This window comes from Triticum aestivum, chromosome 4A (genome assembly GCF_018294505.1).
Source record: "Triticum aestivum cultivar Chinese Spring chromosome 4A, IWGSC CS RefSeq v2.1, whole genome shotgun sequence".
NCBI lineage: Eukaryota > Viridiplantae > Streptophyta > Magnoliopsida > Poales > Poaceae > Triticum > Triticum aestivum.
The window spans coordinates 743,480,014-743,624,192 of NC_057803.1; the positions used below are offsets into that span (position 1 = coordinate 743,480,014).

Consider the following 144,179-nt stretch of genomic DNA (forward strand, 5'->3'; position numbering starts at 1 on the left):
CTTTTATGAGTGAGTGCTCTGTTTTGCTGGTGCTGTCATTGAAATGTGTACACGAACAATGCGGACATGGCGCGTTAATGCTATCAAGACTGCAAGGTAATCTCGAATTACCTGGACAATGAATGTTCTGTTCCTTTTGGAAGAAGAGGTGTACAGGAGCATGAGTTGTTAGCCTAATTAGGCGCTTCGTTACGGTCCGGAAGGCACTGACTGTGCTGGGATTACTCGCTAATACGGACAATTTTGATGGTATCTCAGTTTGAAGAAGTTGCAGCCTAGCCCATTTTTGGCGTGCTGAGCTTGAATATTTTTCAATTTCATAAATATTTTTTAAATTTGTATACATTATTCCAAATCTGTTAACATCTTATCTCAAAAACATTTTATTGATATAACTTATTTTTCAAATTTGTGAATATTTTACTATTTTATTGAAATGAATGCATTTTTTAAAATTCAAGAACATTTTTAAAATTCGTTTTTAAAAAATCATAAAAATAGAATTTGTGAACTTTTTTCAAATTAATGAATATTTTGAAAAAATACACAAACATTTTCCAATTCTATAACATTCTAAAAATTCATTACATCTTTAAATTAACGATTCTAATATATGAACTTTCTAAATCTGTTAATAACCATTAGTTCGCAAATCTGTTATGGTTATGGTTGCTGCTATGACGTGGGTTTACAAATTTCTCAAGAGTACTACTAGTGCTTCCACTGCCTTGATAAGCCCAGTTGATGAGTTGGCGATGGTTGACATAGATGAAGAGCAAAAAACTAATGGGAATTTGGAATCTAGTCCAAAAGAAGAAAATGTCGACATCAACATAGGCGATAACAGTGTAAGGTGCTCAGAGAATGTAGATAATCCATTGGATGCAAAGGCACAGTTTGCTAGTTTTGATGAACAACCGGTTTATATTCATGGTATTTATGGTCCAAGAAATTGGGATAATCTTGATAATAAACCAGGAGATGATGCAAGAAGACAATTAACAATGGAAAGGAACATGATACAAAATGGGTAGTTTATTTAGAAGACGTTGAGAAAGTTTGCTTATGTTATAAGAACTTCAAGTTGAGCACTAGCAGGAGTCTGAGGTCCTTAGCACATGATGGATTAGGACATTGGATGCATATTGGAGAGAATCTTAGAGAACATGAACATATGAGGTTTAGACTATGAAAAGAGGAAACTACTGCTAAGGAATTGCAGCATCAAATAACAAAGAAGAAAGAACGTGACAGTCAAGTTTTGTTAAGAATAATAGCCATTGTGAAATATCACACAACTGGCTTTCCGAGGAAACAATGAGCATCCTCACAAGGATGATAATGGTATTTTCTTAGCTTGTGTTGAGATGGTTGCATAATTTGACTTTGGTAATGCAAGAACACCTTAGACGTATTCATAAAAAAATAAATTCATTATCATTATATCAGTCATAAAATTCCGAATGAGTTGATATCCCTTTTGGCTTCTCACATCACAAGTTCTACTATAAAGGTTGTTAAAGACACCAAGTATTTTTCTCAGGTATCCCGGATTGTGCCCCTGATGTCAGTCATTAATAACAAATGACTTTATTAGTTTGATGTGTTAATTTGCCTGATGGCAGAGGAGTATTTTCTGGGTTCTTGAAGGTGGATGACACTTTTGCCTTAGGGATTTTTAAAGTACTTCTTGAATCTATGGAGTCCTTTGGCCTAAATATTAAAGATATAAGGGGTCAAAGCTATGAAAATGGTTCTAATATGAAAGGTAACGGGGAGTATAATGTAGGTAACTTGATATGAATCGATATCGAACAACATCATGTATGCCATGTGCTTGCCATAGTCTCAAGCTCACTCCTTGTAATATGGCAATATCATGTGAGTAAGTTGCTTTCTTTTGGAATTGTTGGTCAGGATGAGGCCACGTCCTTAATGGGTATCGGATCCATACCCTGCACCTGTTAGCTCAACGATGACCCATTATGGCGGCTTCCACGTGTCGGTGGTGTCGTTGTTGAGCTGTTCACCCACGGTGAAAATCACTTCCACGGCGCGTCATTTTCTGTCATGGAAGAGCACACTTCCATGATAGAAAATAGTGTTTTATCGTGGAGTTATCTATCATATCACATATATGACTATCTTGATTCTGTCATAAAAATGTCATGCATGTATATCACTGCGAACCTACTATGACAAACACGTATTATCAGAAAGAAGTCCACATAGCCCCCCCAAGGTTCCAGAAAACGATCACACAACCCCCTGAGCTTTAAAACCGGGTTTTTGACCCCCCTGGAGTTTATATATGTGTCTTTTTTTAGTGAAGGCTTCACCAATAATAAGCTCGGAGGATTATCGAATTGGGCAGATTTGAGGCCTGCTTCATTCCTTCACATTTGTGGTTGTGGCTGGGGAGTGAGTGGCGGATCCAAGCTCTACCATCGCCGTCCTAGCATTTTTTTAGGGTACGTAAGCTTCCTTAAAGCATCATGGTCACTACTAGAAAATGCCTGCTAGTGGCGCATCAGTTTTGCCTACTAATGACGCACTATTGCGTCACTAGCACCACGCCATTAGAATTAAATACCAAGGGTGCGCTATTAGTATCTGGTATACTAATGGCGCACCATACAGTGCGCCATTAGTATGCCTCCCAGGGGGCATATTTACCCATGTGCCTTGGCATACTAATGGCGCACTAGGGGGTGATGCGCAGTGTCCTTTCTGCAGTGCGCCATTAGTGTGCTGAGTGGTGCGCCATTAGTATGAATATTAGGGATTTTTTTTCTTTTTTGATATTTGCACAGGTTACAAAACATATTACTGCACATAATATAGAGAGCACAACATATAAACAACAGATTTATCGAATACAATAGAAGATTAATCTCTCAATACAATTCATCATATTAGTCTCCGAATTTCAAATACCGAACAAAGTTATAACATTACAAGTCTCGAAACCGCGAGTAGCGAGTTTGTCTTCACATTACAAGTCGATATCGATCATCTAAACTACCATCACATAGAAGAGAGTTGCGGTCATCACCATAAGCATAATCGCGATGAAACTGGTCTTCATTCGGTTCCTCCAACGCTCCCTCCTCTCTCTCCCGCTAGATAGCGCGCGTATCTAACTTCCGCCTCCGCCCTAGTGGTGTACCCTTTGTAACTGTTACCGCTGAAACGGTTAACCTGTCTCCGACACTCCTCCCAGTCGTCGTAGACTGCAGGAACCTTACCCTTGTACACGACATATACGACGGCATCTCTATGCACTAGCCAAACAAAACGTTAGTAACAATTCACAGACAATACATAAGCAATATATAAGTATGCAACAAAAGGATCGGAAGAGAAAAGTAGCACATTAATAGCATCAATTACATATAAGTTAAACGACTGTCCAAACCAAAGAGACATACAAGTTCATTAAAGTTTAATATTGCAACATGAGCCAATTGGCAATTCAGAACCATATAGCATCACTACTTTCGACTCGACTCATGGGACCGGAGCATGGATGAAGCCGCCGTCTTTCGTGATGGTTATGAAATTGCGGGCGTTGTCAGCCCGCATTTGTAGCGTTGTTTCTATCTCACTGTTGGACGGTTGATATCTGAGGTAGAACTGCCCCGAGGTATGAAGGACATCTTGATGGATGATTTCCGCAAACTCCGCCTGGATGCGAAAGAATTCTTGTCTGATGTCTGCGTCCTGGATTGCCGACAAGCGTGTGGCCCAATCTTTGAGATTATTTGGTAGCAGAAGGTGATTATGGTCCCGTACGATCGCCCGCATGTGATGGAGGGCGTAGTAGGCATCCTTCTGACCGCCAGGCGGCTGCTTGATGCAGGGGAACATCATATTGTGGGTGAACACGTGCTTGTCGTACCTACGAACTGGCCTCTTGAAGGTGCCTCCAGATGTGGCGTAGCCGGGGAGAGCATCATCAAGAACTTTCTTGATATTTGTGTAGTCTATCTTCGACTCACGGCCTGGGTCGAAATACGTGGCCATGGAATATTTCGGGCTTAAGAGGATGAGTCTGCAATGTGTGTCACTGCACAAAACACGGAATGTTAGAAAAAAAAGAACGACCGAAATCTAAGAAATCATATGTTACGGGGCGGTGAGGGGATGACTTAATCGGTAAAGTAAGGCACGAGGAAGTTATCCTTATCCGGGTTAGCCAGAATGACGCCTTTGAGGTATGAACTCGCGAGTTGCCGGTCCCCAGCTCTGCCCAAGATCTTGGCACGCATGTAGAAGGGGTCGACTATCACGATGTCCGGGGTCTTGTCTCTAATGATCCGCATCTCCATACTCAGCGAAAACAGCCGAACGAAGGTGTAGTGCAGCGGATGAAGGTTAAACATAGCGAAGATGTCATAAAACCGCATGACGATTGTACCCCCAATGGCGCTATCCACAAAGCCCTTGCCCTCTAGCACCTTGGCCACAAAAACCGGGTATGCCACATCATTCTGTGAGAGACGCCGCTTCTCCAAAGAAAGAACACTGTCATGCAGACTCCGCATAGCACCGGTTGCAGCATTGAGAAGATTTGTCGGTAGCATCGCCCTACCCGCCACATGCACCCTCCTCGAGATATCCTTAGGTGAAGGTGGCCCGTCCTGAGCATGGATCGTACTCGGTGCCGGCTGGCTCGCACCGGCGCCCTTGTTATTTTTTTGTTTCCGTCCCTTCTTGTTCATCTGTTGTAATGGGATCGAGTTCTGCTCACAGACCGCCTTCTTGAGTGTGTTGGGGCTGATAATATTTCGCACCTCGGCTATAGAGGCTCGATGAAGGCGGCAGCTGGAGGCGTCTCCTGAGACTGAATGCCAGACGATGCCTGTTGCAATTGGGTTTCTCCGCGGTACTAGCTAGATCGCGGTCGTCTTTTTGAGGGTTGGGTTCTTGAGAAGGAGGCCCGCAGAATTCGTCACCGTACCCATGTTCGGCAAAGTACTTATCGACGTTGGTAAATGTACCATCGTCGTTGTCGTCGTCGTCCGGATCCTGTGCCATATGCATGTCCGGATCCTGTGCCATAGGGATGTTCGGCATGTCCGGTAGCGTTGCGGCGGTCTTGCCATGGCTTGGCGCCGGCACGACTGGCGGTCTTGTCTATGGGGTGGTGTCCCCCGCCCCCAAACGAATCTGGCTCTTCGGCCAAAGCAGGGGCCAGCTTACGCAGGCGCTGAGGGTCATCACATCATCTTCGTCGGCCCCAGCGGGTCGAATCGGAGGTAACAACTCGTCGCAGCCTGGCAGCACCCGAATCAATTCAACCCTATACACGGTGGGTGGCATCGTATTACCATGGAACACGGGGTTGCCCGGTTGAACGATTCTTCCCTTGGCGACATCGACAACTCGCCGCCCACGAAGTGCAGGAGAGTGCATGGAATGTAGGCGGCGCCCTGCGAAAACATGTAGGGCGCCAGGGATGCCCAATCAAAGGCAAGGAGATGAAGTCATCGGCCGAGAGGCTTAGTTACCGTGATGTCGTCGAGCTCGGCTAATGTCAAGGCACCGCCAATGGCGGACATGCAACTGACGGAGGGGCCGCTTGCGGGCAAGGTGCCGGCCGGCGTACACCCGGGTGCATTAAGCTCCAATGCCCGTGCCAGCGCCGGAGACACGAATACTGCCTCCGCCGGAGACACCAATGGCGCCGCCTGTGCGTTGTGAGAGTTGCTGGCCGTGAAGCTGGGAACCGGGGGCGGCCCCTGTTGGCCGCCCGCAATCCACGTCGTCAGCCCCTGAATCAAGGTAGGCACCATGGAGGTGAGCGTCGTCCCCAGTTGTTGTTGCACTTGCTCTTGGACAATCTCCAGAATCCGCGCCACTTGTGCCTTGAGTTCTTGAACCTCGCGCGACTGGCTTTCCGAGTTGGTCTTTTTCTCCTTTCGCCAACCAACGGTATAGTATGACAACCATTTTGTGGACAAGCCTTTGCCAGCCACACGACCAGCTGACGACGGCTTACTGAGCTTATCCTTGTTTTTCATTATGTTCAACGCCCTATTTAGAGTGCTGTCCCAAGGGGAGCTCTGAGACGACCCCGCGCTACTGCTTTCAGTCTCCTGCGGAAGGAATGTGAACCATTTAGAAATTTGGCTTAATTAATTAGAATGCAACCATATGGAGCTAATTACGCGGGGGTGTATTCCTTACCAGAACAAGCTCAAGCACCTTGGTCTTCGGATCCGTGATAAGCTCCTTTATTACCGGGTCCTCCTTGTACCGGGCACTGACAAAGTTCCTGGTTTGCTTGTCAAGGCATTTCTCGAAGCGGGGCGGTAGGCCTTGCTCGGCACGCTCCGCGTCCTCCTTGTCCCATATAGGCTCCGCCACTCTGTAACCGCCGGGACCGAGTTGGTGGACCCCTAAGTTCAACTCCCGCATTTCTTTCCCCGGCCCACTGACTTGATTCCACGGTTGCGCTGCTCTCGCACTTGATCTTGAACTCCTTGTAGTCATCTTCGCTGATCGAAGGATATTTCGCCTTAATCTTCTCATAACTATCACCTTTCTCAATCATTTTCTTCACCACGCTTCTCCAAGTAGACAGGGACGTGCTCATCCTCGTGAGGGCGACACTGTTCACTTTATTCCCTGAGATGCGTGTGTTTGCAAAGTCAGCGGGGAAATTGTATCATCCGTGCAGCTTCGTGAAGAGGAGGCTGCGCAAATTCCCTTGGTCCTTATGCCTTAGATTCTCGGTGTTGATCGAGAGGTGCTCCGGAGAATGCACCCGAGCTGAACCGAGTACCCCTTGACTAAGTCTTTGGGCGCCGTTGGATGGCCGTCGGAGTTCACTTCAGTAAATTCCTCCTTGACGGTGCCGAGCACATTCGGGCGCCGGTCCTTCTATTGCCTCTTCGGTTGGCTGCCATCTGTGCGTGCGCTGCCATCATCAGTGGTGGCATCCTCGGCGGCACCATCAGTGGTGTCATCCCTGACGCCACTAGGGGTTGTGTAGTCAGGATCGGTGTCTTCCGCGGCGTCCTCATAGCGGTGAGGTTCTTCCTCCATCTCCTGGGACAGCTCCCAAAATGACTTGCCCGAACCGCCGGCCTCATCGTTGTGGGCCATGTTTCACTCTAAATAGGAAAAAAGTTTGGTCAAAAAGTTGGTTCTTGTCAAGGAACAAAATCATGGTCTCATCATTTAGGGTTTGTCGACACCGAGGCATCCTAAAAGCTTAGCTTTTATAATTTAGGGTTTGTCGACGCCGAGGCACCCTAAAAGCCTAAGCTTTCATCATTTAGGTTTTTATCGACACCGAGGCACCCTAAAAGCCAAGGTTTTATAATTTAGGGTTTGTCGACTGTAAGTTGGGCCTAATCACTTGGCTCTATTGCCACCTATGGTTTAATGCAGCAAGAATAAAGGGGCAGTTGATCCTACTTAATTAAGTACTAAGATACCCGGCCCATGCGTTAGTCGCAAGTACCCCATATGTCCTATTTTTAGCAAAGTCATGCTAAAATTCACGGAAAATTTCAGCATGACCTTTGCTGAAAATAGGACATATGGAGTACCCGAATTTGCCGGAACGGAAGTTAATCGACATTCCGGCAAACTCAAGGGTCTCTCGGGGTACCTGCAAAATCATTACCCCACCCCCGCCCAGCTGCAACCCCACAACACCCCACAATATCATCACGACACGATGGTCGGAGACAAAACCCCCCAATATCATCAAAATACTCCAGTTATGAAGTAAAACTCCTGAAGTGTTCCAGGAGTAGAACCTGAAGTGTAGTCAGTGGCTTCACCTATGTGCATAAAAATCATAAAAATTCAAAATCATTTGAAACCTGATCACTCGGACCACACCACATGCCAAAGCATACATAGTACATAGAGTTGACATCTCAGCATCGACCACACCACATGCCACAGCATACATAGTACATAGATGATCCAACAGACTACATAGCAGGACAGTTTAAGCGTGAACCGCATCATACAAAATAGAAGAACTTCACTACACAACTGAAACTCAATTAAGCTAGTTAAATGGAGTTCATCTACTCACTAGCAGTACTACTAACTGGCGGTACTTAAACAAGTTAAGCTACTCACTACAGTACTGGCTACTCACTTAAGCTAGAAGCTACAAGTTAAACACATTTGTAGCACTGAGAAATAATGCTGAGATGTAGCAAACAAGTTAAGATAGAAGCTACAGTACTGGCAACTAGCAGCAAGGAGTATAATGGCAATCATGTAGCAATCATGTCCTTCCCTTCATATATTCATGATATAAATGGATTGTTCTACCTAGTAGGTTGTTGGAAATTCAGTTGCTTTTTCATTAGGACGGGCAACAAGACATGGTCAAATTTCAATTAAGATTATCTGTTGGTTCAAGACTGGCAACAAGACTTGTTCTACCAAATCAATTATCTGTTGGTTCAATGGTTGTTTTTCTTTCCCTTTTTATATTTGCAAAAAAGGAACAAGACATGGTCAATTTCAGTTAAGATTCAGTTAAGATACATACAGTAAAATCAAAACAAAAACGGATAGTAAATTGATAATGACAGTAAACTGTAATTTGTTACACAGATTTTCCTACTGAAAATATAACTGAATGGACAGAAAAAAGGGTGAAAAGATAACTGAATGCTAGGCTAAAATGGATAGTAAACTGTAATTTCTTAACAGTTTACTGTGATTATCAGGTGTCATAATCTACTGAGCAGTCATGTCCCAGTCATGCATCCATGCATCCAGTGGCAACATCTTGCATACATGATCAGGAGTACATCAAAATCTATTGAGTAGTTCTTGTGCTCATCTAGTAGCAACATCTTTCATACATGATCAGTAGTCATGTACCAAATTTTTATTTAAACTGAATTTGCAAATCACCAAGAGCTCTACTAGTTTCAGACTAGATTTACACTAAATACACTAGAGTATTTGACTAGTAGTCATGTGAACTCTTTGAATTTGTAAACACTTCCAGACTTGAGCATTGAGAGTTCACAATTGCAAAAAATGTCCCTTGTTCCTGAACTTGTATTGTACTCCCCAATATTTCAATCTGATATTCTACAGTTTTATAAAAAAACACAGTCCATGGGAAGGCTACAATCATTTGATCAAACACAGTATGTTTATGCAGAATATTTATGCAGTACAGAGAAGTGTTGAAAATTCAGTTACCACTGTTGCCTTGTTGATCTGCTGTACTTCTTTGATCTATTGTTGCTATTTCCCCCGCTGTTAATCTGGTTCTTCACTCTCTAGTTGCTGTAGTTCTTGATCTGCTGCGGCTATTTCTTCTGTTGTTGATTTGCGTTTTCACTCTCTGGTTACCACTGTTAAAATTCAGTTATGAAAGACCAACTGTTAAGTGTGTTAAAAAAAAGAAGCTACAATCTTAGCTAATTGTTGATGCTAGCATCAAACATTATAAACTATGACGTGTGTTTGGCAGATTTATGTACATTGCACTGTGTACTACAAATTCATCTAGTCCAGTAATTTCCACCATTATTTTTTCTACTGCAGTTTGATGTACTGCAATTCAGTGCTGAATTTTTAAGTAGACTGTACACTAAAATTTCTACTGAATTTTAGAGTACACCTACTGCTTTTTTTCCAATTTACTTCTTGTCAATTTTGATTTAGTCTAGACATGCAATTTACAACATCTCAAATTTGGTCCAGATAACAAGAATCAATGGACAGCAGAAAATATAGGTTGAACACTAAAGTGACTGGATCTAGACGTGAACAGCGACTGAATTGAGCACATGAACAGGACTTGCTCTGACAGTTCTCCCCATTTGAATCATTTGTGTAGAGAAGCATTAACTTCTTCCTAAGGAGCAACATCACCAAATCTTAGCAGAGGAGCAGGGCACGGACTCGAGCAGTGCAGAGGAGCAGGGCAGTGAGAGGAGCAACACAGGCAGAGGAACAAGGTACTGGATCCAACTAATATTTATTCTGTGTTCATAAACATTCTGGGTTGTCTAATTAACATTCAGTCTCCATGGGAAGGTCGGGGTCGCCACGGTCGAGGGGAGGGAGGGAGGGAATGTGGAGGAAGGGTGGAGAGGGAGGAAGGAGGAGATGTACTTGGGCGGGCGCGGCCGGTCGCCTGAGGGGTCGGGGTCGGGGTCGGCGGCGGCGGGATGGTTGCGGGTCGGCGGCGGTCATCGTCCTGCACCCCGTGCGATCGTCGGCGGTGGGATGGTTGCGGGTCGGCGGCGGGATAGTTGGGGGCCGCGGTGGCTTGCTGTCCGGTGGGCGGCGGAGGAGCTGCAGTGGTGGGGGCGCGGGGGAGCGGGGGCGGCGGCGCACGTTGGGGCGGCGGCGTCGTGGGTCGGGGCAGCGGGGAGGGGGGGAGTGGATCTGGCGAGGGAGGGACGGAGGGATCGGGCGAATTAGCTAGGGGGGAGATTACTAATGGTGCACCCCCTAGCGGTGCGCCATTAGTATGTTTTTTTATAGCGCCATTAGAAATCTTTTTTTAGATAGCAATGGCGCACCATCCAGCGGTGCGCCATAAGTAACCTTTTTTTGGCACAACAATGGCGCACCAGCCAGCGGTGTGCCATAAGTAATTTTTTATTATTTTTTTGTTGCATCTAATAATTTTTAGAAAATGAAAATGAATATGAAACAGTAATAATTTTTTATAAAAACAACAATAATTTTTTAAAAATATCATCAAATTTGTTATTTGAAAATATTTATGAATATGAAAAAAATATCATCAAATTTGTTATTTGAAAATATCATCAAATTTGTTATTTGAAAATATAATCAAATTTGTTTTTTTTTGGATTTTTAGTTGTATTCATTTGTGAATTGGTAAAATATTACTGGGGAGGGTGCGGGGGGTCGTCGGCGTCGGTGGAGCGGGGGAGGGTGCGGGGGGTGCTCGGCGGCGATGGAGCGGGCCGGGAGGGTGTGGGGGGTCGGCGGCGGTGGGGGAGGGTGCGGTGGGTCGTCGGCGGCGGTGGAGCGGGGGGAGGGTGCGGGGGGATCGAGATCGAGATGGAGGGGGATAGCGATTGAGATGGAGGGGGATCGAGATCGAGATGGAGAGGGATCGAGATCGAGTGTCCTCATGAATATTCAATATTTTTTCATATTGAATATGAAAAAATGTCATCAAATTTGAAAAAATATTCATGAATTCAAAAAGTGCCCATGAAATTTAAAAATATTCATCAGTTCAAAATGTGCCCATGAGATACAATCAAGAAATGAAGGCTACAATTAAATACAACCGATCTTAGCTAGCTATCTGTTCACAATCTTCTTGCCCTTATTTTTCGTAAATGGAGTTCTTCTCTTGAACGGACGTCCTTTAGGTAGGGTGGTCCTACTTCTTCTTGTGGTGTATGCTGGTACTTCATCGTCGTTGTCATGTTCCATCTTCGGGTCGCCGTACTTGTCGAAGTCTTGGGAAGCCAGTACCCATGGCTCATTTTTCGCGGTGACGTTTCCGATCGCGGTCTTGGATTTGGCTTCGGGTATAACCATGGTGGTGAAATACCGGTCTTCTTTTATGATGCTCTTGGCCCATCTCACACGGAACATCGGGACCTTCTCTCCAGCGTAGCTCAGCTCCCAGATCTCCTTGATCCTTCCGTAGTATCTGTCTTACCGGTGTAGGATTCCATCGTTACCCCGGAGTTCTGATAACCATCGCTCTTCATGTCCTTTCCCTCGGTGTAGAATGTGTAGTCGTTGATATCGTACGCCTCATACGTCATCAGGTTGTGCTCGACGCCCTCTGACAAGGCGAATATGACTTGTTCTTCCGCGGAAGAATCCTCATGTAAAGGGTACGACAGAAGCTTCTGCTTGAACCAACGCGTGAAACATGAGTTGTGCTCTTTGATTATATTTCGGGCCGTCCTCTGTTGGCCTCGGTCATTATAAGTCTTCTCAATAAAGGTTTTGTGCTCTACCACCCAAGGATCAACCACGTCTATGTGTTGTAGTACGACTAGGTTTGTTCTTTAAAAGTAGGCGAGTCGACCCTCGAAGTCGACATGCATTTCACGGCGACCCTCACGGTGACCCCATCCAGCGAGCCTGCCGAGGTGCCTGTTGATGGGCAGACCAACGGGGTTCTCGATGCCTAGATAATTCGTGCAGTAGGAGATGCACTCTTCAGGCAAAAAGCCCCTGGCTATGCTTTCCTCTGGATGTGACATGTTGCAAATGTATCCTTTGATGACACCATTATCCCTTTCGAACGGCATCATGCTGTGCAGGAACGTCGGCCCGAGTTGGATGATATCCTCCACGATATGGACCAGCAGATGCACCATAATGTCGAAGAATGCGGGCGGGAAGTACATCTCAAGCTCGCATAGTATCACCACGATCTCTTCCTGTAGCCTTCTGAGTTGCCTCACGCGAACAGACTTCTGAGAGATGGCGTCGAAAAAGTTGCATAGGCCAAATAGCGTTTCACAGACGTGCGCGTCCGTGATCCCACGGATTGCAACTGGAAGTATCTGCGTCATCAGCACGTGACAGTCGTGAGAATTCATCCCGCTGAACTTCTGCTTCGCTGAGTCTAGGTATCTGCTTATCTTCCCCGCGTAACCATAAGGAAGTTATAAAAGGAGCCCTCGAGCTCGTTCTCGACCCCGCACCACACCTCCACCTCACCAGAGCCCCACCTAGCCACTAGGAGGACCCCGAGGAGGTCTCCTTCCCCGACTCCGGCCGCCCCGATCCGCCTCGGGATCCGGCTTGATTCACTCAGGTGAGACCATCCCCGCCTCCCTAAACGCGTCAGCAACCCTCTAGTGCACCCAGTGCTCTAACCCGAGCCTCAATTCAACCCCTGCAGCCCTCCCCGGCGAGATCCACCGACGCCCGAACCACCTTCCACCGGAGATGGGGCCGCCGTCGACGTGGTGCTCGCCGATGACCAACTCCACCACCCACAGACGCGGGAGAACAACCTGAGTTTGTAGGTACCCTTCGCTCCTCCTAACTCACCGTGGATCGCCGCCGGCGACCAATGCAGCCTTCGGGCGCCGGCGACTCTGTTTTCAAATTTAAACCTGACAAGTGGGACCCCCTCGTCAGCCTCTCTTTTCTTTTATTCAGACCGTTTTCTGAAAACGCCTTTGGGAAAATACGCTTTCTAACTGAAACGTTTTTCTCTCTTTTTCTGTTCTACCCCCTGGAAACTTTCTGTTTCATTACAGATAAGTCCCTGCACTAAAACATTAATAACTTTTAAATAGAAAATGATTTTTGATTGATTCTTTTTCTGTCACCTTTATTTTTCTGTCTAGTTTTTTATCATATTTATTTGAAAAATATTTGGAACACTTTTTGTGCACACATGGTATTTACGTTAGTATGCGTTTTCTTTCTACCGTAGATACCGGAGGAGGTGACGGAACCACAAAATTCACCGAGCTAGACTCCGACTACTCCGAACCAGGCAAGCATGTTTGAACCTTTGATATGATGAGTGTTTTGCATGTTTGCTTAAGTAGTTACTTCATGGCATGCTTATATGAACATCCGTAAATGTTATATTGCATGCAAAGCTATTGCGAGTGAGCTTCGAAACTCGATGTGTTATTCGATGTGAGTTTACATAATCATGTGGTGACATAAAGGTGGTAAGATGGTATTGTTGAAGCATGCCAGTCTTGTGCCAAACCATTTAACTCCAGTGTCGACGTGGATCAAGTCACGTTATCAACCGTTCCTTCTCTCATGCTACCACATGTTTTCTTCAAAGAATATGGTTTAGTAAGTTGCAAACCTCTTTCCTCATACACGCCAAATAGAGGGGCCGTGATGAGGGTTCCATGGCCCTGGATTAAAGCCAGTCATCCGGTCAGGGGGCATGGGTGTTTCCGGTTGGGACCAAGAGGGGGGCACCCCTTAGAGAGCGCGATATAAATTTGATCCCATGCTATTCGAGGTTGTGACCTCCCCGTCTTAAAGTTTTTCCTAAACGCTGCCTAGGGTGATTCCCGGCAGCAGAATGTGGAATGGGTGTGTACTGGTTAGATGTGTTTCTTCTGAAATACCGTAAACGGAACTAGTCTTTCGTGACTACTGAAATCCGTTGGCTGTGGTTAAATAGTACAAACTTTGCAGAGTCAAAATCATTCGAGTAACCATATCTATGGTCAAGGACTGTGTTCAACTTGTCTTTGTCAGTTTCAGTGTTAGTCTCCGTGACAATCTCCGGTGAACAAACATGAGTGGTAAACCCGGCTGAATGATTACTCATGTGGATGGACTAACCCGTTTGTCATTATGTACTGAGTATTTTCTTGGAGTGATTTAACTTCGTGAATTTATTGAACACGAATGATGAAATATAAGCCTTTTCTGTGATGTCGCTCAGACGTCCGACTGTGGCACTCTTGTTATTTACTTTCGATATAAGCCCTTTATGTGATGTCGCTCAGACGTCCGACTGTGGCATCACGGTTATTTATTTTCATTGTAAGCCCTTTCCGAGATGTCGCGTAGACGTTTGACTGTGGCACGCACTGTCATTTACATTTCAATATAAGCACTTTATGTGGTGTCGCTCAGACACCCGACTGCGGCATGTTAATTTATTTTTACCTTTCGAGGCGTCGCTTCAGACACCCGATCGGTTTTCACTTATTTTGTTGGGATTTCGGCAGGACTACTGCCTGACTTCATTTTTATTTAATATATCGTGCAAATTTATTATTTGAGTGTGCATTGCCAACTGCTCATGGTGCATCATGTTTGCATTTGTTATATCTTATGTTCGAACTGTCTTGCGAGTACATTCAAAGTATTCACCTAGCTTGTTGATTTGGCCAGATGTTGACGAAGGCAATCTTATGGATGAAGAGTTCGATAGCGAGTCCGACGCCTAGAGGAGTCCCATTCAGTCCCCTGTGATCCTAGAATTTGTCACTTGTATCATATACGCTTCTGCTACCCAAATAAAATCATCGAGCCTCACTTCGACGCTCGATGTGATGCAAGAGTAGGAGTCATGTCATCCACTTCACTGTGACATATCCACCACCACTTTCATTACGAGTCAGTAGAATGCCACCACACCCTTGTGTCATATCCGCCCTTATGTATAATATTGTTGTGCTTGTAATAAATTGTTGAGCACCCCAGCCTAACCTTGTATTATATTTAGTACTTCTGGACTTCTGTATCAAGAATTTGTCTACCAGTAAGGAGGATTCTCCTATACTGGAAATAAAAGGGGTCGGTTTCTCAATAAGTATTTTACTGGAAAACCGGTCGTGACAAACTTGGTATCAGAGCCAGGCTAACTGTAGGAAACCACTAGGGTGATCGCTAATCGGTTATTAGCGTCTTAAGTACTATTTTAGCATTTTTTGCAAAAGGTAGCAACTTTCTGTTAGTCATCATAAATTTATGATCTGACTATTCGGACTTTTTGTCTACTTTTGTAGATGGCTAGCAGCGACTGTTAGTCACAGGTGCTCGCCAATGTACCTGAGGGGTTTATCAAGCTCCTCACCTACATCGTCAAGATCGCGATTGGGCCATCGGCTCGTCCAGTGTTCACACTCTACCAGCACAAGATCAGCGACAGTCTGTCCATGCACTAGGCCGCGGTGCAATTCAAGGGAGGGCGTTCAGAGTCACGCCAATTCCAATTTGTGGGTAGGGCCATGCCTACGGAGAGGCATGCCATGCAGATGGCTGCCCGGGAGGCGATAGCTCGTCTCCGGGATGTTCTTCCTCCGCTACCTCCCATGCCACGTGCCATACACTTGTCACTATGCATTCGCTTGCCCTAGGGGAGAGCGAGATGAGGCTATTGAGATGCTTGTTGAATACCTCCAGGCTCTTGAGGCAGCTTTTGATAACCTCATGGACGACCTTGTGGCTGCTCGCATGGACTCAGTTCATGGCTGTTTTGCCAACAGGAGGGAGCTCCTCCACACATCACCATCACTGACCTTCGTCTCATCCTCAGCATCGTATTCACCTGCCATCCTCGCCAACACTTGTCGCCTGCCTACCACTGAGGAGTTTGACCAAGTCATTGCGCCCACTCCAGTCCGTGCTGCATCACCTATCGCGCCCGCGCCAGCTCCTCAGCGCAGCACATCGCTCCTGGAGCCTATTAGTGAGGAGGAGGTTGAGTCCCCAGCATCACTGGGTCTTACTCGGCAGGCCAAGGGAAATCCTTACCATCTCCGACTGAGTGCGCCTAGCAGCCATGCGATGTACCAGCGTGTGTGATATGTTTATATGTATATAGGTTGTGAGAAGTAGTTTGTGTGCGCATCATGTAGGAACTGGGAGAAGTGCACTAGCCTAAATAACATGTTAGGAATGTGTACGCACATCCTGAGTGATGTATTGTATAATTACTGCTTGCGTGTAAGATATGTACTGAGCGGTCCTTCTCCATGCGAAATCAAATATTTTCTTGAAAAATCTTGTAGTGTTTAAAATTTCCGCCTTTCCGAATTTATTTATTTTTGCGACTCAATTTCCTTTTCTTATGAGTTATACAAAAAAATATCCCCAGAGTGGAAAATGTCTCGTCCTTGGACTCGTTCCATGCCAAGTCCACCAGAGGAGAATTATGGTACCCAAACAAGCAACAATTTCACACAGGGGCAGTCAAGTCAGCAGGGCAGTGAAGCAGCATTTTCTCAAGTGTGCCGCCTTTATGAGCAAAGCCAACAACAGCATCAAGAAATGATGAACCATGTCATCAATATGGGAAATCACCATGGACCGTATCAGCAGCAATCCAAGTTGTCTGAGCTACAAAAGACACGTCCCCCAACTTTCTCTCATACTGACAAACCTCTTGAGGCCGATGATTGGCTTCGAGACATTGAAAGGAAATTAACTATTGCACAATGTTCAGACCATGAGAAGGTACTGTATGCACCTCACTACCTCACAGGAGCAGCTGCATCATGGTGGGAAAATTTCCTACACATGCACCCCAATGAAAATAACATCACCTGGGAAGAATTTAAAGAAGGTTTTCGTGGGGCGCATATCCCCAGAAGCATTATGAAGATCAAGCAAAGGGAGTTTGACGACCTCAAGTAGAGAAGCATGACAGTGACCGAGTACAATAGTCAGTTTACTCAATTATCTCGTTATGCCAACGAAGAGCGCATGACTGAAAATAAAAAAGATGGAAAAATTTCTGGATGGTCTAGCACCAGCACTTAACTGCCAACTAGTCGTACACACCTTTCCGGATTTCAAAACACTCGTGGACAAAGCCATTAGATTGGAAAATGAGCGCCGCGGCTTGGAGGATTTTTGCAAGCGTAAAAGGGACCAAACTACTCAAGCTCGCAACAACCGGAACAAGACTGATTTTCAGAAAAATGGAGCAAACAAGTCCACAACCAATGCCCCACGCTCGAGCAAAGAATTTCATGCAAGGGACAAGGATTTTACATACCGCCCGGGTGTTACTTGCTACGCTTGTGGAGAGGAAGGGCACTATGCCAAACAGTGCCCAAAGCCAAGAAACTCAGCTCCCAAGCCGAAGAACGGTGGAAATAACTCAACACCCAAGCGCAACAACTTCAACGCCAATAATAATAACAAGAAGGGTCACTTGAACCATGTGACTAAGGAGGAAGCATAGAATGCCCCGGATATCGTACTCAGTATGTTCCCTGTCAACACAATACCTGCCACGGTTTTGTTTGATTCTGGAGCTTCTCACTCATTCATTTCAAAGAAATTTGCTTTGCAAAATGATTTTTTGATGCTTCCCTTGGAAAAATCCATGATCATCAAGTCCCCCGGGATTAAGAAAATCACTCAGAGTTACTGCCAAGGTGTGGTAATTGAGTTTGAGGGATTAAAGTTTCATGCAAACCTTATTGTATTGGAAAATAAGGGACTGGATGTTATCCTAGGAATGGACTGGTTAACCACCAACAAAGGATTTATTGACTGCTTCAACCGGACGGTAATTCTTACCCATCATCACGGGAAGACAATAAAAATTTCAGCTCAAGAAAGACAAATATCACGGCAACCAAGGTTGAACAAGGTGGACGTTTCAGAGTTAAGCAAAGTTCCAGTAATGTGTGAGTTCCCCGACGTATTTCCCGAAGAACTACCAGGCATGCCTCAAGACCGGGAAATCGAATTCAGCATTGAGCTAGCACCTGGAACCACCCCCATTTACAAGAAACCCAATAGAATGGCACCCTCCGAGTTGGTGGAATTAAAGAAGCAAATAAAAGAATTACTGGACAAAGGGTTTATACGAGCCAGCTCCTCACCTTGGGGTTCACCAGTTTTATTTGCCAAGAAAATGGATGGGACACTAAGATTATGTATAGACTATCGAGCACTCAACATGGTCACCATCAAGAACTAATATCCGATGCCACGGATAAATGATTTATTTGACCAGCTCGCTCAAGCCAAGGTTTTCTCAAAAATTGACTTAAGGTCGGGATACCATCAATTAAAAGTACGGACAGAAGATATTCCCAAGACAGCATTCACCTCCAGATACGGGCTGTATGAGTTTACAGTAATGCCGTTTGGACTGACCAACGCCCCCGCATATTTTGTCCACCTCATGAACAAAGTGTTTATGAAATTTATGGACAAATTTGTTGTGGTGTTCATTGATGATATTCTAGTATACTCCAAGACACCAGAAGAGCATGCTGAACATCTCAGAATTGTACTGGGAGAATTAGGGAAACATCAATTATACGCCAAGTTCAGCAAATGTGAATTTTGGTTAAGACAGGTTGGTTTTCTAGGCCATGTTTTAACCCAAGAAGGTGTTGCCGTAGACCCAGAAAAAGTCAAGGCCGTACTTGGCTGGAAACCACTAGCCAGCGTAACGGACGTACGAAGTTTCTTGGGAATGGCAGGATATTACCGAAGGTTCATTGAAGGGTTCTCCACCATAGCAAAACCAATGACGCAGTTGCTCAAGAAGGATAAGAGGTTTGTATGGACTGAAGCTTGCGAGAAAAGTTTCCAAGAACTCAAAAGGAAATTAACGACAGCACCAGTATTAGTTGTACCAGACATACACAAAAGCTTTGAAGTGTATTGTGACGCATCCCGGAAGGGCCTCAGATGCGTATTAATGCAAGAAGGCAAGGTAGTCGCATATGCTTCCAGGCAACTACGCAAGCACGAAGAAAATTATCCTACTCATGACTTGGAGTTGGCAACAGTCATTCATGCACTCAAAGAGTGGAGGCACTTTTTACTTGGAAATCATTGTGAAATATACACGGACCATAAAAGCCTCAAATATATTTTCACACAACCAGAACTCAATTTACAACAATGACGCTGGTTGGAATTGGTGAAAGATTATGATGTTGGCATTCACTACCATCCAGGAAAGGTGAATGTAGTGGCAGATGCTCTTAGCCGAAACCCCAGTTCACGCAACGACGGTCTGCCAAACTAGAGACCTGAATTTCAGCAGGAGTTCACCGAACTCAACATGGTGATGGTCACTGAGGGCGATGTGTCAAATTTGGAAATACAGCCTACCATAATGGAACAAATTAAGGAGGCTCAGCATGGACACCCCAGCATCGAAGGCATAAAAAGAAAAGTGAGTTTGGGCAAGGCCTCAGAATTTGTCATAGACGATAAGGGAATACTATGGTACGGAGATAGACTTTGCGTACCAAATATAGAAGACCTCAAATAGCAAATTCTAGCCGAAGGCCACACCGCTCCATATTCAATCCACCCGGGAGGAACCAAAATGTATAAAGACATTCAGGAAAAAATTTGGTGGCACGGTATGAAGAGGGATATAGCCACCTTCATTGCATGTTGTGATTCGTGTCAGCGCATTAAGGCCGAGCATCAGAAACCAGCAGGGTTATTACAACCAAACAGGATACCGGAGTGGAAATGGGACGAAATTGAGATGGACTTTATTGTTGGACTACCTCGGTCACAACACGGAAATGATGCCATATGGGTCATTATAGATAGACTAACCAAGGTGGCACATTTCATCCCCGTAAAGACAACCCACACCACTCAGAAGCTTGCCAAGCTTTATCTCCCCCGCATAGTTTGTCTGCATGGAGTCCCAAAGACTATAATATCTGACAGAGGCACTCAATTCGTCTCTAGATTTTGGGATCAATTACAACAAGCTCTGGGAACTCAACTGGCGTTCAGTACAGCATACCACCCCCAGACTGATGGACAAACCGAACGCGTAAACCAAATTCTAGAGGACATGCTGAGAGCATGTGTCCTCACCTATGGAACCAGTTGGGAAGAAATCTTGCCGTATGCCGAGTTTGCATACAACAACAGTTACCAAGCCAGCTTACAAATGGCACCTTTTGAAGCCTTGTATGGGCGGAGATGTCGTACTCCTTTAAATTGGTCAGCGACAGGAGACAGCCATATCTTCGGCCCAGATATGCTCAAGGAAGCTGAGGATAAAGTTAGACTAATCAGGGATCGACTCAAGGCAGCTCAAAGCCGACAAAAGAGTTACTATGATCGAAAACATCGGGGAGTCAGCTTTGAACCCGGTGAGTATGTGTACCTACGAGTATCTCCTATGAGGGGCCTGCAGCGATTCAAAGTTAAAGGAAAGCTAGCACCAAGATTTATCGGACCCTTCTGTATAGTTGCACGAAGAGGCACGGTAGCCTACCAGCTAGACCTACCCGAAGAGCTGTTAGACGTCCACGACGTGTTCCACATCTCACAGTTGAGGAAATGTGTGAGCAACCCCGAAAATCAGGTATCTCATGAGGACATTGACGTACGGCCAGACCTCACCTACAGGGAACACCCAATAAAAATATTGGAGGAGTCTGAAAGGAGGACCCGTCAGAAAACAATTAAGTTTTTCAAAGTCCAGTGGAGCAATCACACCAAAGATGAGGCAACATGGGAAAGAGAGGATTTTCTTTGGGCAGAACACCCACACCTATTTGAGAATCAGCTGAAATCTCGGGGACGAGATTTTTCCTAAGAGGGTAGGTGTTGTGACACTCCAAAAATTTTGATTTGGTTTTTATCAAACTCTTTATTTGATTTGAAGGAGGCTATTTAAAATCTTCTAAAAAGACCCTCCTTCTCAAAAAAATTCTCTTGTGACTAATATTTTATTTTTGTGTCTTCCTCAACCTTGGTGTTTGGTATTGAAGGCTTTTCATTGGTGTTGACTCGTCACAATTAATTTTTGAAAAGTTTTTCAATTAAAAAGAAATCCTTTGGGTTTTTGAATTTATTCTTTTATTCAAACCACTCTCTTTTGCCATGCCTCATATTAAAACTATCCTCCAAAAGCCCTCCCTCCACTTTGGGTCAGGTCAGATACCCAATCCCAGCAAGTTAACCCATTTTTGATCTTTATCCCATTTATTTTATCCCCAAAACTATTTCTGCCATTATTTTGGACCCAGGTGGTTTACAAAGGAAGTACCAAATTTCTTTTGAGTTTTGATCCCAAACCAACTCCTATTACTAGTCCTTAGCACCCCCAACCTAGATCCATAAAGATCCACTCTTCCACAGTTCGAAATTTTCAAGTGTTGCTCACTGCAAGTTTGGACCAGATTTGTCATTTTTGGTGAAATTCAATATTTTTCTTCTCAAAAATTCTGGGTTAAATGAGGCGGCCCCCAGGTGCATTGAGAGGTCACCTCACCAAAGATCAACTCCAGAAAATTTCTCCACATGCCAAAATCATTTCATCAAGCACTTGGCAGGCACTGTTGCTGTTCAAATTCAGAAAGTTCAGACTTTCAGTGTTTCTGTTTCGCCGTCAGTGTCGTTTTCTTCAGAGCACGGCGTCGATCTCACCAGTGGCCGCTCTGGCGCGATGCACACTGCTCCTTCTTCTTATCCAGAGCGCCGCATGGTCTTTTGAATGGGCACCATCATCGGTGGTGACGTGTCTCGCCGACACCGGTAGCTTCTGCGGTGTCAGAGCCACCCGTGGCGGTCAGCAGGGACCAACACCACCTTTCGGCGCCGTCCAGCACCGCCCGAGCCACCCGAAGCCTCCGCGTGGCCACCCCCTCCCCTGTGCACGTTGCGGCACCATCGCCGTGGCCTGAGCAGCGCAGAGCGTGCTCTCTGCCGCTGACGAGTCCCGTGAGCCATTCCGTCGAGAACATGGAGTTCCACCCAAGGCCGGCCAAACTTAGCACTTGAACAGAACCAGTAGACCATCACGTTGATGCCTAGCCCCCTGAACCACCTGACCGACCTCTGCCTCACCGTAATCATCGCCGGCGTTATCCCGTTCACGGCCACCGCCTCAAACCAACTATAAAAGGAGCCCTCGAGCTCGTTCTCGACCCCGCACCACACCTCCACCTCACCAGAGCCCCGCCTAGCCACTAGGAGGACCCCGAGGAGGTCTCCTTCCCCGACTCCGGCCGCCCTGATCCGCCTCGGGCTCCTGCTTGATTCACTCAGGTGAGACCATCCCCGCCTCCCAAAACGCGTCAGCAACCCTCTAGTGCACCCAGTGCTCTAACCCGAGCCTCAATTCAACCCCTGCAGCCCTCCCCGGCGAGATCCGCCGACGCCCGAACCACCTTCCGCCGGAGATGGGGCTGCCGTCGACGTGGTGCTCGCCGACGACCAACTCCACCACCCACAGACGCGGGAGAACACCCTGAGTTCGTAGGTACCCTCCGCTCCTCCTAACTCACCGTGGATCGCCGCCGGCGACCACTGCAGCCTTCGGGCGCCGGCGACTCTGTTTTCAAATTTAAACCTGATGAGTGGGACCCCCTCGTCAGCCTCTCTTTTCTTTTATTCGGACCGTTTTATGAAAATGCCTTTGGGAAAATACGCTTTCTAATTGAAACGTTTTTCTGTCTTTTTCTATTCTACCCCCTGGAAACTTTCTGTTTCATTACAGATAAGTCCCTGGACTAAAACATTAATAACTTTTAAACAGAAAATGATTTTTGATTGATTCTTTTTCTGTCACCTTTATTTTTCTGTCTAGTTTTTTATCATATTTATTTTAAAAATATTTGGAACACTTTTTGTGCACACACGGTATTTACGGAACCGCAAACTTCACCGAGCTAGACTCCGACTACTCCAAACCAGGCAAGCATGTTTGAACCTTTGATATGATGAGTGTTTTGCATGTTTGCTTAAGTAGTTACTTCATGGCATGCTTATATGAACATCCGTAAATGTTATATTGCATGCAAAGCTATTGCGAGTGAGCTTCGAAACTCGATGTGTTATTCGATGTGAGTTTACATAATCATGTGGTGACATGAAAGGTGGTAAGATGGTATTGTTGAAGCATGCCATTCTTGTGCCAAACCATTTAACTCCAGTGTCGACGTGGATCAAGTCACGTTATCATCCATTCCTTCTCTCGTGCTACCACATGTTTTCTTCAAAGAATATGGTTTAGTAAGTTGCAAACCTCTTTCCTCGTACACACCAAATAGAGGGGCCGTGATGAGGGTTCCATGGCCCTGGATTAAAGCCAGTCATCCGGTCAGGGGGCATGGGTGTTTCCGGTTGGGACCGAGAAGGGGGCACCCCTTAGAGCGCGCGATATAAATTTGATCCCATGCTATTCGAGGTTGTGACCTCCCCGTCTTAAAGTTTTTCCTGAACGCTGCCTAGGGTGATTCCCGGCAGCAGAATGTGGAATGGGTGTGTACTGGTTAGATGTGTTTCTTCTGAAATACCATAAACGGAATTAGTCCTTCGTGACTACTAAAATCCGTTGGCTGTGGTTAAATAGTACAAACTTTGCAGAGTCAAAATCATTCGGGTAACCATATCTATGGTCAAGGACTGTGTTCAACTTGTCTTTGTCAGTTTCAGTGTCAGTCTCCGTGACAATCTCCAGTGAACAAACATGAGTGGTAAACCCGGCTGAATGATTACTCCTGTGGATGGACTAACCCGTTTGTCATTATGTACTGAGTATTTCCTTGGAGTGATTTAACTTCATGAATTTATTGAACACGAATGATGAAATATAAGCCCTTTCTGTGATGTCACTCAGACGTCCGACTGTGGCACTCTTGTTATTTACTTTCGATATAAGCCCTTTACGTGATGTCGCTCAGACGTCTGACTATGGCATCACAGTTATTTATTTTCATTGTAAGCCCTTTCCGAGATGTCGCGTAGACGTCCGATTGTGGCACGCACTGTCATTTACATTTCAATATAAGCCCTTTATGTGGTGTCACTCAGACGCCCAACTGCGGCATGTTAATTTATTTTTACCTTTCGAGGCGTCGCTTCAGACACCCGATCGGTTTTCAGTTATTTTGTTGGAATTTCGGGAGGACTACCGCCTGACTTCCTTTTTATTTAACATATCGTGCAAATTTATTATTTGAGTGTGCATTACCAACTGCTCATGGTGCATCATGTTTGCATTTGTTATATCTTATGTCCGAACTGTCTTGCGAGTACATTCAAAGTACTCACCTGGCTTGTTGATTTGGCCAGATGTTGACGAAGGCGATCTTATGGATGAAGAGTTCAATAGCGAGTCCGACGCCTAGAGGAGTCCCAGTCAGTCCCGTGCGATCCTGGAATTTGTCACTTGTATCATATACGCTTCCGCTACCCAAATAAAATCATCGAGCCTCACTTCGACGCTCGATGAGATGCAAGAGTAGGAGTCATGTCATCCACTTCACTGTGACATATCCACCACCACTTTCATTATGAGTCAGTAGAATGCCACCACACCCTTGTGTCATATCCACCCTTATGTATAATATTGGCGTGCTTGTAATAAATTGTTGAGCACCCTCAGCTCAACCCTGTATTATATTTAGTACTTCTGGACTTCTGTATCAAGAATTTATCTACAAATAAGGAGGATTCTCCTATACTGGAAATAAAAGGGGTCGGTTTCTCAATAAGTATTTTATTGGAAAACCGGTCGTGACATATGGCTGAGGCATAGGGGATGACACTCATCTCTTCTTTATCTTCTACCGTGGTCGGGCATTGAGCCGAGCTCAATCTCACACCTTGCAATACAGGCAAGAACCCTTTCTTGGACTGATCCATATTGAACTTCTTCAATATCTTATCAAGGTATGTTCTTTGTGAAAGACCTATGAGGTGTCTCGATCTATCCCTATAGATCTTGATGCCTAATATGTAAGCAGCTTCTCCAAGGTCCTTCATTGAAAAACACTTGTTCAAGTAGGCCTTAATGCTGTCCAAAAGTTCTATATCATTTCCCATCAAAAGTATGTCATCTACATATAATACCAGAAATGCTACAGAGCTTCCACTCACTTTCTTGTAAACGCAGGTTTCTCCATAAGTCTGCATAAACCCAAACGCTTTGATCATCTCATCAAAGCGAATGTTCCAACTCCGAGATGCTTGCACCAGCCCTTAAATGGATCGCTGGAGCTTGCATACCTTGTTAGCATTCTCAAGATCGACAAAACCTTCCGGCTGCATCATATACAGTTCTTCCTTAAGATAGTCGTTAAGGAATGCCGTTTTGACGTCCATTTGCCATATCTCATAATCATAGTATGCGGCAATTGCTAACATGATTCGGAGGGACTTCAGCTTCACTACGGGAGAGAAAGTCTCATCGTAGTCAACCCCTTGAATTTGCCGATAACCCTTAGCGACAAGTCGAGCTTTATAGATGGTAACATTGCCATCCGCATCCGTCTTCTTCTTAAAATTCCATTTATTTTCTATCGCTCACTGATCATCGGGCAAGTATGTCAAAGTCCATACTTCGTTTCCATACATGGATCCTATCTCGGATTGCATGGCTTCAAGCCATTTGTTGGAATCTGGGCCCCCCATCGCTTCTTCATAGTTCAAAGGTTCAACGTTGTCTAACAACATGATTTCCAGGACAGGGTTGCCATACCACTCTGGTGTGGAACGTGTCCTTGTGGACCTACGAAGTTCAGTAGAAACTTGATCCGAAGTACCTTGATCATCATCATTAATTTCCTCTCCAGTCGGTGTAGGCACCACAGGAACATTTTCCTGTGTTGCACTACTTTCCGGTTCAAGAGGTAGTACTTCATCGAGTTCTACTTTCCTCCCACTTACTTCTTTCGAGGGAAACTCTTTCTCCAGAAAGGACCCATTCTTGACAACAAAGATCTTGCCTTCGGATCTAAGGTAGAAGGTATACCCAATGGTTTCCTTAGGGTATCCTATGAAGACGCATTTTTACGACTTGGGTTCGAGCTTTTCAGGTTGAAATTTCTTGACATAAGCATTGCATCCCCAAACTTTTAGAAACGACAGCTTAGGTTTCTTCCGAAACCATAATTCATACGGTGTCGTCTCAACGGATTTAGACGGTGCCCTATTTAAAGTGAATGTAGCTGTCTCCAGAGAGTATCCCCAAAATGATAGCGGTAAATCGGTAAGAGACATCATAGATTGCACCATATCCAATAGAGTGCGACTACGACATTCGGACACACCGTTATGCTGACGTGTTCCAGGCGGCGTGAGTTGTGAAACGATTCCACATTTACTTAAGTGCGTACCAAATTCGTGACTTAAATATTCTCCTCCATGATCTAATCGTAAGAACTTTATTTTTCGGTCATGTTGATTCTCTACCTCATTCTAAAATTCCTTGAACTTTTCAAAGGTCTCAGACTTGTGTTTCATCAAGTAGACATACCCATATCTACTTAAGTCATCAGTGAGAGTGAGAACATAACGATAGCCTCCGCGAGCCTCAACGCTCATTGGACCGCACACATCAGTATGTATGATTTCCAATAAGTTGGTTGCTCGCTCCATTGTTCTGGAGAACGGAGTCTTGGTCATTTTGCCCATGAGGCATGGTTCGCATGTGTCAAATGATTCATAATCGAGAGACTCTAAAAGTCCATCAGCATGGAGCTTCTTCATGCGCTTGACACCAATGTGACCAAGGCGGCAGTGCCACAAGTATGTGGGACTATCGTTATCAACCTTATATCTTTTGGTATTCACACTATGAATATGTGTAACATCACGTTCGAGATTCATCAAGAATAAACCATTGACCAGCGGGGCATGACCATAAAACATGTCTCTCATATAAATAGAACAACAATTGTTCTCAGATTTAAATGAGTAGCCATCTCGTATTAAATGAGATCCAGATACAATGTTCATGCTCAAAGCTGGCACTAAATAACAATTATTGAGGTTTAAAACTAATCCCGTAGGTAAATGTAGAGGTAGCGTGCCGACAGCGATCACATCGACCTTGGAACCATTCCCGACGCGCATCGTCACCTCGTCTTTGCCAGTCTCCGCTTATTCCGCAGCTCCTGCTTTGAGTTACAAATATGAGCAACCGCACCGGTATCAAATATCCAGGAGCTACTACGAGTACTGGTAAGGTACACATCAATTACATGTATATCACATATACCTTTAGTGTTGCCGGCCTTCTTGTCTGCTAAGTATTTGGGGCAGTTCCTCTTCTAGTGACCCTTCCCTTTGCAATAAAAGCACTCAGTCTCAAGCTTGGGTCCATTCTTTGGCTTCTTCCTGGCAACTGGTTTACCGGGCGCGGCAACTTCCTTGCCGTCCTTCTTGAAGTTCTTCTTACCCTTGCCTTTCTTGAACTTAGTGGTTTTATTGACCATCAACACTTGATGTTCCGTTTTGATTTCCACCTCCGCTGATTTCAGCATTGAAAATACTTCAGGAATAGTTTTCACCATCCCCTGCATATTGTAGTTCATCACAAAGCTCTTGTAGCTAGGTGGGAGCGACTAAAGGATTTTGTCAATGACCGCCTCGTCCGAGAGGTTATTGTCCAGCTGGGACAAGCGGTTGTGCAACCCAGACATTTTGAGTATATGCTCACTGACAGAACTATTTTCCTCCATCTTACAACTGTAGAACTTGTTGGAGACTTCATATCTCTCGACCCGGGCATGAGCTTGGAAAACCATTTTCAGCTCTTCGAACATCTCATATGCTCCGTGTTGCTCAAAACGCTTTTGGAGCCCTGGTTCTAAGCTGTAAAGCATGCCGCACTGAATGAGGGAGTAATCATCAGCACGTGACTGCCAAGCGTTCATAACGTCTTGGTTCTCTGGGATGGGTGCTTCACCTAGCGGTCCTTCTAGGACATATGCTTTCTTGGCAGCTATGAGGATGATCCTCGGGTTCCGGACCCAGTCCGAATAGTTGCTGCCATCATCTTTCAGCTTGGTTTTCTCTAGGAACGCATTGAAGTTGAGGTTGACATTAGCGTTGGCCATTTGATCTACAAGACATTTTTGCAAAGGTTTTTAGACTAAGTTCATGATAATTAAGTTCATCTAATCAAATTATTTAATGAACTCCCACTCAGATTAGACATCCCTCTAGTCATCTAAGTGATACATGATCCGAGTCAACTAGGCCCGTGTCCGGTCATCACGTGAGACGGACTAGTCACAATCGATGAACATCTCCATGTTGATCGTATCTTCCATACGACTCATGTTCGACCTTCCGGTCTCTTGTGTTCCGAGGCCATGCTTGTACATGCTAGGCTCGTCAAGTTAACCTAAGTGTTTATGCATGTGTAAATCTGTCTTACAGCCGTTGTATGTGAACGTTAAAATCTATCACACCCAATCATCACGCGGTGCTTCGAAACAACGAACTTTCGCAATGGCGCACAGTTAGGGGAAACACTTTCTTGAAATTATTATGAGGGATCATCTTATTTACTACCGTCGTTCTAAGCAAATAAGATGCAAAAACATGATAAACATCACATGCAATCAAATAGTGACATGATATGGCCAATATCATATAGCTCCTTTGATCTCCATCTTCGGGGCGCCATGATCATCTTCGTCACCGGCATGACACCATGATCTCCATCATCGTGTCTCCATGAAGTTTCTCGCCAACTATTACTTCTACTACTATGGCTAACGGTTTAGAAATAAAGTAAACTAATTACATGGCGTTTAATCATTGACACACAGGTCATACAATAATTAAGACAACTCCTATGGCTCCTGCGGTTGTCATACTCATCGACATGCAAGTCGTGATTCCTATTACAAGAACATGATCTCATACATCACATATATATCATTCATCACAACTTTTGGCCATATCACATCACAAGGCATATGCTGCAAAAACAAGTTAGACGTCCTCTAATTGTTGTTGCATGTTTTACGTGGCTGCAATAGGGTTCTAGCAAGAACGTTTTCTAACCTACGTGAAAGCCACAACGTGATATGCCAATTTCTATTTACCCTTCATAAGGACCCTTTTCATCAAATCTGCTCTGACTAAAGTGGGAGAGACAGACACCCGCTAGCCACCTTATGCAACTAGTGCATGTCAGTCGGTGGAACCTGTCTCACGTAAGCGTACGTGTAAGGTCGGTCCGGGCCGCTTCATCCCACGATGCTGCCGAAGCAAAATAAGACTAGTAGTGGCAAGAAAATTGACAACACCTACACCCACAACAAATTTGTGTTCTACTCGTGCAAAGAGAACTATGCATAGACCTAGCTCATGATGCCACTGTTGGGGAACGTTGCAGAAAATAAAAAATTTCTACGCTTCACCAAGATCAATCTATGGAGTTCATCTAGCAACGAGAGAGAGGAGTGCATCTACATACCCTTGTAGATCGTGAGCGGAAGCGTTCAAGAGAACGGGGTTGAAGGAGTCGTACTCGTCGTGATCCAAATCACCGATGATCCTAGTGCTGAACGGACAGCACCTCCGCGTTCAACACACGTACGGTTGGGGAAGAAGTCTCCTCCTTCTTGATCCAGCAAGGGGGAAGGAGAGGTTTATGGAGAGCCAGTAGCACGACGGCGTGGTGGTGGAAGCAGCAGCGATCTCGGCAGGGCTTTGCCAAGCTCTACGAGAGGGAGAGGTGTTGCAAAGGGAGAGGAAGGCGCCAGGAGCATGGGTGCGCAGCCCTCCCTCCCCCCTCTTTATATAGGGCCCCTAGGGGGGGCGCCGGCCCTAGGAGATCCAATCTCCAATGGGGGCGGCGGCCAAGGGGGCGGCTTGCCCCCCATGCCAAGTGGAGGCGTCCCCACCCCTAGGGTTTCCAACCCTAGGCGTAGGGCGAGGCCCAAGGGGGGCGCACCAGCCCACCAGGGGCTGGTTCCCTCCCCACTTTAGCCCATGGGCCCCTCCAGGATAGGTGGCCCCATCCGGTGGACCCCCGGGACCCTTCCGGTGGTCCCAGTTCAATACCGGTGACCCCCGAAACTTTCCCGATGGCCGAAACTAGACTTCCTATATATAATTCTTCACCTCCGGACCATTTCGGAACTCCTCGTGACGTCCGGGATCTCATACGGGACTCCAAACAACTTTCAGGTTACTGCATACTAATATCTCTACAACCCTAGCGTCACCGAACCTTAAGTGTGTAGACCCTACGGGTTCGGGAGACATGCAGACATGACCAAGACGACTCTCCGGTCAATAACCAACAGCGGGATCTGGATACTCATGTTGGCTCCCACATGCTCCTCGATGATCTCATCGGATGAACCACGATGTCGAGGATTCAAGTAATCCCGTATACAATTCCCTTTGTCAATTGGTACGTTACTTGCCCGAGATTCGATCATCGGTATCCCAATACCTCGTTCAATCTCGTTACCGGCAAGTCACTTTACTCGTACTCTAATGCATGATCCCGTGACCAAACACTTGGTCACAGTGAGCTCATTATGATGATGCATTACCGAGTGGGCCTAGAGATACCTCTCCGTCATACGGAGTGACAAATCCCAGTCTCGATCCGTGTCAACCCAACAGATACTTTCGGGGATACCTGTAGTATACCTTTATAGTCACCCAGTTACGTTGTGACGTTTGGTACACCCAAAGCACTCCTACGGTATCCGGGAGTTACACGACCTCATGGTCTAAGGAAAAGATACTTGACATTGGAAAAGCTCCAGCAAATGAACTACACGATCTTGTGCTATGCTAAGGATTGGGTCTTGTCCATCACATCATTCTCCTAATGATGTGATCCCGTTATCAACGACATCCAATGTCCATAGTCAGGAAACCATGACTATCAGGGATCAACGAGCTAGTCAACTAGAGGCTCATTAGGGACATGTTGTGGTCTATTTATTCACACATGTATTACGATTTCCGGATAACACAATTATAGCATGAATAACAGACTATTATCATGAACAAGGAAATATAATAATAATAATCATTTTATTATTGCATCTAGGGCGTATTTCCAACACTATGTGTGCTTCTCTAGCTGCCAAACGGATTGACTCCACCGGTGCTCGTGCCCAGCATGATGTTCCTTGGATCTTTCCCAAATTCTGGGTGTTCGAAGTTCAACGCTTGCCACTGGCTCCCAACCTTAGGGTGACTCAGCATCTTGTCTTTTTTATTTATCTCCGGATCATTTGCGTCATCTTCTCGCTTCTTCTCCTCCCTATTCGCATGCCAACACAGGAGCTTTGCTACCTTAGGATCCTCGAAATACCGCTGCAGACGAGGAGTGATCGGAAAGTACCACACCACTTTTTGAGGAGCTTTCTTCCTATTCTTGTATCGAGTGACGCCGCACACCGGGCATATGGTAGACTCCGCGTGCTCGTCCCGATAAATGATGCAATTGTTCATGCACACATGGTATTTCACGTGTGGTAAATCCAGAGGACACACAATTTTCATCGCCTCCTCGAAACTGGTCGGGCACTCGTTCCCCTTGGGAAGACGTTCGTGCCAGAATGACATGTTCTCGTCGAAGCATGCATCGGTCATTTTGTGTTTTACCTTCATCTCCAGAGCCATGAGCGTTACTTTCAGGCGGGTATCCTCGGGCCTGCATCTTTCATACAATGGAGTAACTGCGTCTATCTCCAGTTGATCCAGCTTAGATTTCTCTTGGGCGGCAGCTCTTGCGTTATCCGTCTGCTTGAGAAGCAGCTCTTGAATATGAGGGTCCTGCACCCAGCCCATCGATGGTCCGTCGTCGTCTGCTCCGGCATCTTCATCTTCATGATCATGCCCTTCGTCTGCTCCGGCATCTTCCTCATCATCATGTCCGGCATCTTCTACATGATGACTGTGTACTGCATCTACTTCGTGATCATGTCCTGGAGATTCTTCGTCTTCTCGCCCGCCCTCGCCGCGGTTGTCTTGCTTCCCTTCCTCATTTCTTGCCCGACCCCCATGGACGACTTCATAATCATCTTCATCACCTTGCCGTCGATAGCCTTCCATGAAACCACGCAAGAGCAGGTGATCTCGCACCTGTACGGAATCCGGGTCCATAAGGCTCCTCAGCTTTCATCTTTGACACGGACATCTTATCTCCGTCTCGTTCTTTTGAAGCATCTCGGCCTTCGCGGAGCTCAAAAACCTATTCACGATGCCTTCGGTCATCGTGCGGACCATGGTCGCCTGCGGGTAGAGCAAAACGATATTTCAGAACAAAGAAAAAATTTGGCATGACCTTGCCTAAAAATAGGACAAAAAAGAATACATAGTGCCAAAATTCTCGCCGAAACGGGATGAATCAACATTTCGGCAAAATATTGGCAACTATCACATTGCAAATACCGGTACCTGCAAACACAAATATATATGCAACACCACAAACATACATAGATCTAGGTAGGCCATAAAAAGTGCATGTGCACGTTGTTGGAGGGAGAAAAAAGTAGATCTACAACATAAAGATAGCTTTCCCCTTACTTATCTATCAAAAAAAAAGGTAATTTAACCACTTAATTTGGATGAATCTATGGTGCAAATGAGGTGAGGAGGAGGAGACAGCCGAGACAAGCTTGGAGGAGGAGGTGGAGAGAATGAAGTGGGGAAAATGAGTGTGTAGGTGTGGCTGTCCAAAATATCTAGCTGGTCCCAGGTTACTAATGGCGCACCACCTACAAATGCGCCATTAGTAACTCTGATTATAAATGACCCACCAGCTGGTGGTGCGCCATTAGTACTTTTGCCAAAAATAATATAGTAGTGGCGCACTTTGTGGCTGGTGCGTCATTACTAGTTAAACTTGATGCGCCATTAGTATTTCTGAAAAAAAATGTTACTAATGGCGCACCATGTGTTTGATGCGCCATTAATATTTCTGGAAAAAAATTGTTACTAGTGGCGCACCATATGTTTGGTGCGCGACACTAATGGCGCACCAAACACATGGTGCGCCACTGCTATATAGTAGTGACGCACCACATGTCTGGTGTGTCATTAGTGGCCATATCATCTATAGCCCTTTTCCTAGCAGTGGGTCCTCCTTCTGCCACCGCATCGACCTCGGCTACGGAAGCTGAAATTGAGATATGCAAATGCTTCCGCAGCGCCATGGTTTAATCTCCAAGGGGCTGGTTTAGGTGCCGAGTTGGATTAGACATCGCAGGTTTCACATGCATAGAAGATGGTGGCAATCAGTCCTTGTGCTTGATATATAATATAGGAACCATTTGCTTTCTTGGTGTGGTGCGTGGGGTGCTATTTGCAGAAGAGAAGGTCCAGGTTGTAAGTTTCTTTTCTTTCAGAGTCCTTTTTGCAATGTTGTAACAACTTCTGGGACTCTGAAAGTCCAGTCTTTGTTAATGAGAAGATTAGAGACTAACTTTAATTTAATTATTATTAAAAATAATGAGGACAAAAAATCTCATGCACAGCCCCCTTCAACGCCCCCTCCCTCGAGCTGCTAATTGATCTTGAGAGGAGGGCTCCCCAATCACAATAATTCTGCTTCAGCACCCGAATCATCAGCACTAGTAGTGCACAACAGTCTGCTACAGCACCGGAATCCACACATATCTTGGCCGGTCGAAAAGTTGTCCGAGATTCTCTCACTTTCCCCACTCTCATCTCGCCGCCGCCGCCGCCGCCGCCGGGGAGCAGCGCAGGTTGGGGCTACCACTGTGTCGTTTGGCCTAGGTGCCGACGTCGTCCCTTATTCTTCCTGCCTTTGCTTGCCGCTCGCTCAACACGGCCACCTCGCAGCAGTGCGGTGGAGTCAACCAAGCCTTCTGCTTCTGCTTCTGCTTCTGCAATGGGGATGGTGCTCTGGTGTGGTGCCTAGGCCTATGCAAAGGTATCCCCTCCTCTCTGATTTTTTCCCCTTAGTGCAATGGAGATTCGATCTTGGATCTAGAGCGTCTTGCAACAGTAAGTAACAGTAAGATATGTGTTCCTGCTCTGTGCAGGCAGCGATTTGTTTCCTCTCTGCTCCCTATACACATTAATTAGATTATTATATTTCTGAAGAACCATCTTTGCATCTTCTTTAATGTGCCGAAATTGCTTGGTGCAGGTTCTCAAAAAAAATTTGCTTGGTGCAGGCTGTGTTTTGATTTTCGGTTTGAGCTTTTTTTCGCCCTAGGCTGAGATGGCCGAATTTCGGCCATTTTTAAAAATTTCGGCTGAAATTTGACCAAATTTTGACTGTAGTTTGACTTAAATTTGACCAAAATTTGCTAAATTTGAGCAATTTCGGCCTAAATATACTTTTCGCCTCAGGCCGAGATGGCCGAAATTCGGCCGAAATACACATTTTGCGGCCGAAAAACCAAACACAGGGTGCAGGCAGGCAGCGATTTGGTTTCCTCTCTGCTCCCTACACACATACAGGGATAAATCTCCAGCAGGTACACATTTCCTCACTACCAATTTTTGCAAGCACCCTGTCTGCCTGTCTCAAGCAAACTTACTTTTACCATTGTCTAGTTCTGAATGCGGGACGGCAGTGTGCTGGAGCGTATACTTAACAGAGACGAGGAGCCCAAGGATCTGCCATTAGCACTCTTACAGGACATTACCAATGATTTCTCTGAAGAGAACAAAATCGGTCAGGGTGGATTTGGAGAGGTCTACAAGGTACAGTTTATTATTCACAAAATAATTAAAGATCTCGAGTCCACTAAAACACCGCTGGTTCAATAAAAAACCAAAAAATCTTGGTATTGTAATAAGGGTGGGCATCACTGACACACTCACCAAACAGGGCGTACTCCGCAACGGGGCTCTTGTTGCTGTGAAGAGGATCCATATAAATGTAAACACAGTTGATGACAAGCTTTTTCGCCGTGAGTTTAGTAGCCTCTGGAAGGCTAATAATCATCAAAATGTAGTCCGGTTTCTTGGCTTCTGCTCTAATATGTACCAGACGAGAATAGCGGAGGCTGGGTCCGATGAATTTAGATTGGTCAACGTAAGAGAAAGATTGCTCTGTTTCGAGTACATCAGCAATGGAAGCCTTGATAAGCATATTACTGGTACGATCCTATTGCATTTGATGCATCTCTTCTCTTCTTTGCCTTATTGCCTTGACCTAGTGCTGAGTTTTCAAGTCATGACCACCAGTTTGGTATAGGCTTGAATTAAAATTGTACCATCATTGCTCAGTATGTAGTATAACAAAACTCCTCACCTTTTTTATGTATATGTTCTTCTACAGATGAACTAAGGGGACTTGAATGGGAAAAACGCTATGACATAATCACCGGAATTTGCAATGGTCTGCGTCATCTCGAGGAGAAAGAAATTATTCATATGGACCTTAAACCGGCTAACATATTACTAGATGATCATATGGTTCCAACAATTACCGATTTTGGTTTGTCAAGACCAAATGAAAATTCACATACTATGGGTCCACGTTTTGGAACACGGTAAGATATGCATCACAAGAGCCACCACTAGATAATTGACATTTCTCCATCATACAGCTCTACATTTACTTTGTTCATTTATTGCAGAGGATATGTCGCTCCGGAATATGACAACGCTGGCAAAACTTCTGTCAAGTCTGACATATATAGTTTTGGTGCCATAATCATTGAATTAGTAACAGGGTTTATGGGCATCCCTGATAAAAACAGTGTATGTCTGATTTCTCTCACTTATTAGAACGAGGATGATGTTTTACATGCATCTTTTAATTGATCGCACTTCAATATGGATACTATCCTACTGAATTACATATCTAATTGAAACAACATGTTTATGGATATATAATATGCATGGATGGATTTATTTTTTCAGTTCTGGTAAAGTGACACACTTTGTTTGGACGATACACACACCATGAGGCTAATATATGGCTTTGAACTAAAAAAATTGCCAGCTGGATACACACCATGACATGAACATATAGTTTGCACTATAAGATTCTGGAATTTTCACGAAAAGTTAACGTTTTCTATATGTAGGTACTTCGAAGGTGGAGACACAGGTGGAGTAAGCCACCGACGTTGCTACAATACCAGCAACTAACTAGATGCATGGAAATAGCAGTACGCTGCAGGCAACAAGAACCGGAAGCTAGACCTTCCATAATGGATATAATTAACTATCTGAGTAAATCTGAAAGTACGGATGTGCACACTGGCCAGGTGAGCTAGCTAGTTTAAGATACCTTGTAATCAAACTGCAGTTGAGATCAGAGAGCTAATTAAGTGTAAAACAGCCAACTGCTGAACATTGTGTTAATTTGGTTCTAGATTCAAATACATTGGTTAGCTAATCATAAACCTGCTAGGTTAGCATAATCCCAGATGTGTGTTTGAAAACTATTCTTGTTTGTGTAAATTACTGGTTGGCTTGTTAATTAGTTGGGTTAGCAGTAGAAAAAATTGAAGTTAGGAGGCTCAGGGTGTGTTCGGCCGAGTTCCAGCTCTAGGCTATTCTTGGAAAAAGTTGGGCAAAATTGTCTGGCTCCAAGGGAAATGATAACCAAAACCAATGCTAGCCCAGACCTTTGTTTTACTCTCTATATCCGTAATTCTGAATATATAAATATTTATGTGGCCGATGTAGCCAAAATAGAAGCTTTTATCTGAATAGTACAAACGCAGAAACCAACTAAGCTCCAAGGACCGGGGCAGTCAAGGATGTGAGCACCCGTGCACCTGCAATCTCCCAAAGACGCCCTAGTTTTTTCCTTCGATTTTCAGGCGAGAATGTAAACTAAGAACTTTACAGTGGTGTGCGTGGGCATTGTATGGGTTCTTGTCCCATACCTGCGTGTTCAAGAAAAAAATAGTATAAACGCAGAAATTTAGTTTAAATACATTTAGAACTTTTTGCTTTCAAATGAAACTGTTTCATTAAGAAGTTGAGATCAGAGCGCTACTCTGGTTCTAGATTCAAATAGATAGATTAGCTAATCTTAACCCTGCTAGGTTAGCATAATCCCAGATTTGTGTTTCAAAACTATCCTAGTAGCCTAAGTAATAGTTATAGAGCTGTTTTACGGTGATTGGGTTAGTACTCGGAGTACTTAGCAGTACTTACATGTCTGATCACGTCTGATTTTTATTAGCCGCCAGATCTTGCGGGGAATTTTAATTGATTAAATTTAATATGTTAATTGCGATAAGGGCATAATGGTCCACGGGGAATATCTTTTCTTGAACCGATCACCTGAGGACCAGATCCATGTCTACTCGATCCAGTTCAGAATCCTCCTCCGATCTATTCGTCGCCGCTCGCCGCTCCTGACCTTCTCCGTCCTCGACCTGCCCGGCGAGAGGAATAAATTCATCGTCCTCGTCCTCCACCCAACCAACCCCAGCCCCCCACGCCGTCACCGAAGAAGAAGAAGGCCGGATCTGCGCCGGCTGAATCGGCGGCGACCGCGGCGGGCGATCCCATCTCTTCGCGCGTACCATCCTTAAGGTATGAATTCGGCTTGGCGTTCTGCTCGTTCTCTTGGCCGTTGCGCCCCTCCACCGTGCATGCAGTACAACCTCAACCCCACAAGATCCGGGTACTGACTAGAACAACGAATGGAAAGCTTCATCGTGGCATAGTTTCTCTTGAGCTAATCGCATCATGTTTGTTTAAGTAAGATGTTGACGTTTGAGATGAGATATACTAAAGGAAGATGAGATACTGGTTCCATAGTTCACTTAATTTAGTTTATTAAAGTCATCATCACTTTAGGTTTGCATAGCGCATGAAATATAGTTTAAAGGAAGATGAGATACTACTTGTTGGACGTTGATGATTGGTTTCCCTCACATGTCAAACCAGCAAAGTCTTTTCCATGCACTTGTCTTTGCCTATGAGCTATTTTACACCTGCAACATTGATAAACAGAAAGATGTTGATGATTGGTTTCCCTCACATGTCATATGCAGGAAGACATGGCGTATGCAAGTGATGAGAGTATGTTCGAGTATGTAAATGTTGTCAGCAAGATGTTTGATAGTGAGGTTGAAGGCTATGAATTCTACAACAAATATGCTCTTGAAAAAGGTTTTAGTGTGAGGAAAAGCTACGTTGAGTGGGATGGATCCAACAAATACATAATTTTAAGGAAAATTGTGTGTAGTCGTCAAGGGTTTCGCGAAGATAAGCACATGAAAAGAAAGATGGAAGATAGAAAGAGGAGGCCACGAAGTTTAACTCCTGTTGGGTGTAATGCTAAATTGGTCATTACGAGACAGGAGGAAACCGGTCGGTGGTTTGTCAAGGATTTCATCGATGAGCACAGCCATCCTCTAGCCCCACGGGATCTTTCTTGTCTGCTGCGTTCGCACAGACGAATTAGCGATGAGCAGAAAGCGGACATTGCGGACATGAAAAAATGTGGAATCCGTAAATACCGTATTATGGATATTTTGTGCTTTCAATACGGTGGATTTGATAAGGTTGGATGCATAAAGAGGGACATTTACATATTCTGCCATGCTAATAAGCAGGAGACAATCAGTGCCGGTGATGCTAAAACGGTGATCATGCACATGATGGCGAGGCGAGAGCGAGATGTGGATTTTTTCTTCAATTACTTGGTAGATGAGCATGGCCATCTGAAGGGACTGTTCTGGGCTGATAGTCAATCGCGACTTGACTACGAGGCTTTCGGAGACGTCATTGTTTTTGATAGCACATACATAACCAACAAATACAATCTGCCATTCGTGCCTTTTGTCGGGTTGAATCACCACCGCAGCACTGTTATATTTGGCTGTGGTACAATTTCTCATGAAACAAGCCAGGCATACGAGTGGATGTTGCGGACCTTTTCTGATTGCATGGCACAGAAGCATCCGATATCTGTGATCACAGATGGGGACCTTGCAATGCAAAGAGCAATAAGGGTGGTCTGGCCAGACTCAAACCATAGACTATGTATATGGCACGTTCAGCAGAACATTGTACGCCATCTGCATGATGACGATGTAAAGGAGGAATTCAGATCTTTCATTTATGATACTTCTTCCATTGAAGAGCATGAGATAAAATGGATACAATTCTTACAACAGAATAAAGTAATCAGTGAGGAGTCTTGGCTGCATCAGATGTATCAGATGAGAAAGTTGTGGTGTGCTCCATATCTTGAGGGGCGTTGTTTCCTAGGATTGAGCAGCAATCAAAGGAGTGAGAGCTTGAACTCTGTGCTACATACGCATCTTGAGGGTAAGATGTCGTTGTTTGAAATGCTAGAGCACTATGAGCGTTGCCTTGCGTCGCGACGGATTAACGAAGCTCTCCATGACATCGAAGCCTTGCAGTCCGTTCCATTTACAGAGGAAAATGCTTCGCCGCTTGAGAAACACGCCGCAACAGTTTTCACACCTAGGGTCTTTAAGATGGTCTTATGGAGCATAGATGCTGTCAGCAAATGTCAGATTAGAGAGATACTAGATGGATCAGAAGATTCCACTTATGTTGTGTCCAAGCAGGAAAGAATGGATAAAAAGTTTGGAGTGCGCAGGGTGAGTTGTTCTTGCCGTAAGCTGGAATGCGCAGGCACACCATGTTCCCACATATTTTACATATTGGGGATTTTAAAACAAACAATTCTACCCAGTTGTTGCGTTCCCACTAGGTGGACTATGAATGCAAAATGTGCATACGCACCTACCAGAAAAAACCATATGTATGACTATTCGCTAAGCTTGCAGAGGTACCACGAGTTGCGGAATTGTAGTCATGCCGCAAGTTTCCATGCATGCCACTCTGATGAGGACTATCACCGTCTAAAGATGCTTTTGCAAGCACAACATCATGGCAAGCAATCAAGTTTTGAACTAGCTGACAGCAAGGAGTCAACTAATGCTCAGCATAACAACATTAGGTTTGGCCCGTTGATGCCGCACTCGCAGAAAGTTGATAAGGTTCTGGATCGCGTGCATGTGCCAGGACGAGGTGCACCGAAGAAAAGGCTGTAGGCAAAGACAAAGAAGTCAAGATCACAGAATATCTGTGGCTATTGCAAGAAACTAGGTCACAATCGACGTAAATGCGCCAAATTGCTAGAGGTACGAAATATGTTCATATTTTTTTTGCATGTGTTTTACTCATAATTGATGTCCATGTGATTTATTCTATTCTTCTGTGTAGGATCTCGAGGCTGAACTGTGATATCTACATACAGCATGAACCGACGATGAGCCAGAGAAAGTCGTGTGCCATTCAGCTTTGTGTGACGTGGTCTTTACATTCTATTTCATCGTGACAGTAATTTAGTGAAGTGCGGTTGTACTGCCATGTTACTGTATTAGTTCGACATCTTTCGTTCCCACTTTCTGTGTGTATCATGTGATGTCCAACTTTAAGAATGATGATGTATTTCGACAAATTGGGCACTATGATTCTTCACACTTACTATGGTTGTCATGCATATTCATAATCATCATGCATATTCTTCATTTACAGAGGAATAATGACTGACGTATTTTTTAAATAAGCGGGGCCCACTCGGGTGTGCTTGGAAATCTTTGAAAAACCTCCATGCACGTTCATCTTCGCTGCATGCAAATTGGGCGGCAGCCGCTGTGCCAGTAGCTGTCAAGGCCTTGATGAATCACTATTCACATGCAGGTCCCCGAGTCTTGCATGCAGGTCCCCGACTCTTGCATGCAGGTCCCCTTGAAGCATAGACCGATGTTTTCAGCAGTCAGTCTAGAGGGCATTATAAATTCAAAAAAATACAAAAACTTGAAAACCTAATTTTGTTTGTGGAAGAGATCATGTGTGCCAAAACTGAGGTGATTTGGAGGTGGTCGAAAAAATGCCCGCATTCCCGGAGGGACCATTTGGTCTAACTTAAGCCATTTTTTGAAAAAACGTGAATTTTTCCACCACCTCCAAATCACCCAAATTTTCTTGTACATGGTCACCCACATGTGCAAAACATGTGTATGCAAGAAAATTTTGAAAAAAATTATTTTACAATGCCCCCTTGAGGCATAGACCCATGTTTTCAGCAGTCAGTCTAGAGGGCATTATAAATTCAAAAAAATTTAAAAAATACAAAAACTTGGAAACCTAGTTTTGTTTGTGGAAGAGATCATGTGTGCCAAAACTGAGGTGATTTGGAGGTGGTTGGAAAAATGCACATTTCTGATATTTTCACAGGTTACAAAATATATTATTGGACAGAATATAGACAGCACCACACAGCAACAGCACATTCATCCAATACAATAGAAGATAGCTCTCCGAATACAATTCATCATATTAGTCTCCGAATTCAAAAGACCGAACAAAGATAGAACATTACAAGTCTCGAGACCGCGAGTAGCGAGTTTGTCTTCATATTACAAGTCGATATCGATCATCTAAACTACCATCACATAGAAGAGAGTTGCGGTCATCACGATGAGCATCATCGCGATGAAACTGGTCTTCATCCGGTTCCTCCAACGCTCCCTCCTCTCTCCCGCTAGATAGCGGGCGTATCTAGATTCCGCCTCCGCCCTAGTGGTGTACCCTTTGTAACTGTTACCGCTGAAACGGTGAACCTGTCTCCGACACTCCTCCCAGTCGTCGTAGACTCCGGGAACCTTACCCTTGTACACGACATACGACGGCATCTCTATGCACAAGCCAAACAACAGACAATACATAAGCAATAAATAAGTATGCAACAAAAGGATCGGAAGAGAAAAGCAAGACATTAATAGCACAATTCATGGTCCTAGTAATAAATAGCATCGATTACATCTAAGTTTAACGACTGTCCAAACCAAAGAGACATACAATTCATTAAAGTTTAATTACAACATGAGTCAATCAATGTTTCAGAACTACACATAGCATCACTACTTTCGACTCGACTCATGGGACCGGAGCGTGGATGAAGCCGCCGTCTGTCCTGAAGGTCATGAAATCGCGGGCGTTGTCAGCCTGCATTTGTAGCATTGTGTCTATCTCACTGCACAGAACACGGAATGTTAGAAGAAATAAAGAACGATCGATGGATGCATTTTTTGCTGTTTTGGCTGATGTTGTTTTGGTGCTGTTTTCGTGCCATTTAGGATGGCTGCAGTGACTTTTTGGTGCCATTTTTGATCTCTTAATATGGTTGCAGTGAGAGCAAAATATGGCTGTTATTTTTTTTTGTTTCAGAAACAGGACAAACCAAAGGGCCCACGTCTCCCCTCCAGATTTTTCGAGGGCCAAAGGGCAGGACGTTTGAGTTTTCGAGGCAACTCCCCACGCCTCCCTTCCACTAGCAACTCCCCACGACTCCCCTCCACTGGCAACTCCCCACGACTCCCCTCCACTGGCACTCCCCAACTCCTATTCCATTGCCGCTCAATCTGCCTCCCTCTGCCTCCCTCCTCATTCCATTGCCGCTCCATCTTCCTCCCTCTGCCTCCACCATCAAGCAACTCCCCTCTGCCTCCACCATTGCTGGCCAGGAGGGCAATGGCGGAGGAATCGTGGAGCAACTCCCCTCCGTCTGCCAAGAGAATGGCGGAGGCATCATGGAGCAACTCCCCTCCGTCTGCCAAGCATCACCAAGGTGAGGCGTCTGGCAAGGAGCCGCTGGTGGTCGACGACGACGTTCCGGTCCCCGGGCAGAAGCAGGACTACACCGTGCCGCTCATGGTTGATATCCACCTGAAGAAGGAGAAGCTGGATGTCGTATGCACTAGCAATCTAGACGAAGCCGACAAGAGGATCCGCGAGATCAGGAGGAGGCTCGGCGGCATGCTTTCTCGGTCGATAGCCGTTGATGTCGAGTATACGAGGGAAGATGAACCTCCACAAAAGGCTGCAGTTCTACAGTTATGCGTGGAGGATCTCGTCCTGGTATACCACATCACCGCGGCAACCAAATGGTAAAAACATCCAGTTCTAAAGTTTCTGAAGTTCTGACGTTTCTGTCTAATTAGTAGTTTCTGAAGTTTCTCAAGTAGACGCAATAGTTCTGTAGTTCTGAAGTAGATGCAATACTAGTTCTGAAGTTCTGAAGTTTCTGTCTAATTAGTAGTTTCTGTAGTTTCTGAAGTTTCTGAAGTAGATGTGATAGTTCTGAAGTTCTGAAGTAGATGCAATACTAGTTCTGAAGTTCTAAAGTTTATGTCTAATTAGTATTTTCTGAAGTTTCTCAAGTAGATGCAATAGTTCTGAAGTTTCTGAAGTTTCTGAAGTAGATGCAATAGTTCTGAAGTTCTGAAGTAGATGCAATACTAGTTCTGAAGTTCTGGAGTAGATGCAATACTAGTTCTGAATTTTATGTCTAATTAGTAGTTTCTGAAGTTTTTGAAGTAGATGAATTTGATGCACCAGATTAATTTGATGCAGGCCCAAGGAACTCTGCCCGCTCTTGCAGGAGAAGAAGCTGTACACCTTTGTTGGCTTCTTCATTGGAGGTGACAAGGAGAAGCTGAAATTGTTTGGTTTGGAGATCAACCCCGACAAGTACGTCGACGTGCAGCGCAAATGGAGAGTTCCAAAAAATGAAAAGAAGTGGCAGGCTTTGGCTGAGTTTGCAGCCAGCCTCATCCACCCATCGTACAAGGAAATGAAGAAGAAGATCAACAAGGAATTCGACCACAAACTATGGGGGGACAGCCCACTGCCAAACAACCTCATCGAGTACGCATCGAAAGATGCGTACGTCACCTACGAGGCATGGAAGAAAATCAAAATCGTCAAAGAAGGTTTGGAGTACTGGCAAGAGGCGGAGGATCATTGGGATGACCCCTACTACTGGGGATATTGAGTTGTTTGTGGTATTTTGTGTCTCAGTTTGCAGTTATGTGGTTGAACAAGTTTGCTTTTGTAATGCTGAACAAGTTAGCTTTTGTTATGTTGAACAAGTTTGCTTTTGTAATGATGAACAAGTTTGCTTTTGTTATGTAGTTATGTGATTGTTATGATGCTGGTGCAGAACACTTATGGTTGTGATGTGATGCAAAATCCTTCAACTTTTGGTGATCATTTAGTTCAAGATTTGGTCAGATCATACAGAATGTTGTCTAGAAGTTTTTGTGATCATTTAGTAGTTTTTTTATACAGAAGCCTTTCACTATAACCGAAAAAGCTGAAGTTCTCAGCATGAAGAATCACACAACACAACACCTACATTATGATGATACACTATCAACTGCAGACCTGAATGCATCCAATTCGTCCTTTCCCAAGCAGTGATGGTAACTGAAAGTATAACAACTAAAAACGCAACTCTACTGTATGTGTCCAATAGTGCCATCATAACAGAACTTTGAAAAGTCCTATATTATACAGTAGCAAGCATCACAAGTTTCAGATGGTTTTCTAGCAAGAATTTTCCAGAAAAGTGGATTGGTGGCACAAAATTGCTACACTCAGTCGATCTACCTAGCATTATCAGCATGGATACCATTGAGACGTCAACAGAAACTGGGGTACCTGCGCTGTCTTGCAGTGGTTGAGGAGATGGATCCGGCCGATCCCGTTGGGGGGCGCGGGGGTGGCGGGGGTGGAGTCGCCGACGGCGTGCAGGGGCGGCGGACAGAGGGGGACGAGTGGGGGATCTGGCGATGGAGGGAGGGAGGCCACAGCGCGAGGGGAATAGATGGAGTGGGGGGAGGGTTCTAATGGCCTACTTCGGATGGGCCTAATTCGGATGGGCCTAATTCGGATGGGCCGTCTCGTTGTCTGCGCCTGAGGCATGCATGCATGGGAATGGCGGCGACGTGGGTTTGCATGCGCGGGTGGCGGACGTGAACTTTATCTATCCGAAATATGTTATGATTTCTACCCGAAAACAAGCTCGCGTGCGACGCTCTCCCGTGCGACGCACGCCTCTCGCGTGATACGCGATTCCGATGCGACTGCATGCCAAGTTTTATAGATGGAAACTTCTTTAGACACAATGCCATCTCAAAAACAACTCAGAAACAACTGTATGATTGATCATAAAACACATGCATTGTTGTTCAAAGAACTGTATCATGAATAAATTGTACCATAATTGCGAACATAGTGTGAAACAGAAAACAAAAGGATTGTTTGCAACTAAATAATCCTGGTTTGAAGGTTAAACTGGTTGAATAACAATTGAGCCTACTCCATATTATCTTCTGCACTGCCAAAATCCAGTGACCTCTTGTGTCGCGTCGTTGGAGATTGCGTCGGGCTTGGCGACGACCCATGTGCTTCAATCTTTTTCTCTTTAGCATCAATGTAACCATACAACTTAAGTTGTTCTTGGTCTTTCTCTGCCAACTCTCTAGCAAGACCCTCCATTTCTTGGATTCTCACTTTCTGTAGAAAACCATAGGAATTGTATTAGGAAGAACTCAAAAAACACGTAGCCATAAACTAGATGCATGCAACATGTAAAATTTTGAAGTAATGCGCTTTGATGCAAGTTTTTTTAACGAGTGCGATCTTTTCGGGGCTTCCAAAACATGTGCACTGACCGCGGGTCGAACCACATATCACACAAGCCCGAGCCATCGCCGTGCCCGTGCCAACCCGCCGCCCACCATTCTAACTTATTGTTCTCTAAAAAAGGAAGAGCAATAAATTCAGTCCAAGAATTTCCAGATATAATTGTCAACCCATTTTCGTTGGTAATTACGAGATATGTTTGGCGCAATTAGTGGCTAACTGGGTTTTTTTGAGGAATAGTAGCAACTTGGTTTGATACATGCCAAACGTTACGTTCAGATTAGTTGCATTATTTCTTTCATTTTTTACCAAAAAAATCTATACAAAGTGTTAATTGGACAATGTGAACAATGTGGCACGAAGGTTGTCGGCCCAGCCAGTGGATGGAACGGATGGTACATGTACACGCAAGTACGATCTCTGACACGCGCATTTCATCTGGTTCAGTGGATGCATGCATGCTCTATGTGGCACGAAGTTTGTCGGCCGAGCCAGTCGACGGACCAGATCGATGCTACAGGCGGGACTCCATTGTAGACCAACGCTCCATCAATGTCCGGTGTGTGTGCTACGTCCACCGTAAGACAAACATAGTTCCGTCAACCCTAAAACCCTTAAACCCTAAACCCTGATAGCCCTAACCCCCCTCCCACTAAACCGTAAAAACATTCAAATTTTTGCCCCATATGGAAACCATTATGCATGCATTCTCTATGTGGTCATGGGATGCCATGAAAGATTTTTGGGATTATACACGCAAGTACGATCTCTGACACTCGCATTTCCGGCATAGCATGTCAACACCCCGAAAGCACTAGCTGGGTTCCTCACCTGTATGAAACCAACCAAACATCGATCCGGTCCAGTGGATGGATGCATGCTCTATGTGGCACGAAGTTTGTCAGCCGAGCCAGTCAACGGACCGGATCGATGGTACCGGAGGGAATCCATTGTAGACCAACGCTCCATCAATGTCCGGTGTGTGTGCTACGTCCACCGTAAGACAAACATAGTTCCGTCAACCCTAAAACCCTTAAACCCTAAACCCTGATAACCCTAAACCCCCCATCCCACTAAACCGTAAAAACATTCAAATTTTTGCCCCACATGGAAACCATTATGCATGCATTCTCTATGTGGTCTCATGGGATGCCATGAAAGATTTTCGGGATTATACACGCAAGTACGATCTCTGACACGCGCATTTCCGGCCTAGCATGTCAACACCCCGAAAGCACTAGCTGGGTTCCTCACCTGTATGAAACCAACCAAACATCGATCTGGTCCAGTGGATGGATGCATGCTCTATGTGGCACGAAGTTTGTCGGCCGAGCCAGTCAACGGACCGGATCAATGGTACCAGAGGGAATACATTGTAGACCAACGCTCCATCAATGTCCGGTGTGTGTGCTACGTCCACCGTAAGACAAACATAGTTCCGTCAACCCTAAAACCCTTAAACCCTAAACCCTGATAACCCTAACCCCCCCCCCCACTAAACCGTATAAACATTCAAAATTTTGCCCAACATGGAAACCATTATGCATTCATTCTCTATGTGGTCATGGGATGCCATTAAGAAAGTTTGGGATCATTACTACATATACATGCAAGTACGTTCTCTGACACACGCATTTCCGGGCTTGCATGTAAACACTCAACCCTAAACCCTGATAACCCTAACCCCTGATAACCCTAAACCCCTAAACCCCTAAACCCTAATAACCCTAAACCCCTAAACCCTAAACCCCGTAAACCACACACCGAGTTCACAAGATTTTCTTATTTCTTTATATCATTTATCCAAATCTCACATAACTCACGCGGCCCACCCCTCCCTAAATCCCGCGATTACAGCTCCGCATTCTAACCACCCGGGCCGTCCGCACCTCCCACGACCGCTACAAGATCAGATCGGAGACGCCGGTCGCCCACGGAATACAGGAGTCGGCGGCCACCACTCGCCGCCCACTGCCAACATGATCTGAGGGCTCGGACGTCAGTGTTCTTCCTGCCGCCTCCTCCTCGCGTGAACGCGCCGTTTTTCCTTTGCGCCGTCGACCGCGCTATACCGACACTTATAGTTTCCGATGCACTAACCGCCGCCATCTACTCGATGGCACCATCTCCGAGATAAGGTATTAGCTGATCGTAACTCTTTATAATCGTTGTCCGCCGATGCTTTAGTTGTTGAACCCTCATAGGTTTTGCACCCAAATAGGTTCTGTGCTTAAACCATAAGTGGATCATATGTTAAACGACCTAGTTAATTTTGTTAAAATTAATTCTCTGCTAATTTTGTTATACATTTTCCAATTTTGTTCAGATTAATTGAGCCTAATTTTATCATTGCATACGAGGCAGCAATGTCAGTTTCAGATACGAACCTTAATAATGGAGAAAAGCCCATCTCCGAAACTACCGATGCGGTAAGTAATTGACTGTTTGTGTATAATCGTTTCATACACATAATTCATGTGTACTCAGTTTTATTTAATGGAATGTAACAGGAACTCGCTGAAAGGCATGGTCATATGAAGTTAGTATGGTCACAGACAAGGTTCGGAAAAACCATGAGACTTTGTCAGAAGACCACAAAAAGTACATCATATCAGAAACCAGTCTTGGCGGACTAACCCAGATGCATGAAGTGACTCTACGTCGCATAATGTTGGTTAGACTAGCCAAGAGCATAGATATGGACACGAAATCCATTACCATCGGTAAAACGCCAATTCCTATAACAAAAGAGGACGTGCAAGGTATATTTGGCATTCCGATAGAAGGGGAGGATATAGAGCCACATATGGAAAATCAAACCGACACAGAATTGTTTACTACCTATGCAAACAATGGGCAAATTTTGATTTCTGACCTTGAAACGGCGATCCGAGCTTCCAAAGCCCCAGACGGTGATTTCCTGAGACGGTTCATTCTGTACGCAATTGGTACTGTTCTAGCACCGACAGCACAACATTAGGTGGACACGAAATATCTCAACCTTGTTACAGATCTTGAAAACCTTCAAAAATTTAACTGGGGATGTTTCACACTTAATCACTTCTTCAAGTCCGTTCACAAGTTTAGAAATCGAGATCACGTATATCTACAAGGAAATCTAATTCTGCTCCAGGTTAGTGCTAGATCACTACTTAATGTCCTTTAATTATTGTTCTGTTGCATATCTGTATGGTGATGAACTAATTTATTGTGTAGTATTGGTACTGGGAGCACGTGCGTAGTGGCCAATTAATGTATGCTTCTAGACCCCCTCCATTGATCGCACGATGGGACGAAATGATGGCTACTATAAGAAGCGGTGCTTACGAGAAAGGAGGTCTTCATAACGGGCTGGTACCTATCTACAATTGAACTTTCTATATCCGATTTTTTATTTGGTACTAATGGTTCATTATATTTTTAAAAAATAGGCTGTCATGGAAATTTGTGCTCCTCAACGACCGTCCGAGAATTCTAATAATTTTCCAAGAAAAAAAGATGAATATGTGCATCAACATGATTCGTATCGAGCACCATCACAGGGACATCAATTTAGTAGCCAGCAAGTGTGTACTCCAAAGACTATTTGTTTTTGCAATATCACAAATAGGTGTCATGGAACCTCATTCATTTAGCTATTGTTATCAACGGGGTTTTATTTTGTTTACACAGATTGAAATGGTAGTTGAAGTCATGAATGCACGCATTGCTGATCATGAAAAGAAGGTAGGCAGGAAGTTAATGGAAATTGAGCACAGATTTGATGTCAAATACCAGACTCTAGGTGAAGACTTGATCGACATGAAGACTAAAACTAGCACTAATCCTAGGTTTTTGAAGGCCGAGGACAAAATTAAAGACTTAAGGAGGGAACTCCATGTATGTCATACTGTGCATTTTGTATTTTTTATGAATATGTTCCTTCATGTTCATTATTGTTTGCATTGTTACAGGACTTAAAATACGAATTTACAAGGAACCGACAATCAGTGTCACAAAAAGGAGGCGTGCAGGTGATCAATATGGTCCAACATGTTAATATCTAAAAGTAACAAACTAATGATGAACTACCTTTGTTCATTGTAGGATCAAGTCAATGTGTGCAATTCATCCCTGACAGGAACTCCTAGGGCTAGCCAAGTCACGACCGGGACTTCGAGTACACCAAGTGCAAGACATGTGATGGAAAACAATGAGGAACCACAATTAACTCCGATGAAGCCTGTCTTTGGTAATGATTACAAGTTCACGCATGAGGACATAGAGACAGCCGTTTACATCCGCGGAACATACGACCTTGTTGAAATAGCTAGAATCGGAGACATTACCCTCACAGCAGAAAATCTGAAGCAAAATTTGGACGACAAATACATTTATGGTGATGTAAGCCCATTATACTCTATTCTACATCATTACTGCAACAACTGTGTTATTATTGTATGATTGAAAATTTGGCAGGTTATTATGGCATATGCTAGCATTAGCCAAATTGAGAATGATACTACCTCAATCATATCCCCTCAAGAAACCGAAAAGCTGTTACAAATGAAGGGGGTGGTTCCTGTTGGACGTGCAGCGTCATGGTTAGCTCGTGTAGCAGGAAAATTTGTAGGGCGCTGAAAGGTACACGTTTTCCACACTTTCATAGTTTACGTACACGACAACTTTCGGTTCTCAACCCAACCCGAATTTTACTGCAGGTGCATGTCCCACTGAATGTACACCAAAACCATTGGATGCTAATGATGTTTAATTTTGACAAAAAAGAAATTCAGACTCTGAACTCCATGAATTATCATTGCGACAAGACCAAGGAAGATTCTCTTGTAAGTGTTCTCTTGCTGGCTCTTTTGATCCGCATGGAACATGAGCTCCCAAAGTATCGTAACCCTATGTATAACTCGTCGTACCCTAGGTGGACTCGATTCAGTTCTGTATTGACGAAGCTGTCAAGAAAGGGTTAATATCACCAGCTAAGAACATCAATTTTGCCGAATGGACCAAAAAATGCTATGAGAACATACCACAACAGACCGATGGGTACGCATGGCCTCATAAATTATTATTTGTGTACACGAATAAGATTACTGATCTTTAACTAAACATCGCAGGACTTCCTGTGCGGTTTGGACACTGCAGTACATGTTGTCATGGAACGGGGATGAAATGACCGATATTTTGAACTAGGTAATTGAATGCCTAATTTATATTTGTACTTTGTTTAGCTTGAAAGCTATGCTGACGTCATTGTCGGTTATCCAACATAGGCAAGGATAGATATTTTCAGGTGGAAAATATGTACAGCCTTACTGCATTCAGATTGCAATGCGCTTCGTCTCGAATCATATAAGTTCCCCATAACGGTTAGCGCTACATCAAGAATATATCATTTATTTCACAAGTCTCATGATTAGAACTAACGCAGCACTCTCTCTTAAACAGAAGGAAGTGTACGATGCCCAGCAAGCAGTTCTACCTGATGCTTCAGAAGAGGACGTACAATTAGTCAACAATCCTGATGGTTCGAACGAACCTGACACATCCAACTCCCAGAAGGATACCGGTGCACCCAACTCCCCCGAAAATGGTGCACCCAACTCCCCCAAAAGGAAGAGAGCACGTGGACGCCCGAGAAAGCAAGTCGATCCCGAGCAAACAGCAAAAACAAAGAGTCTTAAAGAACTAAAACATAAATTTGACAGCAAGACCATAGCCAACCAAGTGTCTTCGTTACCATCACGGTCACGCGGAGAGCATAAACCAGCACCAGCTTTATTGAGCCCATTCAAACACAAATAGGTAGCATCAATTGATCATTAATTGATACATGCTCATGCTCATGCTCTACTTTTAGCATCATTTGATACACGTTTTGTTTTTCTTATCAGAAAGTGGAAATAGGTGCTTTTGGCAATCATGAGCATCCTCTACTTATTGCAATATCTAATGCATTGATACATTCTCATGCCCATGCTCTACTTTTAGCATCATTTGATACACGTTGAGTTCTTATCAGAAAGTGGAAATAGGTACTTTTGGCAATCATGAGCATCCTCTACTTATTGCAATATCAAATGCATCATCAGTACAAAGCTTGATTTGGCAATAGGTGGAATCGGCAATCATTTGCATGCTTTAATTTTGTCAAAAATTAATGCATAGTTCAGTTGTAACTGCTCATAGATATGGCAGGAACATGCTGAGTTATACACTAAACATAGTCATGCCAAGCTATAACTACCATAGTCATATTATTAGAGTTCCTAGCATGCATCACCATACAGCAGAATAACACAGCAACCATAACATAGACCACCGTACGATACTTGAGTTGGTAAGGCCTTGTACAATGCAAGGTGCTTAGGGGAGTTGCTTATAGAAATAAACCAGGCTTTTCTTAAGCACAGGTGCTTATTTGTATAGGGTAGACGCATAACTAGGCGTCTCTCCTGTACAAATATGCACCGGTGCATCAGAAAAACCCTATTTATTTTTCTAAGCACCACCCTAAGCATCTAGCATTGCACAAGGCTTAAACATGCATCACCAAAATATTATTAACAACTAGGAACACTAAACCAGAGTAGCAGCAAATTCTTAACATAAACGGCAGATCAACCACCGCTCAACATAGGTTCAGACACACCATAGGACATCAGTTTTAGACTCCAACAACAAAGAAACATAGATAACATAAGAGGACACGGCGGTCCTGGGGCAGCATCAGCACTCTAGCAGCACATCACTTCTCTCCCTTCTTCAATGCATGTTGTACGGCTCATTGACTTTGACAATCTCAAGGAAGCGTGCGTAGGCAGCATGTCTAGCCAGAGTACTGGCACTACGATTCTTGCCATGTCCATTGCCAGTGCTGAAGGCATGCTGGATCATGCCATCTATGACGCCACCGATCACCTTGCAACAGAAAGGGCACCCAATCTTGCCAAAGAAACGGTACTTGATCTTCCCAGCAATCAGATGCCTCAGGGTGTATCGGCTCTTGCTGTGCCTGCTGTCCATGCTGTAGTCCACATCGTCGTCATCCTCCTGTCAATTAGTGAATTAGTACACATAGAACAACTCAGGTGATATATTATGGTACATTGACTTTAATTACAATGTTTTGAAAGTAAACATGTGAAACATGGCAACTATCTATTTGCTAGAAATAAGGCGTATGTGCACATACATAATTGAGCCAAATAAATTGACATGCACAATTATGGACGGTGGAATAGTTGCATTTATAGATTAGTGCACAAGTAGTACATAACTAACACATGAAAGACTACATGAAGTGGCTTGGTTTAATGATATTTGATACTTGTTACAGGTGTAATTCTTATTGGAATCAGAAAAATGGCTTCATTGTACTCCTCCATGTTTCACACAAGGGGGGTTTGTTCTATCTACTGGAATGAAGAAACAATTATTCTTTCTGACAGCGGCAATACTGCTTCTCCAACATTGTTAGACCCTGATAACTTTCAGAAGGAAATTGGTAAAGGAGCTATGGGGTGTCTCACTGCTCATATTGATGAGAGATGTGGCTGTGATCATCTAAATAAAATACTGTGGAAAATTGGGTAGATGAGATGTTTTGATTTTTCGGTATCCAGTGGATATGTAATGTCAGCCCATAATTATTAAGGGAGCGATCACTTCCTTTACAAAATGGAAATTTGTATAGAATTTGCAAATGGATCATCTATGAACATGTGTGCAAACTAATCATCTATGAACATGTGTGCAAATTAATTCATGTACATAAACTATAATGAATCAGGAACTGCAGCATTTAGTCACTGTCCTGGGGAAGCCAATGGAGAATCCTGCCATATATCCATTGTTTAACCCACTTTTTTCATTAATGTATCCCTGCCATGAACATTTTCTTGTATTTTGGTTCATTACCCCACTTCTTTCATTAATGTATCCCTTGTGGAACGTATGCTCATATAGTTAACAAGGCTAACCCCAATGCCATGAAAAAACCCCAGAGTATGTGCTGGAATCAGAATGTGAATCAGATTTAAAAATCCACATCCAACATGAAGATCTATGCTAGATCCCTACAATCCTACATACGTACAACTAGAACGCCCAAGTGAAATTGATGCTCATCTAGTTAACAAGAAAAACCCCAATGTCATGAAAAAAACTGAGCAAAAAACAGAGTACTACCTCAGATAGCTCGTCGATGGCATCCTCGTCGAAGTCGCTGCCCTTCCTGCTATCTAGGTCGAACTCCTTTATGGCATTCTCCTCCATGAGCTCTTCGATTTTGTCATACACCTTGTGCTTACGCCTTCTCATCTCCTCCTCCTCCAGATCTTCCCCGACCTTGTGCTCGCCGACGGGTGCCTCGACGGCTGCGATGGCAGCGGGAGCAGGCGCAACGGTCACTGCACCGCCAGCTTCCGCCGCTACGGCGGACTCAGCCGCTCCACCCACGGCTGCAGCCACGGCAGCAGACTGCTCTGCTCCGATGGTTGCCTCCGGCTCGTCCGCCGCATCTTCATGCCCGCGCTTCATCGTTGGTCGAAGACAGGAGGAGGGAGGCGTAGGAAGGGAGGAGGGTGGTGACGAAGGAGGAGTGGGTGGTGAGGTGGTGAGGAAGGAAGAGAGGGTGGTATGGTTCGGGAGAGGACGAGGGTTTTCTACCCGATTTGGGGAAGAAAGGCACTGCTCCTGTCTCTTGGAGTTACCGAGAAGCCGCGGGTGCCAATTTGACTTGACACACCCACCTGGCCGTCCCGATTCCACGTGGGGACGTGGCGGTCGTGCACGCGGTCGTGCACCTCCTACGGTTTGCCATCAATTGCTATCGGTCTCACAAGTGGGTGCCCTTGTCATCCACACAACCGAGCCACCACATGTACCACATTTTTCTTTCTCCCTGTCTCGACCACTCCACATCTTTCTTTCTCCCCTTCTCGACCAGCGCCGCCGCCTCCGCCGCCATCTGCCGACGACCCCTCTCTTCGCTGCCGGTGCGCGGCCGCCGCCAATTACGGCAAGTACGTCAGATCTCCACTCTTCTTCCCTTCCCCAAACGCGTCTCCCTACGGAGGCGGATCTGAGCCGATTGGTTTGGACTGAAACTTAGTTTTTGGATTGGATCTTGATTTGGTTTATATGGTTTGAGACCAAATCAATCAATTAGTTTGAGCCGCCACTACCACCTACTACTGCTTCAAATCCAAGAGCCGGAGTTGCCGGCCGGAGCTCGTCGGCTCTCTCGAGCTTTAACGCCATGTCTGATCTAGATTCATGACGTGCCCTCGCATATGGCTTTGTCCACGGTTTGAACCTTTGGAAGTTGAAAACGGTTTGGACTGGGTTGGATGACGCGCATGTATAGTTCGGTTTGGTCTAGATTCTAAATGAAAATATCTGGTTTGGTTTGGTTTTGATGTGTGCCGTGGATTGGACTGGTTTAAGTTTCGATGCCCAACTATTCCTAGGTTTAGATGAACCGGGCATTGCCATTGTCATTGCCATTGCTTTATTACATAGATGATAGAAAATAGATTGATTGGCCATTGCCAGTATAGGTTATCACTATGATTTATTATATGTATGATCTTTGTATTGTACTATGTACAACTCAACTTAGAGTTCAACATGTTCTGTGTAGAATGGAGGAAGCACAATGTGGACGCTGCAACTCACGGTGCCGGACCAGCCTTTCTACTGCCACGTTGTTCAGCATCTACTTCCAGCCTTCTTTTGTTGTTGCAGCGGTAATAATTTATATGAACCTTCTAAGAGTACATTCTTTTTGTTTTTTTTGCTATTTGCACTAATGTATTGTGTCTGCTATTTGTTTTTATCTTACACAGATCGTACCATGCAATGTGAGATTGGCATTCAATGAGCTCGTCGCAGACACCGTGACCTTCGACGCTCTTGGGGGCCCATACACTATGCAGGTCGAGAAGGAGCGAAAGATAACCCAGATAGGAGGAGATGATTGGGATCGTTTCATCGCCCGCATGCGTCTTACTGGGGGTGAATTGATCAGCTTCTCCTTCAGAAGAGATAGGCCCAGGATTTCTGTTATCTATCTAAATTTCATTCCAGATAGTGAGGATGAAGTTCACGAGGACGAAGATGGTGCTGATTCAGATGATGATGAGAACCCACTTGTTGAATACCTGTATGCCCAAGGAATCAGCCTGGGCGACGAGGAAATCGGCAACCTCTAGGACATGCTTCCGCTACGTGAAGACTACCTAGGGAAGCCATTCGTGACCCGCCTCACAAGGACGAATGTTAAACGGCATATCATGGTATGTTACTTAGTGTGGTAATTACATGATATGCATGCTTAGTTAGTGTAGTACTTCATATGATATGCATGTTGTAGTACTGTGATAAGAGGCCAAGTTTAGAATTCATTTAGTGAAGAATTTTATGACATGCATGTAGTGTAGTAATATGCGATGATATGCTTAGTGTACGGAGTAATCTAATGATATGCCTAATTACTGTAGTAATTTGATGCTTGGCGTATAGTGTAGTGATGTGATGATATATATGCTCAGTGTTGAATCCAATGATATATGTGTCTTGAAGTGTATGCTTTGTTGATAATTGCACGTGACATGATCATATATCATGTCAACTGTTTTCAGAAATTACCTAAGAGGTTACTTGATAGCTGTGGCATCGACCCGGGCGAAGAAGGCTTGGCTGCTGAACTACGTCTTACCAGAACGGGCTCCATCACCAGCTGTGCCTATGCAGTGGACACGGACAGTCGCACTGTCTTGAGCAGGGCAGGGTGGAAGAAGTTCCTTCGTGCCAAGAATCTTCGGGTAGGACAGGCCATCCTACTCACTGTTGCGAACACCCATCGCCATGACTTGAGGATGATGATCACCATCCACCTCATTTAGAACTGGGGTGGGCCATGTATCAATGTGAAATGAACTTGTTATGTCAGCTCTTGTTTGCGAGTACTTGTCGTGTATTACCGTACCTATATCTACTCATATCTAGGTACTATTGCTTGTGATGGATTGCAACTATTATTAACTGGTACCTAATGCTCTACTAGCTATGATTATTCCACTGTGTGATGTTTTATATGCTGTAGTGTGACACGGTAACTGTTATATATGGTAGAGGCTGGTCTCTAAGACCTTGTACAATGCAAGGTGCTTAGGGATGTGCTTCTACTGTGTGATGTTTTGTACGTGCCAGGTTGTAGTATGAAATGCTAACTGTTCTATATGGTAGTGGCTGGTCTCTAATTGGACCGACATGTTGAACTATAGTATCAATGGTAGAGGCGTTTCATTGTGCGCCACATCTAACAGTTCACATAATTAATTATCCAAAGATTAAGGTATGAAACCCTTGGTCCTACATAGCAACATTTCGTTCCAAAAATTAAGGTACTTCCACATTCAAACTAACTAATACTAAAAATTCGAAGGAACTACTTAATACATTAACAACACATAGGGAAGTAGCCCTGGTCCAACGGCTTGATAAATGACGAACAAAAACTGAAAGAAGAAGGATCAGCCAGTAGCAGCACCATCAGCCTCCCAGCCTCACAACTTCAGCCAGCCTGGTGAACTCCAGGTTTTTTTCCTGCAAAACACACATGTGATGTTGGAGGCAAGAAAATAAATATGCCAGGGGTCTTTTCATGGCATCTAATCGCACGGAATGCTAGTACAAATGATGGAGAATAGAACATCCAACATGAGCAAATTCATAGGAGTTCTAGATCCATGGATACCATCAAGAAAAAATGCTCAGTTTTAATTCAGACACAAGACTTGGTGAAAACGTGCATATCAGCAACATTGATATGTCATCTTTGCAAGCTTGGGTCAGTGACTTGTCTTGTGTTTCATGGCATGACAATAATTTTAACAATAAATAGACATGAAATTGACCCAAACTCATGTACAAAGTTATGCCATATGATGCATGGATTGATTCACACATAAATGACAAAATGCCAACTTTGTATAGAATTTGCAGTACTGAAATATTTCAGTGTGTACTGAAACTGCAGTACTGAAATAATTCAGTGTGCATCGGTGTGTACTGAAATTGTAGTAACGAAATATTTTAGTGCCTACCGGTGTGTACCGAAATATTTCAGTGTCTACCACTACAACATTACAAATTTTGCCTAGGGCAGTACCGAAATATTTCAGTGCCTACCGGTGTGTACCAAAATATTTCAGTGTCCACCACTACAACATTACAAATTTTGCCTAGGGCAGTTCCGAAATATTTCAGTGCCTAACGGTGTGTACCGAAATATTTCAGTGTCTACCACTAGAACATTACTAATTTTTCCTAGGGTTCATATGATGCCTAGGGTTCACATACATCATAATCCATCCTCCAAATCCATGTACTCAAATATTCATGCAATTCATTGAGATTAAAATGCCATCTAGCATTCCCTCTCTAAGCTATTGCGATCAGTATCACCATGATGTAAGCACGAGCAGTAGGAAGATGAGGATTGGGGAAGCTTACTCTAAACATAGCTACCGCCGCCGTTCAGACGAGGAGAGCGGCGAGGGAAGTGTGGAGAACGGCGGGGAAGCGAGGTCGCGACCACTGTCCTCCTCATCTTGCGCTTCGGAGTCTCCGGTGACTTGGTTGGAGGCTGCACAATCTGCGACAGCACCTCGTGCACGGTGGGTTCCTGATCCAGTGGATGCTCTACCCTGGATCTGAACGCCCACCACCTCCGCCTGGTCCACTCGCTGGACGAATTGGCCTGCTCCATCGTGCAGAGGAGGATCTCGATCTTGTCAATCGGTTGTGCGGGCGGGGGGCAAAGCTTTGCCCTCTCCTTCTTCGTCATATTCTTGAGAGTGGCCATTGCCGTCCAGTTCATCTGCCTTGTGTTGTCAAACCAAGAACGGATCTCCCTCAACCTGGCCAACTTGACCTGGTCGCCACCGGCGATCTGCATGAAGTCGGTGTTCTCGTCGCCGGCCATCAGCTCGATCTGCCGTGTAAGAGGGGGTGGGGGTGGGTGGGGGGTTGCCTGAGTGGAGCGAAGTTGTAGCGGCAAGAAGGAGGAGATGACTGAGGTGGACTTGGAGGAGAGGGAGGAGATGGCCGCCGATGAGTAATTGTGGAATGTGAATCACCATGGCGGCGGTTATGCATTCGACGAGAGGGGCGGCGCGTGCAAATTTTCCTAGGACTAAACTGCCCCTAGATTAAAACGCGTCCCCACCTTGTCACGACTACTGGCCCCACTCGTTTTAGTACTTTCGCGTACTTTCATCAGAGTACTACTCAGTACTTCGTATTTGTCTGCCGTTAGATCGACATCAACGAACGGTTCTAAAAAAGCCCAACCACTCTAAAACTTATAATAGTTATATCCCCAACAGTTACCTATACATCCTTTCTGAAAATAGTGCACTTTCTGGTAATGCATGTCTCTTTTGTCGCAGCAAAGCACTTATATGGATGATGACATGTTTGGTATTGAACCGCTCGAGCTACATTTTACATTGGATGATAACAAGGAGATGTCATGCTCAGTTAAGCTAACCAACAGGACAACGTCCTGTTTTGCCTACAACATTGAAAGGCCAAGCCAGCAGTACACGACACGGCCAGGGAAAGGCATTGTGCCACCAGGATGCGACGAGTATCTTGTTCAAATAATAGTGCAGCGACAGGATAGGGCACTACAAGCTACACAGAATGGTGACAAGTTCATCATCCAGAGCACAAAAGTGAGCAATCTTAGAGATGAGGATATCACTGAACATATATTCCATGAAGAGGCCGGTAAAATGGTTGATGAGGTGAATTTGATGGTTGAATATGAGCCTATTAGTGGACGAGACCCCAGTGTGCCAGTCGAGGCAGTCTCCCCCATGGTGAGCTTCATCAAATAATCTCAACGTACATAGCACCCTTACTGAAATAATTTTATTATTAAATATTACTACTTCGTTGTTTATTGTGCAAGGACATCAATTCCAGCATCTATAAAGATGGCGTGCAAGGACAATGTAACAAACAACTAGATCGCCGTAATTTCCACCCACCAGAAGAATTTTCACAGAGTCAACCAACGAACATGACTTACCTACTGAGAGTCAGCGACCGAGCCATGGATGTCACAAGGGGGGCCATGGGCAGCCTACTCCACAAGCTGGGCGAGCTTAACAAGGAGGACTTCAATCTGGAGGCAAGCATCAAAAAAGATGTCCAGTCACTCTCGGAAGAGCTGGTGATGATGCAGCTCGTACTCCGCAAGGTGTCTGACGTGCAGCAGGGCAACCTCGATGACCTGGTCAAGCATTGGGCCAGTAATGTCAGGGAGATGTCATATGACCTAGAGGATTTCGTTGACGGCTTCTTGGTGCAAAGCCAGCCTGAATCTAGTACAAGTGGCTTTAGGGAACTCACACACGAGATATGCTTCCACTTAGAGAAGGGCAAGAGTCACCATACCATAGGCAGCTTGATCAAAGACAAAAGCAAACAAGTAAAAGATGCGGCCAAAAAGTGTAGAGTATAAGGTCGACAATGTGGTACCTAATGCATCTGCCAAAGCTGCCATTGATGAACTTCGGATTTTGGCTATGTATGAAGATAAAGAACAGCTCGTTGGCATCAATAGGCCAAGAGATGAGCTAATAAGGCTATTTGAGGAGGATGGCGATGTATCAAAGGAAAATCTCAAGATAGTCTCCATTGTTGGATTGGGAGGATTGGGCAAGACCACACTTGCCAAGGCAGTATATGACAAGCTTAAAGCCCAATACCATCTTAAAACTTTTGTTTCGGTTGGTCAGAATCCTGATGTGAAGAAAGTTTTGGGAAATATCCTCCGTAAACTAGTAAGGAATTTCAATGTGGAGAACTTGGATGCGGAGGATCTCATCGAGGCACTCCAAGAATCGCTCGAGGATAAGAGGTGCACAATCCCTCGCCCCCCCCCCCCCCCCGGGGGCACACACATCAACCCATGGTCAGTACATAAGCAAACTACATTAATTAAAGAACTCAAATTCAATATTTTCTTGATTACTTCGCATGCGCTTCTACTTTGTCCTAATTTGCATGCATATATGGTTGTGCCAGCCACTAATCCTACTAAATTTACTAAGATTCGCTACTCCTTTGTTTCTTAACCGTGTGGCACATTTTTGCAGATACTTCATAGTAATTGATGATATATGGGATTCTACAGCATGGGGTCGTATTGCTTATGCTTTTCCAAGAAACAGTTGTGGCAGTAGAGTGATAACAACAACAAGGATTGAACGTGTTGCTCGTGACTGTTGCAAAGTTGAATGCAAAAATGTTTATAGGATGAAACCACTCGGTGAAGTAGACTCAAGAACACTATTTTTTAGAAGAACATTTGGTTCTGAAAAAGATTGCCCCGATACACATAGAAAAGAAGAGATTTTAGTTGATATTCTAAAAAAATGTGGTGGTATGCCACTTGCTATTAATAGTATTGCAAGCCTTCTAGCTGATGAGCCAGGGTCAACCTGGGAGTATGTATGGAAATCCTTGGGTGCTCTGACTGAAGGAGATAATCTTGAAAACATGAAGCAAATATTGGATCTTAGCTACATACATCTTCCTGATCATCTGAAGGCATGTCTACTTTATATTTGTATGTATCCAGAGGATCGCGAGATAGACAAAACTGAATTGTTGAGGAAATGGGTAGCCGAAGGTTTCGTGCACGTGAGTACAAATGGTCTTCTGGATGCAGTGGATGTTGCAGAAAAGTACTTCAAAGAGCTCATCAGCATGTGTATGATCCAGCCTTGGAGGATAAGCTACAACAATGAAGTGTTGTCTTGCAGAGTACATGATATAATTCTTGACATGATGAGATCCAAGTCAAGTAAAGAGAATTTTATTCATGTGATTGATGGTTCTAAGGTTGAGACGGGGGAGATCTGCCGAGTCTCAGTCCACTACAATGATAAAAAGGATACAACAATTTTGGAAACAATCAACAAAGGGTCACTATCACATGTTCGGTCAATCTTACTTTGCCGGAGCTCACTTTTGCCTTATTTTCTGGATTTCAAGTATGTCAGAGTGCTACACCTTGAACATAAGTATTCTTTGAACAACTACCTGGACCACACTGGTATCAGTGGGCTGTTCCTTCTAAGGTATTTAAAGGTTAGTTGTGATATTTTTTCTAGATGTGAGTTGAAGCTACCTAATAAAATTGAGGAGCTACAGCAATTGGAGACAATAGATATATGTGTAGGTAAACTGAGAGAATATCCATCAGATATTGTTAGTTTGCCCCAGTTGTCGCATCTCAGTTCGATGGGAACAATGCTGCCTGACGGGATCGACAGGTTGAAATCCTTGTGCACCCTACAAGGTGTAGATATGTTTAAAAGCTCGGTAGAGAATATCAAGGGGCTCAGCAAGCTGACCAACTTGAGGGAACTTGGGATCTCTTGGAATGGGAGTAGTGAATGGGTGGAAGAGAGCTGTTAGAATAAATCCGAGGCATACTGTCGATCATCCGAGGACCAAGCAATCACACGAGCACGACACCGAGATTTGTTAACGAGGTTCACCGATATGGCTACATCCCCGGGGCCTGACTATGGGCGCTCCTCCCCATGATACCGCTACAATACCGCACCCGGTCGCCCTGGACACCGGCACATGCCGCCGGCTTCCCCTACGTTCCGGTGCTATTATGTTGGCATAGGTTACATTGTGTGTCTACCCCCGCTATATAAGAGAGGCCTAGGATACAAGTGTCCTACTAGGACACGACTCCACATCCTATGTAAACACGGTACAACTACAAGTCCAACTGTAACCTACCTTATACACTATATTCGACACAACTCTAACAAACTCCACCTTGGCGAATATTCTCCACCACCTTGAGTTCGTCCATGCGTCAAACTTCCATGTACATTGGACTTGAGTTTATACACCGTAGCCCCTCAATCCAGCTGCATCTTTGACATGACTCCATGGTAGATGATCAGTCCACCCCGCGTCCCGTCGACTTCAAGCTCACATGCGTATGCCATCTTGAATGAACCCCACGCCATAGTCTTGTCAAAGCCACACAAGCCCTCGGGGCCTGCGCCACGTGTTTCCACGCCCAGAAGTCGGTCACCATCGGCATCACGCTCCTATGTCGTCGTCGCCGATTCCACCACCGTCATCTGTACCAACCGACTTGCATCGATCCCGTCAGACTGTCCAGTCCGACCCAACCAAACTCGTTCGACTGTACGACACACTCGAGGCTCCCAAATCGTCTTTCGCGAATTTCCATCCATCACATATAATTCCTTCTTAGCTGACATGACTTCCTGCAACGCCTTCAAGCATCTCTGTCATGCCAATAAATTTTCATCCTTGTCTGCCATAACCCAAGGTTTTCAGTTCCGTTGAACTTCTCCACCTCAAACCCGGTATCCGTTGGCGCCATAGTTCTTTGTACGGCTGACCCTGCGAAAAATTATCCCAGCTTTGCACGTGATGCCCAAGTACACAAACAGAACAGAACATGGTATGCTTCTATGTACTAGTTGCAATTCAACCAGGCCTTCACGTGACGTGCTCTTGGCTCAATCCCGATGCTATAGTTGCTTTGCCTTGTCAATTCCTCCTGCTAAATCCGATGGATGCCAACACGATGGATTTTTCCATCGCCAAATTGATCTGCCTACCTCCGTCCGCGTCGCACATGTGGACTGCACTTCTGGTCTAAAACAAACCTCACGTAGCTACCCAAACGTGTCTTCAGATCAACAGCATGGGCCTCACGCGCCACGTCTGGCCCGCTGCTCCTTCTTGTCTCCAATCCACGGTAGCAAGCCGCACAGGCATAGCCAGCCTGCCCACAAGCCGCCGCCCCACGCGTCTTATGCTGAGCCGCGTGTATCGCTGCGGCTGTCCACAGCTGCTGCAACTCGCCGAGATCAATCTGTCACCGTTGTAACCACCCGCGCTGATTCCGATTATTGCTGAAGATTACAACGCGAACAACTCTTCTTTAGATCACAACTCGCCGACGTCCTTCATCCGTATTATGATCGCATCATGCAGATTCCGGTCGGTGTTCTTCCTCCTCCAAATCAACATCCATAGCCTCCGAACAACCTAAATCCGAGGCATACTGTCGATCATCCGAGGACCAAGCAATCACACGAGCACGACACCGAGATTTGTTAACGAGGTTCACCGATATGGCTACATCCCCGAGGCCTGACTATGGGCGCTCCTCCCCATGATATCGCTATAATACCGCACCCGGTCGCCCTGGACACCGGCACATGCCGCCGGCTTCCCCTGCGTTCCGGTGCTATTATGTTGGCATAGGTTACATTGTGTGTCTACCCCCGCTATATAAGAGAGGCCTAGGATACAAGTGTCCTACTAGGACACAACTCCACATCCTATGTAAACACGGTACAACTACAAGTCCAACTGTAACCTACCTTATACACTATATTCGACACAACTCTAACAAACTCCACCTTGGCGAATATTCTCCACCACCTTGAGTTCGTCCATGCGTCAAACTTCCATGTACATTGGACTTGAGTTTATACACCGTAGCCCCTCAATCCAGCTCCATCTTTGACATGACTCCATGGTAGATGATCAGTCCACCCCGCGTCCCGTCGACTTCAAGCTCACATGCGTATGCCATCTTGAATGAACCCCACGCCATAGTCTTGTCAAAGCCACACAAGCCCTCGGGGCCTGCGCCACGTGTTTCCACGCCCAGAAGTCGGTCACCATCGGCATCACGCTCCTATGTCGTCGTCGCCGATTCCACCACCGTCATCTGTACCAACCGACTTGCATCGATCCCGTCAGACTGTCCAGTCCGACCCAACCAAACTCGTTCGACTGTACGACACACTCGAGGCTCCCAAATCGTCTTCCGCGAATTTCCATCCATCACATATAATTCCATCTTAGCTGACATGACTTCCTGCAACGCCTTCAAGCATCTCTGTCATGCCAATAAATTTTCATCCTTGTCTGCCATAACCCAAGGTTTTCAGTTTCGTTGAACTTCTCCACCTCAAACCCGGTATCCGTTGGCGCCATAGTTCTTTGTACGGCTGACCCTGCGAAAAATTATCCCAGCTTTGCACGTGATGCCCAAGTACACAAACAGAACAGAACATGGTATGCTTCTATGTACTAGTTGCAATTCAACCAGGCCTTCACGTGACGTGCTCTTGGCTCAATCCCGATGCTATAGTTGCTTTGCCTTGTCAATTCCTCCTGCTAAATCCGATGGATGCCAACACGATGGATTTTTCCATCACCAAATTGATCTGCCTACCTCCGTCCGCGTCGCACACGTGGACTGCACTTCTGGTCTAAAACAAACCTCACGTAGCTACCCAAACGTGTCTTCAGATCAACAGCATGGGCCTCACGCGCCACGTCTGGCCCGCTGCTCCTTCTCGTCTCCAATCCACGGTAGCAAGCCGCACAGGCATAGCGAGCCTGCCCACAAGCCGCCGCCCCACGCGTCTTATGCTGAGCCGCGTGTATCGCTGCGGCTGTCCACAGCTGCTGCAACTCGCCGAGATCAATCTGTCACCGTTGTAACCACCTGCGCCGATTCCGATTACTGCTGAAGATTACAACGCGAACAACTCTGCTTTAGATCACAACTCGCCGACGTCCTTCATCCGTATTATGATCGCATCATGCAGATTCCGGTCGGTGTTCTTCCTCCTCCAAATCAACATCCATAGCCTCCGAACAACCTAAATCCGAGGCATACTGTCGATCATCCGAGGACCAAGCAATCACACGAGCACGACACCGAGATTTGTTAACGAGGTTCACCGATATGGCTACATCCCCGAGGCCTGACTATGGGCGCTCCTCCCCATGATACCGCTATAATACCGCACCCGGTCGCCCTGGACACTGGCACATGCCGCCGGCTTCCCCTGCGTTCTGGTGCTATTATGTTGGCATAGGTTACATTGTGTGTCTACCCCCGCTATATAAGAGAGGCCTAGGATACAAGTGTCCTACTAGGACACGACTCCACATCCTATGTAAACACGGTACAACTACAAGTCCAACTGTAACCTACCTTATACACTATATTCGACACAACTCTAACAAACTCCACCTTGGCGAATATTCTCCACCACGTTGAGTTCGTCCATGCGTCAAACTTCCATGTACATTGGACTTGAGTTTATTCCATGAGCACCGCTGCTACTCCAAAGACTCCATATGACTCCACCTGCAACTTGTAGTCCCTTCTATTCTTGACCACAGTCAACACTCGAGCAAAATTAAGTTCCTTGTTACTCTAGTCCGTGCTCCCAACTTCCAGAGTATCCGTCAACGCCATCACACACCGATCACTGACCTGCGTGAAAGTGAACACCTCACATATTGGGTGTCACACGTAAGAGTTACCTGAAATCAACATCAGCGCTCCTTTCTTGACCGCCTGTCTGAAACTTGAAAGAATTTCACCGCTGCTTGTAGTCATCCCAAGTCAAATTCGCAGTTGTCTCACCACATGTATGACCACCAGAGCCCTGGCCCGTCTCCATGTCCCGTGCATACCGCACGCCTCGCCGCTATTACTGCGTCGAGCCTCCGCTGTCCCGGTCGAGTCTCAAGGGTCGCGAAACCACACCACTCAACCCCCACTGCAGAGTACCACCGATCATCACCGACCGATGACGGGTTTCACGCTTCCATCAGACCACTGGGCTCTAGTCGGAATTATGTGTCCCTCGCTTTTCCCGCTGAATAGGCTTCGACTCTCTGTGCACTTACACCGTAGCCCCTCAATCCAGCTCCATCTTTGACATGACTCCATGGTAGATGATCAGTCCACCCCGCGTCCCGTCGACTTCAAGCTCACATGCGTATGCCATCTTGAATCAACCCCACGCCATAGTCTTGTCAAAGACACCCAAGCCCTCGGGGCCTGCGCCACGTGTTTCCACGCCCAGAAGTCGGTCACCATCGGCATCACGCTCCTATGTCGTCGTCGCCGATTCCACCACCGTCATCTGTACCAACCGACTTGCGTCGATCCCGTCAGACTGTCCAGTCCGACCCAACCAAACTCGTTCGACTGTACGACACACTCGAGGCTCCCAAATCGTCTTCCGCGAATTTCCATCCATCACATATAATTCCATCTTAGCTGACATGACTTCCTGCAACGCCTTCAAGCATCTCTGTCATGCCAATAAATTTTCATCCTTGTCTGCCATAACCCAAGGTTTTCAGTTTCGTTGAACTTCTCCACCTCAAACCCGGTATCCGTTGGCGCCATAGTTCTTTGTACGGCTGACCCTGCGAAAAATTATCCCAGCTTTGCACGTGATGCCCAAGTACACAAACAGAACAGAACATGGTATGCTTCTATGTACTAGTTGCAATTCAACCAGGCCTTCACGTGACGTGCTCTTGGCTCAATCCCGATGCTACAGTTGCTTTGCCTTGTCAATTCCTCCTGCTAAATCCGATGGATGCCAACACGATGGATTTTTCCATCACCAAATTGATCTGCCTACCTCCGTCCGCGTCGCACACGTGGACTGCACTTCTGGTCTAAAACAAACCTCACGTAGCTACCCAAACGTGTCTTCAGATCAACAGCATGGGCCTCACGCGCCACGTCTGGCCCGCTGCTCCTTCTCGTCTCCAATCCACGGTAGCAAGCCGCACAGGCATAGCGAGCCTGCCCACAAGCCGCCGCCCCACGCGTCTTATGCTGAGCCGCGTGTATCGCTGCGGCTGTCCACAGCTGCTGCAACTCGCCGAGATCAATCTGTCACCGTTGTAACCACCTGCGCCGATTCCGATTACTGCTGAAGATTACAACGCGAACAACTCTGCTTTAGATCACAACTCGCCGACGTCCTTCATCCGTATTATGATCGCATCATGCAGATTCCGGTCGGTGTTCTTCCTCCTCCAAATCAACATCCATAGCCTCCGAACAACCTAAATCCGAGGCATACTGTCGATCATCCGAGGACCAAGCAATCACACGAGCACGACACCGAGATTTGTTAACGAGGTTCACCGATATGGCTACATCCCCGAGGCCTGACTATGGGCGCTCCTCCCCATGATACCGCTATAATACCGCACCCGGTCGCCCTGGACACCGGCACATGCCGCCGGCTTCCCCTGCGTTCTGGTGCTATTATGTTGGCATAGGTTACATTGTGTGTCTACCCCCGCTATATAAGAGAGGCCTAGGATACAAGTGTCCTACTAGGACACGACTCCACATCCTATGTAAACACGGTACAACTACAAGTCCAACTGTAACCTACCTTATACACTATATTCGACACAACTCTAACAAACTCCACCTTGGCGAATATTCTCCACCACGTTGAGTTCGTCCATGCGTCAAACTTCCATGTACATTGGACTTGAGTTTATTCCATGAGCACCGCTGCTACTCCAAAGACTCCATATGACTCCACCTGCAACTTGTAGTCCCTTCTATTCTTGACCACAGTCAACACTCGAGCAAAATTAAGTTCCTTGTTACTCTAGTCCGTGCTCCCAACTTCCAGAGTATCCGTCAACGCCATCACACACCGATCACTGACCTGCGTGAAAGTGAACACCTCACATATTGGGTGTCACACGTAAGAGTTACCTGAAATCAACATCAGCGCTCCTTTCTTGACCGCCTGTCTGAAACTTGAAAAAGAATTTCACCGCTGCTTGTAGTCATCCCAAGTCAAATTCGCAGTTGTCTCACCACATGTATGACCACCAGAGCCCTGGCCCGTCTCCATGTCCCGTGCATACCGCACGCCTCGCCGCTATTACTGCGTCGAGCCTCCGCTGTCCCGGTCGAGTCTCAAGGGTCGCGAAACCACACCACTCAACCCCCACTGCAGAGTACCACCGATCATCACCGACCGATGACGGGTTTCACGCTTCCATCAGACCACTGGGCTCTAGTCCGAATTATGTGTCCCTCGCTTTTCCCGCTGAATAGGCTTCGACTCTCTGTGCACTTACACCGTAGCCCCTCAATCCAGCTCCATCTTTGACATGACTCCATGGTAGATGATCAGTCCACCCCGCGTCCCGTCGACTTCAAGCTCACATGCGTATGCCATCTTGAATCAACCCCACGCCATAGTCTTGTCAAAGCCACCCAAGCCCTCGGGGCCTGCGCCACGTGTTTCCACGCCTAGAAGTCGGTCACCATCGGCATCACGCTCCTATGTCGTCGTCGCCGATTCCACCACCGTCATCTGTACCAACCGACTTGCATCGATCCCGTCAGACTGTCCAGTCCGACCCAACCAAACTCGTTCGACTGTACGACACACTCGAGGCTCCCAAATCGTCTTCCGCGAATTTCCATCCATCACATATAATTCCATCTTAGCTGACATGACTTCCTGCAACGCCTTCAAGCATCTCTGTCATGCCAATAAATTTTCATCCTTGTCTGCCATAACCCAAGGTTTTCAGTTTCGTTGAACTTCTCCACCTCAAACCCGGTATCCGTTGGCGCCATAGTTCTTTGTACGGCTGACCCTGCGAAAAATTATCCCAGCTTTGCACGTGATGCCCAAGTACACAAACAGAACAGAACATGGTATGCTTCTATGTACTAGTTGCAATTCAACCAGGCCTTCACGTGACGTGCTCTTGGCTCAATCCCGATGCTACAGTTGCTTTGCCTTGTCAATTCCTCCTGCTAAATCCGATGGATGCCAACACGATGGATTTTTCCATCACCAAATTGATCTGCCTACCTCCGTCCGCGTCGCACACGTGGACTGCACTTCTGGTCTAAAACAAACCTCACGTAGCTACCCAAACGTGTCTTCAGATCAACAGCATGGGCCTCACGCGCCACGTCTGGCCCGCTGCTCCTTCTCGTCTCCAATCCACGGTAGCAAGCCGCACAGGCATAGCGAGCCTGCCCACAAGCCGCCGCCCCACGCGTCTTATGCTGAGCCGCGTGTATCGCTGCGGCTGTCCACAGCTGCTGCAACTCGCCGAGATCAATCTGTCACCGTTGTAACCACCTGCGCCGATTCCGATTACTGCTGAAGATTACAACGCGAACAACTCTGCTTTAGATCACAACTCGCCGACGTCCTTCATCCGTATTATGATCGCATCATGCAGATTCCGGTCGGTGTTCTTCCTCCTCCAAATCAACATCCATAGCCTCCGAACAACCTAAATCCGAGGCATACTGTCGATCATCCGAGGACCAAGCAATCACACGAGCACGACACCGAGATTTGTTAACGAGGTTCACCGATATGGCTACATCCCCGGGGCCTGACTATGGGCGCTCCTCCCCATGATACCGCTATAATACCGCACCCGGTCGCCCTGGACACCGGCACATGCCGCCGGCTTCCCCTGCGTTCCGGTGCTATTATGTTGGCATAGGTTACATTGTGTGTCTACCCCCGCTATATAAGAGAGGCCTAGGATACAAGTGTCCTACTAGGACACGACTCCACATCCTATGTAAACACGGTACAACTACAAGTCCAACTGTAACCTACCTTATACACTATATTCGACACAACTCTAACAAACTCCACCTTGGCGAATATTCTCCACCACCTTGAGTTCGTCCATGCGTCAAACTTCCATGTACATTGGACTTGAGTTTATTCCATGAGCACCGCTGCTACTCCAAAGACTCCATATGACTCCACCTGCAACTTGTAGTCCCTTCTATTCTTGACCACAGTCAACACTCGAGCAAAATTAAGTTCCTTGTTACTCTAGTCCGTGCTCCCAACTTCCAGAGTATCCGTCAACGCCATCACACACCGATCACTGACCTGCGTGAAAGTGAACAACTCACATATTGGGTGTCACACGTAAGAGTTACCTGAAATCAACATCAGCGCTCCTTTCTTGACCGCCTGTCTGAAACTTGAAAGAATTTCACCGTTGCTTGTAGTCATCCCAAGTCAAATTCGCAGTTGTCTCACCACATGTATGACCACCAGAGCCCTGGCCCGTCTCCATGTCCCGTGCATACCGCACGCCTCGCCGCTATTACTGCGTCGAGCCTCCGCTGTCCCGGTCGAGTCTCAAGGGTCGCGAAACCACACCACTCAACCCCCACTGCAGAGTACCACCGATCATCACCGACCGATGACGGGTTTCACGCTTCCATCAGACCACTGGGCTCTAGTCCGAATTATGTGTCCCTCGCTTTTCCCGCTGAATAGGCTTCGACTCTCTGTGCACTTACACCGTAGCCCCTCAATCCAGCTCCATCTTTGACATGACTCCATGGTAGATGATCAGTCCACCCCGCGTCCCGTCGACTTCAAGCTCACATGCGTATGCCATCTTGAATCAACCCCACGCCATAGTCTTGTCAAAGCCACCCAAGCCCTCGGGGCCTGCGCCACGTGTTTCCACGCCCAGAAGTCGGTCACCATCGGCATCACGCTCCTATGTCGTCGTCGCCGATTCCACCACCGTCATCTGTACCAACCGACTTGCATCGATCCCGTCAGACTGTCCAGTCCGACCCAACCAAACTCGTTCGACTGTACGACACACTCGAGGCTCCCAAATCGTCTTCCGCGAATTTCCATCCATCACATATAATTCCATCTTAGCTGACATGACTTCCTGCAACGCCTTCAAGCATCTCTGTCATGCCAATAAATTTTCATCCTTGTCTGCCATAACCCAAGGTTTTCAGTTTCGTTGAACTTCTCCACCTCAAACCCGGTATCCGTTGGCGCCATAGTTCTTTGTACGGCTGACCCTGCGAAAAATTATCCCAGCTTTGCACGTGATGCCCAAGTACACAAACAGAACAGAACATGGTATGCTTCTATGTACTAGTTGCAATTCAACCAGGCCTTTACGTGACGTGCTCTTGGCTCAATCCCGATGCTACAGTTGCTTTGCCTTGTCAATTCCTCCTGCTAAATCCGATGGATGCCAACACGATGGATTTTTCCATCACCAAATTGATCTGCCTACCTCCGTCCGCGTCGCACACGTGGACTGCACTTCTGGTCTAAAACAAACCTCACGTAGCTACCCAAACGTGTCTTCAGATCAACAGCATGGGCCTCACGCGCCACGTCTGGCCCGCTGCTCCTTCTCGTCTCCAATCCACGGTAGCAAGCCGCACAGGCATAGCGAGCCTGCCCACAAGCCGCCGCCCCACGCGTCTTATGCTGAGCCGCGTGTATCGCTGCGGCTGTCCACAGCTGCTGCAACTCGCCGAGATCAATCTGTCACCGTTGTAACCACCTGCGCCGATTCCGATTACTGCTGAAGATTACAACGCGAACAACTCTGCTTTAGATCACAACTCGCCGACGTCCTTCATCCGTATTATGATCGCATCATGCAGATTCCGGTCGGTGTTCTTCCTCCTCCAAATCAACATCCATAGCCTCCGAACAACCTAAATCCGAGGCATACTGTCGATCATCCGAGGACCAAGCAATCACACGAGCACGACACCGAGATTTGTTAACGAGGTTCACCGATATGGCTACATCCCCGGGGCCTGACTATGGGCGCTCCTCCCCATGATACCGCTATAATACCGCACCCGGTCGCCCTGGACACCGGCACATGCCGCCGGCTTCCCCTGCGTTCCGGTGCTATTATGTTGGCATAGGTTACATTGTGTGTCTACCCCCGCTATATAAGAGAGGCCTAGGATACAAGTGTCCTACTAGGACACGACTCCACATCCTATGTAAACACGGTACAACTACAAGTCCAACTGTAACCTACCTTATACACTATATTCGACACAACTCTAACAAACTCCACCTTGGCGAATATTCTCCACCACCTTGAGTTCGTCCATGCGTCAAACTTCCATGTACATTGGACTTGAGTTTATTCCATGAGCACCGCTGCTACTCCAAAGACTCCATATGACTCCACCTGCAACTTGTAGTCCCTTCTATTCTTGACCACAGTCAACACTCGAGCAAAATTAAGTTCCTTGTTACTCTAGTCCGTGCTCCCAACTTCCAGAGTATCCGTCAACGCCATCACACACCGATCACTGACCTGCGTGAAAGTGAACACCTCACATATTGGGTGTCACACGTAAGAGTTACCTGAAATCAACATCAGCGCTCCTTTCTTGACCGCCTGTCTGAAACTTGAAAGAATTTCACCGCTGCTTGTAGTCATCCCAAGTCAAATTCGCAGTTGTCTCACCACATGTATGACCACCAGAGCCCTGGCCCGTCTCCATGTCCCGTGCATACCGCACGCCTCGCCGCTATTACTGCGTCGAGCCTCCGCTGTCCCGGTCGAGTCTCAAGGGTCGCGAAACCACACCACTCAACCCCCACTGCAGAGTACCACCGATCATCACCGACCGATGACGGGTTTCACGCTTCCATCAGACCACTGGGCTCTAGTCCGAATTATGTGTCCCTCGCTTTTCCCGCTGAATAGGCTTCGACTCTCTGTGCACTTACACCGTAGCCCCTCAATCCAGCTCCATCTTTGACATGACTCCATGGTAGATGATCAGTCCACCCCGCGTCCCGTCGACTTCAAGCTCACATGCGTATGCCATCTTGAATCAACCCCACGCCATAGTCTTGTCAAAGCCACCCAAGCCCTCGGGGCCTGCGCCACGTGTTTCCACGCCCAGAAGTCGGTCACCATCGGCATCACGCTCCTATGTCGTCGTCGCCGATTCCACCACCGTCATCTGTACCAACCGACTTGCGTCGATCCCGTCAGACTGTCCAGTCCGACCCAACCAAACTCGTTCGACTGTACGACACACTCGAGGCTCCCAAATCGTCTTCCGCGAATTTCCATCCATCACATATAATTCCATCTTAGCTGACATGACTTCCTGCAACGCCTTCAAGCATCTCTGTCATGCCAATAAATTTTCATCCTTGTCTGCCATAACCCAAGGTTTTCAGTTCGGTTGAACTTCTCCACCTCAAACCCGGTACCCGTTGGCGCCCTAGTTCTTTGTACGTCTGACCCTGCGAAAAATTATCCCAGCTTTGCACGTGATGCCCAAGTACACAAACGGAACAGAACATGGTATGCTTCTATGTACTAGTTGCAATTCAACCAAGCCTTCACGTGACGTGCTCTTGGCTCAATCCCGATGCTACAGTTGCTTTGCCTTGTCAATTCCTCCTGCTAAATCCGATGGATGCCAACACGATGGATTTTTCCATCGCCAAATTGATCTGCCTACCTCCGTCCGCGTCGCACACGTGGACTGCACTTCTGGTCTAAAACAAACCTCACGTAGCTACCCAAACGTGTCTTCAGATCAACAGCATGGGCCTCACGCGCCACGTCTGGCCCGCTGCTCCTTCTCGTCTCCAATCCACGGTAGCAAGCCGCACAGGCATAGCCAGCCTGCCCACAAGCCGCCGCCCCACGCGTCTTATGCTGAGCCGAGTGTATCGCTGCGGCTGTCCACAGCTGCTGCAACTCGCCGAGATCAATCTGTCACCGTTGTAACCACCCGCGTCGATTCCGATTACTGCTGAAGATTACAACGCGACCAACTCTGCTTTAGATCACAACTCGCCGACGTCCTTCATCCGTATAATGATCGCATCATGCAGATTCCGGTCGGTGTTCTTCCTCCTCCGAACAACCTAAATCCGAGGCATACTGTCGATCATCCGAGGACCAAGCAATCACACGAGCACGACACCGAGATTTGTTAACGAGGTTCACCGATATGGCTACATCCCCGGGGCCTGACTATGGGCGCTCCTCCCCATGATACCGCTATAATACCGCACCCGGTCGCCCTGGACACCGGCACATGCCGCCGGCTTCCCCTGCGTTCCGGTGCTATTATGTTGGCATAGGTTACATTGTGTGTCTACCCCCGCTATATAAGATAGGCCTAGGATACAAGTGTCCTACTAGGACACGACTCCACATCCTATGTAAACACGGTACAACTACAAGTCCAACTGTAACCTACCTTATACACTATATTCGACACAACTCTAACAAACTCCACCTTGGCGAATATTCTCCACCACCTTGAGTTCGTCCATGCGTCAAACTTCCATGTACATTGGACTTGAGTTTATTCCATGAGCACCGCTGCTACTCCAAAGACTCCATATGACTCCACCTGCAACTTGTAGTCCCTTCTATTCTTGACCACAGTCAACACTCGAGCAAAATTAAGTTCCTTGTTACTCTAGTCCGTGCTCCCAACTTCCAGAGTATCCGTCAACGCCATCACACACCGATCACTGACCTGCGTGAAAGTGAACACCTCACATATTGGGTGTCACACGTAAGAGTTACCTGAAATCAACATCAGCGCTCCTTTCTTGACCGCCTGTCTGAAACTTGAAAGAATTTCACCGCTGCTTGTAGTCATCCCAAGTCAAATTCGCAGTTGTCTCACCACATGTATGACCACCAGAGCCCTGGCCCGTCTCCATGTCCCGTGCATACCGCACGCCTCGCCGCTATTACTGCGTCGAGCCTCCGCTGTCCCGGTCGAGTCTCAAGGGTCGCGAAACCACACCACTCAACCCCCACTGCAGAGTACCACCGATCATCACCGACCGATGACGGGTTTCACGCTTCCATCAGACCACTGGGCTCTAGTCCGAATTATGTGTCCCTCGCTTTTCCCGCTGAATAGGCTTCGACTCTCTATGCACTTACACTGTAGCCCCTCAATCCAGCTCCATCTTTGACATGACTCCATGGTAGATGATCAGTCCACCCCGCGTCCCGTCGACTTCAAGCTCACATGCGTATGCCATCTTGAATCAACCCCACGCCATAGTCTTGTCAAAGCCACACAAGCCCTCGGGGCCTGCGCCACGTGTTTCCACGCCCAGAAGTCGGTCACCATCGGCATCACGCTCCTATGTCGTCGTCGCCGATTCCACCACCGTCATCTGTACCAACCGACTTGCGTCGATCCCGTCAGACTGTCCAGTCCGACCCAACCAAACTCGTTCGACTGTACGACACACTCGAGGCTCCCAAATCGTCTTCTGCGAATTTCCATCCATCACATATAATTCCATCTTAGCTGACATGACTTCCTGCAACGCCTTCAAGCATCTCTGTCATGCCAATAAATTTTCATCCTTGTCTGCCATAACCCAAGGTTTTCAGTTTCGGTTGAACTTCTCCACCTCAAACCCGGTCCGTTGGCGCCTAGTTCTTTGTACGTGACCCTGCGAAAAAATTATCCCAGCTTTGCACGTGATGCCCAAGTACACAAACGGAACAGAACATGGTATGCTTCTATGTACTAGTTGCAATTCAACCAGGCCTTCAGTGACGTGCTCTTGGCTCATCCCGATGCTACAGTTGCTTTGCCTTGTCAATTCCTCCTGCTAAATCCGATGGATGCCAACACGATGGATTTTTCCATCGCCAAATTGATCTGCCTACCTCCGTCCGCGTCGCACACGTGGACTGCACTTCTGGTCTAAAACAAACCTCACGTAGCTACCCAAACGTGTCTTCAGATCACAGCATGGGCCTCACGCGCCACGTCTGGCCCGCTGCTCCTTCTCGTCTCCAATCCACGGTAGCAAGCCGCACAGGCATAGCCAGCCTGCCCACAAGCCGCCGCCCCACGCGTCTTATGCTGAGCGAGTGTATCGCTGCGGCTGTCCACAGCTGCTGCAACTCGCGAGATCAATCTGTCACCGTTGTAACCACCGCGTCGATTCCGATTACTGCTGAAGATTACAACGCGACAACTCTGCTTTAGATCACAACTCGCCGACGTCCTTCATCCGTATTAATGATCGCATCATGCAGATTCCGGTCGGTGTTCTTCCTCCTCCAAATCAACATCCATAGCCTCGAACAACCTAAATCCGAGGCATACTGTCGATCATCGAGGACCAAGCAATCAACGCGCACGACACCGAGATTTGTTAACGAGGTTCACCGATATGGCTACATCCCCGGGCCTGACTATGGGCGCTCCTCCCCATGATACCGCTATAATACCGCACCTCGCCCTGGACACCGGGCACATGCGCCGGCTTCCCCTGCGTTCCGGTGCTATATGTTGGCATAGGTTACATTGTGTGTCTACCCCCGCTATATAAGAGAGGCCTAGGATACAAGTGTCCTACTAGGACACGACTCCACATCCTATGTAAACACGATACAACTACAAGTCCAACTGTAACCTACCTTGTACACTATATTCGACACAACTCTAACAAACTCCACCTTGGCGAATATTCTCCACCACCTTGAGTTCGTCCATGCGTCAAACTTCCATGTACATTGGACTTGAGTTTATCCATGAGCACCGCTGCTACTCCAAAGACTCCATATGACTCCACCTGCAACTTGTAGTCCCTTCTTTTCTTGACCACAGTCAACACTCGAGCAAAATTAAGTTCCTTGTTACTCTAGTTCGTGCTCCCAACTTCCAGAGTATCCGTCCAACGCCATCACACACCGATCACTGACCTGCGTGAAAGTGAACAACTCACATATTGGGTGTCACACATAAGAGTTACCTGAACTCAACATCAGCGCTCCTTTCTTGACCGCCTGTCTGAAACTTGAAGAATTTCACCGTTGCTTGTAGTCATCCCAAGTCAAATTCGCAGTTGTCTCACCACATGTATGACCACCAGAGCCCTGGCCCGTCTCCATGTCCCGTGCATACCGCACGCCTCGCCGCTATTACTGCGTCGAGCCTCCGCTGTCCCGGTCGAGTCTCAAGGGTCGCGAAACCACACCACTCAACCCCCACTGCAGAGTACCACCGATCATCACCGACCGATGACGGGTTTCACGCTTCCATCAGACCACTGGGCTCTAGTCCGAATTATGTGTCCCTCGCTTTTCCCGCTGAATAGGCTTCGACTCTCTATGCACTTACACTGTAGCCCCTCAATCCAGCTCCATCTTTGACATGACTCCATGGTAGATGATCAGTCCACCCCGCGTCCCGTCGACTTCAAGCTCACATGCGTATGCCATCTTGAATCAACCCCACGCCATAGTCTTGTCAAAGCCACACAAGCCCTCGGGCCTGCGCCACGTGTTTCCACGCCCAGAAGTCGGTCACCATCGGCATCACGCTCCTATGTCGTCGTCGCCGATTCCACCACCGTCATCTGTACAACCGACTTGCGTCGATCCCGTCAGACTGTCCAGTCCGACCAACCAAACTCGTTCGACTGTACGACACACTCGAGGCTCCCAAATCGTCTTCCGCGAATTTCCATCCATCACATATAATTCCATCTTAGCTGACATGACTTCCTGCAACGCCTTCAAGCATCTCTGTCATGCCAATAAATTTTCATCCTTGTCTGCCATAACCCAAGGTTTTCAGTTCGTTGAACTTCTCCACCTCAAACCCGGTACCGTTGGCGCCATAGTTCTTTGTACGGCTGACCCTGGAAAATTATCCAGCTTTGCACGTGATGCCCAAGTACACAAACGAACAGAACATGGTATGCTTCTATGTACTAGTTGCAATTCAACCAGGCCTTCACGTGACGTGCTCTTGGCTCAATCCCGATGCTACAGTTGCTTTGCCTTGTCAATTCCTCCTGCTAAATCCGATGGATGCCAACACGATGGATCTTTTCTTCGCAACGATTGATCTGCCTCCTTCCGCCGTACACGGTCCGCACCTCCAGTGGACTGCCCGTCTGTCTAAAACAAACTCTGCCTACGCAACCTGTCTGTCACGATCGAACGCCGCGCTGGCCTCACAGCGCTGCACTCATCCACCGCGCTCTGCCTTGTCCCAATCCACGGGCCAGCCGCACAGGCTTCCAGCGCCTGACAGCCGCGCCTCCACGACTCGTTATGCACGAGCCGCGTGATCGCTGCGCGCCTGTCCACGCTTGCTGCCACTCGCCGTATCTGTCACCGCTGTACCGCCCCCGACCCGATTCCGAGTACTTGCTGCGCATACAGTGAACTTCCACGTATGCTTTAGATCACACTGCCGACGTCCACACCGTAACTGGGTGCATCTCAGACTTGATTCTTCCTCGAATCAACAAACATCGCTCGAACCCTCTCATGATACACTGTTAGAATAAATCCGAGGCCCACCATCGATCATCCGAGGACCAAGCAATCACACGAGCACGACACCGAGATTTGTTAACGAGGTTCACCGATATGGCTACATCCCCGGGGCCTGACTATGGGCGCTCCTCCCCATGACACCGCTACAATACCGCACCCGGTCGCCCTGGACACCGGCACATGCCGCCGGCTTCCCCTGCGTTCCGGTGCTATTATGTTGGCATAGGTTACATCGTGTGTCTACCCCCGCTATATATGAGAGGCCTAGGATACAAGTGTCCTACTAGGACACGACTCCACATCCTATGTAAACACGATACAACTACAAGTCCAACTGTAACCTACCTTGTACACTATATTCGACACAACTCTAACAAACTCCACCTTGGCAAATATTCTCCACCACCTTGAATTCGTCAATGCGTCAAACTTCCATGTACATTGGACTTGAGTTTATCCCATGAGCACCGCTGCTACTCCAAAGACTCCATATGACTCCACCTGCAACTTGTAGTCCCTTCTTTTCTTGACCAAGTCAACACTCGAGCAAAATTAAGTTCCTTGTTACTCTAGTTTGTGCTCCCAACTTCCAGAGTATCAGTCCAACGCCATCACACACCGATCACTGACCTGCGTGAAAGTGAACAACTCACATATTGGGTGTCACACATAAGAGTTACCTGAACTCAACATCACGCTCCTTTCTTGACCGCCTGTCTGAAACTTGAAGGAATTTCACCGTTGCTTGTAGTCATCCCGAGTCAAATTCGCAGTTGTCTCACCACATGTATGACCACCAGAGCCCTGGCCCGTCTCCATGTCCCGTGCATACCGCACGCCTCGCCGCTATTACTGCGTCGAGCCTCCGCTGTCCCGGTCGAGTCTCAAGGGTCGCGAAACCCACACCACTCAACCCCCACTGCAGAGTACCACCGATCATCACCGACCGATGACGAGTTTCACGCTTCCATCAGACCACTGGGCTCCAGTCCGAATACTGTGTCCCTCGCTTTTTCCCGCTGAATAGGCTTCGACTCTCTGATGCACTTACACTCGTAGCCCCTCAATCCAGCTCCATCTTTGACATGACTCCATGGTAGATGATCAGTCCACCCCGCGTCCCCGTCGACTTCAAGCTCACATGCGTATGCCATCTTGAATCAACCCCACGCCATAGTCTTGTCAAAGCCACACAAGCCCTCGGGGCCTGCGCCACGTGTTTCCACGCCCAGAAGTCGGTCACCATCGGCATCACGCTCCTATGTCGTCGTCGCCGATTCCACCACCGTCATCTGTACCAACCGACTTGCGTCGATCCCGTCAGACTGTCCAGTCCGACCCAACCAAACTCGTTCGACTGTACGACACACTCGAGGCTCCCAAATCGTCTTCCCGCGAATTTCCATCCATCACATATAATTCCATCTTAGCTGACATGACTTCCTGCAACGCCTTCAAGCATCTCTGTCATGCCAATAAATTTTCATCCTTGTCTGCCATAACCCAAGGTTTTCAGTTCCGTTGAACTTCTCCACCTCAAACCCGGTACCCCGTTGGCGCCATAGTTCTTTGTACGGCTGACCCTGCGAAAAATTATCCCAGCTTTGCACGTGATGCCCAAGTACACAAACGAACAGAACATGGTATGCTTCTATGTACTAGTTGCAATTCACCACCAGCCTTCACGTGACGTGCTCTTGGCTCAATCCCGATGCTACAGTTGCTTTGCCTTGTCAATTCCTCCTGCTAAATCCGATGGATGCCAACACGATGGATTTTTCCATCGCCAAATTGATCTGCCTACCTCGTCCGCGTCGCACACGTGGACTGCACTTCTGGTCTAAAACAAACCTCACGTAGCTACCCAAACGTGTCTTCAGATCAACAGCATGGGCCTCACGCCCACGTCTGGCCCGCTGCTCCTTCTCGTCTCCAATCCACGGTAGCAAGCCGCACAGGCATAGCCAGCCTGCCCACAAGCCGCCGCCCCACGCGTCTTATGCTGAGCGCGTGTATCGCTGCGGCTGTCCACAGCTGCTGCAACTCGCCGAGATCAATCTGTCACCGTTGTAACCACCCGCCGATTCCGATTACTGCTGAAGATTACAACGCGACAACTCTGCTTTAGATCACAACTCGCCGACGTCCTTCATCCGTATTATGATCGCATCATGCAGATTCCGGTCGGTGTTCTTCCTCTCCAAATCAACATCCATAGCCTCCGAACAACCTAAATCCGAGGCATACTGTCGATCATCCGAGGACCAAGCAATCACACGAGCACGACACCGAGATTTGTTAACGAGGTTCACCGATATGGCTACATCCCCGGGCCTGACTATGGGCGCTCCTCCCCATGATACCGCTATAATACCGCACCCGGTCGCCCTGGACACCGGCACATGCCGCCGGCTTCCCCTGCGTTCCGGTGCTATTATGTTGGCATAGGTTACATTGTGTGTCTACCCCCGCTATATAAGAGAGGCCTAGGATACAAGTGTCCTACTAGGACACGACTCCACATCCTATGTAAACACGGTACAACTACAAGTCCAACTGTAACCTACCTTATACACTATATTCGACACAACTCTAACAAACTCCACCTTGGCGAATATTCTCCACCACCTTGAGTTCGTCCATGCGTCAAACTTCCATGTACATTGGACTTGAGTTTATTCCATGAGCACCGCTGCTACTCCAAAGACTCCATATGACTCCATCTGCAACTTGTAGTCCCTTCTATTCTTGACCACAGTCAACACTCGAGCAAAATTAAGTTCCTTGTTACTCTAGTCCGGGCTCCCAACTTCCAGAGTATCCGTCAACGCCATCACACACCGATCACTGACCTGCGTGAAAGTGAACAACTCACATATTGGGTGTCACACATGAGAGTTACCTGAACTCAACATCAGCGCTCCTTTCTTGACCGCCTGTCTGAAACTTGAAAGAATTTCACCGTTGCTTGTAGTCATCCCAAGTCAAATTCGCAGTTGTCTCACCACATGTATGACCACCAGAGCCCTGGCCCGTCTCCATGTCCCGTGCATACGCACGCCTCGCCGCTATTACTGCGTCGAGCCTCCGCTGTCCCGGTCGAGTCTCAAGGGTCGCGAAACCACACCACTCAACCCCCACTGCAGAGTACCACCGATCATCACCGACCGATGACGGGTTTCACGCTTCCATCAGACCACTGGGCTCTAGTCCGAATTATGTGTCCTCTCGCTTTTCCCGCTGAATAGGCTTCGACTCTCTGTGCACTTACACCGTAGCCCCTCAATCCAGCTCCATCTTTGACATGACTCCATGGTAGATGATCAGTCCACCCCGTGTCCCGTCGACTTCAAGCTCACATGCGTATGCCATCTTGAATCAACCCCACGACATAGTCTTGTCAAAGCCACACAAGCCCTCGGGGCCTGCGCCACGTGTTTCCACGCCCAGAAGTCGGTCACCATCGGCATCACGCTCCTATGTCGTCGTCGCCGATTCCACCACCGTCATCTGTACCAACCGACTTGCGTCGATCCCGTCAGACTGTCCAGTCCGACCCAACCAAACTCGTTCGACTGTACAACACACTCGAGGCTCCCAAATCGTCTTCCGCGAATTTCCATCCATCACATATAATTCCATCTTAGCTGACATGACTTCCTGCAACGCCTTCAAGCATCTCTGTCATGCCAATAAATTTTCATCCTTGTCTGCCATAACCCAAGGTTTTCAGTTTGGTTGAACTTCTCCACCTCAAACCCGGTACCCGTTGGCGCCATAGTTCTTTGTACGGCTGACCCTGCGAAAAATTATCCCAGCTTTGCACGTGATGCCCAAGTACACAAACGGAACAGAACATGGTATGCTTCTATGTACTAGTTGCAATTCAACCAGGCCTTCACGTGACGTGCTCTAAGCTCAATCCCGATGCTACAGTTGCTTTGCCTTGTCAATTCCTCCTGCTAAATCCGATGGATGCCAACACGATGGATTTTTCCATCGCCAAATTGATCTGCCTACCTCCGTCCGCGTCACACACGTGGACTGCACTTCTGGTCTAAAACAAACCTCACGTAGCTACCCAAACGTGTCTTCAGATCAACAGCATGGGCCTCACGCGCCACGTCTCGCCCGCTGCTCCTTCTCGTCTCCAATCCACGGTAGCAAGCCGCACAGGCATAGCCAGCCTGCCCACAAGCCGCCGCCCCACGCGTCTTATGCTGAGCCGCGTGTATCGCTGCGGCTGTCCACAGCTGCTGCAACTCGCCGAGATCAATCTGTCACCGTTGTAACCACCCGCGCCGATTCCGATTACTGCTGAAGATTACAACGCGACCAACTCTGCTTTAGATCACAACTCGCCGACGTCCTTCATCCGTATTATGATTGCATCATGCAGATTCCGGTCGGTGTTCTTCCTCCTCCAAATCAACATCCATAGCCTCCGAACAACCTAAATCCGAGGCATACCGTCGATCATCCAAGGACCAAGCAATCACACGAGCACGACACCGAGATTTGTTAACGAGGTTCACCGATATGGCTACATCCCCGGGGCCTGACTATGGGCGCTCCTCCCCATGATACCGCTATAATACCGCACCCGGTCACCCTGGACACCGGCACATGCCGCCGGCTTCCCCTGCGTTCCGGTGCTATTATGTTGGCATAGGTTACATTGTGTGTCTACCCCCGCTATATAAGAGAGGCCTAGGATACAAGTGTCCTACTAGGACACGACTCCACATCCTATGTAAACACGGTACAACTACAAGTCCAACTGTAACCTACCTTATACACTATATTCGACACAACTCTAACAAACTCCACCTTGGCGAATATTCTCCACCACCTTGAGTTCGTCCATGTGTCAAACTTCCATGTACATTGGACTTGAGTTTATTCCATGAGCACCGCTGCTACTCCAAAGACTCCATATGACTCCATCTGCAACTTGTAGTCCCTTCTATTCTTGACCACAGTCAACACTCGAGCAAAATTAAGTTCCTTGTTACTCTAGTCCGGGCTCCCAACTTCCAGAGTATCCGTCAACGCCATCACACACCGATCACTGACCTGCGTGATAGTGAACAACTCACATATTGGGTGTCACACATGAGAGTTACCTGAACTCAACATCAGCGCTCCTTTCTTGACCGCCTGTCTGAAACTTGAAAGAATTTCACCGTTGCTTGTAGTCATCCCAAGTCAAATTCGCAGTTGTCTCACCACATGTATGACCACCAGAGCCCTGGCCCGTCTCCATGTCCCGTGCATACGCACGCCTCGCCGCTATTACTGCGTTGAGCCTCCGCTGTCCCGGTCGAGTCTCAAGGGTCGCGAAACCACACCACTCAACCCCCACTGCAGAGTACCACCGATCATCACCGACCGATGACGGGTTTCACGCTTCCATCAGACCACTGGGCTCTAGTCCGAATTATGTGTCCTCTCGCTTTTCCCGCTGAATAGGCTTCGACTCTCTGTGCACTTACACCGTAGCCCCTCAATCCAGCTCCATCTTTGACATGACTCCATGGTAGATGATCAGTCCACCCCGCGTCCCGTCGACTTCAAGCTCACATGCGTATGCCATCTTGAATCAACCCCACGCCATAGTCTTGTCAAAGCCACACAAGCCCTCGGGGCCTGCGCCACGTGTTTCCACGCCCAGAAGTCGGTCACCATCGGCATCACGCTCCTATGTCGTCGTCGCCGATTCCACCACCGTCATCTGTACCAACCGACTTGCGTCGATCCCGTCAGACTGTCCAGTCCGACCCAACCAAACTCGTTCGACTGTACGACACACTCGAGGCTCCCAAATCGTCTTCCGCGAATTTCCATCCATCACATATAATTCCATCTTAGCTGACATGACTTCCTGCAACGCCTTCAAGCATCTCTATCATGCCAATAAATTTTCATCCTTGTCTGCCATAACCCAAGGTTTTCAGTTCCGTTGAACTTCTCCACCTCAAACCCGGTACCCGTTGGCGCCATAGTTCTTTGTACGGCTGACCCTGCGAAAAATTATCCCAGCTTTGCACGTGATGCCCAAGTACACAAACGGAACAGAACATGGTATGCTTCTATGTACTAGTTGCAATTCAACCAGGCCTTCACGTGACGTGCTCTAAGCTCAATCCCGATGCTACAGTTGCTTTGCCTTGTCAATTCCTCCTGCTAAATCCGATGGATGCCAACACGATGGATTTTTCCATCGCCAAATTGATCTGCCTACCTCCGTCCGCGTCGCACACGTGGACTGCACTTCTGGTCTAAAACAAACCTCATGTAGCTACCCAAACGTGTCTTCAGATCAACAGCATGGGCCTCACGCGCCACGTCTGGCCCGCTGCTCCTTCTCGTCTCCAATCCACGGTAGCAAGCCGCACAGGCATAGCCAGCCTGCCCACAAGCCGCCGCCCCACGCGTCTTATGCTGAGCCGCGTGTATCGCTGCGGCTGTCCACAGCTGCTGCAACTCGCCGAGATCAATCTGTCACCGTTGTAACCACCCGCGCCGATTCCGATTACTGCTGAAGATTACAACGCGACCAACTCTGCTTTAGATCACAACTCGCCGACGTCCTTCATCCGTATTATGATTGCATCATGCAGATTCCGGTCGGTGTTCTTCCTCCTCCAAATCAACATCCATAGCCTCCGAACAACCTAAATCCGAGGCATACCGTCGATCATCCAAGGACCAAGCAATCACACGAGCACGACACCGAGATTTGTTAACGAGGTTCACCGATATGGCTACATCCCCGGGGCCTGACTATGGGCGCTCCTCCCCATGATACCGCTACAATACCGCACCCGGTCGCCCTGGACACCGGCACATGCCGCCGGCTTCCCCTGCGTTCCGGTGCTATTATGTTGGCATAGGTTACATTGTGTGTCTACCCCCGCTATATAAGAGAGGCCTAGGATACAAGTGTCCTACTAGGACACGACTCCACATCCTATGTAAACACGGTACAACTACAAGTCCAACTGTAACCTACCTTATACACTATATTCGACACAACTCTAACAAACTCCACCTTGGCGAATATTCTCCACCACCTTGAGTTCGTCCATGCGTCAAACTTCCATGTACATTGGACTTGAGTTTATTCCATGAGCACCGCTGCTACTCCAAAGACTCCATATGACTCCATCTGCAACTTGTAGTCCCTTCTATTCTTGACCACAGTCAACACTCGAGCAAAATTAAGTTCCTTGTTACTCTAGTCCGGGCTCCCAACTTCCAGAGTATCCGTCCAACGCCATCACACACCGATCACTGACCTGCGTGAAAGTGAACAACTCACATATTGGGTGTCACACATAAGAGTTACCTGAACTCAACATCAGCGCTCCTTTCTTGACCGCCTGTCTGAAACTTGAAAGAATTTCACCGTTGCTTGTAGTCATCCCAAGTCAAATTCGCAGTTGTCTCACCACATGTATGACCACCAGAGCCCTGGCCCGTCTCCATGTCCCGTGCATACCGCACGCCTCGCCGCTATTACTGCGTCGAGCCTCCGCTGTCCCGGTCGAGTCTCAAGGGTCGCGAAACCACACCACTCAACCCCCACTGCAGAGTACCACCGATCATCACCGACCGATGACGGGTTTCACGCTTCCATCAGACCACTGGGCTCTAGTCCGAATTATGTGTCCTCTCGCTTTTCCCGCTGAATAGGCTTCGACTCTCTGTGCACTTACACCGTAGCCCCTCAATCCAGCTCCATCTTTGACATGACTCCATGGTAGATGATCAGTCCACCCCGCGTCCCGTCGACTTCAAGCTCACATGCGTATGCCATCTTGAATCAACCCCACGCCATAGTCTTGTCAAAGCCACACAAGCCCTCGGGGCCTGCGCCACGTGTTTCCACGCCCAGAAGTCGGTCACCATCGGCATCACGCTCCTATGTCGTCGTCGCCGATTCCACCACCGTCATCTGTACCAACCGACTTGCGTCGATCCCGTCAGACTGTCCAGTCCGACCCAACCAAACTCGTTCGACTGTACGACACACTCGAGGCTCCCAAATCGTCTTCCGCGAATTTCCATCCATCACATATAATTCCATCTTAGCTGACATGACTTCCTGCAACGCCTTCAAGCATCTCTATCATGCCAATAAATTTTCATCCTTGTCTGCCATAACCCAAGGTTTTCAGTTCCGTTGAACTTCTCCACCTCAAACCCGGTACCCGTTGGCGCCATAGTTCTTTGTACGGCTGACCCTGCGAAAAATTATCCCAGCTTTGCACGTGATGCCCAAGTACACAAACGGAACAGAACATGGTATGCTTCTATGTACTAGTTGCAATTCAACCAGGCCTTCACGTGACGTGCTCTAAGCTCAATCCCGATGCTACAGTTGCTTTGCCTTGTCAATTCCTCCTGCTAAATCCGATGGATGCCAACACGATGGATTTTTCCATCGCCAAATTGATCTGCCTACCTCCGTCCGCGTCGCACACGTGGACTGCACTTCTGGTCTAAAACAAACCTCATGTAGCTACCCAAACGTGTCTTCAGATCAACAGCATGGGCCTCACGCGCCACGTCTGGCCCGCTGCTCCTTCTCGTCTCCAATCCACGGTAGCAAGCCGCACAGGCATAGCCAGCCTGCCCACAAGCCGCCGCCCCACGCATCTTATGCTGAGCCGCGTGTATCGCTGCGGCTGTCCACAGCTGCTGCAACTCGCCGAGATCAATCTGTCACCGTTGTAACCACCCGCGCCGATTCCGATTACTGCTGAAGATTACAACGCGACCAACTCTGCTTTAGATCACAACTCGCCAACGTCCTTCATCCGTATTATGATCGCATCATGCAGATTCCGGTCGGTGTTCTTCCTCCTCCAAATCAACATCCATAGCCTCCGAACAACCTAAATCCGAGGCATACCGTCGATCATCCAAGGACCAAGCAATCACACGAGCACGACACCGAGATTTGTTAACGAGGTTCACCGATATGGCTACATCCCCGGGGCCTGACTATGGGCGCTCCTCCCCATGATACCGCTATAATACCGCACCCGGTCGCCCTGGACACCGGCACATGCCGCCGGCTTCCCCTGCGTTCCGGTGCTATTATGTTGGCATAGGTTACATTGTGTGTCTACCCCCGCTATATAAGAGAGGCCTAGGATACAAGTGTCCTACTAGGACACGACTCCACATCCTATGTAAACACGGTACAACTACAAGTCCAACTGTAACCTACCTTATACACTATATTCGACACAACTCTAACAAACTCCACCTTGGCGAATATTCTCCACCACCTTGAGTTCGTCCATGCGTCAAACTTCCATGTACATTGGACTTGAGTTTATTCCATGAGCACCGCTGCTACTCCAAAGACTCCATATGACTCCACCTGCAACTTGTAGTCCCTTCTATTCTTGACCACAGTCAACACTCGAGCAAAATTAAGTTCCCTGTTACTCTAGTCCGTGCTCCCAACTTCCAGAGTATCCGTCAACGCCATCACACACCGATCACTGACCTGCGTGAAAGTGAACAACTCACATATTGGGTGTCACACATAAGAGTTACCTGAACTCAACATCAGCGCTCCTTTCTTGACCGCCCGTCTGAAACTTGAAAGAATTTCACCGTTGCTTGTAGTCATCCCAAGTCAAATTCGCAGTTGTCTCACCACATGTATGACCACCAGAGCCCTGGCCCGTCTCCATGTCCCGTGCATACCACACGCCTCGCCGCTATTACTGCGTCGAGCCTCCGCTGTCCTGGTCGAGTCTCAAGGGTCGCGAAACCACACCACTCAACCCCCACTGCAGAGTACCACCGATCATCACCGACCGATGACGGGTTTCACGCTTCCATCAGACCACTGGGCTCTAGTCCGAATTATGTGTCCCTCGCTTTTCCCGCTGAATAGGCTTCGACTCTCTGTGCACTTACGCCGTAGCCCCTCAATCCAGCTCCATCTTTGACATGACTCCATGGTAGATGATCAGTCCACCCCGCGTCCCGTCGACTTCAAGCTCACATGCGTATGCCATCTTGAATCAACCCCACGCCATAGTCTTGTCAAAGCCACACAAGCCCTCGGGGCCTGCGCCACGTGTTTCCACGCCCAGAAGTCGGTCACCATCGGCATCACGCTCCTATGTCGTTGTCGCCGATTCCACCACCGTCATCTGTACCAACCGACTTGCGTCGATCCCGTCAGACTGTACAGTCCGATCCAAACAAACTCGTTCAACTGTACGACACACTCGAGGCTCCCAAATCGTCTTCCGCGAATTTCCATCCATCACATATAATTCCATCTTAGCTGACATGACTTCCTGCAACGCCTTCAAGCATCTCTGTCATGCCAATAAATTTTCATCCTTGTCTGCCATAACCCAAGGTTTTCAGTTCCGTTGAACTTCTCCACCTCAAACCCGGTACCCGTTGGCGCCATAGTTCTTTGTACGGCTGACCCTGCGAAAAATTATCCCAGCTTTGCACGTGATGCCCAAGTACACAAACGGAACAGAACATGGTATGCTTCTATGTACTAGTTGCAATTCAACCAGGCCTTCACGTGACGTGCTCTTGGCTCAATCCCGATGCTACAGTTGCTTTGCCTTGTCAATTCCTCCTGCTAAATCCGATGGATGCCAACACGATGGATTTTTCCATCGCCAAATTGATCTGCCTACCTCCGTCCGCGTCGCACACGTGGACTGCACTTCTGGTCTAAAACAAACCTCACGTAGCTACCCAAACGTGTCTTCAAATCAACAGCATGGGCCTCACGCGCCACGTCTGGCCCGCTGCTCCTTCTCGTCTCCAATCCACGGTAGCAAGCCGCACAGGCATAGTGTAAGACAATAGGCTTTGGGAGGAACCGGCACAACCCTCTAGGGGTGGCCTATCACATATATATATATAATGAGGTGGTATACAACGTTACAATATACACATGTTAATACAGTCTAACACCCTCCCTCAATCTTAGCCACTTTCCAATGAATCTAGAAGGGTAAGATTGCGCCTGCAAGTCTCAAACTGTGGCAAAGGCAATGGCTTGGTGAAGATGTCAGCAAATTGTTCCTTGGAAGAAATAAACTTGATCTGTAGTTGCTTCTGAGAGACACGTTCACGCACAAAGTGATAGTCAACTTCAATGTGTTTCGTTCGGGCATGGAATACCGGATTTGCAGAAAGGTATGTAGCACCGATGTTATCACACCAAAGAACAGGAGGCTGTGATTGGGGTATACTTAATTCCTGAAGCAAGGACTGTACCCAGATGATCTCTGATGTGGCATTGGCCACAGCCTTATACTCAGCCTCAGTACTGCTACGCGAGACAGTAGCCTGTTTCCGAGCACTCCAGGCAATCAGGTTAGAGCCAAAGAAGACAGCATAACCCCCGCGGATCGCCTGTCATCCGGATTGCCAGCCCAGTCTGCATCAGAATATGCTGAAAGACAACCAGAGTCAGACGGCCGAATATGCAAACCATGAGCCACCGTGAAACGAATATAGCGCAAAATCCGCTTAACAGCAGACCAATGAGTTTCACGGGGTGACTGCAGATACTGGCAGACTCGGTTAACAGCATAGGAAATGTCTGGTCGCGTGATCGTCAAGTACTGGAGCCCACCAACAATACTCCTGTACTCTGTCGCATCAGAAGAAGAAAGAAGCACACCATCAACAGCATTGAGCTTATCAGTGGTAGACATGGGTGTAGTCGTCGGTTTGCACTTAAGCATCCCAGCTCGCTGCAACAAATCCAGAGAGTACTTCTTCTGCGTCATAACAAGGCCAGCAGCACGAGAAGTAACCTCCACACCAAGAAAGTAATGAAGCTTCCCAAGGTCCTTGACCGCAAAATCAGCACCAAGTGAGCGAACAAGCGCAGTAGCAGCCGACTGAGAGGAGCTGACCAAAATGATATCATCTACATAGACCAACAAGTACATAGTAACCTCAGGCCTTTGAAGAAGAAACAATGAGGAGTCAGCAGTTGATGATGCAAAACCATGAGCACGAAGAGCCATTGCAAGACGAGCATGCCAAGCACGAGGAGCCTGCTTCAGACCATAAATTGCCTTGGACAGACGACAAAGATGATCAGGGCGATCCGGATCAGAGAAACCCGGAGGCTGGCGCATGTAAACCTCCTCCGCCAAGACACCATGAAGAAAAGCATTTTGAACATCAAGCTGACGAAGAAACCAACCTCGAGTAACAGCCATAGAGAGAAGAAGTCTGATGGTAGTAGGCTTGACCACTGGACTGAAGGTGTCTTCATAGTCAAGTCCAAAACGCTATCGAAAACCACGAGCAACCAGACGAGCCTTATAGCGCTCAATGGACCCATCAGAATGCCTCTTCACTTTGAAAACCCATTTGGAATCAATGACATTTACCCGTGATTGTGGAGGAACAAGAGTCCATGTCTGATTGCGAAGAAGCGCTTGATACTCCTGCTCCATGGCCTCTCTCCAATGAGGAATGCGCATAGCAGCTTGATACGTGCGTGGCTCAGAGGATGGATCTGCGAGAGCAGCAGACATGCACGCCGCTAACCAAGCAACTGTACCATCGTGACGTTGCTTAGGCTGAAAAATGCCACTCCGACTGCGCGTATGTGGACGTAGAGCAGCAGCAGGAGCCGGCGGAGGCGAAGGTGACGGAGACGTGAAGGTCGCCGGAGATGCAGGAATCACCTCAGGCGAGCTCGGGACAGACGACTCCGGGCTGCATGGCGAAGACTGGCCCGACGACAGGGGCTCAGAGGCCATGGGCGAACCGAGAGTGGGCGAGGCCAGCTCCGGTGACACCGGCCCAGACGGCCTTGGCGAGGCGAGAGCAGGCGAGGCCGGCCCTGATGAGAAGGGCCCAGACACCCTGGGCGAGGCAGGGGCGGGCGAGGCCAGGCCTGGTGATGACTGCCCCGACGCCCTGGGCGAGACGGGGACCGAGGAGGCCGGCCCAGTCGGCGGGGTTGCAGGGCGCGACGATGGCGAAGGCAGCCCAGAAGCCAGAGGCGACCGGGCCAGGACGTCGATCGGCCGTGCATGAGCACGGAAACCGAGGCCATGCAGGGGCGCCATGTGCTCCTCATGCACAACAGAAGGTGCCGAGGATGAAGGCGATGGCGACGAAGAGGAAGATGGCACTTCCAGAATCTCCAAACGAGCCCCACGACCAGTGCCTGCACCATGGTTAGGCAACAATACATGAGAATATGCAACATCATCAAATTGGTCAGAAGCAACAGAGGATGAATGCATGACAGGTGGCTCGGTAGTGGACACAGGGAGTTTGGCAAATGGAAAAACATGCTCATCAAACACAACATCCCGAGAGATGTAGACACGATTAGTGGGCACATGAAGACATTTGTATCCTTTATGAAGAGAGCTATAACCAAGAAAAACACACTTCTTGGAACGAAACTCGAGCTTACGCTTGTTATATGGACGGAGATGGGGCCAGCAAGCACACCCAAACACCTTGAGAAAGGTATAGTCCGGTTGTTCATTAAGGAGAACTTCAATGGGAGTCTTCATATTCAAAACACGAGTGGGAGTACGATTGATGAGAAAACATGCAGTGGTGAAAGCATCACTCCAAAAACGAAACGGAACAGATGCATGGGCCAAAAGAGTCAGACCAGCTTCAACAATGTGACGATGCTTACGTTCTACTGAACCATTCTGCTGATGTGTATGTGGACATGCTAAACGGTGAGTGATCCCAAGCGACTGAAAGAAGGAGTTGAGGTTGCGATACTCGCCACCCCAGTCCGACTGAACATGAACAATTTTGTGCTTGAGAAGGCGTTCAACATGTTTTTGGAACTGAACAAAAATGTCAAACACATCAGATTTACGTTTGATAAGATAAAGCCAGGTAAAGCGGCTGTAAGCATCAACAAAACTGATATAGTAATTATGACCACTAACAGAAGTCTGAGCAGGACCCCATACATCTGAAAACACAAGTTCTAAAGGATGTTTCACCTCACGACTGGACTCCGAAAAAGGAAGTTGATGACTCTTCCCCTGCTGACAAGCATCACACACTGCTACATCTTTATTACTAGACACACTAGGAAGCTCATGACGATGCAAAACATGCCGGACAATAGGTGTGGCCGGGTGACCAAGACGAGCATGCCACTGTGACGGAGATACCCGAACTCCACTGAAGACGCGAGCGACGCCAGGATGCTCCAGACGATAGTGACCTTGGCAGAGCCGCCCACTAAGAAGAATGTCCCTCGTGCCCCGATCCTTAATAAAAAGATCAAAAGGATGAAATTCACAAAGCACATTATTATCACGAGTGAGTTTAGGAACTGAAAGAAGATTACGTGTCACAGATGGAACTCGAAGAACATTGCGAAGTTGAAGACTCCTATTGGCATGTCTAGTGAGAAGTGATGCTTGACCAATATGAGAGATGTGCATACCTGCTCCATTGGCGGTGTGGATCTTGTCGGAGCCATGGTAGGGTTCACGAGTGTGAAGCTTCCCCATCTCACTGGTCAGGTGCTCTGTCGCCCCAGAGTCCATGTACCAGTGGGGATCAATGGAGTAGGACTGAGTGTGTCCCTGTGGCTTCTGCGGCGGCGGACGATCAGCCATGGCGACCTGACGAGCAAAGTTGCGTGTATCCTTCCCGTCATTGCCGAGACCAAGAAAACCCTGCTGGAAGCGCTTGTGACACTTCGAGGCCCAGTGCCCATCGCGACCACAAAGCTGGCACACACGTGGACCGCCAGCCCCTGGTAGCGTCGCAGTAGGAGGAGGGGCCGAGGCGGGTGGTGGTGACTGCCCCGAAGGAGCCCTGGATGAAGCAGAGGAGCGACCACCCTTGGTGGCGGCGTTTGCCGAGAGGGCGCCGTTGCCCCTGGATCGGCGCGTCTCGACTCGTTGCTCAGTAAGCAGGAGGCGTGAAAAGACCTCGTGTGCTGGCATGGGCGTGGAGTTGCCTCTCTCATTGATGATCTCGACTAGGGCGTCATACTCCTCATCAAGACCATTGACAATAAACGAGTTGAACCCGGAGTCGGTGAGGGGCTGTTCAATGGAGGCCAGCGTGTCGGCGAGACTCTTGACTTTGTTGTAGAACTCAGTGGCGGTGGAGTCAAGCTTCTGACACTCCCCAAGTTGGCGACGGAGCCCAGATACACGAGCCTGCGACTGTGCCGCAAACGAGCGCTCAAGAATAGTCCATGCCTCGTTGGACGTCTTGGCGAAGACAACAAGCCCAGCAACGGCCGGAGAGAGCGACCCCTGGATGGAGGAGAGGTTCGCCTGATCCTGCCCTGTCCAGACACGGTGAGCCGGATTATAGACCGGACCGTGCACGCTGTCAACCAGCGCAGGAGGGCAAGGGAGAGAGCCGTCGACATAGCCAAGCAGATAGTGACTCCCAAGAAGCGGAAGAACCTGCGCGCGCCAGAAGATGTAATTGTCCGACGACAACTTGATGGTGATGAGATGGCCGAAGTGAAACGGCGGCGGCGGCTGCGATCCCATCGAGGAGACTGGCTGAGGTGAGACCACCGTGGAGACAGTCAGAGGGGCAGCCGGCGCGGTGACAGAGGGCGCGAGGGCCGCGGTTGACGCCGCGAAGCCTGCCAGCGCGACGTCCTCCGCCACCAGCGGCGCAGTGGCCGAGGGCGCGACAGCCGCGGTTGACGGGGCGGCGGCGGTGTGGGCCACAAGCGCCTGCCCGGGCGAAGTAGCAGCCGGCGGGAGCGCGAAGAGGGAGCCGACGCTCCGTGTTCCGATCGGCACCTGAAGGGAGGCGGCATCCAGCGGCCTCGAGAGAAGTGCCGCGAGGGAGGCCGGCAGAAAACCGGTGGCGGTGGCGGCGGCGGCAGCGGCGGTGGCGGCGGCGGCGGCGGCGGCGGTTTAGGGTTTTTAGGCGGAAGCGGACGTAACCTAGCGTGATACCATGTAAGACAATAGGCTTTGGGAGGAACCGGCACAACCCTCTAGGGGTGGCCTATCACATATATATATAATGAGGTGGTATACAACGTTACAATATACACATGTAAATACAGTCTAACACATAGCCAGCCTGCCCACAAGCCGCCGCCCCACGCGTCTTATGCTGAGCCGCGTGTATCGCTGCGGCTGTCCACAGCTGCTGCAACTCGCCGAGATCAATCTGTCACCGTTGTGACCACCCGCGCCGATTCCGATTACTGCTGAAGATTACAACGCGACCAACTCTGCTTTAGATCACAACTCGCCGACGTCCTTCATCCGTATTATGATCGCATCATGCAGATTCCGGTCGGTGTTCTTCCTCCTCCAAATCAACATCCATAGCCTCCGAACAACCTAAATCCGAGGCATACTGTCGATCATCCGAGGACCAAGCAATCACACGAGCACGACACCGAGATTTGTTAACGAGGTTCACTGATATGGCTACATCCCCGAGGCCTGACTATGGGCGCTCCTCCCCATGATACCGCTATAATACCGCACCCGGTCGCCCTGGACACCGGCACATGCCGCCGGCTTCCCCTGCGTTCCGGTGCTATTATGTTGGCATAGGTTACATTGTGTGTCTACCCCCGCTATATAAGAGAGGCCTAGGATACAAGTGTCCTACTAGGACACGACTCCACATCCTATGTAAACACGGTACAACTACAAGTCCAACTGTAACCTACCTTATACACTATATTCGACATAACTCTAACAAGAGCACCATGGATGCCCTGGACTCTTCTATCCGCAAGCTTTCTGCCAACCTCAGGATCTTCACTTTCAAAGGAGGATTTGCTTACAAACCAGATGTCCCAGGATGGATTACCAGACCACCATTCCACCGGGACTCTCATCTTCGGGAGCTCAATCTCGGGGGCTGCAGGTTTCAAAGGTGCCCCGAGTGGATTGGTGAGCTCCACGGCCTCTACAAGTTGGGCATTGTGGTGAGGGAGGTGGCTGATGGTGTGAGTATTGTTGCACGGCTGCCTTCACTTGCCCACTTCTATTTGATTGTTTCTGGTATGGGTGAAGAAGAAAAGGAAGAAAGTGTAGTCATCCCTGGCACTGGCAGCGGGGCATTCCGAGCACTCAAGCAGATGCTCTTCAACTGTCCAAAGGTGTCACTGAACTTTGAAGCTGGGGCTATGCCCAAGCTAGAGAAGCTTTCCTTGCGGTTCCGTCACAACATGGCTCCTCAGTTCCTACAGGTTGGCATCCAGCACTTGCCTGCTGGCACCCTTAAACAAATCTGGTTACATGTGTACAGCAATCAAACACAAAACAAAACATCTGTGAGGCACCTGTTGGAGGGAGCATTTAAGCAGCATCATCCAAGTGCCGACATCACTGTTGACTTCATTTAAGATGATGGACATGCCGAGGGTAATCTCTGCTTCATTATATTTTTCGCTTCTAGTTTGTACTTATAATTAATTCATGCCACCTCTAACTTACTTGGGAATCATATTCATATATAGTTATTTACCTATCTAGCTTGTGCTCAAGTCGTCCCTATTATCCGTCTATATGCAGTATGTATTTTGTACCTTAATGGTGCAGACTACAGAAGGCTTAATTGATGTGGTTGTTACTTAGCGTATTATTATATTGATACAAGCAAACACGGCCTGCCCTTCTCACTGATGTGGATGAAATATATGATGTCCTGTGCACAAATGCTCTTCTGGCTCGAGTGGCGAGCTACAACAATGCTAGTAGAACAAATGCCGTGATTTGTGCGACTATGCCACCATGAAGCAAAGGGTGGGTCCTGACTTACGAAACAGCTAGCGAATGTTAGGCATAATCTTTGACATGAGAGTGGAGCGGCCGGCCGGGTCATACGTTGAGTTAGTTCGATGCATGCATGCTAGCTACCAGGTCGTGTGGCCGGCCCCTGAGGAACTGATGCGCGCATGGATATGGACGCCGTGCATGTAGCTAGCTTAGTGGTATAGTTAGTGCTTGCGTGACTTCGTGTGAATGGGTTAGTGGCCGTGAGTTCAGGCCGGTGATGTGTGCGTGCGTGTGTGCTGGGGTGCCTGTACGCGCAGGTATAAAAAACCCTCAGACCTGGTGTAGCAACGTGGGGAGTTGCCAGTGTTGTAGCGATGTAGCCAGTGTAAAGAGGAACCCCCTCCCTCCCTCCCTGGCCGCTCCCGTGAGCGCCGCCGGGGGGAAACCCTACCGCCCGGGCTCGGCCCTCCTCCTTGCTCTTCCCTCCCCTCGCCGCCGCCCCGGCGTGCTGGCAGGCAAAGCCCGGCCAGCTCGAGCGGCGGCGGGGCCTCTTCCTCCCCCCGCACGGCGCTGGATGGCGCGGGCCATCTGGGCTGGGCGGCGGCGCGGCGCGAGCTCAAGGCGCGGCGGCGACGGCTTGCGACGGGGACGCGGCCTGCATGCGGCGGCGTGGAGTGGTTGGTGCGGGCGGGGGCGTTCTCTGCTCCCGGAGGCGGCGGTCTTGGGCGCGGCTCAGATCTGGCGCAGCGGCGGCGCGGGTGTCCTGGGCCCTGTGGTGGCGGGGCTCCGGCTCGCTGCAGGTGGTGGCCGGCTCCGGTGGCCGCCCCTGCTGCGGCGCTCTCTGGTGGTGGCGGGCCTGCCGGTCCCCGGCCGATCCGGCGATGGCAGGTGCGGCGGGCTGTGCTCGGCGTGGATAGGGCTGCCACGGCGTGGTGGTGGCTCTTGGCGGTGGTCGGGATCGTCTCACGGCGGAGGCTGGACTTCTTTGGCGTAGGCCCGTCGGTGAGCGGCCTGTGCAGGCCTTCGACCCCTCTCTCGGTGCCCGGGTGCAATCTTCGTCGGAGGGTTGGCCCGTCCCCAGCTTTGGTCCATCGCTCGTCTTGCGCCCGGGCTGCAGGACCGATCTCCTCTCGCGCCTGGCAGCAGGACCGAGCCCATCTCGTGCACGGCTGCGGGACTGCGCTCGTCTCACGCCTGACGACAGGACTGAGCTCATCTCGCGCACGGTGCAGCAGGACGAGTCGATGGAGGCCAGATGCTTGGGGGCGCTCAGCCTCTTTGGTTGGGGTAGCGGCGGTCTCGGGTGAGGTGGTGTTTAGGCCTTGGATGCCGGGGCGGCGGCCCTGGTGGTGGTTCCGCGGTGCTCATGGGCAGAGCCCGTGGCTCGGTGCTGCCCGGTGACTATGGCCGTGGGGGCGGTGTGGTTACCGGGTTGTGGCGTTCGGTGGCAGTGAGTGTTGGCCGGGGTGAAAACCCGCTCTTTCTTCGGACGGACCGGCGGCGGCGAAACTTGCTCCCTTCCTGAAGGCGTCGTCGCGGCTCTCACTGCCCGTCGTGTCGGTCTAGGAGAAACTCTGACCCTCGGGTCGGGCGGTGGCGGCACTCGGTGTCGTTTCCTTCCTGAAGGCGCCGCCTTGGAGCTCACGGTTCGTCATATGTGGCTTCATCTCATCGCAATGGCGTGTTCACGGCGGCGGACCCCGATGGCTATTGTAGTGCTAGGGGAGGTGTTGCGGCGTTCAGCATCGCTGTATCCTGCCTTGGGTGTGTGCGTGTGTTTTGGTGGCGTGCGTTTGTACCGTGATGCTGTGGATTGTGCTTTATATATAAAGCGGGGCGAAAGCCTTTTTCGGTAAGCAAAGGGTGAGTGTCGTCAAGCAGAGCATGCAAAATATTAGAGAAAAAATCGATCCAAATTAACTTTTGCACATTAATTGGTCAATATGTTTTTTTTCTTTCTTTCCTAGCCTGCGGAAGCAGAAGCACAAAGGGATCCATCTTCTGCCTTCCTTCCTTCCAGTGATGAAGAAAATAATTACAATACAATGCAATAGAAAGAGCCTTAAGCTTTCCGTGTCATCCTGATTGCCAGTTTACTCCAGCAACCCAGTCAGCCTCATGGTTCAGAGTCAGCACCAGACTTATCCTTCTCCTCACTGAGGCCTTGGACTGGAAAACCCCTGTGTTGGCATCCCGTATTTTAGCCAGTTAATCCTCGATCACTGTCTTTCATGTGAACGCTGCAAGGCAGCAATACCCAGCAGCTTCAGTGAAATGTTATCCATTTTACGCAAGGCAAGGCAAGTAGCCGTTCTCTCTTTTGCTAGTGTTATCATTGAAATGTCTATGACTAATCTGGGCTTGGTGGCTTGTTCGGGGAACAATTGTTCATGCAAACTCTGGCTTTAGGACTCACTCGAGGCACGTGTTGTTAATACTATGAAACGTGCAGCTAATCTTGCCAGGGGGCGAGATAACAGTCTGAAAGACAATTATGCTATCTTTGTGCGGCTGGATGATTTCCCTTGCTTTGTACAGCCTTTGTATCCAGGGACTGTGAATTCCTCTACTGCTTCAGAACCAGTAATAGGATTGTTTTTTTGTTGTTGCTTTGAGAGCTTTCTTGTTGGTAGTCTTGTTTGTTGTCTGCTGCTGACCCTGAGGAGGCTGCGTAGTTGCTGAACTTGTAAAGGTGCAACAAGCAGAGGAGGCTGCTGAGCTGCTGGAAGTTACCTTGTGGTTCTTATCCACTCTGATTGTTGATCCACTGATTTGTTAGCAGGAAGTGTGGAGGGAATCCCCACGGCGACGGCAGTCTACACGGGAGGTAGCTAAAACAGCAAGGGAACTGCAGTGGCGGCATCCGCGTCTGACCAGACTGATCCAACTGCTGGAAGGAGTTGTTCCGGTAACATGTAATGTGTGTGACTAACAAGGTTGAGTGCATTCAATTCTGTTTCGATCTTCTTAGCTTACTCTAGTTATTACTAGCCTTTGAGCCCATGGTGTCACTCAGTCCGTTTATACCGTACTTATCTGTGTGTGAAAGAGAGGTGAATTTAAAATTTGTCAAGATTGGTTGGTTAACTTTGCTACCTTGGCCTTCTCTGTCATGCATTCTGCCACCGTAGCAAATGTCAACCATCCATTGGGCCTCTATGAGACTTATGAGTGTTTTGGTTATGTATAGCCCACCAAACTAAGTCGGGCTCAGTGAGCAAATTCCATGTGGTAGGCCATAGAGGCGAGCGACCAATATTGCCATACCATACGTAAAAAAAAGGGTTGTGCAGCACCGGGACTCTCATATAGTTGAAAATACAAATCGACAACAATACTAATACCTCCATCTTGGCGGTTTGATAGTTTTGATGACTTTCTTATTCTGGACAATATCGATGAACAACACAATACAGCCTTCTCCTACAATGCATCATCATAGTCGGTGTTTTAATTCTCAACGCGACAATGAAAAGTAGGTTGTTGATGACCACTGGTGATTTGCGTGACCATGTCGAAGTGATGGTACTGCTAGTTACAAGGAATCAAACCTTATTTTTCTCTTGGGAGACCAACATGCTCTATTGTCAATTTTTGGCGCACATGTCTACCCTTGTGTGTTACATCTCCAAGAAAGATTGTCCCAAAATATGATGAAACTAGATAAAAATTAAGGGACGAAACTACGTGGAAAGGCCTTACTTCTTTTTGCAATAGTTCCAAATTTTAAATTTCACTGAAGAATTTGAAGGGATGAAACTAGAGGAAGGACAACATAGCTTATTGGGCATATAAACTTGGAAGGGACGGAATATATATACTTTAGCACTTACTACTTGTAAATTATTTACTCTAGGGCAATATTTATATGAGTAGTGTATGTTAGAGTTGTGTCGAATATAGTGTACAAGGTAGGTTACAATTGGACTATGAGTTGTATTGTGTTTACATAGGATGTGGAGTCATGTCCTAGTAGGACACTTGTATCCTAGGCCTCTCATATATAGCGAGGTAGACACACGATGTAACCTATGCCAACATAATAGCACAGGCACGCAAGGGGAAGCCGGCGGCATGTGCCGGTGCCCGGGTGGCCGGTGTGCGATATTGTGACGGTGTCACGGGGAGGAGCGCCCGTAGTCAGGCCCCGGGGATGTAGCTATATCGGTGAACCTCGTTAACAAATCTCGGTGTCATGCTCGTGTGATTGCTTGGTCCTCGGATGATCAATGGTATGCCTCGGATTAATTCTAACAAGTGGTATCAGAGCTAGGTTGTCCGGAGGAAGTATCGAGTTGAGATGCAGCCGGCTATGGTGTGGTTCTCGGCGAGATTGAAAAAAGCGATCACGAGGCGCATGATGGTAGATCAGATCGATAGACAGGAGCAGCTACGTGACGTGAAGACCAGCTAGTTGAATCGCTAGTAGTACACGGAGGTTTAGTTCGTGTACTTGGGGATCACGGGAAGATTGCTCGGTTATTTTTCGCAGGGTCAGCCATACAAAGAACCATGGCGCCATCGGGTACCAGGTTTGAAGTGGAGAAGTTCAACGGAACTGGAAACTTTGGGTTATGGCAGACAAGGGTGAAAGATTTGTTCGCACAACAGGGATGCTTGAAGGCGTTGCAGGAAGTCATGTCAGCTAAGATGGAATTATCAGGTGATGGATGAAAATTCGCAGAAGACGATTTGGGAGGCTTGAGTGTGTCGTGCAGCCGGAAAAGTTTGGCTGGGTCGGACTAGATAGTCTGACGGATCGACGTAAGTCGGTTGGTACAGAAGACGGTGGTGGGATCAGCGACGACGACATAGGAGCGTGATGCTGATGGTGACCGACTTCTGGGCGTGGAAACACGTGGCGTAGGCCCGAGGCTTGTGTGGCTTCGACAAGACTATGACGCGAGATTGATTCAAGGTGATGTACACACGGAGCTTGAAGTCGACGGGGCGTGGGGGTGGACTGATCATCTACCATGGAGTCATGCTGAAGGTGGAGCTGGAGTCTGGAGGACTTCACTTGGTGCTGATTGAGAGGCTACGGCGTAAGAGCTCAGAGAGTCGAAGCCTATTCAGCGGGAAAAGCGAGTGACATGCAGTTCGGACTGGAGCCCAATGGTCTGATGGAAGCGTGAAACTCGTCATCGGTCGGTGATGATCGGTGGTACTCTGCAGTGGGGGTTGAGTGGTGTGGTTTCACGACCCTTGAGACTCGATCGGGACAGCAGAGGCTCGACGCGGTAATAGCGGCGAGGCGTGCGGCTAGCACGGGGCATGAAGACGGGCCAGGGCTCTGGTGGTCAGACATGTGGTGAGATAGCTACGAATTTGACTCAGGGTGACTATAAGCAATGGTGAAATTCCTTCAAGTTTCAGACATGCGGTCAAGAAAGGAGCAGTGATGTTGAGTCAGGTAACTCTTGTGTGATACCCAATATGTGAGTTGTTCACTTTCACGCACGTCAGTGATCAGTGTATGATGACGTTGGACGGATACTCTGGAAGTTGGGAGCACAAGCTAGAGTAGCAAGGAACTTAATTTTGCTCAAGTGTTGACCCTGATCAAGAAAAGAAGGGACTACAAGTTGCAGGTGGAGTCATATGGAGTCTTTGGAGTAGCAGCGGTGCTCATGGGACAAGCTCAAGTCCAATGTACATGAAAGTTTGACGCATTGACGAATTCAAGGTGGTGGAGAATATTCGCCAAGGTGGAGTTTGTTAGAGTTGTGTCGAATATAGTGTACAAGGTAGGTTACAATTGGACTATGAGTTGTATTGTGTTTACATAGGATGTGGAGTCGTGTCCTAGTAGGACACTTGTATCCTAGGCCTCTCATATATAGCGGGGTAGACACACGATGTAACCTATGCCAACATAATAGCACAGGCACGCAAGGGGGAGCCGGCGACGTGTGCCGGCGCCCGGGTGGCCGGTGTGCGATATTGTGACGGTGTCACGGGGAGGAGCGCCCGTAGTCAGGCCCCGGGGATGTAGCTATATCGGTGAACCTCGTTAGCAAATCTCGGTGTCGTGCTCGTGTGATTGCTTGGTCCTCGGATGATCAACGGTATGCCTCGGATTAATTCTAACAGTGTACATCATTTACGTGCCACGATCTCTATCCAACCAAAGCCCTTCATATAACACTACTAGGAAAAACCTTATACATAGAACTTTAGCAGTAGCGTGGGTCAAAAATGAGTGCTGGTGCTAAATAGTAGTAGCGCGCCTGCTCAAACCGCGCTACAGATAAAGTTCTAGCAGTAGCGCGCCTCCACCCAAACACGTTACTACTAAAATTTCCACGGCTTATCCCACAGGCTACACATAGTAGTAGCGAGCTACAGAGAACAGCGCTACCGCTAATTTCTTTGTAGCAGCGCGGTTTGCTCTACACTCGCTACTGCTAAAGGATCTAAAATTAAATGGAAAGTAGATAGAAAGGTAATTGAAAATGAAAGAAATAGAATAAGGTGAAAGGAGAAAATAAAATGTGAAGAAAAATAAATGAAAAGGGAAAAAAGAGAAAAGAATAGCAGTAGCGTGTATCGCTGAACGCGCTGTAGCTAATGTAGCAGCAGCGCGCTTTCCCTAACGCGCTACTGCTACTTCTGACTTAACCGCGGGTTCGTCCTTCCCCACGGCCACTTCCCCAAATTCAACTCCTCCGCTCTCGCCGCCGCCGTCGCTCGTCGGCCGCCGCGCGCTCTCGCACACCCTCTACGCCGCCCCCGACCCCGGATTCAAAGCCGCCCCCGCCCCCGACCTCAACGCCGCCCCGGACGCCGCCCCCGCCCCCGACCTCAACGCCGCCCTCCGCGCGCGCCCGAGCCCCGACCCCGACCTCGACGCCGCCTGCCCCTCCCTCGTCGCAGTCACCCGAGGTGAGCATGCCTGCTCCTCCCTCTCCCCTACCTCTGCCTAGGGTTTGTTCATATTTTAGTTGCATCAAATTAGTTAGGGTTCATGTAAGGGTGGAAATGAATCGGATGCGGATGCGGCTCAAATTAGTAAGGGTTCATGTAAGGGTGGAAACGAATCAAATTTCTGAGATGAATCATAAAACGAGTAAAAAAATTATTTATAGTTCCTAGGTAATAATTAGTTAGTAAGAACTATGTACTAATTAGGTACTAATTAGGTACTAATTAGGTACTAGTTTATTTTTATTTATAGTAATTTTATTTTTAGTAAGAACTAGTTGTAAGAACTTGTTATATATCTTGTGTTGCTCAAATAGGATATGTGCTTGCCCAAGTGGCCGGTCATATTTGCAGGTTACACCTTCGAGTGGCCTATGTTTTGTCGGAGTGTTGATTCATTTCCGCTCCGGCAAATTTCAGGCGCTCGATATGTCCTATTTTAGCAAAGGTCATACCAGATTTTTCCGTAAATTTTGGTATGACTTGTGCCAGAATATGTAGGAAATATCGAGTGCCCCGGATTTGTGTGTTGAGTATCTTGGTAGTTGTCTTCGATCGATTTTCAATTAATGTTTCAACTATGAACATAGGAAATGTCTGACGACGAAAAGGATTTCGGTACTTGCAAATACTGCGAAGACGAGTGCAGCCTGTGCGACGGAATCTTCCTAGATGATGATAGGCGCTTCAGCATCAAGCTGGACGAGAATTTCGAAGTGGATACAGTAAGTCACAACGACACGTTTTTTTTCCGTAATTAAGCATGACATCTGCTTCATTTGCTTCAACTTATAATTTATTTATTTTTACTATTCTACTAGCGTATCCCCTGCCATGCAAGAGTTTTTGTATTGGATAAGATAGGTTTCAGTCATACTAGGGAGGTAAAGAAAGTTTACGTGAAGACCGAGCATGGTTATATTTTCAACGCAAAATTATACAATTCAGACGACTACACCTATTTTGGATGCAAAACATGGCGAGCACTATGCAAGACTTATGCATTTGAGCCTGATATAGTTATCACCTTTGGTATTCGTCCGGAAGATGATATTGAAGGTAATACCGACATCTGGGTCGATGTGCAGACGCCTCCAGTTATACCATTATGTAAGTTTCTCAACCATATTTATGTCTTTGATATTCTTTATTCGAAAATAGTTGACAACTAATTTGTATTCTCATCTTATTTCGGTGCAAGCTAACATGTCTAGCGCTTGATAGACAGGACCTACTACTGTGTCGGGGTTGAACTCAACAGCGAGGAGCTCAGTAATTATGTTTCATGGCTTGCGGATCTTTATACTGTCAAGACAAATTTTCTTCCTGCATTTAGAAATGTTAGTACTGAAAACGTGCGACCAATAGTGTTCGTAATGAACTACGGTCACATATATTTAGGAAGAATGGTAAGATTTTTACTATTTGTCCTTAGTGCATCTTTTCCATACATTATTTTTGAAGCTAAACTTCATTGCTAAGTATGTTACCATACGATGTTGTTCAACAGGGACTCCCGATGAATGTTGTGCCTTATGGGATCGAGACTAAAGGTACCATGAGTATTATTAGCTTACGGCCAAGATATCCTACAGATTACTTTAGTGCATTCAAGATTAGCGATGGATTCTTAATAGTGCAATACTGTACCAAATATGTGATGGGGGAGTGCAGAGAAGTACTAGGGGGCAGCAAACAGAATCGCTAACCACGATTAGGAGATAGGTTCATCTGCATGCTCCAACTTGATGAAGGAGGAGAGCTATACATGTTTTATGTTATTTTACCTAAGAGAGAGCAGCAGGAGTGATTAGCTAGCTAGAAATGAGTTTGAAGATGATGATGTGCTACACTATTACTATGATGATAAAATAGCTAGTGTTGGTGGTAATGACTATGATGAATATTATTAGCTACTGTAGTGATGAATAAATAAATATTGTTGGTGGTAATGACTATGATGATGATTAAACAGCTTGTGCTGGCGGATTAGATTCAAGTGGAGGCAACATGTGATGCACATCAAAAGTACTACTAGTCCAAACTAGATCAAGTTTGGATTAGTAGTATACTTTTGACATGCACCACTTATTGCCTCCACTTGAACCTAATCCACCTTCATTTGACACACCGTTATGGACATAATGATATAAACCTCATAATTGGTATTGTACCAAAGTTTGTATAACGATGGATAAATACACTAAAAAAAGAAAAAAAAAGTACTAGTAGCGATTGTCAGTAAAGACGCTGCAGCTAGCTAGATTAGCAGCAGCGCGGGACAGAAGAAGCGCTGCCGCTATGTGTCTTAACAATAGCGTGTGTAACACGCGCTACTGCTAAGTAATAGCCGTAGCGCCTTATTAGTAGCGCGACAGCGCGCGCTACTAGTGGGCTTAAAACCCGCGCTACTACTAGGGTTTTCCCTAGTAGTGTAAGCAGGCATGCATATAAGGCCCACTAGCATAAATCCCCCAAACTCTAACTCCCCTGGCTCTCTATTCCTTACCGCTAATTTTTTTAAATAATACATTTTTTTCATTAAATTGCACAAATATGGCATTGATATTTTTATTTTCGAAAATATTACCCAATCAGCCAGCAACAGGCCGACTGCGCCTAGTCAGCCCACAGCAGGCCGACTGGAGGCCTATCAGCTTGCTGCTGGCCGATAGACCTGTCGGCCACAAGTTTAGGTCCAGTCGCCCTGTTGTGGGCCGATAGGCCTGCTGTGGGCCGATAGGCTTGCTGTGGGCTGACTGCTGCATGCACCATTTTTGCCCCGTATTTTCGAGCAACCCTTTCCCCTCAATATTTTCCCGCCATATGTTCCCGCCAACCCTTCCCCCTCAATATTTGTCCGCCATATGTTCCCGCCAACCCTTCCCCCTCAACTTTTTATCGCCAACTTTTTCCCGCCACCCATTTTCCTCCACCCATTTGCCGCCATATGTTCCCGCCAACCCTTTCCCGCCATACCGCAGACGTTCTTTCCCGCCATTTTCTCCTCTCTACCTATAAAACCCCCTTCAGGTGGAGGTGGATAAGCATTCCATTGTAGTGTAGTTGAGATGTCCCATTATCCTTTCGATCGTAGTTATCACCCTGGGATGAGCAGGACTCTTCTGAGGCTAGCTACCGATTTCAAGATTGACAATAGGATAGTTCCATGGGACGAACTCGCTGGTAGTGACGCCATAATGAATGAGTTGGCTCACGAATTACGTAGGTCTGGGTGGACTGAAAGGACCTATGAGGAGGTACGTAAAGAACTTCTTAGGTTGCATGAAAGGTGGAAGAAGGTAGCGGTGCTGAAGAGTGAAACTTTCAGAAGGATTGCAGCAAATAATCCATCTTTATGGACTAAGGAGAGCGAGGACGAAGATGATATCTTCATGCCGCCGCTTCCAGGTTCTGCATCATCAAAGGGCAAGAGTTCTGCATTGTCGAAGGGAAAGACTTCCTCATCGTCGAAGGGCAAGAGTTCTTCATCGTCGAAGGGCAAGAGTTCTGCATCGATGGAGGATGACGATGATGACTTAATGTAGTTTTTATGCTGTATGTTGTAAGTTCAGTCGTATGTACCGTTTAATTTAGATGTACTTCTATGTAGTTGTTTGTACTATCTTGTTGTACGAGCATTCTGTTCTATCTAAATATGATGTTCTAGTTCGGATAACAGAGTACTAAAATAGAGTAGGCATATGGCTCATACATAAGTACATAGTCATTTGTCTCATACATAGAATAGACATAAGTCTCATACATAAGTAGATGTTCATGTCTCTACTAATAGATAGAAGCGTCAGTGACGACGCCTGGCCTGGCGGGGAAGCGGATCTACAGGCAGCGTCCATACCCACCTGTCGGGTGGCCTAATGTTACGAGGAGGAATCTCAGACTCTCCCTGGTCATGCTGTGTATCCTGTGTGGGGCCTGGTGGAGTGCTACGTCTTGAGCTTACGTTGGTTTTCCTTGAAGAGGAAAGGGTGATGCAACACAGTAGCATAAGTATTTCCCTCACTTTTTGAGAACCAAGGTATCAATCCAGTAGGAGGCTTCTCAACAAGTCTCACGAACCTACACAAACAAACAAAGAACTCGCAACCAATGCAATAAATAGGTTGTCAATCCCTTCACGGCCACTTGCGAAAGTGAGATCTGATAGAGATAAAATGATAAGATAAATATATTTTTGGTATTTTATAATATAGATGCAGAAAATAAATATGCAAATAGAAGTAGATTGGAAGCAAATATGATAAGAGATAGACCCGGGGGCCATAGGTTTCACTAGTGGCTTCTCTCAAGAGCATAAGTATTATGGTGGGTGAACAAATTACTGTCGAGAAATTGATAGAAAAGCGAATAATTATGACATTATATAGGCATGATCATGTATATAGGCATCACGTTCGCAATAAGTAGACCGACTCCTGCCTGCATCTACTACTATTACTTCACACATCGACCGCTATCCAGCATGCATCTAGAGTATTAAGTTCATAAGAACAGAGTAACACATTAAGCAAGATGACATGATGTAGAGGGATAAACTCAAGCAATATGATATAAACGCCATCTTTTTATCCTCGAAGGCAACAATACAATACGTGTCTTGCAACCCTTTCTGTCACTGGGTAAGAACACCACAAGATTGAACCCAAAGCTAAGCACTTCTCCCACGGCAAGAAAGATCAATCTAGTAGGCCAAACCAAACCGATAATTTGAAGAGACTTACAAAGACAACTCAATCATATAAAAGAATTCAGAGAAGATTCAATTATTATCCATAGATAAAGTTGATCATAAACCCACAATTCATCGGATCTCGACAAACACACCGCAAAAAGAGATTACATCGAATAGATCTCCACAAGAGAGGGGGAAAACATTGTATTGAGATCCAAAAAGAGAGAAGAAGCCAACTAGCTAATAACTATGGACCCGAAGGTCTGTGGTAAACTACTCACAACTCATCGGAGGGGCCATGGTGTTGATGTAGAAACCCTCCATGGTGGAATCCCCCTCCGGGAGAACATCGACGACGGCTCCAAGATGGGATCTCACGGATACAAAAGGTTACGGGGGTGGAAATTGTGTTTCGGTTGCTCCCTGTATGTTTTTGGGGTATGTAGGCTTATATAGGAGGAAGAAGTACGTCGGTGGCTTCCCGAGGGGCCCACGAGACAGGGGGCGCGTCCTATAGGGGGGGGGCCTACCCTCTCGTGGCCGCCTCGACTGCTTCTTGACTTGCACTCCAAGTCCTCTGGATCATGTTCGTTCCAAAAATCACGCTTCCGAAGGTTTTATTCCGTTTGGACTCCGTTTGATATTCCTTTCCTTCGAAATACTGAAATAGACAAAAAAAGAGCAATACAGGCTGGGCCTCCGGTTTGTAGGTTAGTCCCAAAAATGATAATAATGTATAAAATAAAGCCCATAAACATCCAAAACAGGTAATATAATATCATGGAACAATAACAAAAATTATAGATACGTTGGAGACGTATCAAGCATCCCCAAGCTTAATTCCTGCTCGTCCTCGAGTTGGTAAATGATAAAAACAGAATTTTTGATGTGGAATGCTACCTAGCATAATTCTCAATCTAATTTTCTTTATTCTGGCATGAATGTTCAGATCCAAATGATTCAAGATAAAAGTTCATATTGACAAAAGAAATAGCAATACATCAAGCATACTAATAAAAGCAATCATGTCTTCTCAAAATAACATGGCTAAAGAAAGTTCATTCCTACAAAATCATATAGTTAGGCTATGCTTCATTTTCGTCACACAAAGATGTTCCCAACTTCTATACCCCCGATGACAAGCCAAGCAATTGTTTCGTACTTAAATAATCTCAAACTTTTTCAACCTTCACGCAATACATGAGCGTGAGCCATGGATATAGCACTATGGGTGGAATAGAATAATGATTGGGGATTGTGTGGAGAAGACAAAAAAGGAGAAAGTCTCACATTGACGAGGATAATCAACGGCTATGGGAATGCCCATCAATTGATGTCAACATGAGGAGTAGGGATTGCCATGCAACAGATGCACTAGAGCTATGAATGAATGAAAGCTCAACAACAGAAAACTAGTGGGTGTGCATCCAACTTGCTTCCTCACGAAGACCTAGGGCATTTGAGGAAGCCCATGGTAGGAAAATACAAGCCAAGTTCTATAATGAAAAATTCCCACTAGTATATGAAAGTGACAACCTATGAGACTCTCTACATGAAGAACATGGTGCTACTTTGAAGCACAATATATGAGACTCAATAAAGAACAAGGTGCTACTTTGAAGCACAAGTGTGGAAAAAGAGACAGTAGCATTGCCCCTTTATTTATTATCTTTTTTTCTTTTTTTTTCTTTTTTTTCTTTTGGCCTTTCTTTTTTTTCTTTTTGGCCTTTCTATTTTCTTTTTGGGCAATGCTCTAATAATGATGATCATCACACTTTTTATTGATTACAACACATGAATTACAACTCGAAACTAGAACAAGATATGACTCTATATGAATGCCTCCGGCGGTGTACCGGGATGGTGCAATGAATCAAGAGAGACATGTATACAAAATTATGCATGGTGGCTTTGCCACAAATACAATGTCAACTACATGATCATGCAATGGCAATATGACAAAAGTAATGTATGTCATGATGATGATGAACGAAACGGTGGAAAGATGCATGGCAATATATCTCAGAATGGCTATGGAAATGCCATAAATAGGTAGGTATGGTGGCTGTTTTGAGGAAGATATAGAGAGGTTTATGTGTGATAGAGCGTATCGTATCACGGGGTTTGGATGCACCGGCGAAGTTTGCACCAACTCTCAAGGTCAGAAAGGGCAATGCACGGTACCGAAGAGGCTAGCAATCATGGAAAGGTAAAAGTGCGTATAATCCATGGACTCAACATTAGTCATAAGAACTCATATACTTATTGCAAAAACTTAGAAGTCATCAAAAACCAAGCACTACACGCATGCTCCTAGGGGGATAGATTGGTAGGAAAAGACCATCGCTCGTCCCCGACCTCCACTCATAAGGATACACAAGCCAGGTACACTTCATGCTTCAAATTTGTTACACAACTTTAACCATACGTGCATGCTACGGGACTTGCTAACTTCAACACAAGCATTCTTTAAATTCATAATCACCTAACTAGCATGACTTTAATATCACTACTTCCCTATCTCAAAACAATCATCAAGTATCAAGTTGATCATAGCATCCAATTCACTTCCTATGATAGTTTTTATTATACCCAACTTGGATCCTCATCATTCTAGGACCAATTTATAACCATAGCAAATACCATTCTGTTCTAAAAGACTCTCAAAATAATATAAGTGAAGCATGAGAGATCAACAATTTCTTCAAAATAAATCCACCACCGTGCTCTAAAAGATGTAAGTGAAGTACTAGAGCAGAAATTATCAAGCTCAAAAGATATAAGTGAATCACATAGAGTATTCTATCAAATCCTAAGAAAATAGTCTTCTCCCAAAAGGTGTGTTACAGCAAGGATGATTGTGGTAAACTAACAAGAAAATACTAATATAATACACGACGCTCCAAGCAAAACACATATCATGTAGCAAATAAAAATATTGCTCAAAGTAAAGTTACCAATGAACGAAGACGAAAGAGGGGATGCCTTCTGGGGGCATCCCCAAGCTTAGGCTTTTGGCTATTCTTGAATATCTTGGGGTGCCTTCGGCATCCCCAAGCTTAGGCTTTTTCCACCCTTTATTCCATAGTCCATCAAATCTTTACCCAAAACTTGAAAACTTCACAACACAAAACTCAGCAGGAAATCTCATAAGCTCCATTCGTGAAAGAAAACAAAACCACCACATAAGGTACTGTAATTAACTCATTCTTTATTTATATTGGTGTTAAACCTACTGTATTCCAATTTCTCTATGGTTCATACCCTTACATACTAGCCATAGATGCATCAAAATAAGCAAACAACACACGAAAAACAGAATCTGTCAAAAACAGAACAGTCTGTAGCAATCTGTAACTAACGCAAACTTATGGAATCTCAAAAATCCTACCAAAATAGGACGTCCTAAACAATTTGTTTATTGAACAGAAGAAAAAAGAATAAATGTAAAATCTCGTTCCTGTGATTTATTGAATTTTGCCTCGTGAGCGCAAAGTTTCTATTTTTCAGCAGAATCAAATCAACTCATATCATAGGTTATCCTATAGGTTCTACTTGGCACAAACACTAAATAAAACATGAAAACACATCTAAACAGAAAGTAGAAACAAAATTTAACACTAAACAGGAACAAAAAAAAAACACAAAGAAAATTGGGTTGCCTCCCAACTAGCGCTATTGTTTAACGCCCCTAGTTAGGCATAAAAGCGAAGATAGATCTAAGTAGTGCCATCTTTGGCACTTAATTCATAAGTAGCTCGCATGATAGAATCATAAGGTAATTTGACTTTATTTCTTGTAAAGTGCTCCATGCCTTTCTTTAATGGAAATTGGAATCTAATATTCCCTTCCTTCATATCAATAATCGCACCAATCGTTCTAAGGAAAGGTCTACCAAGAATAATAGGGCAAGAAAGATTCCAATCTATATCAAGAACGATAAAATCAATGGGCACCAAGTTTCTATTTGCAACAATAATGACATCATTGATCCTTCCTATTGGCTTTTTAATGGTGGAATCCGCGAGGTGCAAATTTAAAGAGCAATCATCAAGATCATGGAAACCTAGAATGTCACATAAAGTTTTTGGAATCGTGGAAACACTAGCACCCAAATCACACAAAGCAAAACACTCATATCTTTAATTTTAATCTTTATAGTAGGTTCCCACTCATCATTAAGTTTTCTAGGTATAGAAACTTCCAAATTAAGTTTTTCATCAAAAGATTGCATCAAGGCATCAACGATATGTTTGGTAAAAGCTTTATTTTGACTATAAGCATGTGGAGAATTAACAACGGATTGCAACAAGGAAATACAACTTTCTAAAGAACAATTATCATTATCAAAATCCTTGAAATCTGAGATAGTGGGTTCAATACTATTTAAAGTCATGACCTCTCCAATCCCACTTTTAGCAAATTTAGCATCAAGATCTAAAAACTCCGAATTCTTGGGACTCCTTCTAAATAAAGTTGACTCATCTACAGTCCCATTATTTTCAATATTCATATTACAAAACAAAGATCTAATAGGGGACACATCAATAACTTTAAGATTTTCATCATTATTTTCATCTAACTTTTCTGGTTTGGTAGCCATCTTATTGACTAAGGTGGCTTGCTTATCATAAATTTGAGCTATAGCCTTCTCAAGCCGGATTATTTGAGAGTTCACGCCATAAATTTTTTTATTCATATCATCAAGCTCCTTATTAATAAGACCGAAAAAATCTCTTTGTTCTTTAAACTCTTTTCTGATGAAATTATTATGCTCAAATTGCAAATTCATAAAGTTTCTAATATTTGACTCAATCTCTTCGAACCTCCTAAGAAGGAGGTCGGTACTCTTAGGCAAAGCCATGAGGACAAACAAGCACACAAGCAAATAGAAAACGACAAGCGAAAGAGGGGGGGAAGAAAATGGCAAGCAGAAAAGAGAGGAGATTTGGAAAGAGAGGGCGAATAAAACGGGGTGAAGTGGGGGAGAGGAAAACGAGAGGCAAATGACAAATAATGTAAATGTGAGGGAGATGAGTTTGTGATGGGTACTTGGTATATCTTGACTTGAGCGAAGACCTCCCCGGCAACGGCGCCAGAAATCCTTCTTCCTATGTCTTGAGCTTGCGTTGGTTTTCCTTGAAGAGGAAAGGGTGATGCAGCACAGTAGCATAAGTATTTCCCTCAGTTTTTGAGAACCAAGGTATCAATCCAGTAGGAGGCTTCTCAACAAGTCCCACGAACCTACACAAACAAACAAAGAACTCGCAACCAACGCAATAAAGGGGTTGTCAATCCCTTCACGGCCACTTGCGAAAGTGAGATCTGATAGAGATAAAATGATAAGATAAATACATTTTTGGTATTTTATAATATAGATGCATAAAATAAAGATGAAAATAAAAGTAGATTGGAAGCAAATATGATAAGAGATAGACCCGGGGCCATAGGTTTCACTAGTGGCTTCTCTCAAGAGCATAAGTATTACGGTGGGTGAACAAATTACTGTCGAGCAATTAATAGAAAAGCGAATAATTATGACATTATCTAGGCATGATCATATATATAGGCATCACGTCCGCAACAATTAGACCGACTCCTGCCTGCATCTACTACTATTACTGTTGGAAATATGCCCTAGAGGCAATAATAAAATGGTTATTATTGTATTTCCTTGTTCATGATAATTATCTATTATTCATGCTATAATTGTATTGACTGGAAACCGCAATACATGTGTGAATACATAGACCACAACATGTCCCTAGTGAGCCTCTAGTTGACTAGCTCGTTGATCAACAGATGGTCATGGTTTCCTAACCATGGACATTGGATGTCATTGATAACGGGATCACATCATTAGGAGAATGATGTGATGGACAAGACCCAATCCTAAGCATAGCACAAGATCATGTAGTTCGTTTGCGAAAGCTTTTCTAATGTCAAGTATCATTTCCTTAGACCATGAGATTGTGTAACTCCCTGATACCGTAGGAGTGCTTTGGGTGTACCAAACGTCACAATGTAACTGGGTGATTATAAAGGTGCACTATAGGTATCTCCGAAAGTGTTTGTTGGGTTAGCATGAATCGAGACTGGGATTTGTCACTTCGTATGACGGAGAGGTATCTCTAGGCCCACTCGGTAATGCATCATCATAATGAGCTTAATGTGACTCAGTAGTTAGTCACGGGATCATGCATTACGGAATGAGTAAAGTGACTTGCCGGTAACGAGATTGAATGAGGTATTGGGATACCGACGATCGAATCTCGGGCAAGTAACATACCAATTGACAAAGGGAATTGTATACGGGATTGATTGAATCCCCGAAATCATGGTTCATCCGATGAGATCATCGTGGAACATGTGGGAGCCAACATGGGTATCCAGATCCCGCTGTTGGTTATTGGCCGGAGAACGTCTCGGTCATGTCTTCATGGTTCCCTAACCCGTAGGGTCTACACACTTAAGGTTCGGTGGCGCTAGAGTAGTTATGGGAAATAGTATGTGGTTACCGAAGGTTGTTTCGAGTCCTGGATGAGATCCCGGACGTCACGAGGAGTTCTGGAATCGTCCGGCGGTGAAGATCGATATATTGGACGAAGGGTATTGGAGTCCGGAAGTGTTGCGGGGGTACCAGGTGATGAACAGCGTGTCCGAAAGGGGTTTCGGAGGCCCCGACAAGCGTTGGGGGGCCTTATGGGCCAAGGGGAGAGGGCACATCAGCCCACTAAGGGGCTGAGAGCCCCTCCCACCCCATCTCACGTAACCGGGAGAGGTGGGGGCGCCACCCATAGGGCAGCTGCCCCTCCCGGCTTGGGGGGCAAGATTCCTAGGGGGTGGGGGCTCCCAAACCCATCTAGGGTTTCCCCTATGGCCGCCATCCCTCCCCTAGGGAACCCTAGGGCGCCTCCCCCTCCTCCCTTCCCCCTATATATAGTGAGTGAGAGAGAGGGCAGCCGCACCCTTCCCCTGGCGCAGCCCTCTCCCTCCTCCAACTCTACCTTCTCCTCCGTAGTGCTTGGCGAAGCCCTGCCGGAGAACCATGACCTCCATCACCACCATGCCGTCGTGTTGTCGGAGTTCTCCCTCAACTTCTCCTCTCCCCTTGCTTGGTCAAGAAGGAGGAGACGTCCCCAGGCTGTACATGTGTTGAACGCGGAGGCGCCGTTATTCGGTGCTTAGATCGGAATCAACCGCGATCTGAATCACTACGAGTATGACTCCTTCATCCGCGTTCTAGTAACGCTTCCGCTTAGCGATCTTCAAGGTTACGAAGATGCTCTCTCTCTCTCTCTCTCTCTCGTTGCCAGAATCTCCATAGATTGATCTTGGTGATGCGTAGAAAGTTTTGAATTTCTGCTACGTTCCCCAAGAGTGGCATCATGAGCTAGGTCTATTGCGTAGTTCTATACACGAGTTGAACACAAGTTGTTGTGGGCGTTGATTTTGTTCAATATGCTTACCGTTACTAGTCCTATCTTGTTTCGATGGTATTGTGGGATGAAGCGGCCCGGACTGACCTTACACGTACACTTACATGAGACAAGTTCCACCGACTGACATGCACTTGTTGCATAAGGTGGCTAGCGGGTGCCAGTCTCTCCCACTTTAGTTCGATCGGATTAGATGAAAAGGGTCCTTATGAAGGGTAAATAGCAATTGGCATATCACATTGTGGTTTTGGCGTAGGTAAGAAACGTTCTTGCTAGAAACCTATAGCAGCCACGTAAAAACTTGCAACAACAAATTAGAGGACGTCTAACTTGTTTTTGCAGCATATGCCGTGTGATGTGATATGGCCAAAAAGGATGTGATGAATGAAATATATGTGATGTATGAGATTGATCATATTCTTATAATAGGAATCACGACTTGCATGTCGATGAGTATGACAACCGGCAGGAGCCATAGGAGTTGTCTTTATTTATTGTATGACTTGCGTTTCACTGAATAACACCATGTAATTACTTTACTTCATTTCTAAACCGTTAGCCATAGTAGTAGAAGTAATAGTTGGCGAGACAACTTCATGGAGACACGATGATGGAGATCATGATGATGGAGATCATGGTGTCATGCCGGTGACGATGATGATCATGGAGCCCCGAAGATGGAGATCAAAAGGAGCAAAATGATATTGGCCATATCATGTCACTATTTGATTGCATGTGATGTTTATCATGTTTATGCATCTTATTTGCTTAGAACGACGGTAGTAAATAAGATGATGCCTCATAATAATTTCAAGAAAGTGTTCCCCCTAACTGCGCACCGTTGCGAAAGATCGTTGCTTCGAAGCACCACGTGATGATCGGGTGTGATAGATTCTAGCATTCACATACAATGGGTGTAAGCCAGATTTATAGACGCGAAACACTTAGGTTGACTTGACGAGCCTAGCATGTACACACATGGCCTCGTAACACAAGAGACCGAAAGGTCGAGCATGAGTCGTATAGTAGATACGATCAACATGAAGATGTTCACCGAAGATGACTAGTCTGTCTCACGTGATGATCGGACACAGCCTAGTTGACTCGGATCATGTATCACTTAAGATGACTAGAGGGATGTCTATCTAAGTGGGAGTTCATTAAATAATTTGATTAGATAAACTTAATTATCATGAACATAGTCAAAAGGTCTTTGCAAATTATGTCGTTGCATACGCTTTAGTTCTACTGTTTAGATATGTTCCTAGAGAAAATATAGTTGAAAGTTGATAGTAGCAATTATGCAGACTGGGTCCGTAAACTAAGGATTGTCCTCATTGCTGCGTAGAAGGCTTATGTCCTTAATGCACCGCTCGGTGTGCTGAACCTCGAACATCGTCTGTGGATGTTGCAAACATCTGACATACATGTTTTGATGACTACATGATAGTTCGGTAATGTTAAACGGTTTAGAATTGTGGCGCCGAAGACGTTTTTTGAAACGTCGCGGAACATATGAGATGTTCCAAGGGCTGAAATTGGGATTTCAGGCTCGTGCCCACGTCAAGAGGTATAAGACCTCCGACGAATTTCTTAGCCTACAAACTAAGGGAGAAAAGCTCAATTGTTGAGCATGTGCTCAGATTGTCTGAGTACTACAATCACTTGAATCGAGTGGGAGTTAATCCTCCAGATGACATAGTGATGTTTCTCCAAAGTCATTGCCACCAAGCTACTAGAGCTTCGTGATGAAATATAACATATCAGGGATAGATATGATGATCCTTGAGCTATTTGCAATGTTTGAGACTGCGAAAGTAGAAATCAAGAAGGAGCATTAATTGTTGATGGTTAGATAAACCACTAGTTTCAAGAAGGGCAAGTGCAAGAAGGGATACTTCATCAAACGGCAAAACAGTTGCTGCTCTAGTGAAGAAACCCAAGGTTGAACCCAAACCTGTCACGACCGGTTTTTCAATAAAATACTTATTGAGGAAATCGATCTCTTGATCCCAGTATAGGAAGAGTTATCCTTACTGGTAGAAAAATACTTGAATACAGAAGACCAGTAGCATCAAATATATTACAGGGTTGAGCTGAGGTTGCTCAACAATTTATTACAAACACGCCAATATTGTACATAAGGGCGGTTATGACACAGGGGTGTGGTGACATGCTACTAGCTCAAGATAAAAGTGGTGGTGGATAACTTGACTCCTAAACGGGCAACTCATCGAGCGTCGAGGTGAGGCTCGATGAATTTATTTCTGGGGTAGCGGAAGCGGATATAATACAGTGACCAAATCCAGGATCGCACGGGACTGACTGAGACTCCTCTAGGCGTCGGATTCGCTATCGAACTCTTCATCCATGAGATCGCCTTCATCAACATCTGGCCAAATTAACAAGCCAGGTGAGTACTTTGAAAGTACTCGCAAGACAGTTCGAACAAAAGATATAACAAATGCATGCATGAATGCGTCATGAGCAAAAATAATGATGCTCATTCAAATAATAAATATTTGCACGACATGATAAGTAAAAAGGAAGTCGGGCGGTAGTCCTCCCGAAATCCCAACAACCAACTGAAACCGATCGGGTGTCTGGAGCGACGCCTCGAAAGGTAAAAAAATAAATAATCATGCCGCAGTCGGGCGTCTAAGCGACACCACATAAAGGGCTTATATTAAAAAGTAAATAACACGCGTGCCACAGTCGGACGTCTGAGCGACATCACAGAAAGGGCTTAATTAAAAGTAAATAATAAGAGTGCCACAATCGGAAGTCTGAGCGACATCGCGGAAAGGGCTTATCTCGAAAGTAAATAACAAGCATGCCACAGTCGGACGTCTGGGCGACATCGCAGAAAGGTCTTATATCAAAAATAAATAACAAGTGTGCCACAGTCGGACGTCTGAGCAACATCGCAGAAAGGGCTTATATCAAAAATAAATAACAAGTGTGCCATAGTCGGACGTCTGAGCGACATCGCAGAAAGGGCTTATATCAAAAATAAATAACAAGTGTGCCACAGTCGGACGTCTGAGCGACATCGCAGAAAGGGCTTATATCAAAAGTAAATAACAGGTTAGTCCATCCACAAGAATAAACTTTTAACCAGACTTAACACTCATGTGGTTCACCGAAGTTTTGTCACTGAGACTGACATTTGATAAGGTAAGATGAACACAGGACATGGACATGTACAAGATGATTCAAAGGATTTTTGGCTCTGCAGAGTTTGTACTAATTGCCCACAGCCAACGGATTTCCGTAGTCACGAAGGACTATTTCCGTCTAAGGTATTTCGGTAGAAACACATCTAACTAGTACACACCCATTCCACCTCACGATGCCAGGGATCACTCTAGACAACGTCCAAGAAAAACTTTGAGACGGGGAGGTCACAACCTCGAATAGCATGTGATCAAATTTCTATACGCGCGCTCTAAGGGGTGCCCCCCTCTCGGTCCCAACCGGAAACATCCATGCCCCCTGTCCGGATGAGGGCTTTAATCCAGGGCCATGGAACCCTCATCTCGGCCTCTCTATTTGGTGTGTACCAGGAAAACGGTTTGCAACTTACTATGCCATATTCCTTGCGGAAAACATATGGTAGTACAGGAAGGAAAACGAATGGGAACGTGACTTGATTCACGTTGATACTGAAGTCAAATGGTCTGGCATAAGACTGGCATGCTACAACACTGTCATCTTACCCATTCTCATGCCATCAGATGGCCATGCAAACTTATATCCAACAACATATGGATTTTCCAAACTCACTTGCCTCATCTTTGCATGAAATATGATATTTAACGAAATGCTCATAAACATGCCACAAAACTACTAAATGCAAACATGCAACAACCACTCATCATATCAAAAGTTCAAACATGCTTGCCTGGTTCGGAGTAGTCGGAGTCTAACTTGGCGAGGTTCGCGGCTCCGTCACCTCCTCCAGTATCTACGGTATAAGAAAAATACGTACTTAACGTAAATACCGCGAGTGCACAAAGAAGTGTTCCAAATATTTTTCAAATAAATATGACAAAAAACTAGACAGAAAACTAAAGATGACAGAAAAGAATCAATCAAAAATTAGTTTCTGTTTAAACGTTATAAAGGTTTTAAAACCAGGGACTTATCTGTAATGAAACAGAAAGTTTCCAGGGGGTCAACTGATAAAACATAAAACGATTCGGAGAAAGAGAAAACACTGACGAGGGGGTCCCACTCGTCAGGTTTAAATTTTCAAAGGGGAAAACAGAGCTCGTCGCCGCCCGAGAGCTGCGGTGGTCGCCGGCGGTGATCCACGGTGAGTTAGGATGATCGGAGAGTACCTACGTGCTCAGGGTGTCCTTCCGCATCGGTGGGTGGTGGTCGTCGTCGTCGGCGAGCACCACGTCGACGGTGGTCCTTGCTCCGGCGGACGGCGGCTCGGGTGGAGTTGGATCTCGTCGGGGAGAGCTGTGGAGGTCAAATTGAAGCTTGGGTTAGCTCACTGGGTGCTCAAGGTGGCTACTGACGAGGTTTGGGCATCGGGGATGGCCTCACCGGAGTGGATCGAGCTGGTGGCCGAGGCGGATCGGGGCGGCCGGAGTTGGGGGAGGAGACCTCCTCGAGGTCCTCCTAGTGGCTTGGCGGAGTACTGGTGAGGTGCAGTGGTGGTGCGTGCTCGAGAACGAGATCGGGGCTCCTTTTTATAGGCGATCTGAGGCGGTGGCCGTGAACGGAATTCTCCGGCGATGGTTACAGTGGCGCACAGCTTGGTCGGGGAGGTTTAGGGAGTTGGGCGTCAACGTGGAGTTCCACTGGTTCCGTTTAGACGCTAAACGATCTTGGATTAGGAGTCCTAGGTGGATTCGACGGAACGGGGCGGCGCGGGCCCATCGGCGGCAGAGGGCGCGCCCTGTGCTTGCCGGGCCACGGCGACGGTGATGCGGGGGTGAGCTGGCATGCATGAGCCATGTGGAGGGCTAGGGAGCAATGGGGGGCGCAGAACGGCGTAACGAGCCGGTGCTGGCTCTGTTTGGCCGCCACGGGTGGCTCTGCCACCGCAGAGGCTGCCGGCGTTGGAGATGCTCGCCGCCACCGACGCCTACGTCCGTCCAAGCGGGTGTGCGGTGCTCTGGCCAGGGAGAAAGGGCTGTGCGCAACGTGCCAGGACGCACTGTGGATCGGTGACAACACTCTGACGAAAACGACACTGAATCTCCCTGAAACACTGAACTTTCTGAAAGTGCACAGGAACAGTGCCAGCCAAGTGTTCGACGAAATTATTTTGGCATGTGGGGAATTTTCCTTGAGCTGATTTTTGGTGGGGTGGCCTCTCTTTGCATCTGGGGGCTGCCTGAATTTTGGTAGAATTTTTGGGGAAGAGGAGATATGAATTTCACCAAATTTGACAAATCTGGTCCAAACTTGCAGAGGATGAAATTTGAAAAATTTGAAAAGAGGAAGAGTGGATCTTGATGGTTCTAGGTTGTGGGTGCTAGAGACTATCCAGAGGAGTTGGTTTGAGATCAAAACTCAAAGGAAATCAGGCACTTCCTTTGTAAAGCATCTAGGCTTAGAATAATTGACAGAATTGTTTTGGGGAGAAAAATAAATGGAATAAAATCCAAAAATGGATTTAACTTGTTGGGACAGAATGTTTGGATTGCTCCAAAGAGGAAGGAGGAGTTTTGGGAGGATTTACCACAAGAGGCATGGTAAAACCAAGGATGGTTCAAAACAAAAGAGTAGCTCCAAAATCTTTAGGGTTTCTTTTTAAAAGAAAATAAATACCAAGAAATGTTTTTGAGAATGGAAACTCAGAAGAAAGGTTTTTAATAACAAAACACCAGGGTTGCAAAGGATGCAAAAATCAAATTCCTTGCCAAGGTAAAAAAGTTTTTGAGAGAGAAAGATTTTAGAAATGATTTAAATGACCTTTTTCAAACCAAGCAAGGTTTTTGCTGAAAACAAAAACAAAAATTTTGGAGTGTGACACCACCTACCCCCTTAGGAAAAATCTCGTCCCCGAGATTTCAGCTGATCCTCAAACAGGTGTGGGTGCTCTGTCCGAAGAAAATCCTCTCTTTCCCAAGTTGCTTCATTCTCAGTGTGATTGCTCCACTGAACTCTGAAAAACTTGATGGTTTTCTGTCGGGTCCTCCTTTCAGACTCCTCTAATATTTTTATTGGATGCTCCCGGTAGGTGAGGTCTGGTTGCACGTCAATGTTTTCATGGGATACTTGCTTCTCTGGATTGCTTATGTACTTGCTCAACTGCGAGACATGGAACACGTCGTGGACATCGAATAATTCTTCGGGTAAGTCTAGCTGGTGGGCTACCGTGCCTCTTCGGGCCACTATACAGAATGGTCCGATGAATCTTGGTGCTAGCTTTCCCTTAACCTTGAATCGTTGCAGGCTCCTCATAGGAGATACTCGTAGGTACACAAACTCTCCGGGTTCGAAACTGATTCCTCGATGCTTTCTATCGTAATAACTCTTTTATCGACTTTGGGCGGTCTTGAGTCGATCCCTAATCATCTTAACTTTTTCCTCGGCCTCCTTGAGCATATCTGGGCCGAAGATATGGCTGTCTCCGGTTTCTGACCAATTTAGTGGTGTACGACATCTTCGCCCGTACAGAGCTTCAAATGGTGCCATTTGCAGGCTGGCCTGGTAGCTGTTGTTGTATGCGAACTCTGCGTATGGCAAGCTTTCTTCCCAATAGGTCCCATAGGTGAGGACACATGCTCTCAGCATGTCTTCTAGAATTTGGTTTACGCGTTCTGTCTGTCCATCAGTATGGGGTGTCCATGCTGAGCCTCCTTAATCGTTTCCATCAGGGTAGGCTATATTTCCAAATTCCACACACTGCCTTTGGTGACCATTATTAGGTTGAGTTTGGCAAATTCCTGCTGAAATTCCGGTCTCAAATTTGGTATACTGTCGTTGCCCGAGCTGGGGTTCCGACTAAGGGCATCTGCCACTACATTTGCTTTTCCCGGATGATAGTGGATTCCAACATCGTAATCCTTCACTAATTCCAACCAGCGTCGTTGCCGTAAATTGAGTTCCGGCTGTGTGAAAATATACTTAAGACTCTTATGGTCTGTGTATATTTCACAACAATTTCCAAGTAGAAAGTGTCTCCACTCTTTGAGTGCATGGATGACTGCTGCCAACTCCAGATCATGAGTAGGATAATTTTCATGTTTGCGGAGTTGTCTGGAGGCATACGCAACTACTTTGCCTTCTTGCATCAATACACATCCGAGGCCCTTCCGGGATGCATCACAATACACCTGAAAATTCTTGTGTATGTCTGGCACAATTAATACTGGTGCCATTGTTAATTTCCTTTTTAGTTCTTGGAAGCTTTTCTCACAAGCTTCCGTCCATTCAAACTTCTTGTCTTTCTTGAGTAACTGCGTCATTGGCTTTGCTATGGTGGAGAATCCTTCGATAAATCTTCGGTAGTATCCTGCCATTCCCAAGAAACTTCGTGTGTCCGTTACGCTGGCTGGTGGTTTCCAGCCAAGTACGGCCTTGACCTTTTCCGGGTCTACTGCAATACCTTCGTGGCCCAGAAAACCCACCTGTCTTAGCCAAAATTCACATTTGCTGAACTTGGCGTACAGTTGATGTTTCCTGAGTTCTCCTAGTACAATTCTGAGATGTTCAGCGTGCTCTTCTGGTGTCTTGGAGTATATCAGAATATCATCGATGAATACCACAACAAACTTGTCCATAAACTTCATAAATACTTTGTTCATGAGGTGAACAAAATATGCGGGGGCGTTTGTTAGTCCAAACGGCATTACTGTGAACTCATACAGTCCATATCTGGAGGTGAAGGCTGTCTTGGGGATATCTTCCGTTCGCACTTTTAGTTGATGGTATCCCGACCTTAAGTCAATTTTTGAGAAGACTTTGGCCTGAGCGAGCTGATCAAATAAATCATTTATTTGGGGCATTGGTTATTTGTTCTTGATTGTGACCATGTTAAGTGCTCGATAGTCTATGCACAATCTCAGTGTCCCATCCTTTTTCTTGGCAAATAAGATTGGTGAACCCCCAAGGTGAGGAACTGGCTCGTATGTATCCCTTGTCCAACAATTCTTTTATTTGCTTCTTCAATTCTACCAACTCGGATGGTGCCATTCTATATGGTTTCTTGTAAATGGGAGCAGTTCTGGGTGCTAGCTCAATGCTGAATTCTATCTCTCGGTCTGGTGGCATGCCTGGTAGTTCTTCGGGAAATACGTCTGGAAATTCACACACTACTGGAACCTTGCTTAACTCAGAAATGTCCACCTTGTTTAATCTCGGTTGCCGAGATATTTGTCTTTCTTTGGCTAAAACCTTTATTGTCTTCCCGTGGTGGGTGAGAATTACGGTCCGGTTGAAGCAATCAATAAAACCTTTGTTGGTGGTTAACCAATCCATCCCTAGGATGACATCCAGTCCTTTACTTTCCAATACAATAAGGTTGGCGTAAAACTTCAATCCTTCGAATTTAATAACCACACCTTGACAGTAACTCTGGGTCACTTGCTTAATCCCAGGGGACTTGATGATCATGGATTTTTCCAAGGGAAGCATCGAAAAATTATTTTGCAAAGCAAAACTCTTCGAAATGAATGTGTGAGAAGCTCCAGAATCAAACAAAACCATGGCAGGTATTGTGTTGATAGGGAACGTACCGAGTACGATATCTGGGGTGTTCTGTGCTTCCTCTTTGGTCACGTGGTTCAGATGACCCTTCCTGTGGTTGTTATTGGGATTGAAATTGTTTTGCTTGGGCGCTGAATTATTGCCACTATTGATTGGCTTTGGGGTTGAGTTCCTTGGCTTGGGGCACTGCTTGGCATAGTGCCCTTCTTCTCCACAAGCGTAGCAAGTAACTCCTGGGCAATATGTGAACTCTTTGTACCTTGCATGGAAATTCTTGATTGGGCGTGAATTATTCGTTGTGGGTTTGTGTGTCCCACCTTTCTGGAAATCTGTCTTGCTTCGGTGGTTTCGAGCCTGAGTAGTCTGGTCCCTTTTGTGTTTGCGAAAATCCTCCAAACTACGTCACTCATTTTCCAAGGTAATTGCCTTATCCACTAGTATTTTGAAATCTGGGAAGGTGTGTACAACCAGCTGGCATCTGAGCACGGGTGTCAGGCCTTCCAAGAATTTTTCCATCTTCTTGCTCTCAGTCATACGCTCTTCGTTGGCGTAGCGGGACAGCAGTGTAAACTGGCTGTTGTATTCTGATACCGTCATGGTCCTTTGTTTGAGGTCATCAAATTCTCTCTTCTTGATCTTCATAACACTTTTAGGAATGTGTGCCCCACGAAAACTTTCCTTGAATTCCTCCAAGGTTATTTCATTTTCGTTGGGGTGCATGTGTAGGAAATTTTCCCACCATGATGCAGTTGCTCCAGTGAGATAGTGCGGTGCATATAGTACTTTCTCACGGTCTGAACACTATGCAATAACTAATTTTCTTTCCATGTCTCGAAGCCAGTCGTCGGCCTCAAGAGGTTTGTCAGTATGAGAAAATATTGGGGAACGCGTCTTCTGTAGCTCAGACAACTTGGATTGCTGCTGATACTGTCCATAGTGATTTCCCATATTGATGACCTGGTTCATCATTTCTTGATGTTGTTGCTGACTCTGTTCATAAAGGCGACACACTTGGGTAAATGCTGTTTCACTGTCCTGTTGACTTGACTGCCCCTATGTGAAATTGTTGTTTGGTGGTGTGCCATAATTTTCCTTTGGCGGAATTGGCATGGAGCGCGTCGAAGGACAAGACATCTTTCACTCTGGGGATATATTTTGTAAAACTCGTAAGAAAAGAAATTGAGTCGCAACAGCCAATAAATTCACAAATACGGAATTTTTGAAAGCTCCAGAATTTTTCAAGAAAAATCAACGATTGCGCACGGAGAAGGACTATTACATATCTTACATGCGAGCAGTAATTATACAATACATCACTCAGGATATGCGTACATAATCCTGACATGTTATTGAGGCTAGTGCACTTCTCCAGACCCTACATGATGCGCAAACAAGCTACTTCTCACAACCTATGTACATATAAACATATAATACAAGTCGGTACATCGCATGACGGCTCAGCGTACTCAGTCGGAGATGGTGAGGATCTCCCTTGGCCTGCCGAGGGTGAGGCGCAGAGAGGCGGGGGACTCAACTTCCTCCTCGCTAATAGGCTCCAGACGTGAAGCATTGCGCTGAGCTGGTGGAGCGGGTGCCATAGGCGGAGTAACACGAATAGGAGTGGGCGCAATAGGTAGAGCAGAACGAACTGGAGTGGGTGCAATGACTTGGTTGAACTACTCGGTGCTAGGCAGGCGACGAGCAGTGGCGAGAATGGTAGGTGAATGAGATGCCGAGGACGAGATGAAAGTCAGCGGTGGAGCGGTGTGCAGGAGCTCCCTCCTGTTGGCGGCACAGCCATGGACTGAGTCCATGCGGGCAGCTACAAGGTCGTCCACCATGCTGTCGAAGGCTGCCTCCAGAGCTCGGAGGTACTCGACAAGCATCTCAAAGGCCTCGTCTCGCTCTCCTCTAGGGCAAGCGAATGAGTAATGACAGGTGTATGGCACGTGGCATGGAAGGTAGCGGTAGCGACGAGTCTTCATTGAGGGAAGAACATCCCGGAGACGAGCTATCGCCTCACGGGCAGCCATCTGCATAGCATGCCTCTCCGTAGGCATGGCTCTCCCCAAGAACCGGAAGCGGCGTAACTCAACACGCCCTCCCTTGAATTGCACCGCGGCCTGGTGCATGGTCAGACTGTCGTTGATCTTGTGTGGGTAGAGTGTGAAGACTGGGCGCACTGATGGCCCCATCGCGACCTGGACGATGAAGGAGAGGAGCTTGACGAACCCCTCAGGCACGTTGGCGAACACCTGTGACTCACAGTCGTTGCCAGCCATCTACAAAAGTAGGCGAAAATTCTGAATGGTCAGATCATAAATTTATGCTGACTGTCAGAAAATGACTACATTTGTAAAAATAAGAATGAACTCTACTATGCTAATAACCGATTAGTGATCACACCTAGTGGCTTCCTACAGCCAGCCTGGCTCTGGTACCAAGTTTGTCACAACCGGTTTTCAATAAAATACTTATTGAGGAAATCGATCTCTTGATCCCAGTATAGGAAGAGTTATCCTTACTGGTAGACAAATACTTGAATACAGAAGACCAGTAGCATCAAATATATTACAGGGTTGAGCTGAGGTTGCTCAACAATTTATTACAAACACGCCAATATTGTACATAAGGGCGGTTATGACACAGAGGTGTGGTGACATGCTACTAGCTCGAGATAAAAGTGGTGGTGGATAACTTGACTTCTAAACTGGCAGCTCATCGAGCGTCGAGGTGAGGCTCGATGAATTTTTTTTTGGGGTAGCGGAAGCGGATATAATACAGTGACCAAATCCAGGATCGCACGGGACTGACTGGGACTCCTCTAGGCGTCGGACTCGCTATCGAACTCTTCATCCATGAGATCGCCTTCATCAACATCTGGCCAAATCAACAAGCCAGGTGAGTACTTTGAAAGTACTCGCAAGACAGTTCGGACAAAAGATATGGCAAATGCATGCATGAATGCGTCATGAGCAAAAATAATGATGCTCATTCAAATAATAAATATTTGCACGACATGATAAGTAAAAAGGAAGTCGGGCGGTAGTCCTCCCGAAATCCCAATAACCAACTAAAACCGATCGGGTGTTTGGAGCGACGCCTCGAAAGGTAAACAAATAAATAATCATGCCGCAGTCGGGCGTCTAAGAGACACCACATAAAGGGCTTATATTGAAAAGTAAATAACACGCCTGCCACAGTCGGACGTCTGAGCGACATCACAGAAAGGGCTTAATTAAAAGTAAATAACAAGAGTGCCACAATCGGACATCTGAGCGACATCGCGGAAAGGGCTTATCTCGAAAGTAAATAACAAGCGTGCCACAGTTGGACGTCTGAGCAACATCGCCGAAAGGGCTTATATAAAAAAAATAACAAGTGTGCCACAGTCGGACGTCTGAGCGACATCGCAGAAAGGGCTTATATCAAAAATAAATAACAAGTGTGCCACAGTCGGACGTCTGAGCGACATCGCAGAAAGGGCTTATATCAAAAATAAATAACAAGTGTGCCACAGTCGGACGTCTGAGCGACATCGCAGAAAGGGCTTATATTAAAAATAAATAACAAGTGTGCCACAGTCGGACGTCTGAGCGACATCGCAGAAAGGGCTTATATCAAAAGTAAATAACAAGTTAGTCCATCCACAAGAATAAACTTTTAACCGGACTTAACACTCATGTGGTTCACTGGAGTTTTGTCACTGAGACTGACATTTGATAAGGTAAGATGAACACAGGACTTGGACATGTACAAGATGATTCAAAGGATTTTTGGCTCTGCAGAGTTTGTACTAATTGCCCACAGCCAACGGATTTCAGTAGTCACGAAGGACTAGTTCCGTCTAAGGTATTTCGGTAGAAACACATCTAACCAGTACACATCCATTCCACCTCAGGATGCCAGGAATCACCCTAGACAACGTCCAAGAAAAACTTTGAGACGGGGAGGTCACAACCTCGAATAGCATGGGATCAAATTTCTATACGCGCGCTCTAAGGGGTGCCCCCCTCTCGGTCCCAACTGGAAACACCCATGCCCCCTGACCGGATGACAGGCTTTAATCCAGGGCCATGGAACCCTCATCCCGGCCTCTCTATTTGGTGTGTACCAGGAAAATGGTTTGCAACTTACTATGCCATATTCCTTGCGGAAAACATATGGTAGTACAGGAAGGAAAACGAATGGGAATGTGACTTGATTCACGTTGATACTGAAGTCAAATGGTCTGGCATAAGACAGGCATGCTACAACACTGTCATCTTACCCATTCTCATGCCATCAGATGGCCATGCAAACTTATATCCAACAACATATGGATTTTCAAAACTCACTTGCCTCATCTTTGCATGAAATATGATATTTAACGAAATGCTCATAAACATGCCACGAAACTACTAAATGCAAACATGCAACAACCACTCATCATATCAAAAGTTCAAACATGCTGCCTGGTTCGGAGTAGTCGGAGTCTAACTTGGCGAAGTTCGCGGCTCCGTCACCTCCTCCGGTATCTACGGTATAAGAAAAATACGTACTTAATGTAAATACCGCGAGTGCACAGAAAAGTGTTCCAAATATTTTTCAAATAAATATGACAAAAAACTAGACAGAAAACTAAAGATGACACAAAAAGAACCAATCAAAAATCAGTTTCTGTTTAAAAGTTATAAAGGTTTTAAAACCAGGGACTTATCTGTAATGAAACAGAAAGTTTCCAGGGGTGAACTGATAACACAGAAAACGATTCGGAAAAAGAGAAAACACTGACGAGGGGGTCCCACTCGTCAGGTTTAAATTTTCAAAGGGGAAAACAGAGCTCGTCGGCGCCTGAGAGCTGCGGTGGTCGCCGGCGGCGATCCACGGCGAGTTAGGATGATCGGAGAGTACCTACGTGCTCAGGGTGTCCTTCCGCGTTGGTGGGTGGTGGTGGTGGTCGTCGGCGAGCACCACGTCGACGGCGGTCCTTGCTCCGGCGGACGGCGGCTCGGGTGGAGTTGGATCTCGTCGGGGAGAGCTGCGGAGGTCAAATTGAAGCTTGGGTTAGCTCACTGGGTCTCGAGGTGGCTACTAACGAGGTTCGGGCGTCGGGGATGGCCTCACCGGAGTGGATCGAGCTGGTGGCCGAGGCGGATCGGGGCGGCCGGAGTTGGGGGAGGAGACCTCCTCGAGGTCCTCCTAGTGGCTTGGCGGAGTACTGGTGAGGTGCAGTGGTGGTGCGTGCTCGAGAACAAGCTCGGGGCTCCTTTTTATAGGCGATCCGAGGCGGTGGCCGTGAACAGAGTTCTCTGGCGATGGTTACGGCGGCGCAGAGCTTGGTCGGGGAGGTTTAGGGAGTTGCGCGTCAACATGGAGTTCCACTGGTTCCGTTTAGACGCTAAACGAGCTTGGATTAGGAGTCCTGGGTGGATTTGACGGAACGGGGTGGCGTGGGCCCGTCGGTGGCAGAGGGCGCGCCCTGTGCTTGCCGAGCCATGGCGACGGTGCTGCGGGGGTGCACTGGCATGCATGAGCCACGCGGAGGGCTAGGGAGCAATGGGCGGCGCAGAACGGCGTAACGAGCCGGTGCTGGCTCTGTTTGGCTGCCACGGGTGGCTCTGCCACCGCAGAGGCTGCCGGCATTGGAGATGCTCACTGCCACCGACGCCTACGTCCGTCCAAGCGGGCATGCGGCGCTCTCGCCAGGGAGAAAGGGCTGTGCGCAACGCGCCAGGACGCACTATGGATCGGTGACGACACTCTAACGAAAACGACACTGAATCTCCCTGAAACACTAAACTTTCTGAAAGTGCACAAGAACAGTGCCGGCCAAGTGTTCGACGAAATGATTTTTGCATGTGTGGAATTTTCCTTCAGCTGATTTTTGGTGGGGTGGCCTCTCATTGCATCTGGGGGCTGCCTGAATTTTGGTAGAATTTTTGGGGAAGAGGAGATATGAATTTCACCAAATTTGACAAATCTGGTCCAAACTTGCAGAGGATGAAATTTGAAAATTTTGAAAAGAGGAAGAGTGGATCTTGATGGTTCTAGGTTGTGGGTGCTAGAGACTATCCAAAGGAGTTGGTTTGAGATCAAAACTCAAAGGAAATCAGGCACTTCCTTTGTAAAGCATCTAGGCTTAGAATAATTGACATAATTGTTTTGGGGAGAAAAATAAATGGAATAAAATCCAAAAATGGATTTAACTTGTTGGGACAGAATGTTTGGATTGCTCCAAAGAGGAAGGAGGGGTTTTGGGAGGATTTACCACAAGAGGCATGGTAAAACCAAGGATGGTTCAAAACAAAAGAGTAGCTCCAAAATCTTTAGGGTTTCTTTTTAAAAGAAAATAAATACCAATAAATGTTTTTGAGAATGGAAACTAAGAAGAAAGGTTTTTAATAACAAAACACCAAGGTTGCAAAGGATGCAAAAATCAAAGTCCTTGCCAAGGGAAAAAAGTTTTTGAGAGAGAGAGATTTTAGAAAGGATTTAAATGACCTTTTTCAAACCAAGCAAGGTTTTTGCTGAAAACAAAAACAAAATTTTTGGAGTGTCACAAAACCCGAGACTAAGTGCTTCTGAAATGAGGGAAACGATCAGTGAAGCAGAACTACCCTAGATACTTGGTAGATGAGAAGGCTGGCAAGGTTGACAGAAGTATATTAGATATACATTATATGTAATGTGTACTTTACTAGTACTCCTAGTAGCACCAGGGTAATAGATACCGGTTCGGTTGCTAAGTGTTAGTAACCCAAAATAGAAGGCTACAGAATAAATGGAGACTAGCTAAAGGTGAGTTGACGATATGTGTTGGAAGTGTTTCCAAGGTTGATGTGATCAAACATCGCACGCTCCCTCTACCATCGGGATCGGTGTTAGACCTAAATAATTGCTATTTGGTGTTTGCATTGAGCATAGATATGATTGGATTATGTCTATCGCAAAACGGTTATTCATTTAAGGAGAATAATGGTTACTCTGTTTATTTGAATGATACCTTCAATGGTCTTGCACCTAAAATGAATGGTTTATTGAATCTCGATCGTAGTGATACACATGTTCATGCCAAAAGATATAAGATAGTAATGATAGTACCACCTGATTGTGGCACTGCCATTTGAGTCATATTGGTATAAAATGCATGAAGAAGCTCCATGTTGATGGATCTTTGGACTCACTCGTTTTTGAAAAGTTTGAGACATGCGGACCATGTCTATTGGTATGTGCGCATGAAGAAACTCCATGCAGATGGATTGTTTGGACTCACTTGATTCTAAATCACTTGAGACATGCAAATCATACCACATGGGCAAGATGACTGAACAGCCTCGTTTTCAGTAAGATGGAACAAGAAAGCAACTTGTTGGAAGTAATACATTTTGATGTGTGCAGTCCAATGAGTGCGGAGGCACGCAGTGGATATTGTTATGTTCTTACTTCACAGATGATTTGAGTAGATGTTGAGTATATTTACTTGATGAAACACAAGTCTAAATTATTGAAAGGTTCAAGTAATTTCAGAGTGAAGTTGAAGATCATCGTGACAAGAGGATAAAATGTCTATGATATGATCATAGAGATGAATATCTGAGTTACATGTTTGGTACACAATTAAGACATTGTGGAAATTGTTTCACAACTAATACCGCCTGGAACACCATACTGTGATGGTGTGTCCGAACATCGTAGATGCACCCTATTGGATATGGAGCATACCATGATGTCTCTTATCGAATTACCACTATCGTTTATGGATTAGGCATTAGAGACAACCGCATTCACTTTAATAGGGCACCACATAATTCCGTTGAGATGACACCGTGTGAACTATGGTTTAGACAAACCTAAGATGTCGTTTCTTAGAAGTTTGGGGCTGCGACGCTTATGTGAAAAAAGTTTCATCCTGATAAGCTCGGACCCAAAGAGGATAAATACATCTTCATAGGACACCCAAAACAGTTGTGTATACCTCTTAATTCAGACCCGGAAGCAAAAGTGATTGTTTCTAGAAGCGGGTCCTTTCTCGAGGAAAAGTTTCTCTCGAAAGAATTGAGTGGGAGGATGGTGGCGACTTGATGAGGTTATTGAACCATCACTTCAACCAGTGTGTAGCATGGCACAGGAAGTTGTTCCTGTGACACCTACACGTATTGAAGTGGAAGCTGATGATAGTGATCATGAAACTTCGGATCAAGTCACTACCGAACCTCATAGGTCGACAAGGACGCGTATTGCTTCGGAGTGGTACAGTAATCCTGTCTTGGAGGTCATGTTGCTAGACAACAATGAACCTACGAGCTATGAAGAAGCGATGGTGGGCTCGGATTCCGACGAATGGCTCGAGGCCATAAAATCCGAGAGAGGATCCATGTATGAAAACAAAGTGTAGACTTTGGAAGAACTACTTGATGGTCGTAAGGCTGTTGGGTACATATGGATTTCAAAAGGAAGACAGACAATGATGGTAATTGTCACCATTAAGAAAGCTCGACTTGTCGCTAAGATGTTTTCCGACAAGATCAAGGAGTTGAGTACGATGAGACTTTCTCACTCGTAGCGATGCTAAGAGTCTATTGGAATTATATTAGCAGTTACTGCATTATTTATGAAATCTGGCAGATAGGATGTCAAAACATTGTTTCCTCGAAGAGTTGTTTGAGGAAAGGTTGTATGTGATACAACTAGAAGGTTTTGTCAATCCTAAAAGATGCTAACAAGTATGCAAAGGTCCAGCAATCCTTCTAAGGACTGGAGTAAGCATCTCGGAGTTGGAATGTATGCTTTGATGAGATAATCAAAGATTTTGGGTTTATACAAAGTTTAATTGTTTTTCAATGGGTTTATACAAAGTTTAAGCATCTTGGGTAACTTGTATTTCCAAAGAAGTGAGTGGGAGCACTATAGAATTTCTGATGAGTACTATGTTGTTGACATATTGTTGATCAGAAATGATGTAGAATTTTTGGACAACATATAGGGTTATTTGAAAAGTGTTTTTCAATGGAAAACCTGGATTAAGCTACTTGAACATTGAGCATCAAGATCTATAAGGATAGATAAAAAACGCTTAATAGTACTTTCAAATAAATACATACCATGACAAGATTTTGAAGGAGTTCAAAATAGATCGGCAAAGAAGGAGTTCTTGGGTGTGTTATAAGGTGTGAATATTGAGTAAGACTCAAGACATGACCACGCCAGAAGAGAGAGAAAGGACGAAGGTCTTCCCCTATGCTTCAGACGTAGGCTCTATAGTATGCTATGTTGTGTACCGCACCTGAAGTGTGCCTTGCCATGAGTCAGTCAAGGGGTACAAGAGTGATCCAGGAATGGATCACAGGACAGCGGTCAAACTTATCCTTAGTAACTAGTGGACTAAGGAATTTTCTCGATTATGGAGGTGGTAAAAGAGTTCGTCGTAAAGGGTTACGCCGATGCAAACTTTGACACTAATCCGGATTATTCTGAGTAGTAAACCGGATTCGTATAGTAGAACAGTTATTTGGAATAGCTCCAAATAGAGCATGGTAATTGCCTCTAGGAAATGACATAGAGATTTGCAAAGCACACACGGATCTGAAAGGTTCAGATCCGTTGACTAATAACCTCTCTCACAAGTGAGATATGATCAAACCCCATGGGTGTTGATTCATTACAATCACATAGTGATGTGAACTAGATTATTGACTCTAGTGCAAGTGGGAGACTGTTGGAAATATGCCCTAGAGGCAATAATGAAATGGTTATTATTGTATTTCCTTGTTCATGATAATTGTCTATTATTCATGCCATAATTGTATTGACCGGAAACCGCAATACATGTGTGAATACATAGACCACAACATGTCCCTAGTGAGCCTCTAGTTAACTAGCTCGTTGATCAATAGATGGTCATGGTTTCCTAACCATGGACATTGGATGTCATTGATAACGGCATCACATCATTAGAAGAATGATGTGATGGACAAGACCCAATCCTAAGCATAGCACAAGATCGTGTAGTTCGTTTGCGAAAGCTTTTCTAATGTCAAGTATCATTTCCTTAGACCATGAGATTGTGTAACTCCCTGATACCGTAGGAGTGCTTTGAGTGTACCAAACGTCACAACGTAACTGGGTGATTATAAAGGTGCACTACAGGTATCTCCGAAAGTGTTTGTTGGGTTGGCACAAATCCAGACTGGGATTTGTCACTCCGTATGACGGAGAGGTATCTCTGGGCCCACTCGGTAATGCATCATCATAATGAGATCAATGTGACTAAGTAGTTAGTCACGGTATCATGCATTACGGAACGACTAAAGTGACTTGCCGGTAACGAGATTGAACGAGGTATTGGGATACCGACAATCGAATCTCGGGCAAGTAAAATACCGATTGACAAAGGGAATTGTATACGGGATTGATTGAATCCCCGACATCGTGGTTCATCCAATGAGATCATCATGGAACATGTGGGAGACAACATGGGTATCCAGATCCCGCTGTTGGTTATTGGCCGGATAACGTCTCGGTCATGTCTGCATGGTTCCCGAACCCGTAGGGTCTACACACTTAAGGTTCGGTGACGCTAGAGTTGTTATGGGAAATAGTATGTGGTTACCGAAGGTTGTTCGGAGTCCCGGATGAGATCCCGGACGTCATGAGGAGTTCCGGAATGGTCCGACGGTGAAGATCGATATATTGGACGAAGGGTATTGGAGTCCGGAAGTGTTCCGGGGGTACAGGTGATGACCAGCGTGTCCGAAAGGGGTTTCGGAGGCCCCGGCAAGCGTTGGGGGGCCTTATGGGCCAAGGGGAGAGGGCACATCAGCCCACTAAGGGGCTGAGCGCCCCTCCCACCCCATATCATGTAACCAGGAGAGGTGGGGGCGCCACCCATAGGGCAGCCGCCCCTCCCGGCTTGGGGGGCAAGTTTCCTAGGGGGTGGGGGCGCCCAAACCCATCTAGGGTTTCCCCTATGGCCGCCGCCCCTCCCCTAGGGAACCCTAGGGCGCCTCTCCCTCCTCCCTTCCCCCTATATATAGTGAGGGAGAGAGAGGGCAGACGCACCCTTCCCCTGGCGCAGCCCTCTCCCTCCTCCAAATCTACCTCCTCCTCCGTAGTGCTTGGCGAAGCCCTGCTGGAGAACCACGAGCTCCATCACCACCATGCCGTCGTGCTGTCGGAGTTCTCCCTCAACTTCTCCTCTCCCCTTGCTGGATCAAGAAGGAGGAGACGTCCACGGGCTGTACGTGTGTTGAACGCGGAGGCGCCGTTGTTCGGTGCTTAGATCGGAATCAACCGCGATATGAATCGCTACGAGTACGACTCCTTCGTCCGCGTTCTAGTGACGCTTCCGCTTAGCGATCTTCAAGGGTATGAAGATGCACTCCCTCTCTCTCTCTCTCTCGTTGCCAGAATCTCCATAGATTGATCTTGGTGATGCGTAGAAAATTTTGAATTTCTGCTGTGTTCCCCAACAATTACTCCACACATCGACCGCTATCCAGCATGCATCTAGAGTATTAAGTTCATAAGAATAGAGTAACACATTAAGCAAGATGACATGATGTAGAGGGATAACTCAAGCAATATGATATAAACCCCATCTTTTTATCCTCGATGGCAACAATACAATACGTGTCTTGCAACCCTTTCTATCACTAGTTAAGAACACCGCAAGATTGAACCCAAAGCTAAGCACTTCTCCCATGGCAAGAAAGATCAATCTAGTAGGCCAAACGAAACCGAAAATTCGAAGAGACTTGCAAAGATAACTCAATCATATAAAAGAATTCAGAGAAGATTCAATTATTATCCATATATAAACTTGATCATAAACCCACAATCCATCGAATCTCGACAAACACACCGCAAAAAGAGATTACATCGAATAGATCTCCACAAGAGAAGGGGAGAACATTGTATTGAGATCCAAAAAGAGAGAAGAAGCCAACTAGCTAATAACTATGGACCCGAAGGTATTTGGTAAACTACTCACAACTCATCGGAGGGGCCATGGTGTTGATGTAGAAGCCCTCTATGGTGGTATCCCCCTCCAGCAGAACGCCGGCGACGGCTCCAAGATGGGATCTCGCGGATACAGAAGGTTACGGTGGTGGAAATTGTGTTTCAGTTGCTCCCTGAATGTTTTTGGGGTATGTAGGCTTATATATGAGGAAGAAGTATGTCGGTGGCCGCGCGAGGGGCCCACAAGACAGGGGGCGCGCCCTATAGGAGGGGGCGCGCCCTACCCTCTCGTGGCCGCCTCGACTGCTTCTTGACTTGCACTCCAAGTCCTCTAGATCACGTTCGTTCCAAAAATCACGCTTCCGAAGGTTTTATTCCGTTTGGACTCTGTTTGATATTCCTTTCATTCGAAATACTGAAATAGACACAAAAAAACAGCAATACGGGTTCGGCCTCCGATTATTAGGTTAGTCCCAAAAATGATAATAATGTATAAAATAAAGCCCATAAACATCCAAAACAGGTAATATAATAGCATGGAACAATCAAAAATTATAGATACGTTGGAGACGTATCGTGGAGGAGTAGAAAACATGTTCATCCAGTGGGTGTGTTGTGACATCTGAGCCTGTATGTTCTCCTCGGGATGTTGATCACTCCCCCACGTATCATGTGATGCCGACATAGACGCATGATATCCGTAGGCTCCTGCACGACGGAACTTTAAGTCATGAAGAATGATGTCGCCTCAACTAATATTGAAAACAATACATATGAAGACACACACCTGCTGGCTGTGACGGCTGCTCTGGCTCAAACACAAAGCTCGACGAGGACCATGGTGCTGTGGCTGTGGAGAAACACGAAGCTCGATGTGGGACCATAGTGTTGTGGGTGCTGCCACGATGAACTGCCAGGTTGTTCAGGAGGGGGTGGCCTGGTCATCAGCTGATGTGCTAGACGTGGACGTGGTTGATGTCGGTGCATGGAGGGACGCAGCTGCTGTTGCTCGTGATGAACAACGTCGCGTCTTCGGGTGCACGTGATAGCCTCGTAGACAACCCGTATTTTGTTCTGCATCCGTTCCAAGAAGGGTTGTATGACAGGACGGTGGTGAAGAAGAGGTCCTGACGATAGTGATCGTCCAAAGGTGGTCACGTCGTCATAGAGTTCGTGTGTCAAGGTAGCCTGCAAATTTTCAGGATGATTATTAAGTATGCACGCCAATGTATGTGACAACATTGCTTAAAAAAATATATCTTACCGCGTACTGCCTAGAGCCCGAAGTATCATAGCTCAGGTACATATCGGACGGAGTAGGATCAGGTATCTCCTCTGGGTGAGAGTGCTCAACGATGCGTAACCGTGTTCCGGTCATGTAGCGTCGCAAATAGAGATTGAAAGCATTGAGTTCAAAATTGTGATTCTCGTGATATAGATTTGTGTTTGCTGTCTCCCATTCTATAACATACGGCTCTAGTCTAACTAGCCACTCAGCAGTTGTCCTAGTCATGCCCTTCCTTGTCGTCCTAAAATTGTGGTGTGTGTTCAGCAATTATGAAAGATAATTGTGGTGTCATGCCCTTCGAATTGAGCACTATGAAAGATAATGCAACATTGTAAAACTGGTTAATACCTGTGGATGTGTGATGGCACCGGGTTCTCTGTAGGGGGAGGTACCTCCAACTGCAGAAGACCAAATTGCCTCATAACCCTCTGTTGTGCCATCTGCTCGACGAAGATATCAAAGATGATCTTCGATTTCGTCATCCAGTAATCTCGGTCCCTTGTGCACAGGAAATACATACCACCAGGGTATCTCACATTTATGGCTGCTTCAGTGTAGGGCTGCCAGATGACCCCCAATGTACGTATCGAACTGCTCGTTCAGTGCCGTGTATGCCTTTTTGTCCTGATCACTAGCAAAGCGTCTCTGCAGAAAACAAATGTTAGTAGCCGCTAGCATTGAACTATCTCTGGTGCACACAAAAAATGCATTAAACTATAACAATTCAGAACATAGTGCCACACTTAATAAAAATTCAGAACATAGTGCCACACTTAATAAAAATTCAGAACAGAGTGCCACACTTAATAAAAATTCAGAACATAGTGCCACACTTAATAAAATTTTAGAACATACTGCCACACTTAATACAAATTCAGAACACAGTGCCACACTTAATACAAATTCAGAACATAGTGCCACACTTAATACAAATTCAGAACATAGTGCCACACTTAATACAAATTCAGAATATAGTGCCACACTTAATACAAATTCAGAACATGGTGCCACACTTAATACAAATTCAGAACATAGTGCCACACTTAATAGTACTGCTAGTTTATCTTCTTCCTCTCCCTCTTACTCCTCTAGTTCCTCCACCTCCTCTTCATCCCCGGTTGCCCCGTCCACGCCCAGTCAAGAAAGTGGGACAATTAGTGTCCCTATGGCCATATTCATTGCATAGAATGCATTGTCTAGTCGGACCTCTTGCTTCAGATTCATCCATATCATTCTGGATGCGCTGACACTGCCGTCTGCCTCTACTTGTACGCATATGCTCTGGGTTTGGAATGTAACACCTTTCAGCGGGGTTGACGCTGTTGAAGTTACCCATTGATCGAAAACCCATCAGCTCACCTGTCCAGGTATTGAGGACAGACTCTTTCAGAAAAAATGGAGACACAAATGATATTGCGTCCATTCCAAGCTGTCCGCAAGCAGCAAGTACATGTGAGCAAGGTAGGTGAAGCAATTTCGGTTTCTTGCATGTGCACACACGCGTTGGCCAGGCTTCATTACCAATTCTCATCTCACGCGTCCTCAGCTCATTTGCACATCTGAATTTGTTGTTGGCTAAGCGGACCTCAAACCTTCTTTCTTGATTACCGATGGCGACTACAGTGTGTGACCTAGCTTTTTGCATCTTGTTGTCCATGTACTTTGTGACTCTTTCACAGTAACGTGTATTCGGGTTGTTCAAAATATGCTGCTCTACTTTTTGGCGTCTATCTCTGAAATACTTCACGGTGCCATAGAAAATACCCTCAACAATGGCTGTAAGTGGCAATGCCCGGTTTCCTTCATACCTTGCTCCAAATGTGTCATGTAGCAAAGACCACCTCTCAAGAGGCTCATGCTCTATCCACTGCTTGAAAGTTTTAATCGTACTCCCGAGCCTTCTCCTAGTACCAGGTGGGTCAAAGCCTGGAAGGTCACATAGCCCAACAGGCTCCTCCTCCACGGCCGTTGTTCCTGTTGCCAACTGTGCAGCTACTGCTTCAACATGTGCCCTCACCGCTGCATCTCTTGCAGATTTCTTGTTCCTCACGTGTCTCTGCGTGCACACATTAAGTCTGTCACGTATCAAATTGTACTTCCATAACTAGTTCTGCTTGCAGAGTTTTTTGAACATATTCATCAGGTTCTTATTTCTAAACTGCGAGAAGAAATTAGCCCCCAGATGGTGCATGCACCAACGGCTCGGCAAGTCCAGCCATGGAGTTTGTTCCTCAGGGCCTGGGTTTGTCAGTGTCCTTATCGCACTGAGTATACCTGCGTGCCTGTCATGAAGGATGCACACATTGGGCTTCTCCTTCACAACTGATATTTTCAACTGCCTGAAGAACCATGTCCAACTTTCAATGTTCTCACTCTCCACAAAAGCAAATGCGAGTGGGACAACTTGATTTTGGTCGTCTTGAGCTATGGCTGTCAGGATCTGACCCTTGTACTTGCCTGTAAGAAATGTACCATCAACACATATCACCGGTCGGCAATGCCTGAAAGCTTCGATGCATACACCGAAAGAGAAGAAGAGACGATGCAGCACCCTCACAGTTGGGAACTCTGTCATGAACATGTCTTGGATATTGATATAGGTACCTGGATTCCGCTGCTGCAGGGTGTGGAGGAGCTGGACAACAGAGTCATATGCATCAAAATAAGTACCAAATCTCCTCTCAAGCGCCGCATGCTTAGCCCTCCAAGCCTTGCCATAAGAAATTCTGTACTTGAACCTGGCGAAGACTTTTTTCTGGACTGCCTTCACTTCCATAGCTTTGCCCTGCACTATCTCATCGTAAAACAGCCGAGCAATAAGCGTCGATGAAAGGTTGGCATGATCTTGAGGGATGCATGGAATAAGACAAGTGTGATTAACTAAGTCATTGATCACCCAACTGGTGCCATACTTAGGAAGAAAGTCGTGCACCCTGGCGGGACAATCTGCATTCTTGCATACCATTGTCAGGTATTTCTAACTGGACACCTGAGCAGTGAAAACCCTTTGCATAGACATTGCCCAATTAATTATTGCATCCTTCAGGGCTTGCTTGTTCGGATACATAGCTTGTCAGAATCATCGGCATGACCCCTTTCAACATTGGTGTCTTCTTCTTCCATCTGGCCCTGCATGTGCCCATCTACCTCGTCAGCGTCCACCTTGCCATTGTAATCACCATCGGCATTTCCTCCTTCTACCTGACTACTCTGCCCTGGTTCATAACCATAAACATTTCCTCCTTCTACCTGACTACTCTGCCCTGGTTCATAACCATAAGCATTTCCTCCTTCTACCTGACTGCTCTGTCCTTGTTCGTAACCATCATCTCCAGCATTTAACATAGATGACTGCCTCCCTAAACTGCTATGACCAGCATCATAGCCACTCTCGTCTTCATGTGCAGTGACCTCCTTCACAACGGGAAGCACTAAAGCAATATGATTGCATCCCCTTCGTTCACAACCATGTAACCACCGCACCCAATTGGAGTCTCGCTCTATTGGCCTCAAATAAAAGTAAATTATTGAACTTGACCGTGTCCACAATGCATGAACAGCGACGGTGTGTGTTTCAGTATCAAGACCTAAACTTGCCACAATCCATTCTTTCAACTGACTGACAGACCATGTTTGAGGTGCGCTCATTGACACCTCTATGTGAGTAAATTCATTTAGATCTGCTCCCATCTCATTTGTTTGGACAGTACCAGGACCATAGTAAAATCTGAACTTCACTACATTGGACATCTCGGCTCACCTTTTTTTTTCAACAACGAAATACAAGTATTAAGCAACAACTTAAAATACCCCCACTAACAAATATTAGACATGTCTATATATATTAGCTAGCTATATATTAGAGAATATTAATGGAACAACTAATACAATTCACACACCTACAAGTATATTGCGACTATTTGCTGGAGCAACTACAAATATTGACAGATTTTAATATTTGACTGGACTGCCTATATTACGGATTTTACCGGAGCAACTACAAATACTAACACTCCTAAATACTACACATCTACATATAGTCCAGAATATTACCGGAGCAACTACACATTTTTACGCAACTAATTAGTTGACATCTAAATAAAATGCTCACTGAAACCGGAACGGGAAAATAAAATGCTCACCACGACCACCTAAATATTTACGTTTACTACTGGAGCAAACAACAATAATTGCACACAACTTCGAAAAGTAAATGTTTGTTGAAATATACCCTTGAAGCGTGCGCGCGAACGCGAACGGCGGCCTTCAATCATCGGAACCGGAGCCGGAAACTCCACCGAACTACCGCAACTTCACCTCCACCACCACCTCCACCTCCACCGCTGCCACAACCTCCACAAATGAGCTGAAAAAATGCTCCAACAAAATCCTCACCAGGACCACCACAAGCTACCCCATCAGTAGATCGAGGTCTCTTTTGGCTCCCCTAACTATGTAGAACCCATTCACGGTGCCAAATCCGCAAAAAACCGGGTCACTTTGGTGTATTAATTGGAGCTATTTCGTGTAAGAGAGAGGAGGAAGGAAGAACAGAGAGAAGAGCAGAGAGATGCGCGCGGTGGGGAAAGGAAAGGAGAAGGAGAAGGGAAAGGAGAAGGAGAAGGAGAAAAGAGGCAGCGCGGCAGGGCCCGCTCCCTATTGGCCGGCAGTTAAGAATTGCAGTCACGGGCGACATTAAGTACTCAGAGAAAAGAGGCAGCGCAGCGGGGCCCGCTTCAGTTAGTAGTCGGCCCGCACGTGGCCGATTGACCACATGTCGGCCCGCAGTTGGCTGATAAGGCCCTGTCGGCCCGCTATTGGCTGACTAGGCTCAGTCGGCCAGCTGCTGGCTGATTGGGTAAAATTTTCGAAAATAAAAATATCAACGTAATATTTGTGCAAATTAATAAATAAATGTATTATTTAAAAAATTAGCTTCCTTACCCCTCGTACACCGCCACCACATTAGGGAAGTGTTCATGGGCTATCACTCTGCCGTCATTCTAATTGAAGTGTGATTTCCCACAAAATATGTGCTAATGCACATGACATTAAGAATTGTAGTCACCTTATGTTTTAACAGTGGTACACCTTTGCAGGGTTAAATATATTTGAATATCCATGTTCATCCTTATGGCTGACTTATAGATTTTTAACTTGATCATAGAACAGCTAGCTTCAATAAATAATAATAAAAAATTTCAAGTTAGGCATGAGTGGCAAGGATATACTTCCTCGCGGGTGATGCGAGTGTTGTTCTGTTTTGATTGGGTAGAATGCTCAGATGTGGGCGCAACTTGATCAGGCGGCCACCCGTCGAGGTGAACATGTGGGGTTATGTTTCACATCGATTAGTATAGCCGGTTCTTATATGCTCTTCACCTTTTAAAGTTGGTACAAAGTTGAGACACTTATTTTGGGATGGAGGGTGTATTCATTTGTTAAAGTTGACTCTTTGGAGTAGTTACTGAAATTGTTGCTGTAGATTCTTTTGTGGTTTGTGTTATGATGTTTAGAAATTTAACTTGTATAGTGTGTATATTGGGACATGCATGTTGTGTTGGTGGGTGTCCCAGGATCGATATTATGCGGACAATAGAAGAGCTGTGAGCTTTGCATAGTGTCTGTCCTAGAGCGCTACATGTTTTCGCTGTTAAAGGTGGCTGAAATTGAACATGAAATGGAGTGATGCTGATCGATAGTAGGAGTAAATGTTATCCTTGAAAAGGTTGCCATGTACCTCCTCAAGAACCTCTCAATAATCCTTCTGGATGCCTGAGCTGTCCCGCGTGAAAACAAACACATCCCCAACAAAGAAAATAGATCAATTAGGATTAGGGGGCAATGGCCCCCCTCCCTCTCATGAACTGTGTTGACACCGGATTTTTGCATGCATACAAACTCAATTAAAATGGCCTCAAATGAGAAAGGTTTCAACATGAAAGTTGTTCGACTTGTTCAAACAGATGATTTTCATATAAAAATTGTTTTAATCTGAAGTCGTATGCAAAAGTTAGAGCCAAAATAGTCCATTGCAATAGCAACAGAGTTACAGGACGGCCGAACGATCGGGCTAAGGCCAGACGAAATCCCGGATGAGTACTCAGAGAAGAATTACATCTGTTTAAGGCCGAACATATGGGTTTTGGTACAAACAACTTTTGTGTCCGACCATGAAATTCTTTCTATTTTTTCTCAGCCGTACAAGTCAGAAAACAAGTGAAAACACCCCTAAGATAGCCTCGAATCGAAAAACATTCAACACGAAAGTTGTTTGTCCCCATTGTCAGCTGAAACACCTTGTATTAATTGAAGAATAGAAAATGTGTTATTGTTCACCAACAATTTTCTTTTATTAACGAGCTAGCTAGAATAGGACGTGCATGTGTTAAAACAGCCGTTTGGTTGCGATCTGCACCTGAGGAGGTTGTAAACTTATGCTCCTTGGATCATCCTGATCCAGACTGATTAATAGAAGGTCTTTCACCCTGCAAAAAAAATCCTTTTGAACAATAATTTTTCAATTTTTTTTCCTTTTTTGAGCTGAACAATATTTTTTCTTGCCAGACTAGAACGATATTGTTCACTAACAATAATGCAAAAAAAAACACCTGGTCTCCATCACTCTCGTCCGTACCTACAGCCTCTCACCGGTCCGGCCCACGGCCACGGGCAAGCCTACCTATCTGAGAGGCTCTGTCTGACACATCCCCTCCTCAGCTCCGGCGACCAACAAGCGACCGGCAACCGGCGACGGGCGTCCCTCTCACTCCTAGTACCAGGTGATAAGATCCATCTCT

General features: G+C 46.5%; 1 pseudogene; it reads left to right on the forward strand.

Annotated features, from left to right (window-relative positions):
* The first annotated feature begins 34,507 nt into the window (after positions 1-34,507).
* On the forward strand, positions 34,508-96,059 carry LOC123088529 (disease resistance protein RGA5-like; annotated as a pseudogene).
* The last annotated feature ends 48,120 nt before the right edge of the window (positions 96,060-144,179 follow it).